General features: G+C 45.0%; 6 protein-coding genes across 11 annotated transcripts; 2 read left to right on the top strand and 4 right to left on the bottom strand.

Moving 5' to 3' along the window:
• Positions 1–2,644: 2,644 nt before the first annotated feature.
• hs3st3b1a (heparan sulfate (glucosamine) 3-O-sulfotransferase 3B1a) lies at positions 2,645–14,482 on the bottom strand. The gene is made up of 2 exons (XM_086176378.1): positions 13,757–14,482; positions 2,645–4,426 (listed from the first exon to the last, which is right to left on the bottom strand). The coding sequence occupies exons 1-2, from the start codon at positions 14,203–14,205 to the stop codon at positions 3,808–3,810; spliced, it is 1,068 nt and encodes a 355-aa protein (XP_086032504.1). The 5' UTR covers positions 14,206–14,482; the 3' UTR covers positions 2,645–3,807.
• A 16,199-nt stretch (positions 14,483–30,681) lies between these two features.
• arhgap44a (Rho GTPase activating protein 44a) lies at positions 30,682–55,072 on the top strand. 5 transcript variants are annotated; one of them, XM_086176104.1, is made up of 23 exons: positions 30,682–30,850; positions 40,603–40,642; positions 41,390–41,509; positions 41,628–41,704; positions 41,803–41,914; positions 42,052–42,128; positions 42,959–43,073; positions 43,202–43,270; positions 43,381–43,462; positions 43,810–43,937; positions 44,337–44,448; positions 44,784–44,865; positions 44,985–45,065; positions 45,660–45,773; positions 45,863–45,954; positions 46,152–46,335; positions 47,372–47,389; positions 47,493–47,681; positions 48,684–49,196; positions 50,535–50,680; positions 50,751–51,152; positions 51,800–51,851; positions 52,915–53,030. In XM_086176104.1, the coding sequence occupies exons 1-22, from the start codon at positions 30,798–30,800 to the stop codon at positions 51,805–51,807; spliced, it is 2,814 nt and encodes a 937-aa protein (XP_086032230.1). In that variant the 5' UTR covers positions 30,682–30,797; the 3' UTR covers positions 51,808–51,851; positions 52,915–53,030. The 5 variants fall into 5 exon arrangements, with proteins under 5 accessions (XP_086032230.1, XP_086032226.1, XP_086032231.1 ...); XM_086176100.1 differs by lacking the exon at positions 51,800–51,851 and having other exon boundaries at positions 52,915–55,072; XM_086176103.1 differs by lacking the exons at positions 30,682–30,850; positions 51,800–51,851 and adding an exon at positions 40,239–40,358 and having other exon boundaries at positions 52,915–55,072.
• A 2,276-nt stretch (positions 55,073–57,348) lies between these two features.
• On the bottom strand, positions 57,349–58,242 carry LOC147217220 (RING finger protein 222). The gene has a single exon (XM_086176107.1). It carries the CDS (start codon positions 58,107–58,109, stop codon positions 57,480–57,482), a length of 630 nt encoding a protein of 209 aa, XP_086032233.1. The 5' UTR covers positions 58,110–58,242; the 3' UTR covers positions 57,349–57,479.
• A 1,332-nt stretch (positions 58,243–59,574) lies between these two features.
• Positions 59,575–68,550, top strand: ndel1b (nudE neurodevelopment protein 1-like 1b). 2 transcript variants are annotated; one of them, XM_086176109.1, is made up of 9 exons: positions 59,575–59,753; positions 62,175–62,271; positions 64,107–64,260; positions 65,251–65,399; positions 65,997–66,133; positions 66,219–66,386; positions 66,470–66,561; positions 66,676–66,821; positions 66,925–68,550. In XM_086176109.1, the coding sequence occupies exons 2-9, from the start codon at positions 62,186–62,188 to the stop codon at positions 67,016–67,018; spliced, it is 1,026 nt and encodes a 341-aa protein (XP_086032235.1). In that variant the 5' UTR covers positions 59,575–59,753; positions 62,175–62,185; the 3' UTR covers positions 67,019–68,550. The 2 variants fall into 2 exon arrangements, with proteins under 2 accessions (XP_086032235.1, XP_086032236.1); XM_086176110.1 differs by having other exon boundaries at positions 59,584–59,753; positions 66,928–68,550.
• LOC147217222 (medium-chain acyl-CoA ligase ACSF2, mitochondrial-like) lies at positions 67,843–75,360 on the bottom strand. Its single transcript, XM_086176108.1, has 16 exons — positions 75,121–75,360; positions 73,199–73,394; positions 72,896–73,024; positions 71,250–71,303; positions 70,950–71,068; positions 70,666–70,828; positions 70,486–70,581; positions 70,257–70,408; positions 70,085–70,176; positions 69,928–70,004; positions 69,725–69,832; positions 69,506–69,657; positions 69,231–69,372; positions 68,932–69,042; positions 68,774–68,842; positions 67,843–68,681 (listed from the first exon to the last, which is right to left on the bottom strand). Exons 1-16 carry the CDS (start codon positions 75,243–75,245, stop codon positions 68,631–68,633), a joined length of 1,836 nt encoding a protein of 611 aa, XP_086032234.1. The 5' UTR covers positions 75,246–75,360; the 3' UTR covers positions 67,843–68,630.
• A 10,398-nt stretch (positions 75,361–85,758) lies between these two features.
• On the bottom strand, positions 85,759–94,266 carry metrnla (meteorin like, glial cell differentiation regulator a). The gene is made up of 4 exons (XM_086175930.1): positions 93,871–94,266; positions 91,576–91,964; positions 86,761–86,820; positions 85,759–86,667 (listed from the first exon to the last, which is right to left on the bottom strand). The coding sequence occupies exons 1-4, from the start codon at positions 93,972–93,974 to the stop codon at positions 86,354–86,356; spliced, it is 867 nt and encodes a 288-aa protein (XP_086032056.1). The 5' UTR covers positions 93,975–94,266; the 3' UTR covers positions 85,759–86,353.
• Positions 94,267–124,306: the final 30,040 nt, after the last annotated feature.

Here is a 124,306-nt window from a genome sequence, read left to right on the forward strand (position 1 = left end):
CTTAAGTAAACTCAAAAATCCTATCTCAAAATATTAGAATATCATGAAAAAGTCATTTTTGTTTTTTTTAATCGCATTACAGAAGATAAAGAACTTCATCACAATATTCTAATTTCCTGAGACGGTCCTGTATGTCTATGGAGCTTCCGCTCTTGCGGAGGGAGCGGATCCGCGGATCCAGTATCCTTTGCTGGATTGAGCTTTTCAGCTTTTCTCACCGTCCCCATCACGGTTACCTGTCATAACTCAGCTGCAGTTCCCAAAGGATTTCCCCGCCCCCATCTCAGTCCTGACTCTGCAGCACCAGTTCTGCTAAAGCTGCAGCATAAAGAGGTGAAGACTCCCGTCCCTCCACGCTGTGAAACAAATTCAACGGTCAAACATTTTTCTCACTTCGAGCAAGTTGTATTTATTTGCGCATCAAGCGGCGGTGGCTTCGGCCGGAGAGTAATGATAGGGAACGGCTTGTCGCGAGCTGGATACGGACAGGAGAGCTGTGACATTTTCTCACTATTGCTGTAATTACAAGTTCCCTGTGGTGTCAAACAATTATATTTAAAGAGCCTCCAGAGAACAGCAGTGACATCTTTTCAACTGACAATTAAATTCTTTGATTTTATTTTTACTTTTCCATTCATTTTTTGTCATGCACATACCTTAAAGGAAGTCCAGGTACAATATACGATCGCAAAGCTTGACATATTGAGTCTTGAAAGGAGTGACCCGGTGCTCGATCAAATCAAATGTAAGTGACTGGCAATCGGAGCTTCAGGCAACGGCTGCTCATATTCAACTTGTTCTTGTATGACTGACGTGTGACGAGGAAGAATGCTGATTCTTTTTAGTGAAATCATAATGAGGATACAGTCGCTGCCAGCTTCCGCTCTCCAGATCTCTGTAACATCTGTTCCCGGCAGAAAACAGTCAGTGCTTTACGATGTTTTAGTTTCTTTACGTCTGATTCTATTCCCCGGTGATGGCTGCCAAGTGGATGTGTGAAGCTGCTTGATGCTCAGGGCTGCCAGGTGTCTGTTTTCCTTGTCTTCCTCACCTTCAAACAAAAGCAGCCTCCCTTACAACAGCCTGGAGGGATGTGTGCTAACAGCAAATCCCCAGTTGGGGAGCCTTGCAATTACGGCATCCCTCCTCTATCCCTGTAATTGCAAAGGGAGTTGCTTCCTGAGCGATCAGACTTCTGGTTTGCCACCAGGGGAGACTTGCTTCATCAGCTGTGGAAGTCCCAGGTAAATGAAGGTGTCTCACTGAAGAGTTGAGTAAAGGTTGTTCGTTAATGGGATTTTTGTGATCCGTATCTCACCGCCACCGTGACCTTTGCTTGATAGTTAGCCGTGCAGCCTGACGTTTGAGGGATACGCCTGCAACCTCAATGAATAAACTAATGAATAAATAAATAAACGGCGGCACAGTGGCTAGCGCTTCCACCAAGAAGGTCCCTGATCCCTGAGTACAACAGACGGACGTTCTGTGTTTTCCCCAAGTTATTCAGTTTCCTCCAGCAATCAAAAACATGCAGGAGGTTTCACTGGCGAATGAGTGGGTGAACGGTTGTAGAACCCCACTTCTCACCCAATGACAGCTGGGCTCCATCGCCTCTGTGCAGGATAAGCAGTGTAGGTAATGAGTGACTGATTGAATGAATGAACATTCACAAGATGGGAATAAGATGAAATTGTGCAACGCAAAATATAATGTTGTTCATGCATGTCATGCTGGGCTTACAGCTTATGATTTTCGCAGTTGCTTTTAAATCTGAAAGTCGGAAGGAAACCGCAAGAATCGCGAGTTTTTCAGTCTTTACAGTGATGTAACACGATCAACAACCGATTGGTGAGCTCCAACAAAACATGAAAAATGGAAACCGTGGAGACAAACAAGAGGCGCGGTATTGGCGGCAGAGTCGGTATTTCTTTGCATTCCGGATGAACGGGAACGGCGAAGGACGTCCCGATCGGTATGGAGCTCCAGAAAGAGAAAGAGGAGAGGATGGCGGCGCTGTGGGCTGAACTGCCCGGCTTGGACGATGTCTCCAACGTATCACAGCTGAGGGTAAAAGCGATGGACTGAAATTGTAGTGGACGTGCTAATACCCGGTGAAAACATTGTCTCAACCTCGTCTGAGACTTAAAACTCTAAAAACAAATCTTAAGATGCGAGATGGTTTGAGATGATCGCTATGCACGCGTCTTTTCCAAACCTTTTCTTGTATCTTTAGATCTACGGGAGGCATCATCGGTCGTTGGTGAGATCATGGCAGAAACAGAGAACATGTCACTCATTTTAGTGTCAGAGTTCAGTTTCTACTACAAAGTTGTTTGTTTTCAGAGAAGAAACCCAAGACTTTGTCATGCGTCGGTGGTCATGACAACGTGGACGATCACAAAGGCCGAACACAGAGTATCCTGCAGTTAGCACAGCGCTAATTAGCTCGTTAGCTCAATAATGGTAGAGAACACGTATTAGACACAGCAGGGCGCGTCTGCCGGCAGGGATTCAGTAATCCATACAGGTGGGGTGGGAGGAGCCTAGGAGGGGGCGGATGAGGTCAACATGTTCTGAAAATTATTTTGTTCTCGTAGCCCCAGACACTGAATTAAGTGGGTAACAATCAATACGGGTATAACAGTTTGGTAGAACATTTTTATTTATTACTTCATAAAACAACACGACCGTGCCATCTGGATGTCGCCTGGGTTGAGCCTGCGGTGTTGGGGATGGAAATGTATGCTGAATAAAACCACATTTGGATTTTTTTCTAATTTTTGCCTAATTTTGGCGGGGATATTTCTTTATCTTTACCTTCCAGGGAAATTAGACTGGGAACATGAAGATAAATGGCCACTCTGCTACATGATACATTATTGTTATGGCCAACTTTAACACATCTAATGTATCCTGTGATAAACCTTCTGCACAAAATGATCCATTAGCACTGTTTCAATGAGGGTCATTGATGTGCGATTGAATCGTATGAATCATGTTCAGAAAGTACCATAAAAGGTCATTAAGCATTAGCTTTTTTGAAAGAAAAAAAATGATAAATGAAATCACCCCAGAGGCATTGTGACAAGTCTGTGGGATCCAGATAAACGTTCCCTTTTTAAGAAATGATCTTAATAACGGCTGAGACAAAACACCGACGTGGAAATTTCCAATATTATATTAACTTGAGGTTGTCTCGGAGGTCGGCCATAACACGGCACTATTAATGGGTACATGTCGTAGCGTAGCGCTTGGGAGACCATGCAGGGCCATCAGTCTGGTCTAATTGACATGATGAGGAGCTATTAAAGTATTGATCCACCTGGCGAGTGAAGCTGGATCAGCTGAGGTCTGTATCGACCTTACTAAGTGAGTCCACGAGCCGTCTGAGGGTCAGAAAAATGTTAAGGGGACTTTTCTTGATTATGACGTTGGACATCGTTCAAACGATGGCGGAGCCATCGCGTCGTCCGGGGAAAGTTGGGGAGAGAGGAACGGTTCGCGCACGTGGCCAGAGTCAGATAAAAGCGGGATACTCGTCCATACTCGTAATACCCGTAGAGAACATTGTGCTTTTAAGAAAACGCTTTAGCTGGTCGGACCTGACGAATGAACAAGTGTGGCGGATCATGGATTTACCTGGTCAAGCAGCATAGCGGAGTTCCTATCATAACAATAAATTATCATAAAATAGACTTCTGAACTTTTTACACATCCAGCAAATACTGTACACACGCTCCATTGTCTCGAGAATGTTACAATTATATTTCAAAAAAGAAAAGAACACACGAGGGATCGTTTTTCTTCTCAGTCCCACCCAAAGTTGTGACCAGTCATCTGGTAAAACTTGCTGTTAAAGGGTTTATAAAACTCTCTTAGCCTCTGCACAACTTCTGGGTCAATATTAGGGTGCGCCCTGCCTTTGGTTTTCCCCAGACAGTGAGGCTTGCTGTTCCCTTCGGGTCTCTTAAGGCAGGGGAAGCCTTTGGCCGGGTTGAAATGGAAATGCTTCTCCGTCACCAAACTCCTGAGTCCCAGAAAGTCTTGGACTCTGGCGATCTCACCCGCGGGGTCACTGATCAGTCGTTCCCCGCTGACGAACAGCAGCTGCCCCATGGGGAAGTACTGCAGCCAGCGCTCCAGATGCTTGGCATACATGCCGATTTGAACGGCGCTCCACGAGGTGTCGATCAGCCCCGCTGACATGTTCTTAAAGGTCAAGCTCTCAAAAGACGGGATGTCCGGCTTTTTGGAGCGCGTCTGGGTGTAGTCCGAGATGGCACGCGTGACGGGATCCCTGACGACCACGATCAGCTTCGTGTCTTTAGACATGGCGTAGATTCGAGCGGGGACTTCCTTGGTGACGTAGTAGCTGGGCGTCTTCTCCATGGTGAGCTGGCCATCGGCTGACTTGGGCATCAATTCCCTGCAAAACACAACGAACACCCTTCATTTACAATCGCGCCAGCACTTCTCCCGACGAACGTCGAACGGCGCCGACGTTTCGGCGGAGCGTCGCCCCCGTCTTCAACCCCAAACAAAAAAGCTCCCATGCTCCCGTGATATTGCTTTAACGCAATTCCGCGTGGCAGGAGCAAGTCAATCATCATCATGCCGACAATTGTAGACATCATGAGCAACATTAACGGAGCCTGTGACTTCACCTAATGTGACAAGGTCCCATCAGTCACTTGGGATTGCGTGTCAGCAAAAACAAATAGTTCATGACGCATCCTAAATATAAACCCTCAACCGTGACATTTATTTACTGCCGCTGCATTCAAGTCTTCCTTGTGACCTCGATCTTCATGCAAACCCCGCAATCCTCACATTGGAAAATTGCACACCTTCATTACAGCACATAATGGTGGGTTTAACTCCAAATGGGCCACATTAAGCTTCTTAGGCGGTGGAGAACGCGCCTTTTCGTTTTCTATATGTCTGTAATTCGATGTAAAATACAAACAGCGAGGGCTGTCTGTTCCAGTGGTTTATTTGTCTTGACCCGGGATGCCTCGAGTTGATCATAATATAGCCTGTTAACTGCGGCCCCGACAAGGTAATGGCTAAAGTGAGCCAAGGGGGATTAGGGCTAAGCCAAACACAGCCGAGCCTTAGTGGCAGGTCGACTGCTGGCCGGGTGGCTGGCGTCTCCCTGGAGCGACAGCGGGGGCAGCGTACGGCCAGCCTGACGGGCATTAAATCTCGACTTATTTCCCAAGAAACGAAACATTTTGTCAATGTTCGATTCGTGCCGTATAACACCGGCACTCTAAAGATCATGGCATTGAAGGTCCGAGTCAAATCCGCATTGCCGAATTGATCAGAATTTGAAATGGAGACACACGTTGTCCCACTCTAGTTCTTGTCACTTGCTGAGACCAGCTTGATTTTTGAGCGCGATAAAAAGACACGGTAACAAAAAGCACTCTGAAAATACAGTCAGCATACATTCAGTTCTTTAGGATCCATTAGAAACCAGTGCTGTGTTTCCCCCTTCCTTCCTCCTTACTTTATAAACTTAATTCTCAAGTAAATTACAACGTTTAATCATTTAGCTTTCCATTTTGCACGAGCCTTAAAAGTCATCAATAATTCAGTCTTACAAGGAAAACTGAGAAATCTACTTTACCCACTTGCTCTCTTGGGGTAACATTGTAGTTGACTTCCTATTAGGATTTATGTTTCCCCTGTGCATCGTCACCAATCGTTACAATCTCATGCCAAACGTCCGAGCTGCTAACAGCACTCGAGAAAGGACGGTCAGTTGCTACACATTTATCGCTGACCTCAGATGTCTACGTTGCTGGAAACTTCATCGAAGGAGTTTACATGTTCCCCCTGTGTCTGCGTTGGTTCTCTTCGTTTTCCGCCCACAGTCCATAAACATGGAGACACTTAGTTACCCAAACATGTGCAAGTGGATGGCTTTAAGTCTCAATAAGGCATGTGAATGAGAGTGAATTATTGTTTGTCTCGATATGTGCCGCTGTCAAGCTCCAGGATAAGCTTTATACCTGGTATAGACGGAGAATGAGTGAATGGTCAGTTTTTATGCAGCTACAAAGTTCATCAGATGTCTGGATTACCAGATAGCCTTATTAAACGGGGCAGCATGGTAGCACAGTGTTAGCGCTTGAGCACCACACTTACGCCTGGTTCCATTCCTCCACGGTGGCTTTCTGAGAGAGCGAACGGTTGTATCCTCTCCATGACATGTGAATGGGTGAATGGACTGTATTTCTCAATATGGGGGTACGGCGCGGCGCAGGAGAGCAATCGTATTTGGGACCGAACATTCCTGGTTCGATTACCGGCTCCTCCTAGTGCGTTGAAGTGTTGTTGATCAAGACACTGAACCCCTAACTGCTCCCCTGCTCAGACCAGCACTCTGCTCATGGTTCATCCATGACGGGCTACTTGCAGAGAACAAATTTTTCAATGAGGATTAATAAAGGATAAATTATAACAGTAATAATACTAATAATAATAATTATTATTAATAATAATAATAATATTATTATTGTTATTTATAATAATAATAATTATGATAATTATGATAATAATAATAATAATAATAATAATAATATGATGATGCTGTTGTTGTTATAATTATTATTAACAATAATAATTGCATAATTATATTATAATATATTATTATTAATAATATTAATAATAACATTATAACATATGTCATATATTGTACCATATATATATCATATTTATTATGATAATAATATTGTGATAATAATACATTATTATTGTTGTTGTTGATAATAATAATAATAATAATAAGAAGAAGAAGAAGAAGAAGAAGAAGAAGAAGAAGAAGAAGAAGAAGAAGAAAAAGAAGAAGAAGAAGAAAAATCATAATCATGATATGTGGCCCTATAATTCACCCCACATTCAGCCCAATTACGGCCAGAATCTGGTTCTGATTCATCCATTCATCCACGAATGAATGAATGATTGAAATCAACAGGACATCCGCAATATTTTTTCCCAATCGTCTGTTGATAAATGCTAAAGGCAAATCAATATTTCTTTCTCAACCGTGCGGTTTTCGTCTTAGAACGATGACTGAAAATGTCCTGGAAAGTTCTTCCACAAAATGAAATGAGCACCAGCAAGCAAGAGATGTGTCTGTAGGTTCTCAGTCATCTCAGTCGTGGTGAATTCTCGGTGAAACCTTCTTCATCCCTCGTCTTCACCTTCATCTTGATAAGGGATGAAACGTCTTCAAGTCAAGAAATTCTCTCATATTTGTTTATCCTCGATTGTATGCGTTGGAAAACCAACAAGCCCAAATGCGGTAAAAGGTACGAAGGACACAAACAACTCCATTAAAGTTGCTGCAATTATCCTCAGCGTCTCCTGGATACACAAGCAAAGTACTGTCTGTCTTTCTTTGGGGGCTTTAGGGACAAAAAAAATGCTACCAATCAAACTTCCCACGTAGTCCCGCGCATTAATCACACATTATTCATCCTCGCTGCATCGCATGTGCTGTGAGAAAAAGTGGGGGGTTGAATGTAGCCCACTCACACAATTTGTCTTGTTAAACAAACAGTATCACCTAAAACTTCTATCAGTGAGCAACACAAAAGGCAAAAAGTCACCGCGTCGCAGAAACGAGCCGCAGCGTGGAGACTTTTGCTCCCTCGTGAATCTTTCATGTTGGTATTTTAGCTGCAAAACGTGAAAAACACGGCTTTATCTGAAAAAAATATGTTGCTTCAAAGTCATAAACAAGGAAGTGGATCCTGGCAGAGCATCTACTTCTCACTGATGGTAAAGCTAATAAAAATGTATTGATGTCTTCTCAAACACACACACACACACACACACACACACACACACACACCTCCTCTAACCTCTAACCTGTCCTGTTGATCCCCCAGCAGAACAGCAGGACTGAGAAGATAACAGGGGAAGCAAAGAGGAGGGCAGTTAAGAGAATGAGACGCAGCAAAGAAAAAAGAAGTGGAGGGAGTCGGGAGAGGATTAGGTGGAGTCAGGTGGAGGATGAAGGCTGCATGGGTGGGGGGCGGGGAGCCCCGTAACCCCGAAATCCAAGTTTTAAGTCACTGCGGTTGAAATGCTGCATTGACCTTCCGCAGTGTACGAGCAGTCAGCCCTGCGGACGGACAGGTATGAATCCAGGCGTAGTTACCCCGCTAATTTGTCTTCTTTGTCCGCCGGTCACTCATTTATCCGGCCGGGGAGACGCCGACCGCGATGTTTACATTCGCTTTCCGAAAACGGGTTCAAAGGTAGGGTTTTTACGATGTCGAGGCACGTGGCTGTGAGATAATGCCCCCGGGGGGGTTGACTTCACCGTGACGTATCGACACGAGCTGCGGAGATAACGTATTTCTGGACGGCACGTAATGAAACACCTTCCAAAAACAAACCGACTGGCTTTATCTAATGTCCCGATGACGGATCTCACGCCGCAGTCCCGAACCGTGAGAGTCGTCCCGTCAGAGGCGGGATGAGAGGTGGTGGTATGCCGCCACTTGGAATTATCATCCAAATTGGAGTGAGAGAAGGTCCAGACATGAACTTCAGGGGACACCGCCGCACATCTTATCTTCATGAAGGTCATCATCATCATCATCACATCGTACGCTCGCGCATGACAGCAAACAGTGGAACTGCTCTGCACCCACGACGATTTTTTTTTTTTTTTTTTTCCTATCGTGCATTATCACTGTCTGCATGCAGGACTTAGGGCCACCACCCGACTGTCTGATGGCCCATTTTGAAGAATGGGGAGAGGAGGAGAGCGGCGACTGCATGAGTCATCCTGACTCGTCTCACACAGCTGTCAGCCTAGCATTTAAAACATTGTTCTGACTGTCAGTTGTTTATATGGAGCGAGTGACCACTTTTCCTGATAGTAGTCGCCATGTGACAGGAAAAATCAGTGACACTTCAACTCACATCTCGTGACAGGTAAACTTAATAATATAAGGTTCTCAGATATGATATCCGCAGTCCAGGCATTTGGCTTGCAGAAGACGTTTTCACCTCCTTTGTTCGGCTCCTGACAAACGCCGTATCTGTTCGTCAGGTCTCCCTGATGAAACGCCTGTCAAGTCAAATGGTTTAATTGCAGCAAGGTCATTTTTGACCTAATGTATTTTAAATTGCGGACGCGATGGCTCGGTTTTAAAAAGTCACCGACAGCTTGTTATCGCATTTTAGCTCTTTGACGGTTACGAATAAGACAGAAGGGAAGATTCAGTCTGAACGTTTTTTGTATAGATTGAATGCTTTCAGCTCTCGTCAGTTGGTCAAAACGCATCTCTCACAACGCTTGTGTTGCGGCGGGAAGCATGGGAATCATGCAGTCAAAATTCGACAGGGCGCGCAAACTCGTTCCCTCCCCTTCGACGTATTTTTAAGCGATGCTTATTCCGATAGATACGGGGGTCATTTATCTTGTCAAAATGTCACAATTACGATGTCGGAGCGTCTCTTTTAACCGCCGTAAGAATCGGTTGTTTTTCTGAAATCTCGAGAGTCCCGAAGTTGCGGGGCCGGCGTGAGAGGATCAGCGAAAGCAAACACGACTTCAAAGAAACCAAACAAAGATGGCCGAGGCAGATTGTTGCTTTCTCTGACTTGCTGTCAGGGAGTCTCTATAGTGGAAAGAAAGATAGTGGCAGGAAACAACACACTCTCTCTGAAGAGACTACAAAAGAGAGAGATGAGGAAGTCAACGACTCAGGGGAGTAAAATGGAGTGCGCTTGTTTTGTTTTAAGATTTCCGAAGTTTGACAAAGTGCTTCAAGCAAACACCCAAGGGTTTCCTGCGGCAAATTATGTCTTCAAGCACCAAAACAGTGCTTTATCGGTATTGACAATCTCACGGACGGAGCGAAGCCGGATCAAAACACAACCGCCGGGAAGTGACGATAGCCTAAGTTAGCGGAGTTTATGAATGTTTGATAGGAACGCGAGCGTAGGTGACTTGTTTCGTCGGAGCGTCCCATTATCAACCGAAACATCCCGTCCCTTTTGTTTCAAGGTGCTGACGCGCAGCTTAAAGCGGGTGGGGGAGATCTTGTCATTGAGAGCTCCTTCACTTACGGCAAAACCTCCCGAGTCTCCGCGAAGAACCAAATGAGTTGAGCAAGCAAAACGGCATTAGTTGAAATCGTGTCGACCTACTCTTGGGAGATTTCGCTTTACGTTGCAGAAAAATGTTTGGAAGTCAACATTCAAGCAAAGGCACTTAAGAGGTTGGAGTCTTTTCACGGACAGATTCCAGTGAATGCTCCTTCTGATGAACTCCAGCTGGGCATCGTCAAAGGGCACTTTCACCCTTCTGAGCACATTTGCATACAAAGTGAAGGCAAAGAAAACATGTTTCACACTAATTGTCTGCTCTTTTATTGTCAGGGTTAATGCAGACCTCAGGGGTTCTCCAGCATCTCCATTCATTGAGCTCCATAATACTGTTGCGCTTTCTAAAGACTCACTTTAAATTTACTGCCCTCTATCTGCCACTGGCCTGCAGTAAGCTTCCCTGGGGCTCTGAGGAGGATTAGGCTGTCGTCTCTGACACCCTCAGTGAGTTAGTAAGAAGGAAGCTCATTGTTCTATATATGGATCCTCAAGAGGAAAAACATGATTTGAGCAATTAAGTCACATCTAGTGTATAGAACCCCAAAGACCTTGATTTGTGGAGCATGCAGTGGTGGTTAGCTTGACTGGGGGAAAAAAAAAGGAACTCGCTACGCTTAGGAGCAAGGGGGTGGGGGGGGAAGAGGAAGCTGTTCCCACGGCTTTGGGAGTTGCCTTCTCTGTTCTGTGTGAGTAAGTGTGCACAATTGTTTGCACTGGTGAAAATGTGCTATATTGTGGTCGGCGTCCCGCTGTGCCGGGGCCTCTCCTCGGTGCAGGACTCCTGCGGGACGGAGACAACAGACCTCCAGCAGTACGGACACACCAATCGCGCTAGATAAATGGTATGGCCACGACTCAATGCCGCCGCAGGAACTGATAAGCCCACCCAGCGGACCGCTCCGCTTCCCAAGCTCGACATTTGTCCGCGTGACGTGAAGTGAAACGTATGGACGAGCACACCGACGTATCGCTCCTTCTCTTATCTCATCGCCGACGGTTTTCTCAGAATCGGAGAACGCCGCCGGTATTTCAAATGCGACGCCTCGCGGGGAGTCGGCGGCATCGCGGAAGATCGAAGACGTGAGCGCGGCAACGTGTCGAAAACCAGTTTGTGCATGTGAATCATCATTATTTGCTGACTCGATGTCAGGGTGCCCCCCCCCCCCCCCCCTCCGCGGGGTCAGTCCTCAGAATAGGGCTTTCTAAGTGACAGCTGAAGCCCGTTTTTTTTTTTTTTTTTTTTTTAAACAAGCAACATCACCCCCGACCCCTCCCCGCTCCTCTCTCCATTGTTTGTCCCGCAGCCGTCCAAGTGAACAAATAGATGGCACGACTCAATCGGTCACAGCTGCATCTTTGACGTGCACAACATGGAAAACATCCCATCCGAGTTGGTTTTCTCGCTCCCGTCGCGAACTCTCGCTAAGTTTGTCTCCACGGCGTGGAGTGTGTCCGGATAAAACGGGACTGAGACCAAGGCCTTGTTTACATTTGGTATCTAAATTAGCCTCGACTGGGTCGGATCCCCGAGAATCAACACACCCTTATGAGATTTTCTACCTGGAATTGTGCGCGTGGCAGCCGGCGGTCAGTGTGACTCCCGTGTTTGCAGTCGTGCAGGAATAAATGCACAGGACATTTCCTGTGCATCGTGTATTTGCAAGTGTATTTGCAGTCCCTATGTCCTCTATTGTAAGTCGCTTTGGATAAAAGCGTCTGCCAAATGCAATGTAATGTAATGTAATGTAATGTAATGAATACAGATATTTAGCAGAGGCTTTTATCCAAAGTGACTTACAGTGGATGAGATGAGATGAGATTCGGACAACTTTATTTATGCCGGAGGAAATTGTTGTGCCAGAGTTTCAAGCAAAAACATAACAGTAATAGATAATAGTCGGAAGGAGGGAGAATAAGAAATACAATGAAATAGAAATTGTCAAGGTTATCAAGTGTTTTAAGGTCTTAAGTACAAAGATTTGATGCCAGGGATTGAACCCAGGACCTCACGCATTCAAACATGCGCTCTACCACTGAGCTACACGTTTGTTAAGTAAATGTTGTTCGGTGTGTTAACACCTGTATTTAGTGCATCTCGGCGTGCAGTTCATCGTCGGGTCTAAAAAAAAAAAATAAAAAAGCCAGAGGCAGGTTGCATCAATCAATGCTTAAATCGCATAAAAACAGAGCAAAGGGTTCAGGCAGTGCAAACTCCACTCTTTCAATTTCTTCACATCATTCAATTTGTGAAGATGGATAAAGGAGTGCTGCTCACCGACTGATGGTCCAAAATTGTTAGAAACCTGGACGGAAATTCTTCCAGGAGCTTAAGGCGAAGCGGTCCTTTGAACAATGCCTCACCTCCTCCATTGTAGCTTTTTGGAGCCAGCTTTGAAACAGCGTCTAGATCCTTTGACACTGCCCGCTAATCCCTCGGCTCAGCCAGAAGGACAGTAGTATCTCCTATTATCTCTAATTAACAATGTGGTCGCTCAGATGCGAAGGATTCACTTCGCCGCCGAATCATTTCTGGACCCATTATTGGGAACGTTAAATAAAGAGAAATCGTTAAATTTCGAGGTACATACAGTGTATGTGTGTGTGAGTGTGTGGACGCGAACGGGAGGACGCGAGTTGTGTAACTTTGGAGGGTGTTACGTGAGGGGAAACTCGGCAGCAAAAAGTTGAGGATGCTCGCGTCCTCAGATCCTTGATCCCTGCCTTTGACATCACATTCATGAGGGATTAGGGATCAAAACGAATTACCGCCACCGGATCAATAATGTGAAATTTAGGATCTGGAATCATGTTCCTGCCAGCTCGGGGATGACGGCGTGATGTAACTTGCTGACTCCAGACCAGAAGACTAAAAGACTTTTTTTTTTCTTTGAACGGTATCCAGAATTGAGGTCAAACCTAAAGAGAGAAAGCTTGGCTTCATCCCTATCCCCGACCTCCTCTGCGGCAAAGCCACAAGTCAAAATTCAAGGACGGATGTACGAATTTTCCATGAACGCAGAGGTACGAGGTCATGTAAACATGCAGGGGATCGATCGATCGCGCTCGGTAAATAAATAAAATTGACCCAGTGAACGTTTTTACACGGATACAACAGATCGTACGATCCTCTGATGAGTTGCGATATAATCAAGTTTTAAATCTACCAAGAAGAGCGTCTCGGAACAACAAATAACCAAATTAACCAAATGAACTCGTAAGCAGGTTAAGTGATCAGGGCCTATCGCCCTAAGCCGGGTTTCAAGGTAATTAATATCAAGAATAACGCAACTGCAAAGACCCTGTCGGTCAGATAACACACGAAGCTGCTTTCGACATCGCTTGATGCTTTAAACCGTTTTTATTTTAAAACCTGGCACACCTGGAGCCGTCCAGGTCACGGTTCCTTCTCAGGAGAAGTTCCCGCGACATGCATCGCACAGAGGACCGATACATTTGTTTTCAATAACCGATCAAGGCAAGCAAGTCTGCTTTGCTTTTACTTTGAATTTGCAGTAGCAGTGATGCACACCGTGATGATTGACAGCCGATGCATCATCTGGAATTGGTTTATTTGCACGGTGACGGTGATGCGGCCACCGGGGTGACGCAGGGCGCGTACCTGTACCACTCCAACCCCTTGTCGTAGTTGCGGTCGAAGAAGTGCGGCTCTGCTCCCACCGCCCTGACGTCCGGATGCAGGCGCAGGGACTCCAGCAGCGCCCTGGTTCCTCCCTTCTTCACCCCGATGATGATCGCCTGGGGCAACTTTTTACTCTCCGACTCCACGGCGTTCTCGTCGCGGATCTCGTCCCAATCCTCCGCCCTGCTGTCCGCGTCGTTGTCATTGTTCAGCAGGTCCCTGGACGCGCCCAGAGAAGAACCCTGACCCGCAACTTCTGCGTCGCTCTCCTGTCTCCTCGCCGGGTTGGGCATGGTTGCGCAGTAGCCGACACAGCAGTAAATCATGTAGACCCAGAGGGACAGCATTATACAGAAGACGAAGAGTTTGTTTTTCACGTGGGGTGAGGGAACAACATGTAAGCTGTGTAAAATCGGACTATATTCCATAGGACCGCCGTGCACAACTTAGATCCCCATCGAGAGGCATTTTAGCCGAGGCGCGTCACTCCTCTGCCATGGTTCAAATCTCGGACGACCGGTGCGTAATATTCTTCCCCCCCTCAAAAAAAAAATAAAAATAAATAAAAAATAAAGACAAATAGATGGATGAATCAATAGCGGCCGCTCTTGGGGTGAATATTCACATGAAATTCGAGTGATCGATCGTCAAATAATCTCGATTTAAAGGAAAGTGTCTCCAGGTGAGCCGTCTCCCATCACCCGGAACTCGGAGTGAGCGCGCCTGTGGCGGCTGCAACTTATCTGCGCCCCCGACCCGTCAAGTGCACAGGAAAAAGTGCAAAAGCTGTTTCCGGTTAGCCTTTCAAAATAAAACAGCGGTCGACGCTAAGAACGCGATGATGATACAGGCTTGGAGTAAATGTAGCGGTCATCAAAAAACTAAATTTAATTTTGTTTTTATTTCAAGGAAAGAGAACTGCACGCATTTTTCCTTCTCTATTTAAAAACAGCAACCTAAAGATGGTTATTTTGAAAATCATACAACTTCCGGTCCAAAAAAGTAGCCACACTATAATTTTGTTCAAACAAGACTCTGCTGTCTTTCAGACTTTTGATTTTTTCAGTCACTATTTCAAACAAATTTGCCTGAAAGTCATTTTACTTTGAAAATTCAAACACTTTATTAATTTACAGTCAGAAGTGGCTATTTTTAAAATGGTATATTAAACATTGCACTATCAGAATTTACAGCTGTGTTCCTTTCATTTGGATGATGGAATTGAAAAACCGTAACACTTTTATTGCAACTCAGTAGAGCTCAACAGATCTGCTGTGTGAACATCTTCGCACATTTCCCGGTATTGCGGGCTGTGCGGTCAAGTGAGACAGACTTAATTGGCCTCATAATTCAAATTGCCCATTCAAACAATGTGACTGCTCGGTCCTGAGCAAACAAATGTTTTTCACACTTCAGGGATCCATAAACGTTAATAATTCACCCCGGGAGGATTCACCGCAGCCACTGGAATTCGTAGAAGAGATATGTGACTTTGAGCTCTGACGTACACAAGTACAAAAGTTTAGTGTGCATGCACGCGCTTGTGTGTGTGTGTGTGCGCGTTCACCTCGTCTTGGTGCAGTGTCAAAGGCCTCTAGTTCTACTGCACCCCTGAGCTAGCAGAGGATTAGCAGGATTACCTCAGAGCTGCCATGTCAGTCAGAGTTTCACCAGAGACAACCCTGCCCCCTTCATCTAAGCCCCTTATCTCATCACTCAGACACCACTATATATGATATATGTGTGTGTCTGTGTGCATGCGTGTGTTTTCTAATCGCTATTGCAGCAATTCCTCAGTGAAGCGGCACAAGATAACTTGGGAAAATGTGCAATGTCAACGCGCTTGGTCAGCGCTACACCGTCATGGTCGCGCAGCGATCATCATCTTCGCGGTGTGTACTTCTAACATGCTGTTGGGAATTTGACTGCATGGATTTCGAATGGCTTTCTGAAAAAATCGACCAGAATGCTTTTTATAAAAAGCAGAGACGATCAAAGTGAATAAGAGTGAGCGCCTTTCAGAATAAGATCCAGTAATATATAACCTTCACTTTACCATACAACATGTCAATGTTGTATGGTAACATGACTTTTTAATTCCTCTTCCCTCAGCCGCAGGGAATCTTCAATCTTTGTAGTTACAGTTAACAGTTAAGACAATTCATATTTCATTTTATTCTTATTCTTCCTCCTTTCTACTATTATCTATTACTATTATGTTTTTTACTTGAAACTTTGGCACAACAATTTCCTTCAGGAAAAAATAAAGTTGTTCTCATCTCATCTCATCTCAACATGTATTTAGGAAATTATGAACAGTTGACACTGAGAGCAACATTACCATTAGTTAAGAAAAGAAAATGATTGCAAAAAATCAGCAGGTATGCAGGATTTTGAATATTTAAAAATCATATAGAAGTCACATTAACTCATTTGAAATGTTTTCGTTGTTCAGAAATACCACATATCCTTTATTTTCCTATTCCTCTGATATAGTATTGGTAGTAGTCGTTTTCCTTTAATTGATCTGGCTGGTTATTCATCCATAACGGTACGTGTGTTACCACATGCTTATCTTTTAATTCTGTGCATGAAATCAATTTTCTTTGGATATTTTATGTGATGAACTGAGCATCTGCTCTTTGCAGTGGGTTTCATTGACTGGAGCTCATGAAATTTCACTCGTGTGGAAACATATTTCATTCGTTGACATAAAATGTTACGATACAATAGAGGAGCACTTATTATGCACTGTTACTATAGTGATATCTTTATATCACTGGACAAACAAATGTAGTGTTCCTGGTCATATGGCGTGATTTTATGAATAACAGCGTTCAACGGCAGAGGGCTATATGCCAGTGTTGCACCCAAATGTGGTAAAAGAGCCTCACTAAGGGTACGACATCTGATAATTGTACTTTGGATTCATTGTGTGCACTCTGGCAAACTACTGTCAGCCATTTCACAGCTTCTACGCCTGTCATTGTGGGAAAAACAAAAAAAAGTTGTGTTGTGTGGTGAGTATTGTTTGTGAGAAGCGGTTGCCATGGTGCCCAATAAGGGGATTGATCGTGATTGTGTGCACGCCGAAACAGATATGATTGCGTGTTCATCCAATCAGTAAATACCTTTATTCATTTAATTGATTTGTGAATTGATGATATTAATGATATCGCATATCCCCTTTTTGGACCACATGTTGTGGTTGTTTGTGGGCGAGCGCTCAGAAATGAGCTGGTCCTCTCCTACGGCTGCAGGAAATGAAAGCTGAAAGCACTGGGAGAAGTGCTTTACTTATTCCGCATACCCTCGCTGTGATTTACACTAACTTAACAATGTTAACAAACCCCCCTCTTCTGTAGCTTAAACAAATATCAAACACTCAACAAGAGGCTGAACTGTTACAGCATTTTTTATTCTCCTTGCCTTCCGTCTTTAAAATTCTCTTTTGCCGCGTTTGAAAAGTGTCGACTGATTCATTGCGGCCCGTCTGCGGTTCGATTCCATTTCACCCGTCTGCTTGCAGACACCAAACCCCGATGGCCTGGCAGGGCAGATCCGCCACCATCGGGGTCTGCGATTGGGTGAACGCTGGCTTGAATGGATGAGTTTTGGTCAAGTTTAGCCCTACAGCGACTTACAAAGCGCTTTACACTGGATGCTAAATGTACGGCCTGCGGGCCAGTACCGGCCCACCAAGGGGTCCAATCTGGCCCATGGAATAAATCTACAATTTAAAAAAAATATTTCAAAAATGACTTTTTTGAAATGAAAGTGCAGTTCCTATACTGTCTGCTTGGGTCACGCTGTTTTTTTTGTCAGTGTTAGCAACATGGCACAACAATATGACTTACAGAAGATGGCAGCCATGCGGCTTTCGGGTCTGTAAATAGCATTTTTTTTTATTGTTAGAAATGTACCTGCTTTTTCGTTTTCCCGACTCCCTTATCACTAAGATGTCATCAAAAAAGAGAAAAGTTGACACCAAGTGTTGGGTTTTCCGAGAAAAATGGACCACTTCTTATTGGTTCGTTGAGGTTTTAGGGGCGGCGTAACACAGAAGGTCGAGCTATCAGTTCCTCCTAGTGTGTCAAAGTGTTATTTAGCAAGACACTGAACCCCTAACCGCTCCCCTAGCGATGGTGGACGGCAGCCGACTGCTCATGGTTCATCCATGATGGGTTAATTGCAAAGAATGAATTTCCCCACGTGGATTAACAAAAGGATAAATTATTATTATTATTATTATTATTATTATTATTATTATTATTATAAACCTGTATGCTTGGTGTGGATACAGCATGTTTCGGCGCAACTATGAGACTGGCCATAGCAAAAAATACAACTAAATGCACAGAGAACTGAGAAGATAGAACTGAGGTAACACTTCTGGAGTTTCAGGGTGAAATCATACAGCAGCAAAAGAAAGAACATTCACATGTAATTAAACTGTGGGAAAGGAGAAAAGCTGCACGGACAACTTTACATGTCGGGGCTTTTAGAGACTTGTACGCCTGGCAGAGGACGAATTCAGATTTTTCATCACGTTTGAAAGCCTGGTAGCGATTCCCCGCAGCCGTTTGACGGACAAGCACTGCGTTTCAGGCGACATTTTGATCGGCATCTTAGCGACTACGGAACAACTTCTCGCTTTTTAGGCGAAATGCCTCTTAAAAGGGGTGGGCGGCATCACAAGGAAAAAGCCCGAGGCGGCGTACTTCCACCAAAGAAAAACACTTGGCACTCATCCGCTGAGAATGCCGAGATTTTTGTAATGCTGTTAGTACATCCAGCTTACTCTGTTTGTTTCGGAATAAACAGAAATAAAGAGGAAATCAAATTCCTGCATTCGAATTTTGCTTTGAGTGTAAAAATATGGCGGGAACAAACGTGCTGACACAGTTAAGTAGACAAATACACATAAACACATGATGTTGATCCGACTTCACTGTTCGAGCGACCTCCAGATGTCGGAGATCTGAGCTTATTAGTGGGTAAAGTGGACTGATGGATGACCTCATCCGCCGCTCTGTCCCAGAAAGAACAAACAAATCCAAACAACGGTGCGACTGACCCAGGTCTCCGACACGCAAGCCCTCAATCTCCTGACAGGGTTATTAGGCAACCAAGAAGCAGATCAAGATACAGCTTTTATAACTTAAGTCCCACTTCTGGGTCTTTAACTCTGGATAAGGTCATTTGAATTACCGTTAAAGTCTCTGGAACCATCCGTCCTCTGTGAGGGAAATCGGATTTTGTCATTTGATCTTGTAGAGAAGGTTTTATCCCGCGCTGCTGTCCTTCCGGGCAGGTAACTTCTGCGGCAGGTTTTTAAAAAAGGCTTAGCTCCCCAGGTTCACGTCGAAATCCACTCATGTTGTTATCCCGTTAGTCAGGGTGGAGTGTAAAACAGAGGATCTGTTAGATAAACAGAAATAAATTCGCAGCTCGCTTCGGCAGTTTGCAGCGGCATCTGGATGCCGTCTTTGAGAGAGAAAAAAAAAAAATCCAGCGGTTTCCATCCCTGCCGATAAACCCGAATCGACACATTGATCGCGTTCATCCCGGCGTCGAATACGTCGAATACGTCCCGTTTTGCCCGATAAATCACATCACGGTGAGCGGATTCGCCGGATTTATCAAAAAGACGTTTCATCCTCTCATCCCGGAGGCCTTTGTCAGCCATCTTGAAACATCTTCGAGAAATCGTCCCAAGATTTATCGGCGAATGACGTGACCGAGGTCATCGGCGATCATCGCGGAGTCACACAAATGATCTACCCACAACAAAAATGCAAAATATTCTTTATCTGCACAATGTATGTTGATGTACCTTGCATAACCGCATGAGCCAATATTGCACAACACAAAATAATAATGTACATTTTTTGTCATTACCCAAGTTCACTCTGATGATTTACAATGAATTGAATGAGCCAGGGATGCTTAGTCCCTGCATAGACCCAAAGTATGTTGTCCAGGACAACTGGATTTTAGTGCCTTCACCTTTCTCTTTCTCAACTGGCTTTTTGGTGGGACGTCCGTGTCGTATTTTACACGAACGGTCCGAAAATGCCGCTCCACATTACCCGTCTTTGGTATTGCGATGTTAGCCCGGCAGATGAGGCGAACGCACTTTGAAAATGTCATTGTAAAAAAAAAAAGTCCTTTTGTCTTCTTACTTGGTCCAACTCCCTCACTTGTATACCCTTAAATTTAAGAGAAAAAAAAAACAGGGCTATAAGTCGGAGGTAACTTGCCGACTAGCTTGAGGTCATCTGACTGGCTGCTCTGTATATCAATCAAGTGAAGTATATTATTTTTAATGTCATGCGATCTACCGGTATTACCTTTGCGATGGACGTATCGAGCGCCCCTGCTTTAAGGCGGACCACTCACGAGCGGCTTCAAGGACCGAAGGATTTGAACGTCAACAAATCACATGAACAGTATTGAGAAGGTTAATGTTCCCTGAATGGTTAACAGGTGTGAAATAGGCCGGTGTGTTTGTATAATTACATGAGCCGACTGATTGTTTCAAGAGAGCCAGTAACCTTATACGTCTGTGTGTGTGTGTGTGTGTGTGTGTGTGTGTGTGTGTACTAAATGAACGTATTTGAGTTTTCAGGATAAGTTCATATAAAGACCGGCTGATGTTATGTTGTTTGCTAAAGGCCGTGAGAGGAAAGCGATAATACTTAATGGGTACCAAGGCGTTGGCTGTCACGAGATGGTTTATCAGTCAGTTTTGTGCTCTTAAAAAATTTACTTTTCAAAATAAGAGTGATTTTTTTTTTTTGTTTGGTAACACACTGGTTCCTAGTACAAAGTGAGGGAAAAAATACACTCCCAATTGTACGTCACATACTGATGATAGAGAGGACGCTGGATTGTAAATAAAGCCGACCAGAGGCTGGATGTGCCTGACAAACACACCGGTAGGCTTCAAATGGCAACCAGATATTCCCAAGTGGACCGCTTGAAGGCTGGGTGTCCCTGAGGGGGTTTACCCAGGACGACAACAGCTCCCATTATCCGAGCTGAGAACAGGTGCTTTCAACAAAGAACCTTGCATCATTATGGCCTGATGGGAAACGGGAGAAATATCAAGGTCCAGGAATTTACGAGGTGGCCCTTTTGAAGCAGCGCAGATCCGATGGAGGGACTTGAAAGAACAACCGGGGTGACAAAAGGGGAGGCTTCCAGAAAGTTAAGTGAAGGAAACAGCATGTAGGGAAAGATGAGTAACATCATAATGACTCGGTCATAAAATTACTTTTGATTCTGCTCTGTATTCTGTATTGTAAACAAATGCAGCACATAGTTAGTCTTGGTTACATAATAGCTTCTTGTTGAAAGTACTTTGTCACATGCAAAACACAACATCATTAAGATATTTCTTTTCTCATTATTCCTCCTTAGCACATCGTTGCATTTTTATCTGCCATGATTCCGTCCAAATGACTGACCTAATTAGAGGGTCACATATATATATATATATATATATATATATATATATATATATATATATATACATACACATAAAAATATATATTTATATAAATATATATATTTAAATATATTTATATAATTACATATTTATATATATGAGTGTGTGTGTGTGTGTGTGTTTGTATGTGTTTGTGTCTATATATGTTTGTATATATGTTTTTATGTATATATGTTAAAACCAAAATGCTATGGAGGTGACGGAATCTTATCAGGATGTAAAAAGTGTTGTCTCGATAAAAACATTTTTGAAAAGTATTTCTCACCTCTAAATTTAAATCTTAATATTTCGTACCTCTAAATAATCTATAGATATAGAAGAACTTTTAGACTACAATGCAAATAATAATAATAATAATAATAATAATAATAATAATAATAATGCTTGAAAAGCACTGTGCTCCAGTTTATTACTGACAAATGTAATACATTGTGCTTTTCATTCATGCGTTGCATATGTTTCTGCATATTCTAAGATGAAATATGTACACAAAGCAGGTCTTTCTAGTTTTATAACCTCCTCTGTCAATCCTGTTTTTCAAGAATCATCGAGAACCTATAGCTCATGAGTGCAATTTATCACATTCGTGATTTTACCGGTCGGATCTTTGGACTAAGATGATATTTATCGTTCAGTGGGGAGACAGTGATGTTCTCAGGTCTCAGAAAAACCGGGACTGTTTCCAAGAAAAACATCTCGTCGTAGCTCCGTCCGAGCGGAGGTTCTCTGAAGACGGTTCTGCAACCTCTCGTTCCCTCTGCTTTAGTTTCAACATCCATGACGCGGCTGTTTGGTCACAGATTCCCGGTCCTTATTTGTTACCACTGGCATGATATGACAAAGTCACTCCTGTGCATCGACACAATTAAGCATCTGATGCCAAGATAGTGACAATAAAATGATTGTCTCTCGGTGGTGCTAATTTGATTTACTGTAATTTCCGGACTATAAGCCGCTACTTTTTCTCGCACAGCAGCTTAAACAACGATGCGGCTAATTTGTGGATATTTTTGGGGGGGCTAACGCACTTCGTGCCGCCAAAGCATCTCGCCTCGTCACATCGGACCGGTGAAATGACTGTGAAATTCTGAGGCCGTTTAATTCCGACATCTAAGACGACGCCTTTTAGTGCGCTGGAGGACGACAGAAAATGGATGGATTTTTCCTTGTGTTATTTATTATTAATCTTTTATAATCGGCTTTGTTACAGGCAAAAAAAAAGTATGTATTTCATTTAAGTTTTAGAAAAATGTTTCTGTATAAATATCTCATGTTACCAAGTGGACACCTGCAGCTTATAGACAAGCGCGGCCTGCATGTGTACACATATATTTATTTTGTTATTAAAACCCGGTGTGGCCTATATTCAGGTGCGCTCAATAGTCCGGAAATTATGGTAACAATAACACTAAATATGTGGCATTTTGCGCAGAAAAAGCAGATGTAGCATCCCAAAACAAAGCAACTTTGAAGTGTTACAAGCATGCAGTCACCAAAAGTCACCCGTTCAAAACGTTTCCAGACAACAATCATGTGGTATGAACTGCGCGGGGTAGAAAACGCACATTTTTTTTTTCTCTTACGGAGTATGTTCTGCTGATTCTATTCTCCTGTATGGTGGACCGTAATGAAATAAAGCTGTTTTTTTTTTTTTGTGTGTGTTTTTTTTTTTTTTTTCGGGCAAAGAGTCAAGCCCCTCAGGAAAATAGAAGGCAAACACGATAAGAGGCTGCTGGTGAAATTACAGGCTACATGCGGCTCTTAATGGAGTTCAGCTCGAGGTTGAGGGAAGTAAGGTCAGTCAGTCATCGAAGTTCCGACACTGACGGCACTTCCTACATTCCTGCACACCGCCGCTAACATGAAAAAAATACTATTATGTCTTAAAACCTAACCATTCATATTAAATTCCAGAATGAAAAACATGCGCCCCGTTTTAGTAAGAATACATGGATCTCATTCTACACGCCATCAAAAAGAAGTATAATGAAGTATAATAAAGCACAATACTGATGACTATCAGCACTTTCTGCAGGTCAAACCACATTTCAAGTCATTGAATAAACATACCACTGGCGGTAAAGTGTGTGTGCGTGATGCTTTTTTTGATCACTTGTGACAGTTTATTGAAACTTATGCTTCTTCTAGATTTATACCAGCCAGTGCAGCTGGATGATGCAAAGCATTCCTTCTGTGAGGTCACCGTCGAGATCTTCGGCGGCACCGCCAAACAGACACCGCTTGCTTTGTGGATTATGAAAGACGCTATGAACATTTGATTTTTGGATCATCCATTGTTCACTTTGGTGGAGGAACGCTTGATCCGAGTGTTTAAAGCTTCGGGTAAGAACAAGTGATGTGGGATCCAGCTCTTTAATTTAGCCTTCAACCCATCTGCGAAAGGATGCGTGCGTTCCACGTGCGTTGTCGTCCTCTCATGGCGTACGAACAATCAGCTCTAATATCCCGCCAGTAAATCCTTCCATCACATGTGGCCGGCGGCCCGGGATGAGGTTGGCTCGTCCCTCGGGTTTCTCGCCTCACGCTGTAAATCCTGGAGTTTCCGAGCCCAATCTTTCTTTCGGATCCGCAAAATGACACAACCGCCTCCGGGCAGCGGGCTGCACAAGTGCTCTGCAGCTTCTACGTCTATGCGCATTTTTGATTTTTAAGCGCATGTGTGTGTGTGTGTGAGTTACCGGCTAAATACAATTTCGATCAGGCCATAGCTCCGTCGTACAGCCAACTGCGGTGGGAAAAGTGGCATAACATTGTTTTTGAACTTCACAAACCTCTCTGAAAACCAAGATTGGGGGAGTCTGCTTCCTTGTTTGCTTGTTGGGACGGTCAGAGAACATTTGCTCCGGTTCCAGTTATTTCAAGCGAGGGCAATTATCACTTTCGAGCCGGCATATTCAAAAGGTGGCTGCAGAGACGGGCATGCAAAGAACAGCAAAATTATGATTTGTGGCTTTGCCACAGGCGCTCTTGTGGGTGCGCTTCTGATTTTATGCAATTATTATGTGCGTGTGTGTTTTGATACAGAGGAGCTGTTGAAACAGGCATATGGGTTATGAAAGCAACATAATGAGGAGTCAGGTGAGCACGCATATATATATATATATATATATTCAGCAAAGCAAAGAAAATTCAAATGACCCGTTTTCCCTGAGGTTCGACGGTCGAGTGGCATCAGACCCATTCACATTATGATTATATATTAATGGTGTAGTGACGGAGGTAAGAAGAGCATCCAGCCGCCAAGTGTAGGACAATAACACGGGATTGTTAAGAGACACGACCTCCCGCAATAAAAGTGTTAAATATTTCCCGCAGCATGTCTTCCATCAGTTTGAGACGATATTATCGTCTTTTTCCTGTTTTATCGTCCATGAACCCCCGCGGTAGACGTGATCTCTCTGCTGAGATTTTCATTTTGCATTATACAATTCATCTGTGCAATACTGTCACGGACATTTCAGCAGCACACCTCTAAAATTCTATTTCACTCGTCTAAATGATGACAACCGCCCGGGTACAAGAGTTGAACTCAACCGCACTATATTGAATTTCCCCCTGATGTTTGGCCACTTCCATTATCATCAAACAGGTAAAAACCAATACGGCCACAGAAGCGAAACAAACACGACGGGATAAATCAAAACATTATTATCGGTGAAAGGCAAACTTTATGCCAAAGCTGCTTTAATAGATCACATTAGATTGTCGCTCAACCGTGTTTTGGCTGCGCTCATACCAATGTAGTGCTTGAAAGGGTTGATATTCCCTGAGGGTCTGAGTCTTTGCACGACTGTGCAGTGCAACAAATCTCTAAAATGATCGAAGGTGTTCCCTCTAGGGCGGAAAACAAAAATCTGCTTAGTTTTATTATCTTTGAATATTAAATTGGGCGGCACACTTCACATCACTAAGGTCCCTGGTTGGATCCTGACTTTCCATGTGGAGTCTGTGCGGTTTTCCTTCGGTTGTCCAAAGACGTGCAAGAGGTTTGTTGGACGCCCTAAAGCAGGGGTCTCAGACTCGCTGCCCTCGGAGCAATATTTTGTGGCCCCCTGCCTGAAATCATATCTTTGCGTTCGTGCGGCCCCCGGGTTTTTTTTTCCGCATGCATCTGGGGGTTTTATACGGTGGGTTTAAAAAAAAAAAAAAAAAAGAAAACAGGCAGGGAAAAAATGAAAAAGTTACTTTGCGAAGTAAAGTAAAGTTGTTTTGCACAAACACAATAGCAAAAAAAGGGGCAAAATTAAAAAGATTGATTTCATAACCAGAATAGCCTTGTAAACATTATACCTCCTCTTATACATGCTACCAATCAATTTTCTAATAAATTCTAGTGGCAAATTCTCCCACAGTGACAGGATTTTATCTTTTAACTCAACAATATTTTTAGGGTGTCACTTCATCAATTCTTTTTTAATATTCGTTTTCGACATCAATTCGTCATGTATGTTTTTAGAGGAACAATTCATTACACGTAATTTTTTTATAATTTACCTGTTTACCTCCTTTACAATAAAATAAAGAAAAAATTTGGACTTAGTGTTACTTCTAGGTAATGATTTTACTGGTCCGGCCCCCTTGACATCAAATTAGGTAGATGTGGCCCCCGGACCAAAATGAGTTTGACTCCCCGGATCTAAAGTTACCGGACGCGGGAACGAAAGAGTGAATTGTGCTCGTCTCGAATGATGAGCGCATGCATGTGACCCAATGATATATCGGTGACGGGTCCGGGATGAACCCGGGATAAAATCTAGCTTCTGCAAAGCAGTATGGATAATGATGTTTGCATCTCAGATGACATGGGATGCTGTGGAAGGCCACATTTCATATTTTTTTTGGTTTGTTTGTTTTTGGTTGCTTCTTGTTTGGGGCGCAGTGGTTAGCTAGCTGGCTAGCTAGCTAGCTAGCTCGCTAGCTCGCACTTTGGCCTCACAGCAAGAAGGACCCTGGTTCCATACCGACAAGGGGACCTCTTTCTTCTTGGAGTTTGCACCTTCTCCCTGTGTGTGCGTGGGTTTCCTCCTCGTTCTCCAATCCAAAACCATGCAGCAGGTGTGTCTATGTGTGTCTATGTCCAGTCCAAGGTGTACCCCGCCTCTCACCCGCGACCCTGAGTGCAGGATAAGCAGCAGAATATGGATGGATTGTTGCTTGGTCGGTTTTTAAAAAAGGACGATTCCCCAAAACCTTATTGACACAATCGACGACCCTGGCATCATTCTCTGGCTTGTCCCAAAAACGACCTACTCTTTAGTTTTGTTGTTTGTTTACGTGTGTAAACAGTGTTTAATGCCCTGCACAGAGGGGTTGTTGTTGGCGTCTGCAAGGTGTCTGTGATAACTATCATTTTCACTCATTTCATGTAAGCTGAAGCAGCAGTCGTCCTTGTCGAGACCTGTAATATCTCTGCTCCTCAGAAGTCACAGAGTTCTCATTAGGCCTGGTGCTGGACTTGCCAGGGCTCATTATAGGCCTTGGATAACCTTTTAAAAACACACCTTTAAGTCCGGCCTCAGTGCCCAGCTCTCCTTTGAAAGCTGGTTTTAATGCAAGTGGGCTTTGTCTCTTGGCTTCGGTCCCATCGGAGAATCGTCGCAGAATTCAAGTTGTAGCAGATTTTAGTGACTTAATCGGACGTCTAATTAATAAATACAGGAATACATTTGGATTAAAGGGAAGCCACGCGCTGGACTGTTTGCCAGTTACCATAAATATCTTTGGAAAATATGCCACATTTTTCTCTAAAGGGAGACCAAAAGCTCGTAGCCACTCCCTCCACACACCCAGACCGATTGATCCTGGTAACATGATGCTGCTCGTCTGAAGATAAAACACTAACACCATATTCGTGGCAAACGGACCAGTCGTCCCTCTGTCGACCGGGCAGCCTTACAGATCATAACATACCATTAGATGCTTCCTAACGCCCTGCCCTTGTTTGTTTTGAGCCAGACAAGCATTTTAAAAGCCAACAATTTTGTTTGCAGCGAGACATATAACCTATCTTTTGACTGACTGAGTGCCAAGCTCCCGCAGGTGTTGTTCTGCAGGAGTGACTGCAGCACCTGGGATCTGTACAGCGGAGTAATGTGAACAATTTTGATCCAATGTTTGTTCTTTGGAAAGGAATTTAAAACTCGTGAGATGTTCTATCATATTTGAGGTGTCATGCCGCATTACAGGCCATGTATTGGCTCTTCCTGTTTCTCTGCGGGTTACGGCCAGGCGGATGCGAAGAATCATCCGTGCTGATTTAGGTGTGTCCAGAGACCATTATTGGGTAGTGGGTTTTGGGGGTTGCACTGGATTTAGAGACCCCAGGAGATGCTTTAAGAAATGCTTCTTTGCTATAGGGGGCCAGCTTGAGTGTCTGGCCTGGAAGTGACCAGCTAATCTGAGTGCAGGCTAATGAAAACAAATGATCTGACGAGGTCAAAGGGTCGAGATCAAGGATGAGCGATCCACCGCCCCTCTCGGCTTCCAACCCGGGAGATTAATGACGCCACAGAGCTACCATTTCTCTATATCATTTACTCCCTGAGGCCTCTAGACCTTGGTGGTGTGCAGCCCACCTGTTGGCCCATTAGAGCTGTGTGTCGCAGAGCCAGAGGGCATCCTGACTGAGACCGCTGACTGTTTGCCCTTATGCATAGTAAACAACAGTTTGTTTGTATGCCACCAGCAAAAAGCCTGCCTTTTTTTTTTTTGTTGTTGAAGCAGCAGCGCACATTAGGTTGCTGTTATCTCCAAATAACATTTGGACTTTCAGGTAGAAGTCAGCGGCCACAAGTATCACAGGTTTCTGTGGGTGTTTTTGTTGGTTTATCTGCTTCATAATTGCATTTGGTAGCAGTAGAAGAGAGAAAATACCGAATATATATAAATATATATGATCCTTTAGCAATCATTTTGATTTAATTTAACCTTTGCGGGTCAAAAGTGACCCACTACCATGTTTAGCTGTAGAAAAAAACACCTTAACCTATTTTTTTCCAACTTGAAATTTTATGACTTTTCCTAAACAGATGCCATAATTAGAAAAAGTGATACTTCTTTTTATTTATGTTTCCATGTGGGCTGTACGCCACTCGGGTACAAAGATTGTCTTATGGGTCATTTTTGACCCGTAGGACAAGGGGAGTAAACGCAACGTTAAGATCGCACGAGCGTTAAGTATATACATTGCAACCCCTTGAAATTAGCATTATTTCTATATATTTTTTCCGCAGCGGCTGGCACTGCATACAGAGTTGTCATTTAATATGTCCATTTATCTGTGGTGTTTTGCCCAATAGAGGTAACAAAGAAATACTGTCCATTAAAGCTGATGAAGAGATGCATTTGTCAGCAGCTATCTGAAAGAACCCGGGTCAGAATGAAAACAGATGCCGTCTCTTGCCGCTGCGCCGAAGAGTGAGGAGGTCTTTGCGAGACGAGGCTGCTCTCTTCTGGACGGTCAAACTCAAAGCAGACGGATCTGCCAGACTGTGCGGCACAACACAATGAATCATTTAAAAGTACAAGACTAACTTAAATCATTACCGTGCTAATTGGACAATTACCACCACATTTGTTTGCATATTACACTTTAGTGCGGTTACGACAAATTCTACAGAATGTTAACACAACTGCTTGCAGGCAGTCCAAAAACAGCTTGCCAGCTGTGCTCGAAGGCTGATTGTCATTATTTTTATCATGATTCATTCATGTTCCATTTGGCTGATCCTGCACCCGAGGTCACGAGGGGGCGGAGCCTATCCCAGCTGTCACTGGGCGAGAGGCGGGGTTTAACCCTCTCAGGCTCAAATTAAGTTGTAGTTGCAGGAAAAATCTGATATTTGGCTGTCGCAAATCTGCAACATCTGCCTGGAGAAGGTTAACCCGGCCCAGGATCACGTATTGAGCATACATAATAATCATAATAACTTATCATTATCATTATATTGTTATTGTTGTTGTTAATAAATAGCAATACTTCAACTAATAGCAATAACAATTATAATAATTATCTGATAATCATAATAATAATCATTATTATGATTATTAGTCTTATCATTTTCCTTTCTTTTTTCTCTTTAGAAGTCGTAACAGCAAATCAGTCTAATCCATCTAACCACATTCTCTGTATCCTCCTCTTGCACACAACTAACATTATGATAATATTATTATTATTATTGATAATAATAATAATAATAATAATAACAATCATAATCATAATCATTTTCATAATCATTATTTATATTATTAGCATCCGCATTTAATAATAATATAAATAATAATAATAATTATTACTATTATCTTATTGTTATTTTCCTTTCAGTTTTTCTCTAGAGGGGTCGCAACAGCGGATGAATCTTCTCCATCTAACCCTGTTCTCTGTATCCTCCTCTCACACACAACTAACATTATAATGATACTAATAACAATAATAATTATAATTATAATTATGATGATGATTATTATTGCTGTTGCTGTTGTCGTTGTTGTTGTTGTGTTGTTAATGGGGCCACTAACACTAGAATTACTGCTAGTTGTGGTAGTAGTATTACTAGTAAGGGTGCCGGTACCGGATTTTGTAATGGCAGTGCTGCTAGAAGTTATAGGAGTAGAAGTATTATAATACAAATAACGGCAGCCTATTGCTCACCGTTCAACCATGATGGGTTAATTGCAGAGGGATTAATAGGGGACAAATTATTATTATTACAAAAATAAAATTTGAAAAACCGATGACAAAATTAAACTTGACAAGGTTTTTAAAAATGACCGTTTCATTATGTTATGCCTAGTGTGACTCAATGAATGAATGAATGGATAAAGTTTCATTGTCGGATTGGCCAGAATCTTTAGTTGCACCTGCTTTGGAAAAACACTAGATGGAGATATTGGTCAAGGCTGACAAACTCCCGGAGCTGAAGACATGATCTCACGGTCTCTCTGCCTCCTTTGTGTATGTAAGCTTCATAAATTTGTTTGTTTTCCCCCAAAAAAATATATCCAGATAATTAAAAAAAAAGGAACAAACCAATAAAAGCCACATCTCATTTCTTTTTTGTCTATATCAATACCCCTGACAATGAATGAAAACCATCCTTGTGACTTCATCTCATCGAACTGTGCGTGTTTTGAGTTCTCTGCCTCACAAAGCGTGGCATCAAAAGTGGCGTTTCCGCTCGATGGGCCTGCAAGAACTACATTTCCCACAATGCACCGCCGCGCAGCCGCTTCTTGTCACCGCTGTCGCTCCGTCCGTGAACGTCCGCGGCGAGCAGCCCCAGCATCCCTGCGCAGGCAACGTAGATGCAAAGCCGCCTTTTGTGGAAAATGTAAACCTCGGGATAAGTTCGCCGTTGCCGGGTGCGGAGGGGGACACCATGGCGGACCGGATTTCGCGCCGCGCCTCGGCACCGCGCCCGCCGCTGTTTTGAGAGAAATAATGCGGAATATCCCCCCCCTTTAGGTGTCCACGCAGAAAAATCCAAGATGAAGAAGCAGTTCAATCGGATGCGGCAGCTCGCCAACCAAACGGTGGGAAGGTAAGCGACACCTTTGCGCGTTAAGGAACAATTTGGAATAAAATCCCTTTATAAAGAGAGCAATATATATATGTATATTATATGCATGTGAAGCAGATGCAAATGTGATTCCCTCCGCTGAGGCTATTATTCGATTTATGTGCACATACCGACCGGCGTGGAGCGGTACATGTGCAAACCCTCGCCTCTGCGTAATCCACGGAGGAGCGGGCTACCGCATAGGCAAGCGTGGAGGCGCATTGCCCCGCTACAACCTGCCCACGGAAATACATTCAATCCGGACAATCGCAGCATCGCAGGGAGGCTGGCGCTCCAGCAGGACTTAGTAACCCCCCTCTCCCCCCCCTCCCGCCCCCCTCCCACTTAGGTGTGTGCGTGGGGGGTGTGGAGGTGTGTGTGTTTCTGTATGTGTGTGTTTAGGGCTCCATCCTCCATCCAACAGACCTGTCAGTAGGTGAGGAGGATGCAGACGGATGCGGCGTGGGCTGCGACACGAGAAAACGGGAAGGGGGAAAAAAAAAGGAGGGAGGGAGAGGATGGAGGGAGGAAGGGAGGGAGGGAGGGAGGGAGGGAGGGAGAGGGAGCGCAATGTTTTTGTTACGCAGTAATGCCAGCTGGAAGGAGGGGAGCACGCCCGAGGCGTGGGTTCGTCAAGTCCACGCATTCCTGAAGGTCGCCTTCTTCTTTTTTTAACTTAAAAAGGGTTAATATCCATCCTCTAATATCATCCTCCTCCCCGATAAGTGGACCTCCTAGAACTTTCTCATTGGGATGGTTCTTGGGAACAGATGCCTTGCGATCCCTCCCCTTTTTTTTTTTTTTTTTGTCCACCACCATGGAAGGCAGGGGAGCCTTTGGCCTGGAGGTGTGTGACCCACCCAAGGTGTGGGAAAGGGAAGAGGGGAGGGCGGTCACTATTACAGCAGGCACCGTCCGTGCAAATCTTTATTTTATTGCACTCCCTTTATTTATTTTATGTGACTCATACACGTAGGTGTGATTTCCAGTTGCGCGTGGGCAAGCGGCTGATGTGAGCCGAGGAGGCTGGGCGGCTCCTCGGCCGAACCCCCCGCCAACATGCGGCTCCTGTCAAAACTGCAGCGTGCAAAAGGAGGAGGAGTGGAAGAGGAGCAACCTGCCGAGGCGTCGGGCGTTAAACCTCCCCCGTCTCTCCCTCCTGAGAAGCCACGCCTTCCCCTGCTGCTACTTACTACTTAGCCCCCCTCGGTCTATTAATTCAAAGAATAACGTGAACCTCCATCTATAATGTCGCGGCGGGGGATTGCTCGGATGGAGCCGTTTGACTTTGGATCCGTGCAGATGTCGCTGGTCGTTGATTCCGTCGACCTTGAGCGGCGTCGAGATCCGGACGCGTCGGCGCGGGGGCCCGACGGCGAGGAGGTCAAATGAATTTCCCAACTCGGTGTGATTTCGCACCGCGTCACCCGATTCTTTGAATCGAATTTTCCATCGGCAAGAACCGAAGACGCGCCGTCTCCAGAAAGGTGCGGCTTTCTACGCACAACCCGTGTTTGAAACCGTTCACACACACATACTGGTGTCATTAAGAAAAATAAAAAGATTTCGTCGCTTCTCGATGCGACCATCCGACATGACCGACGTTCCCGTTGCCCTACTCAGTCGGGAAAGTGATACGTGACATTTTTTTTCCCCGAAGGTGAACTCTCAGTTGTTTTAGGTGATTTAACAAATCCCGTATAACCGCGTCCTCCGCCGAGATACTCTTTGTCTCCTTCGCGGTGCGCCGCGCATATTTGTGCGTGAGTCCGAATGCACCGCGGATCAGGGTTTGTTGAGCAAATTTACGCGAAAATCAAGAGATTCCTCCGTGTCAATATGGTGGAGTATCGCAGCTGAACACTTTTTAACTGGTCTAACAGACTCGTGCTGATTTCTGAGCCGGTGTTTCAACCAATTCTGCATAGAAAACAGAGGGTGTTTTGCAAAAGGAAGGGATGCATCATTCAGGTATAAATCATATTTCAGTACCAAGTTGCTTATCCTTAGATTATGTGATTCACACTTTTTTTTTTTTTACAACTACTTTCCCTTCTTTTCGATTCACCTCTAAAGACGTGGAAGTAGCAGGAGTGTATATGAGTTTACTTTACTAATTAGTTCTTTTGTCAACTATTAAATCATCCCAAATGATGTGATGACTTCTATTGGTAATGGAAACCAGACTTTTAATGTCTTCCCCGGCGTCGGAGGAAACAATATTGATAATTATGGAAGTTTTTTCTGGCATTTTATGACCCATATATGATGAATATGCATGCAAATGCAAATAAAGAAATGCACCTGCCTTTGGATTTGAATGCACGGCGTTCAGTCCATCCCGGCTTGATTTATATATCTTGTGTGTGACTGACACTGAAGGTCTTTCAGTGGGGGTTGGTGATCAGGTACCCTGTGTCAGCAATTCTCTGGCTCTCCAGCGATAGCCGCTCCTCCCTTAGCGGCCTGCCGAGGTGACAAGCGCGTCACATGACCGCTACCTGGGCCAATCGCGTACGTGCACCCAGACCTCGGACTCGAGGATGTGCATCCATGCATATTCCCGGTGGCTCCAAGAGATGTGTAATGGCGCATCGGGAGAGAAGGCCGGGCAGGGGAGCTCTTTGAGGAGACCGAGCGCGTCCGAATCCGTGTTTGCTTTCGTTTACTTCCGTTTACTTACGGTTTCGACGTCAGTGATTTGATTTGCAAGTTGCTAGGAGTTGTTTTTCTTCCTATTTCCCTTCTGCAGCTATCTATCCGTCTATCCAGCTATCTCTCGGCCCCGGAGATACTTTTTTGCCCTCATTCAAGACTCCATCAGAGAGAGATTGCTTTGCTTCGTCAATTCGCCCCTCTCCATTTCTCTTGACCTATTTCTCGGTTTTCGACTCACTGCCCCATTTAGGACGAAGGTGGCCTGATTAAAAAAAAAAAAAAAAAAGAGAAAATCTGTCAAATACATCAGAAAAGTGGAATCTTCCACACAAGAAGGGGAAATTAAAAGTAACTGAAGCCTTTTGAATTATTTCTGGTCGAGATAACGGTCTCTAGCCGGGATATCGCCTCTCTGTCCCACAGATCGCTCACCTCCGATGCTCACCAGCAGCACTGCTGTGCGGTAATAGCATCCTCCCTGCTCTTTGCTTTGGGGTGGTATTTAGCCCGCATTGCAAAAAGGCAATTATCAGGGACGGGCAGCCATTTGTGGGTTAGCCCGCTGGGTTGGAGATGGTTTTTTTTTCCTGTCTCAGTGTGCATTGTCTCAGTCTATATTTCTTTCCGTTTCCGCCCGCTGTTATGATGGAGTAGCTCGACATGTTACTGGTAAACCTGGGTACTGGCTTCTCGGCCCATTTCAGTGTAAACTAGAAACCCTGGATTAGGTGCATTGGTATTGTTGGAGAAAAAACGTTGTTCATGTAATGCATGTTTGTATATTTAGGGGAGAAGCTTGCAGGTAAACTTGAAAATGTTATGACAAATTTCTCAGTGAGGACAGTTGAGCACAGATGGCAAAAGTTTGTATCGTATCTATCATTATTTATTACCCAACCTTTTTTATTTTCTCAGAGAGCCTGCTATGTGGTGGAATCCGTGATAAAGTCCCTTTGTCAGGGTGATCTTTTGGACCCCGAAAGAGAGATGATGTAAGAACAGATGAAGGACACGTTTTTCTCTTTGTGTGTCGTCATTCAGTCAAAATACAAATGTTATTGAGCCAGTCTTCTCTGAAAAGTTGCCTATTGTCTGCACGTGTGCATAAGAAACTCCAAAACCTACAAAAAGCAGCAGGGTCGGTTTGTTCTACACACACTCTGACTTTTATTTTTTTTTTAACTTCGACATTCTGAGAGTCCCCCGTGGAATTACACACGCGGGAAAAACGTGTTTGGTCACGAACACGGTGTCCGTCGGTAGGTTTCGAAACAGGTGCGGCCGATTGCACCGGACGCGGCGCGTTATGTAGCTTTGCTTTATTGCCTAAATGTAAAAACAATCACGTGATTAAAAATATCGCCAATAAGAAAAAAGAAAAGCCACAGAAACAACAAGGCGTGTAAACAAGCACACGGCGAAATATTACAATCACATTTGACAGACTAGGAAAAAAAACCCTCAGCAATGGATATACGGCTCTTAAAATAGTCAATGGAAAATCAATGTCTACGGTAAACAAGCATAGTAGTCTTTCTCCGACGTGTCCTTCATTATGTGCGTAATTACCTCTTTGGCGTGATTGCTTGGGTCCTTGTGAAATGCGTCTTCGAGGAGAAAAAAAAAAACAAGTATGTGTTTGGAAGATTTTCAGCAAGCATTTGTAAATATTCATATATTGCGCACCAGTAGGCCGAAATCAAATCCCGACAGCGTCATTCCGAAGTACATAACAATCACACTTCTGGCAAATTCTTGGTCCCAAATGCATGAAATACCCCTTTTTTTTAATGAATGAAATTGTCTTCCCTCATCCGAGGGGACATTTTGGGTTTCATGGGGATGTTGATTACATTTGGTAAATGAGATCTTTAAAAAGCTTTGCCAAGTCCATCCCAATTTGATATTTGTACACTAAACTGAAGACCACATTTAGCCGGCTTCCTTTGCTGTTACGACAACGACCGTAAAGTCAATCCGGCGCAAGGCTGAAATGAAACCGTTAAATGTTTCAGCAAAGCGCCAAAGCAGTTAACTTGACAAATGTTGCTGTAAAACAACAATTCAACATGCTGTGTCTAAGACTTGGACGTGCGAACGTGTTCATATAACTTAGACTCTAAGTTCTATGAAAACAAAACCGCCTTTGTGCAAAGTAGCTCTGCAAGGAACTCAAGTTGTACCCCGGAAGTTTCAACATAAACATCATCAAGAAAATGGGAAAAGGTATTTTTTGCAGAGGCAAAGGAATCATCTGCGCTTAATTCTGCAGTGTAACGTTGCACGGTTCCCTGCTTGGGACAGCGGTACCTTAGCAAAAGGGTCATTTACTATTTACGTCTGAGTAATGAACAGTTTGATCCACTAGAGAGAAGTAGCACTAAATAATGTTGATGCCTCGAAGGGGCAACATCCCATAAACATCTCATTTAAGTTGCATTCAAGAATGCCAATGGACTCAAAACAGGAAAGCCGGTAACGCCGAGTACCTTTTCAGTCTTCGTCATGCTTCACAAGCCTATTCTTTTCATAAGGAATAGGTCTTAAATAAGACGCTCCATCTCCCTCTTCTACACGGCAACGGCATGCTTTTTTGCGCTCGGTTGCCCTAGAAACGTTCATTCGGTATTAGCTATTATGTCACCATATTTTTTTTTTTCGTCCCTCTCCAACCCACGTTCAAAAATGATGGAGAAAATGAAATTAGAGCTGTTGGCGGGTGTCCTGCGAGGATGCTCCGATGCAGGTTCCAGATGGAAATAGAGGACATTTTCCGATATGGCCGCTTCAATCTTCTTCTTCTTCTTTCACCGCCCACTTGTTTCGTTTGCTTGATGCTTCCTGCCGGACGGCGGCGTTGCTCAGGTGAACTGCGCCGATGTTAAAAACACGGCGTCTTTTGCGGGGATTAATCACCATGAATAAAGTTATTAGAGATAACTCACTGCTTGTGTTACGCTTTCTCCCTCGGACATGTGTGTGTGTGTGCACGTGTACACTCCTCCCGCAGTTATTCTTGCATAGTTAACAGAACTGTGACCTAGTTTGCTGGACGGCTACGGTAAAGTGGGTTTTTCTGTTTTAGCGACCGTGTATCCCGTCAGCCCCTCCGTCTCGTCATTTGGTTGGAGACCCAGGGGTCCCACGGATGCCTTTGCACGGCAAAGTGCCGCGGAAATAAAAAAAAGGATTAGCCGGGGAAATATCTGTGGCGTATCTCCGGAATGCGCACACACCGCTGTGTGTCTTTTTTGCGCCTTGCCGACCGGTTATCTCATGCCAACGCTCGGGGCCGCGTGTTGCCCTGCTGAGGCCCGGGGCCGTCATTCTGCTTCGCTGGGCTCCCCTAGCGGGAGGATCGACAGCACCGTCCAGCGCTCCGGCTTCAGGACGAGCACTTTCGTGTCAGACAACCTCTTACAGACTTATTTCAAAAGGCCACTGTTTTTTCTTTAAAAAAAAAAAAAAAACATTATTCTCAAAATGAAGGATTGCATTTTTTTTTTTTTTTTAATAATGCCAATGTGGATTATTCATGCTTTTGTAAACTGTGACAGCGCCGTGGGGGCTGAGGATGCAGCTGACCAGCATTTACATATCGCGCCGCTATATTTATTATGTAAGACGTGTTTGTATGGAGCGTGTGGCTCAGATGGTCAGCTGGACTGACTGTGAATGTTGCTCATATGGTGGTATGCGTGCCTCCAGGGCACCGCGGGCGGTATACCATTTTTAAATACCCAGCTGAATATTATTGGACGCGTACGATATTATGCATATAAATGCTTTTTAATGCAATCATTAAATGTTTAATAAAATGCTTTATCGTTCGAAAAATTGTTTGATAACCCCTGGTCCGAGGCGTCTTGGGAAATACGGTCAGAAAATAAACACTGTCCTCCGGAAGCCTCAACAAGCGGAGGGGTTCTGGCCTCGGACCTCTCATCTTATCAGCACTTTCCTAATTGCCGCCGCTGTCGGCGAGTTCATTTCTTCAAAGTCTGGCACTCCATGCCCGTGCAAATATTGTCTCAGTCTGAACTTCATATTCCTTGCTACTATTTCCAGCCGACTATATCGACCCTGTCGATTTAATGAAAAAGTTCGCTGTAAATGTCATTGGGTTGCGTCGTTCCGCACGCGGTTTTTAAAATGCACGTGTTCCCGTTTGCATATCTGCATCGAGTCAACGCGAGCTCCAGGTAAGGGAATGCCGGCGAAGTGGCAGATGGCCGGCATAAACAATGAACCCGCCGCTCACATGGCTGCCAAGGCTCTCGCGTGTTTGCTTTCCGCCCTCGGTCGCATTCTGCACTCTTTATTTGTCGAGAGAAACCGTTCGCCCCGCTTATCTCTCCACCGTCGGCTTTACACGACGTCTTATCGGGCCGAGCGACTCCGTCCCGCTCCGTTACATCGTGTGCAACGCGACCGCGTCTCTTCGCGACCCGATTATGTAGGGTGCGAGTCGGTATCCTAAAAGGAAATACCACATATCCGAAAACAAACAAACCAAAGGAACACGACTGTTAGCAGATTTATAATGATATAAAACTCACTTTGAAGTCTGGTGGTCAGTGAGATACATAGATGTCTGCGTTTTACATTTAAATTCCCATGTTTTACACATTAGATGCAAAAAGGGATTTTTTTTTTTTTTTCTTTATCTACCCCTTTGGCATGCTGAATGTTTGCATTCCTTTGGTCACAAGCATTCGGGGGAAAACTCTCCCAGGCTCGCACAAACACACAGAAATATAGACACAACGCATCATATGCAGCCTCTATATTGCCCCGGATTTAGCGGCAAAGCTGCGAGGACGTCCGAGAGTTCGTCCGTCTCCGCTAAGCTTCACTCGCATCCCCCTCGCATACTCCGATCCCATCTTTGCGAGGAGGCTCACATCGGGGTGCCTCGCTTCACCACGGCGACGTCGCAGCCAATCCGAGGCCGGACGGAAAGTGACGAGCCCACCGCTGCATCGCAAACTCGAGAGACCGGCAGCAAATCAGTGCCAGCCTTTTTGTGTTATTTTTGTCCCCCCTTTGTCACACAATCAGCAATCTGCGATCAGATTTCTCCTCCAATATACCGCCGATCTCTCGCTCAAGCTGCCATTCTCTCTAACATTCTTCTTGTGCTATTTTTTTTTTTTTTTTTCGCCACAAATTGACCAGAGCAGTCTCGATGTGATCAGACCCATCTGTATATCTGACCCACTTCCCATGCTCTAAAAGTGATACATTTAAAGCGTTTTCCGAGCTTTCGTATACAAATGCGGTATTTTCTCCGCGCGCCGTGGGTGTATTTCTGTCCGGTTGGCGAAGAATAAGCCAAGAAGCATTTTCCTCTCTGCTCTTGGTCAACGCAGAGATAAATTTAGATTGAAATTAATGATATAACAGAGTTATTCTTCTCCAACTTGCGCTGGCACAGCCGGGGCACAATAGCAGGAAGAGGTTGTGCAGACGGGAAGGGGAAGTGCCGATAGTATGTGAGTGATTGCTGGGGGTCTGCAGGTTTGAGACTTAATCTAAAAGGTCACTCTTAGCATAAGTAGGAGCAAACTAAATTGCCTATAATAAAAAAATAACATCCGTATGAGATATTGTTTTTATAACACCCTTTAATCCATGTTTCTGGATCTCACGGCGTCTCATTAACGGCCCCTCCTTCAGTCTCCGGTCCTCTCCGTTCCCAACGTGAGACGGAGGGTTCACAGCGTGAACCGGCAAAGTCCGATCAGATTGTTTCACACATGCTGGTATAGCCGCTCGTGTTATCATAACATGCAGTGCATTCTGTCTTCGAGATCCTGAACGATGGAGACGGGAACACGGTATCATACGAACGCACGCACTTACGCTGCATAGAAAAGTTCATGCATACGGCGCATCTGTGTGAAGCCCTGTCACACTGATGCAAAGACTCGCTGTGGAGCAGCTCTGGGTGTGTTTTGTCTCTGGCGGGTCTCGTCGGGGCCACGGAGTCATTTTGAGAGTGTGTCAAAATTGACAAGTCAAATGTATTGGCTGCAGAAAGACATTCAGGCTGGTATGATAATAATAATTGATTACTTGTTTTATCATCATCGCAGTTATGGTTGAGATAATTGCGATATTGCCTGGATCTCCCATATACTTGAATGGGTGTATCTTTTTTTTTCTTCACGTTTTAGCAGAATTGAAACTGACTTTCACATTTTTATTGTACTTTTTTGAGTATTATTTTATTAATCCTTTGCAGGAAATTCCTCTCTGCATTAAGTTATGGTTAAGATAATTGCTATATTGCCCTGGATCTCCCATATACTTGAATCAGTGTACCTTTTTTTTCCTCCATCTTTTAGCATAATGAAAAACTGTTTTTTATATTTTTTTATGGTTGAGATAATTGCTATGTTGCCCTGGATCTCCCATATACTTGAATCGGTGTACCTTATGTTTCTCCATCTGACTTTCACATTTTTATTGTATTTTTTTGAGTATTATTTTATTAATCCTTTGCAGGAAATTCCTCTGCCTTTAGTTATGGTTGAGATAATTGCTATATTGCCCTGGATCTCCCATATACATGAATTGGTGTACCTTTTTTTCTCCATCTTTTAGCATGATTAAAAACTGATTTTTATATTTTTTATTGTGCTTTATCGATTATTATTTTATTATTCCTTCGCGGGAAATTCAGGAGGTTCATTGGAGAATTCCCCATAGGCGCGAATGAGAGGGTGTTACGTCTCGATGTGCCGCCCTGGCGATCAGTCGGGGTGAATCACGGCTGAGATGGGCTCCTTCCCCCGCGACCCTGAGTGAAGGACAAGATAATGAAGAAGTGAATTCAAACAAACAAGTGCTGTTGTTGTCGTTGTTATTATTACACAATTCTAACATAAGATATTGCGCATTGTATTCCCGTGTATCGTAATTTCGTCCAGAGGGGAGACGATGCATTCGCACGAGATTCTTTTTTTTCCTTCGTTTTTCTTTCCCAGCGTTCTATCAGAGTCGTTCTAACCTTGTAAAACGTTGTCCTCTGGCCAGCAACCGCTAACTTTTCAAATGTTTTATCGTTCCAGGGCAGAGAAAACAGAGGTGTTAAGTGAGGACCTTCTACAGGTGAGGCCATCACATGAGTTGGAAGCATTTGCTGCTAAAGATGCCGACATGATCCTCCTTTTTCTTGATTCCGCTCTCCTCCCTCTATGAATGAATCGACTTTTTATGAGCTATGTTTTTTAAAGAGTGAGGACTAAGAAAGGACATGTGGAAATGTAATTCTGACAAACCCGAAGCAGACAAAGCCTCGCAAACCTCCCGGGATCTTTAACCCCCTCCTCCTCCTCCTCCTCCCGCTTCAATTGACATTGTTTGCACAGAGCTATTTTAAACATATTATTTTAGATGTACTGTTGAAATAATAGGATTTTTCATGGCGCTTTTCGACCGCGAGGTTGATCGTTTCTGGCCGGCTACGACTTCCTTTTCGGTTAAAACGGTATTCGCGCAAGTAATTCAACCCAGAAGCGTTTAATAGATGGATGTCTTGACTTCATTGGCAGAGGCAGGAATAGATCTTGCGCTGTAAAATGTCAAATAAAAGTTTAAAATATCGGCAAGGCCATTTGAAGTCGGACTCGCTCGCTTTCCTTCTTTAATTAAAGATACCTGCAAAACAAATTTCACGAATTAGGTCGCGATTAAATTCAAGAAATCGCAGAATGCGTAGCAGGTGCCAACGGAGGTCAACCCAGAACACACATTATGTTTGTTCGTGTCGGTGAACACAACGGCTTGCAGCGGGCCGTTTTAAATATGCGTATGTGTGTGTGTGTGTGTGTGTGTGTGTGTGTGTGTGTGTAACAGGTGGAGAAGCGCCTGGATCTGGTCAAACAGGTGACTCACAGCACTCACAAGAAGTTGACGGCATGTCTGCAGGGTCAGCAAGGGGCTGACATGGAGAAGAGGTCCGTCAAGTCGCCCTCTGTGAGTAGACGCATTTAAAACCGACGCATTTTTATAAGAATGCGGTGAAAAAAATATGATATATTAAATATGTGATCATGTATGATTTAGAAGCAATATTATTTCTCTCTGCGGTCAGAAAAAACTACCGCTCACTATCCTGGCTCAGTGCATGGTGGAGGGCGCTGCCGTGCTGGGGGACGACTCTCTGTTGGGGTGTGTAACTATTAACTCACGGACTCTTTCGCTCTTGTTTTAAATTGTCCCTTGAGTTTTTTGTTTGTTTATTTGTTTGTTTTTCTGGCTCTTAACAGGAAGATGCTAAAGTTGTGCGGGGACACGGAGGAAAAGCTGGCCCAGGAGCTTCTCCAGTTTGAGTTTCAGATAGAGAGAGACGTGGTGGAGCCGCTGTACGTGCTCGCCGAGGTGAGGCTGCGTTCGTCAATTTACGACACGCCGCCGGCCTAATATACGTGACTTTTTGACCGAGCTGTCGCTTTTTATGTCCGCCGCCATTAACAGCGGATTTCATTTAATTACTCGTTTCATCATCCCGTCCGTAGGTGGACATTCCCAACATACAGAAGCAGAGGAAGCACTTAGCGAAACTTGTCTTGGACATGGACTCGGCACGCACAAGGTGAGCGTCGGCCACCGCAAGCGCAGCATCCTTCTGATTTAGGTCAGGGTGTCAAACTCATTTTGGTCCGAGGGCCACATCTACCCAATTTGATGTCAAGGGGGCCGGACCGGTAAAATAATTACCTAGAAATAACACAAAGTCCAAATTTTTTCCTTTGTTTTAGTGTAAAGGAGGCTAACAGGTAAATGCTAAAAAAAATTATATGTAATGAGCTGCTCCTCTTAAAAATACATGACGAATTGATATCAAAAATGAATATTCAAAAAAGAATTGATGAAATGACACCCTAAAAATATTGTGTAGTTAAAAGATAAAATCTTGTCAGTGTGGGAAAATTTGCCACTAGAATTTATTAGAAAATTGATTGGTAGCATGAATAAGAGGAGGTATAATGTTTACAAGGCCATTCTGGTTATTAAATCAAACTGTTTAATTTTGCCCCTTTTTTTTTTTTTTTTTTGGTATTGTTTATGTGTTTTTATAGAAGTAAGAAAAGAAAAGATCATTTTAACAATGTCACTCGACAGTTTTTCATCCAAAAGTCGTTTTGTTTTTAAATTTTGAAGCAAAAAATACATTGCTAAGTTACTTTTTCATTTTTTCCTTGCCTGTTTTTTTTTTTTTTTTTTTTTTTTTTTTTTTTTTTAAACCCACCGTATAAAACCCCAAGATCATGTGAGAAAAAAAACGCACAAACCCAAAGATTTGATTTCAGGCCGGGGGCCACAAAATATTGTGCCAAGGGCCGCAATTGGCCCGCGGGCAGCAAGTCTGAGACCCCTGATTTAGATTATCCGCATGTTTTATTCTCCGGGTTGCGTCTATAGATTCCAGCAGTCGTCCAAGTCGTCCAGTCACCCGAGCACTCTGCAGCCCGGCGCCAAGTCCGAGTCGCTCAGAGAGGAGATGGAGGAGGCGGCCAACCGAATGGAAATTTGCAGGGTGAGTCGCCAATATATTCTTTTTCTTTTATTTGACTTTATTTGAACTCCTCTGCATGTGTTACCCCTCGATGGGCGGCGTTACACTTTTAAGGCGGACCTTTTGTGCCTTTTTTTTTTTCCATCCAGGATCAGTTATCAGCCGATATGTACAATTTTGTGGCCAAAGAAATAGACTATGCAAATTATTTCCAGACGGTGAGTACATCGCACGTATCTTTTTAGACGTGTGAAACAATTCACATCTTTCTCTGTCGTTGGATCGCCTTGCTTTCTGACCCCGGCGTTTTCCTCCGCCTGCCCTACAGCTGATAGAAACGCAGGCCGAGTATCACCGAAAATCATTAGAGATCCTCCACAGCGTCCTGCCCCAAATTAAAGCTCACCAAGGTCAGTCCCGTACCATGTGTGTGTGTGTGTGTGTGTGTGCGCGATTCTGCACCAGAAGTGACATCAAAATGACATGGAAATGAATGACTTTCCCTGATGTGTCACATAATATCCTAATTAAGCTGCCATTTTATGATTAAGCCAGTTGGCAAGTTCAAAATCAGGTCATTTTTCATAATTATGTGCCACCGGTTTAAATATGTATCTAACCTTCAGTTGCCATTAGCGTTGCAAATAAAGATTTTCCCAAATAATGTGTCTGAAGTGACTGCCAACCAGTAGGGACATGCGAGTGTGTAGGTTTGAGTGTGTCAGTTAGTGATTCTGGCTGCTGGTTGATGTTACAGAAGCGTGGGTGGAGAAGCCATCGTTTGGCAAGTCTCTGGAGGAACATCTGAATATTAGTGGGAGAGAGATCGCCTTCCCCATCGAAGCCTGTGTCACCATGCTGTTGGAGTGCGGCATGCAAGAGGAGGTACAAGACGCACACATGGATATGCATATCTCCCAGGGGATTTTGGGGGGTTCATACCTGAAACCGCGGCATTTGAGCCTCTTCTGGACACCTATCCCCTGTTTTGACCTCTACGGGGGAATGCACGGAAATGCAAATTCAAACAGGAAACAGAGGAAAAGTAACATACTTGCACAGAAAACAGCACTGTGTTGTTTAGAGATACAATCTCTAATGCTAACGTGACAACTGTGAAGGAGAGGAATGAAACGAATGCCGTTCTCGCCTTCATTTCCTTGCAGTTGAGCTAGGATGTGTTAATGCAGCAGTAAAAATGGAATATTTCTGCCTGTCATTTACAAGCGGGTCACGTCGTGTGTGTGATAATTACATGTGGGTAAATGGTTTTTATATACGCAGGGGCTCTTCAGAGTGGCTCCATCAGCCTCCAAGCTGAAGAAGCTGAAAGCCTCTCTCGACTGCGGGGTGTTGGACGTGCAGGAGTACTCGTCCGACCCGCACGCCATCGCAGGTGAGCCGCGCCCGCCCACGCCAGTTCCCGGTTCGAACCCCGTTTCCGTATCGAATCCGCTCTCTCGGAAACGACTCCTTACAAAACTAACATTTGCCGAATTTCCCTCTGATTTTGCAACTCGTTCGCAACGAGGGCGAGACGCATTTCCTTTACAATCTGAAATCTTTCTTCGGGTGCGTGTCACTCATCGGGCATGAAATCTTAAAACAAGGGCACGGTGACGGGGAGTGTTGGACACTGGCTCGCCTGCGTTTCCAGGAGAGAAAACAACCTCCTGCCTCTGTGGAAAAGCAGCTTTTACTCCATTCCTGTTTTTTTTTTCTCCCCCGCAGGAGCTCTAAAATCGTATCTCCGCGAGCTCCCGGAGCCTCTGATGACCGCTGAACTTTACGATGAATGGATTCAGGCCTCCAAGTGAGATAGTTGTTTCTCGTTAAAATGCATTTTGTGGAAGCGTGCTGTTGTCCGCGACGACAGAATGGTTGCGTCGCCGCCGCATATTTAATTGTATGCTCGTTTCCCCCCCCCCCCAGCATTCAAGATATGGATAAAAGATTGCAAGCGTTAATGGCGGCGTGTGAAAAACTGCCCACGGATAACCTAAACAATTTCAGGTCAGTTATTGTATTGACTGTCAAAAATGTCTCATATTAAGCCAAATGACTATTGAAAAATAGGCCAGCGCTGTGGCGCATTGGTTCCACCTCCCAGTAAGAAGGTCCCTGATTGGATCCCATCGGAGGCTTTTCTGTGCGGAGCGGTCAGGTTCTCCCACGTGTCTGCGTGGGTTTCCTCCGAGTTCTCCGGCTACAAAACATGCAGGAGCTTCATTGGAGACCCAACATTGCCCAGAAATGTGAATAAGAATGTAAATGATTGCAGGTCTCCGCTATGACGTGAGCGACAGAGGTCGTCTCTATGCGGGATGAATGATCTTTTAAAAATATCACAAAAATCAACAATTGGATTTTTTGTTGATATGAAAAATGCTCCTCTAGAATATAATTCTTAATCCTAGATATTTAAAATATATATTTATATATTACAGCCACCATTGCATCTTTTACTGAGAGGAAATTAGCTGCCTGCTATTCTAGTCTAAATGCTGCCATCTAGAGGCGAGAGAGGCAACAGGAACCATCGTGTTTAAATGACTGCATAATAAATATAACCCAAATGTGTTTTGTTTTTTAACTTAAATCCCACAGATATCTAATCAAATTCTTAGCCAAGCTGAGTGAGTATCAAGATGCCAACAAGATGACGCCCGGTAACATGGCGATCGTTCTCGGCCCGAACCTGCTCTGGACGCACACTGAACCGTATGTATTATTCACGAACCTCGGATGGTTTTTTTTTTGCACGTGTTACTGTTTTGTTGTCTGCGGCTACATTATTTCTCCTCCTTCAGGAACATGACAGAGATGATGACCACCCTGTCCTTACAGATAGTTGGCATCATAGAGCCTATAATTCAGCACGCCGACTGGTTCTTTCCTGAAGGTGAGGGTCAACCGCTATTTATGTCATGCGATCCTCGTCACATGTTTTACTTGAATTGAGTTTTTTTTCCGATCGTTCTTTCTATCGTTTCCCGTTTTGCGAGTGACCGTATTTCAACGAAACCGGGTGTTTAAATATACATCGCAGAATGTATAATTCATGAAATTTGCATGATGGGATATTTGCTCCTTCCTCAGAGATTGAATTCAACCTGACAGGCAACTATGGCAGCCCCGTCCATACCAATCACAACTCCAACTACAGCTCCATGCCGTCGCCAGACATGGACCAATCCGATCGCAAGCAGCAGCACGACCAAGGCCGACGCCCACTGAGCGTTGCCACTGACAACATGATGCTGGAGTTTTACAAGAAAGATGGGTAGGATGCCAAGCGCCTCCTTATGCTTCCCGCTTTTCACCCACTCTCCTTCTCCCTTTCTGTCTCTTCCCACCCACGCCAACCCACGGGCATCTGGTATTGAATTTCTTATCTTCTCGAGGAGGACAATGCCGTTCTAATCCCGATACTTTGGTTTTGGAGTTGCACAAACTGTTATCTCGGATCCGTCCCGGTGACTCGGAGGCCTCCGTCGGCCGCGCTGTGTGTCCGACGCGCCGTAATATTTAACGCGTACATCTCGAGTAATCGTGGCTCCATCAAATGAGGAGGCTGAGATTCATCTGAATACACGGGGAGGAAGTGGCTCGCCGGGCATTGTCTCCATAGTAACCTGGCTCTGATGGAGGGTTGCTTGATGCCTCCTTTTCTCATGAAATATTTCTCCAGTATTATCTTCCAGTCCTCCCACACCCCAGCACCTCCTTCAGTCTGGCTCCCACGTCACCTGGCCTGAGTCATTCATGCAGCCGGTGGAAAATCACCGACTAAATTAGAACCAGCGCGTTATCCTGGGCGAGAAAGTTTCCCCCAGCGTTCCCATACTGAAAGGTCATAGAGGTCATGGAAAATAGCATGTCTTTATAAAAACGTTTTTTGTCGACCGGTTCTCGCGGTTGCAGGAGGTCAGAGTTAATCTAAACGTGGTTCATCCAGACGTGGCTCCGTCGAACGCCTTGAACGGAGCGATTATCTGTAATTTCTCTGAATTATCCAGAGGTATGCAAGCCGGATCTTGCCTTTAAGAGTCTGAACCAAAGAAAGTCCGGACGACAACAAAAAGGACACTTTCCCACCGAGAGAGGCGACATGGATTGACAGATTATAGCCAGAAAGATTCAAATCTAAATCGTTTACATGGTGTCATTTATGAAGCGACTCTTGACCCGATAACCCGTGCACGCGCAGCGGAGCCATTCAAAACTCACATTTCCTTAACTGGTTTATGCGTGTAACCTAATTTGCACCATTTCTAACATCATATCCTTTTTTACCTTTCTTCCTCCTACTAATGCAGCATTAGGAAAATACAAAGGTACCGTACAATGCCCCTTTCCATTTCCTCCTCCCCTGACCAGCCCCACCGTTTTGACCTTTTTGTTTCCTTTCTCCTCAACGGTGTTTGTGTCCGTCTCCAGTATGGGCGTCCGGGTAATGGATACCTCGTGGGTGTCTCGCAAGGGTTCGTCCACCTTGGCACGCAAGGCCTCCTCCACCCCTCCGGGCATGCAAGGCCCGGGCTCTCCGGCAGACACTCTTATCCCCGAGCAGCCCGGAGAGCTGGTCACGTCCCCGTCTGCCACGCCGCCGCCCGCAGAAAGGGTCGGGTGAGTCGGCGCGTCGAAACCTCGTTCATTCCCACCGTCATCACCACCGTCATCGACGTCATCTCCCAACACGCTCCCATTTCCTAACGTCGCCTCGATCTCGTCAGAGAATTTCTGTCGCCACCTTCGCCGTGGGTCAAAGTCTCACGAGAAATATCGAATCTCACGATCCGAGCATTTTCATCGGAATTCGAATTTGAGGTCGTGTTTTATGAGCACGCCGACATTAACCGCATTCCATCAGTTTGGCTTGGCTATCTCCGCTTTTGTCATTGATTATATTTTTGCATCGATGAGTTATTTCCCTAACGTCCCTCATGGTGTTTCTATTGCTTCAACAATCGCCTCATGGTTACCAGCACTGCCTGTTTCGCAGACAGAAGAGATTTTACGGCTCCTGGCTTTTTAGCCTTCCCCTCCCCTCTTGTGGCTCTTTCAGCCATTGAAAGGGTTTTGTGTCTGCGCCGTGCTGCTCTGGGCTGACTGCAGGACCTGCAACGTAAAGACCTCTAACAGGATTGGAGCGGATAGGATAACTGCTACGTGCGTCAAAAAAAAAAAAAAAAAAAAAAAAAAAGGCTATCTAGTCCAAGCTAAGCTGGATAGTGTTGCTTTGTCTCCGATGACAGATCCTCACAGCTCCATGCAGTGTGCAGACACAAGGAGATCATGGCAGGAATTTCTTTTCTTTCGTTTTGCAGTTTGCTGTTTCTTTGCGCTTGTCTTTGTATTTGCACCGACGTGCTGACGACGTGCAAAAGCTTGGTGCCCACGACCCATCCAAAACAAAAAAAAAAAAAAAAAAGCAACTTCTTTTTTCCTCTTTTTCTTTTCTTTTTTTTTTTTTTTTTTTTTTTTGTCATTCGGTAAGAGGCCCACCGACGCGCTCGCACCGAATCAGCAAAAAAAAAAAACGACTTATCGTGTATCGCTCCGATACGTCTCCCTGTTCAATCATTAGAGCTGTGTCTTTTGTGCTGTCTATTCTCTTAATATCTACAGCTCAGACAACGTGTCGCCCAATCGGCCGGACACCTCTCATGCCCACCCACCCCCAGGGGAGGAACGGCCACCCCCTCCTTATCCTACTTCCTCATGCCACACTGCCCACCATCACTTCTATCCCAAACCCCCTCCCTGCGCTCGCCCCGTGGCACCGGGTCCAGAGTCCCAGCCCCCCGCCTCGCCCCCGCCCCCGCTGCGCTGGTCTGGCTTCACTCCCCCGGCCCCGCTCCCTTCCTCCTCCTCTTCCTCCTCTTCCTCGTCACTTGACATCAATTCAAACCCCAAGCCCAGCTGTCTGCACTTCCCCAAGCACAGCCCGCCTAGTGATATGCTGCATGCGCCCCCGCCAGACACTAATGCCTCGCCACTCTACATCAAAACCCCTTTGGTACTAACCCGCCATGACCAGACCCTTGGCAATCCCCCTAGCCTCCCTTCTACTGCTCCCCCGCCCCCACCGTGGGCTGCCTGTCCATGTGCCAGAGAGAGAGGACCCCCCAGGCTGAGTAGGTAAATATAACACACCCAATGGCGAATGGCAGCCTTGATGTCTCCTCTCCTCTAGCTTGCTAACTCACATTTTGTTGTGCTCTTATTTTTTTTATTTTATTTTTTTTTTTATTCCTTGCCCTTCAAATTATATACCCGTAGACTCCGTCCGGGGATGCCTCTCGTGGGGGGGGGAGGCCGAGCGCATAAGAATGTAATCGGGTTGTATAAATCTCGGTACTGAGTAGACAGCAGATACGTGAACGTTACTTCATACGGCTGTCGAACAGCATATGAATGTATTTACCCGACGGTTTGCAGAAGAGTTTTAACAACCCACAGAAGGTAGGTTTGCAGGTTTTGACACCGCCGACGGTTTTTCGGGGTCGGGTAAGATAGTATCCCGTTCAAATGAACGAGATAAGCTGACGCGGCGCATCATTCCACTAGACCCACATATGTGTAAGTGTCCCATTTTCAGGACTCCAGTGTCTTAAATGTTACAACCGAATAGGACAGTGTGATTCATTCCACCCGACTTTCCTTCAAAAGTCACAAGAGGCTCTCCGGGAATCGCTTCCTCTGACAGTTTTACTCGATAACCCCATTAAATACCAATGCAGATGGTTTGGTTGATGACAACGCAAAGCAAGTGACGTCGGGAGCCCGCTCCTGCTGTATGTAGATACACAAATGTCTTTTTCATGTCCTTTTTTTCAGGAATCTACCCTGATACTGAAATCGTAATGGGCGGTGATTCTAAATATATATATATTTCTCAAATATTTTACTTTTTTTTTTTTTTTTTTTAAGATTTTTAGACAAACGTTCCCCCACGGTTGTTACGTCCAGTCGAGCAATAAAAGGGAAAAAAAATATGGAATCAAGATTTTGCAAAGTTATAATTTATCAGGGATCACCTGTTTTCGACAGGCCTGTCTAAAACGTCTGTAAAGACTCTCGGTCGGTCGTCCAGGTGCTGCTTTGCCCTCGACGCTCGGGTGAGAGGCCAACTAACTACTATCGAGATATTAAACTTCCCCTGGGTATGATTTAAATTTTCAAATCGTTTTGATTTTAATGTTTAAATGACAACAGAAAGGAGGAACATGACTATAATGACTGTATTTGACTTCTCGGACATTTTGTGCACGTTTTGCGCCGAAATCTTTCCGATGTCGGTGTTCATAGAACGCCGTAGACGTGTTGACACGTGACGTGTCGACGGCGATGGCGGTGGTGGCTGCAGATTTTAAAAACGAGACATATCAGCAGCTCAGACGGCATAACTGATGTTAAATATAACTTTAATCATACCACTTGATCATCCGTGCTTATTATTATGTATGTCTTTTTCAGCGCGCTGAAGGGTAAAGAGCTCTCCCCTATTATTGGACACAAAGCCATCCAGGTGGCGAGTCCAACAGTCCCGCTCAACAGTAGTCCTCAGAGCAGCAGTCAGTCCCCCCACTCCACAGAGCACAGTCCACACACTCTGCGCAAAGGTCAGCCTCTCGCAAGTGAGTGCCTTACCACGACGGGAACCTGTAATAAGACTCTGGTATGTGTTTCCAGGTTCTAAGAAATTGGCCCCTGTGCCTCCCAAGGTTCCTTACGGCCAGTCTGGGGCAATCTCAGACCAGTCGACGGGTCAGCCATCGCCGGTCAGCCTCTCTCCCACCCCTCCTAGCACGCCGTCCCCTTACGGACTGGTCTGCAGCCCCGGACAAGTCCCGCCGTCCTCCCCCGGGCAGATCCCGCTAGGGGCGCCTCACTCTCTCTCGTCCCCGCCCTCCCTGACCGGAACTCTCACCAAGTCGCGGCCCGCCCCGAAGCCGAGGCAGAGACCCAGCCTGCCCCCTCCTCAGCCGCCTACGGCAACCCCAGGAGTCGCCGGCCCGCCTGCGGCCTCAGGTTCTCAGCCTGCAGAGCAGGGCCTTCTGGACGGACTGTCTCCCGGGGAAAGCATGTCTACAGGTAAACATCATCCCTTGGCAACAACGCCGCCGCCGCTACCACAGATGGGGCTGCAGCGGCCCTCTCTCAGACTCGCCGTGGCTCTGTCCAACGGGGACGGCGGACGAGTGTAGGACTCCTCGCCTTTAGATACGAAAAAGATACCCGTCCCCCTTTATTGACTGATCCCAAAGGAATGTCCGAAGGAATAAAATAAAATAAAAAAGAATCGCCTGGTAGATGCAGATGCCTGAGAAAGATACCGTGTAAATATTTACATTTCTGTGCAATTGTAGTCAGTGGAATTCCTGGCCTATGTATTCATTGCTTGTGTTATTTGATGATGTTTCTGGGTAACGTGTAGAAACATCAGAGAAACATAGCTCGTCCTGCTTGTATGGAAGTTGCCCATAGATTCATCGTGTGCTCTCTGTATATCTGTGTTACCCTGACCCTCACGCATCAGAAGTAGGCCCCGAGGTTTTCACAGTCCACTGCAGCCGCTCCGGACGCGTCGTGGGCGTGGAGACCTAGTCAGACAAACCTCACAGTATATCTACAGCTCGTGTTCTGAAATCGAGGTGTTCTGTCAATATATACCGATCGCCCTGTCAATTTGTTATATTTATCATTCTCTTGTTCCCCTGCTACTATTGTGTACCTTGCAGCTGTGTGAGGCCAGGGATTCAGTGTGGGCTAAGTGTGAGGGGGACTTTTAGGGTAAGCCAGACCGCCCACACCCCATGCGCTCCATCTCACTGCCTGGCCTCGTGATAAGTGTGGCTGCCTCTGGGGTCTCCTGCAGCCCGCCTTCCAACACGCCGCACGTAGTTGTACATCTCCCAATCCGGACCTTGTCCCAAACCGATCTGTCGCCAGGTGGACGTGATTGTCCTCATTGCTAGCGCGCGGCTCAAGGCCTTCCCAGAGCGCACCACACTGCGATCACATTGCAGACGCTTTCGCTTTACCGAGGGTCATCTTTAAGCCCGATTTTTCTTTCCCATCCTCAGCCTTATGCTAGCAGATCTACCTCTCTTAGCGGCCCTGCCGCCGGTATGGGTGGGGTGGGGGGGGGGGGGGGGCACAGGTAACCCCCGCTTCTCCTTTGGCAGTTTCATTGCTTTATTTAACCTCTGCTCTCTTTTTTCTACACTGCCACACTCCATCTCATTTGCTACACGGGAGTAGCCATCGGTCTCTGCTGCCGTAGAGAACGAAAATGTAAAAAACTAAACGCAGCAGCGCTTTAATAATATCCAGTGAACAAATATCTGGTCCTCTTAAGTTTCCACTTGGTGCCATTTCTTTTCACAGAGTCCCACACACATCTTGTTGCCTCTGTGTTGGTTTATCTGGCCATGTTGTAAACGTGTACAGTAATGTGTCATTGTGCAATCATTCTGACCTGTTACTGCATTTTCCGAAAAAAAAGTCTATGTCGCCGTCGGTGTTGTTGTCGTCGTCTCGAGAGACCCAAAGGCGGATATGCGACGCCGGCCGCAACGCACCTCCCCGAGGCGCGGCTAGCAGCACGCGGAGAATGTAGAATGTGAAGTACATGTAGGCTACTGAATCCTTCGATCAGGGTAGAAGTCATTTGCCGCTTACCATGAGTTCAAACCCAAAACAATTAATATTATTTCTGCTCTCTTCCGTTTTTACACCTCATCGTCACCCTCATACGCCCTCTCCTCTTTCTCTTGCTCGCCATCGCCATTTCCGCCATTCCGCACGTCATACTCACCTCCCCCCTCCTCCCCCCCGCCATGCTCACCATTAGATATCTTCAATTATGAAATCCCCTCCATCAATGTCAATCTGGACAGCCTCATCGATGAGTTCAGCGGTGCCCCCTGCAGGCGGTCCCTGGCGGTGACAGACTCTCCAGAGGGGGATGCTGTGCCTGAGGAGGAACCCCAGAGTACCACTCTATGACCTAAGAAAACTAAGACATCACAGATAACAAGCACCCCTATGGCTGTTCATACTTAACTGTCGCCACCAAGGCCTGACGGAAACACCAATTGGCCTCACCAATGCCCACCTGAAAACAGAACTGTGCCCCTTCCTCATATCTGCTACAAGCTGCAGACATAATATTGCTCACTAGTACATGACGTGACTACAAAAGACACCAAAATGCCATAGTGAAGGAACAGTTGCCTTTTGGAGGAAAGACTGGAATATAGATTAGTATTAAATTAAAAAAGAAATTTTAACTGTTTATTTGGATTGTTTCTGCTTTGCTTGGATCATTAATGCAGTGGTCTGTGTTTCTGTGATTTTGTATCGTTTTTTTTTTTCTTTTTTTTTTCTTTTTCGTTTTTTCTTTTTTTTTTTTGCCTTATTAGGTCATGCACTTGCGTTGCAATATGATGTTCACAAGTTGTATAACTTTTAGTTTTAGAAACTCAAAGAGCCTGACGCGGTTGGACGCAAAGGCCACCACCAGGGTGAGACAGAGAGGGTGAGCTAGTCGTCTGGATAAAGTTCTCACAGGGTATTTAAACTTTGCGCACATTAGGAAATGATCGTGCCCTAAAGGCACATGGAGGATGAAACTTATTTTTTACTAGTTTCTACTAGTTTTGACTCCCTCGCTCTTGACACATAACAATTCTTTCTCTGCCATTTACCAACGTACAGGTCAACTCACTTAATTCACATTGTACCAGCACAATATAAGAAGAATGTTATTGCAAAATGACAACGTCTGAACCCTTTCTCTCTCTCTCTCTCTCTTTCTCTCTCTCTCAGTAACAAAGACAGCACCGTAATATTTTTGCATGACGTGTTAATATGAAAGAAATGCGTGGAGTGACGGACATGAGAATGGCAGTGATTTGTGAAGCGCGGGTGTTTTTTGCAGTTGTAAATCAGACCGACAATGTGCTATTTAAGCGTGATATCAATGAATGGATGACTACACTGCCTTTTGGTTTTCTCTTAGTTTAAGTGCTTCAGCTTCGGTGATCTTTGATCCCACGTGTAAATACAAAGACTGTACATAAATAAATGTATATAGATCCGAAAAGAGAGGAATTTGTTAAATCCATAGCTCCAATATGATAATAATAATCATAATAATATCAATAATAATCATAATATCAACAACAACAATAATGATAATAATATCAATAATAATTATGATAATGATAATACATGGGCATCTATTTATCATATGTTGAATATTAATTTATTAATGATTGAAAAATGTGATGTTTTATTTGTGTCTGCACACAACAAACAGGTTAACTGCAGATTAATCGTGTATCGCATTTGACCGCAGGCAACAGTGATGCTGCAGCTAAAAATGTCAAATTTTATTTCTGACAACAAACAGTTGTCTTCAGAAGTCATGTCCCCTAGAATACACGTCAAAACATGGAAAATCCAATTAATGGAGTATGAACACTTGCATTTTTTTGTTTGCTTTTTTGAGTTTCAAGATACTTGTGTCATTTGGATATTTGATAGGATGGATTGGTTTAAAAACAAAATGATTGAACTCATGAGGCCCTATAGTAATAGTTTAGGAAAGAAAAATGTAATCATTAAAAGTGTGAATATATAGTCAAATTTGGCCGGATAATCACTTGAAAATTCCAATTTCATCCCTGTTCATGGTTTTTACTGGCATTGTCACCACAGACAACCTACTGGACAACCCCACCCCCCGAAATATTCTAAAATGAGATGCTGCAGTGTCACTTTTTTGGATTTCATTCAACGTGTTTTAGGGTCATTTTTTTGTTCTCAATTAAAGTGCAATTACAGTTTTTAACTGATCCACCTCTGTCCAAAAGTGATGAAACTCACCCATCATAGTTCAGAAAAAGCCATTAATTTTTACCGCGAAGCAATGCTTTCGTTTGTTTTATGTGTGAGTTTACTTGAAAAAAAAAAAAAAAAAAAATAGAAAAAAGATAATCTAGATTAACCTCTCTTTCAAAGCGATCTATGATATGCCTCGGTGTGTGTTCTTAATGGATATGTTTATGAAGATTCCGGTGGTGTTTGATAATTCTATTGATAGTCGTGGTGATTATATGACCTGAATTGCAAGTGCCCTCACACTGGCTGTTATTTTGGAACTACACGCATAATCAATGTGTACTAAAGATTTTATCGTCTGTGCTGGATCCATACATTGACACATAGAGGCAGGGGGAACTCTCTGAGTGCTGACTGAATGTGACTCACCTACAAAGTATAGACTACCTGATTTTGTAATAAATAAGTTACGGTAGCGTATATTTGGATGAAGTCTAACTGGGCCCTACGTGGTGAGAGGATCAGGCTGTATTTCTGTAATGCTTCTGTGCATCATAAATGGAACTTACAGCCACCTGAATGCATGTATCCATATTCATTATTAGCGTGATTATTATGCTGCTGGTAAAAAAAAAAAATCGTAACATCCCCTCGAACACAAGGCACAATATCGTCATTTTCAGCCAGTAAATTAACATCACGGCATTGTTTTTTTTTTTTTTAGGGGATACTGGACTCTCTTCTTCGTGGAAAAGGCTGTCGGTCGAAAAAGCAAACTCAATTTGTTTACATTTTGTGGGGGGATTTGAAACGAGGAAAAAAGAAAAACAGTTTCTGAAATAGTATCATGCATGCACCTAGATAGTCTTTTGATAATCCATGTTTTGTGTCATTCACTGTCTTTTTAGGGATTGTAAGAGGGGGGTACAGGATCATTTTTAGCGATAGACTTCAGAGAATGTGGTTCACAATATACGGTTCTTCGTGGGTGTTTGAGCAATACGATAGAGGAGGGGATGTTGCCTGTGGATGTACTGCCTCCAGCTTTCACAACTAGTGTACAAAACGAAACCTGCCGCTTGTCGAGCCCACCGTGCCCACCCACCCACCCACCCCCCCTTCCTCCTCTGCTTAGCATATCAAGTGGAACACAGTGTGTACTGTGAAGCCTACCTGCAATCCTTATCAGAATGTCAGAAATAAATGAATATATAAATATAAATATATATATTAAACTCTACATTTTTAATAATCTTCTCCTTGTCTGTGTGTTTTTATTGGCACCGCTTCAGGAAAAACTCCTTATACATGAATTAATGACTCGCATTATTGCCTTTTATTATTCTGCCTCATAGCAAACCTTTACTTTTGTCCGTTCAGGGACAGGGCAGTATCGTAGAATTACTCATCAACTGAACCAAATCATTCTCTCCTCCCGAAACAACCAGTACCTGTAGGACCTGACGAGCCGGATGATTTGGTCCTTCTCTTCATTCAGGGAGGAAACTGGAAATGCGCACGTCGGTCGAGCCGGTGAAAATACCGACGGAGGCTCGGTCTGCAGGCGTGACCCCGCGCTGTCAAACGCACTGTCGATCGCAAGATCTGCTCAAGAAGAACCGGCGATGTCTCTTTTATGTCTAAATGGCACCACGTCTTAATCGGGGTTCTTAAAATTTTAGGGGGTAATCTAACACTCTAGTTTCATGGTGTATCCTCTTACAGCATTTGGCTACGCACAGCTCATCCTGCAAGACAATCTCTTTTAGAGGCCACATTAATTATTCCTCACTGGCTGTTTCAAGTGTGGCTCTGTTTCCAGGGTCTACTTTGTCAGCGATATATAAAAAAGATCTCACCAGAATGTTATGAGAGAAAGTCCAAATTTCCTGTAAATGTCCTATTTCTTTTCATCGTCTCCTCTTAAATAAGAGCAGGTCTGTGATTGGAATTGACTCGTTTGCACAACGATGTTCTTATTCTCTTCCCTCAATAGTTTGGACTCAACTGCCAAAATGTAACCCCAACATTTCTCTTCAAGAGATGTAGACTTGATGCTGCAACAGAAGTTTATAGCCCTGGACCAGGATTATTGTCTGCAACCTAGAAACCACGGACAACAAAAATCCTAACAATGAAAGGCACAACTCCAACACCCCTGGCTTGTGTCAAATGTTTGTATAGAGAGTTGTTTTTTTTTCCTCCACGCCCTGGAAAAACGTGTTTTAATGACTGATCTGTGACTTTAAATGAAATATCCACCTTATGAACACTTTCAGCAACTTTTGAGGTGCTTTTACATTTTACTCATGCATTTCCTCTCGTACAACAAGTCAGGCATGTCACAGTCTGGAATGCAAAACAACAGTTTGTTAGGAGCTGGTGCTAATCTTTACTCGGGTTACCAGGCAATGCAAAAGAGCAGAGGACTCCATATTTTAAAATATTATTCCAAACTGGGGTATACATGGAAACAATTGAAGGATAAAGTTGTGATGGATTTTTTTTTTTTCTTCTTCTAAACTCACTTGAATGTCCTCTAATGGCACTAAATATGATGTTTGCAGGTGATTAAGCCAATAAAATCCAGGGCAGAGTTGCAGCCACCAGTGCCATGGCAGTGAAAATAGTCAGTAATATGAAGAGGCACCGCGCCATCGTGCAGACCCTGCGCCTTCTCCTGCGCTGGGGTTGGACAGTCATCACCACGCTGAGCGCATCATCCTCCCTCATGGGTCGCCCCTGGGGGCTGATGATGAAGATCTGACACGCACTGTAACTCGGTCGGATCAACCTCTTCCGAAAGAATCGTTCGGAAATCCCCCGAAAGCAGTGAGCGATCCAGGGCGCGTCCGTCGGCGGCGGCGGCGGCGGCAGCGGCGCGGCCCCGGAGTCTCGCCGCGCGTTGTGCAGCTGCAGCGGAAGAGGGAGCGGGATCTCCAGCGTCTGGTGGCCCCCGGCTGGATCCTTATCCGCGGCCAGGGACACAAGCGCTTCCTTCTGCTTCTGGATGAATGTGAGGTGTCTGCACACGGGGCAGATGATGGAGTCCCTGATGTTGCCATCGCTGCTGACCAGCGTTTTGACCAAACAGTCGTGGCAGAAAACGTGTCCACAGCTCAGGGTCCTTTCGGTGCCCAAAAGGGACTCGTAGCACACCGGGCACTCACCTGCGTCCTCCTGGTCCCTGTAGGACGCCATCAACGGGACCAGATATCCAAAAGACACCAAAAGGAGAACGAAGACACCGAGTTTGAGGGGGTTTGGAAACTTGTCAGACCGACTTTGTGCGCTGCGAGTGAAGTGGGTGGAGAAAATGGGTTTGCCACCTGGGGCCGCGGTCTCTGCGGGACTAGTTTGTCTTCAGGTGAACCAGCCGGTTCGCCGTCAATGGGCGAATTGATTTATTTTTCTTTTCTTTTTTTTTTGCAATGCAACATCTCAAAGGATTACACTGCAGGGGTGCCTGTTGTTGTTTTCTCTCTCCTTATAAACTGGATAACGTTATCGAAGTTGCTGTTGCACAACACGCACCTTGTAAAGTATTCAATGCAAGAAAATGCAATGCTTGAGAGTACGCTTGCTCAAGTACTGTACTTCAACGGTACTTTCTACTATCCCATTTCATTCCCAAGGGCAGCACTTTGCACTTCCTCTTCCATCAGATTTGTCTCACAGCTGTATTCAGTTGTTGTTGAATCCCTTCATTGTCCAGAGGAAAATACTGTCAGTGCAACAACTCATTTGGTAATAATAAACCCAGGATCCTTTATACATTGAGAAAATCCCCCAACTTCTGAGACCATGAATTTTCCAAAGACCATCTTGTGTTCGCTGTAAAATGTCAGGTTGTTTACCATGAATTGTTGACGTTTTAGAGACGAACAGACCTCACGGGGCAAGGAAGCAGCAAGCGTGCTTTAATGGCCTTATAAATAAAACAAACCCGGAGTTCTTAATAGTATTAAAATACATTCTCAATAAGCTTTGCCTGAAAACTGCATCACAGGCCTGAAGGTTAACTTTCACTGTTCAGCTGCATTTCTTTGCATATTTGTACACTCAGATATCGATATTTATTTGCCTGTAAATGCATATTTCACTGCCGTGACATTTTTCTCTTTGCACCTACAACCCACGCCTGCCCTGCTATTTAACTTTCACTGCCATATAACTGCACCGCCACCAATCTGCTGCTGTTCACTGTTGTAAATACATACCATATATCTATCTCTTGCACCTTACCAACCTGCACTTTAGTGTAATTTATATCTGGACTCTGCAGGCTGATGCCTATGCAAATGAAATATCGCTCTGCCTACACCTGTGCCACGTACAGAAGAACACAAGGTCTGATAAAAAGATAGTGCAGTGCAAGGCAATGTTGCTTGCAATACCTGAGCATATTTGCTGTTTAGCCGGTGCACTAGTGAGACAATAAATGACCATCTGATACAGATTTTGCTGACTGGAGGTTTAAGTAACACTTGTATTCAGTGGTATTTGCGTGCCATCTTGCGGCTAATACGGTCCAAATATTTAGCACACAAACCTGCGGCTAAATGGGAGGCGTGTCTGTTTACAGCAAATCTATTTATGTCATGGCCACGCCCACTCATGACGTACGTGTCCTGACGTCAGCACGTACGTCTCGCTCGAGATTTACGTTGGTTCCGGGAGACGCGTTGGCAATTTCCTAAACACAGCAGGACATCTGTGGACTCCCGAGGCCGGAGGAAGAGCCGTGTATTTCCGTGTGGCGTGTGTGTGTTTGTGTTTGAGAGACGGTCGTGGAGCAGCTGCCGAAACGGAAAAACGGTTTTGAGATTCGTTTGACATGAGAAGGTGAGAATATGAACCGGTGGTATGTTGAGTTTACCGGTGTGAATGTCCGCCGGGAGCCTTCGTGCTCCTTTGTGATTCTCGACCTCGGCGCTTCGAGATGCTTCGGCTTTGATTTGTCATCCGATGCCACTCCTTGCTAGCTAAACTTCACATTTCCAACTTCTTTCTACCCAGAATAGATCCGACCCAGCCGTTTTCGGTGAACCCGAGCCGTGTGTCCTGTTTCCCCGACCAGTATCATGTATCGACACATGGCTAGCTGCGTCTAGATCAACCACTTGCCTGAAGAACACCCTCACTAAATGCCTGCTTTTACTTTTGTAAAGTCATGGCAGCCTCAGACCTCGTTGTCATCGGTTATATATTGATGTTACTACTTATATGAACTGGATACACGATTTAGTAGGTTATTAGCCAACAGACATTTGTCCTGTGAAGGCTGCTTTTTTTGTCGTTTACTTTCATTACTTTACACCTCAATCACATTAGCTGGATTTAGTTTCCCATGCTATGTCACAGCGGCCCAAGCAAAGGGTCTCACTGCCACCACACCCTTTTGCCATAATGTGGTTCATATTGAAGTAAAGGAATGAACGCCTCTTGGAAATAATGACAACAGGATATCTGGAATCCCTGTCACCCTCCTGACTGTCCCTGGCATACAAATGCGACTGTGTCTGTGTCAGCAGTTCTTGAAAGTTGCAAAAGAGGATACAGAAGGACTGATGTGGCGACGATATCTGTCATCACTTCTTCTTAAAAACTTCAGACGCCTCCAGATAGGGAAGTGTTACTATCAGCACGGCTTCTCGTCATGAGCCCAGCCCGTCCAGGTGTTTTTGAAGAACTCCAAAAGGCCGAGGTATCTTACAGACATCTCTGAATGATGCTGCAGAAAAAGCAGAGATGCATTTGTGTTTGTCCCGGCTGACTCCTGGTTCGTGGCTTGTTTTGATGTATTCAAACACGTCTCTCATTCATGCTCACTATGTATGAAGAGATATATTAAGCCTGTCTATAAACAATCACTGTGTCTTCACCGACTGATTAATGCTGTCCCAGAGTATTGTTTCTTTTTTTAATTCGTTGATCTGGATCACCATGGAAACAACAGTTCAAGGGTAGAGTATGAAGGTGCAGCGTATGGATCAGCAGCTAAATCTGTGCTGGCAGCCCTGGACATTATACAACCTCAGGCTCCAGAGTCAGTGCTGGGGGGGAATTTGTATTTCCTCAAGGAGACAGTTTGACTTGTAAGAAGTTGGAAAGAATGACAAAAACTTAATAGTGGGGAAGATGCAATTCCATCTGATGCAGACTGCTGTGTCATTTCATTGAAGGCGAAGAAAGAGGAAATGTTCCACCTAGAGAATCAGATCTCAGCGTCACTGCACATAGACGGCTGCTTTTTTGCAACAGTAGCTGGAAATTGAAATTAATGCAGAAAAAAAGAGAAATGTTGTTGTTGCTTTGTTGTTCTTCTCAAGATATTTCTGAAAAGTTCTCAGAGTAGAAACTGGATGTGTATTTGTCTCCACCCTTATGGTATTCTGACCTCTGTGTCCCTCATAGTTTCCAGAGTGGTGTGCCGACACGTGAGAGCCATAGTGGATAAATTGTTGATGACGGCATCTTTGAGGAATGTTTGGAGGGAGAATCGGGCGGTCCTGCCTTTGCCTCTAGAGCACTCTGTCTAGACCATTATCGCCATGGCAAGGAAAAGAAATGAGCCTTTCTAACTTAACATCATACTCAAACTAAAGTTCTTTAGCAGACAAAAATGTTTCATAGGAGTTTTTCTATCTCCCCTGGTTTTCCTGGTTTTCAAATGCTTGAATTTTTGATGCATTTGTCACTAAAGCCCTTGGTGTAATGGGCCGTCTCTGTATCCCAAACACAGAACATGCAAAGCAACCCTTTTGCAATGTTTTGAACTATTTCCTGAAACACATCCAAGCATTTCTGTGAAACGCAGTTTAAAAGCACTCCAGAAGCGGAGCAGCTGCCTGCTAAATTGTTGATACCGCAGACAGAGGGGGGAAAAAAACATGGAGCCCCCTGTGAAAACTTTGTAGGCTGCGGCTCTGATCGGCGCGGCGTCAGCCATCAACATGGAGTGGCAATAATGAATCTGTCATGTTTACGTCACACGAGTAGAGCTGTTAGCAGGTTAGAGGAGGAGGCCCACTTTTCCAGGCCACTGGGCACACATCATGGAGGACATTGTCAGTCTTGGAAAGACATCTGAACACCAGGGTTATTTTTCTCATTAAAACTTGCGTATTCAGTCAGCCGGCCATTCATGAGTAACTGAGAATGACATGATTTTAGGGGGTTTTAAACGCTCAAATTCAAGTTCCATGTAAAACCTCAAGCTACCGGAATTCATCATCATAACTACCACTTCATTTTAATCCTCAGGGTACCTTGACATGGAAACAGAGATGATTCCCAAATTTTCGTCAAAGGATGAAGAAGTTGACTACTGGAAGTCCCAAGCCCTGAAATATAAGAAAAGGTACGATTTATTCTTTTGTATTGGGGTAATATCAACGTGACTTTGTCTGTTTGTCCAGCCTGCAGGGCATGACCTCTCAATGCGTGTTTATCCAAACACTTTGATTATAGACTAGGTATTCTGAATCGTTCATGCCTTTTCGCTTGTGGGGAAAATATCTGCCGACGAAGCTCTTTCTTGGAAATTGGTTATGTAACAGCGTGTCATAGTTTATTTTGTAATCTGCCCGCATAAGAACTTTGAACTGAGTTAGATCCACTGAATCAGAGTCATAGATTGGCCCAGTAATAATGTCCTAGAAAACCTCCAGACCCTCAAAAGCATTGAGTTATATTTTAACCAAAGTTCTAGTCGGCCACTTCTTATATAAGAGACCAAAGCTAATTTGGTGAAAATGTGGTTTTGACCAAATTTTTGGGGGGATATTTGTGGGTATGTCTGGTTTCAGCATTGAAATATGGTCTCTTTTCTGTTCTGCCATCCAAAGCTCATTACAGATAAGTTTTATTTTTTGCAGTTCCAGCAAACGGTGGCTTATTCACCAGGAAATGACCAAATCTTTAACTTCTTTAGAGACCTCAATCGATGGTGGGGTAGACAACATTAGTAAGTTGGTGAACTACTGAAAGCCTGTCTGTATTTTGTATTTATGAAGCCGGGGCCCTTGAAGTCTCTTAAAGGTGGCTTTGCAAGATTTTCCTGCTGTGGGCACTACACTGGAACAAAATGAGACCACGGAGACATATTTCCTGTTGTATCTCCGTAAGCTGTGGATTGCCTCACACGTGTTGGTGTATGTAATATCCCTGGAGCAGTGAATGAATCACAGTCAAAGCTGGGAGACTTGGTTTTTATTGGATATTATCCCTGCAGCCTGATATTTGTAAACATGACTTTTCCCTCAGTTTCTTTTTTTGTTTTTTATTTATTTCTGACACTTTGCCCCTATGATGCTCATCAAATGAAAAGCACATGGATTTCCCAGATTTTACAAAAAAAATCACAGTATCCGCTGGTCATGTTCAAGCTTTGATGGCTGCCATGGTGAGAAACAACTGTGACAGATGGGGTTGTATGCCCACTGTGCTGATGAGGTGGTTTTTGTTGCGCTGGTATGTGTGGAACGACTCGACCACAACAACTGATTCATAGATTCCAGAGCGGCTGTGTAGCAAATTACCTAGCAAAAGTCAGCTGATCATGAAACCATATTAACTGTAGTAATGTGTGTGCGAACCACTGAGTTTATTGAAAAAAAAAAAAAAGGTTTGCATTAAGAGTCCATAGTACCACTACTGCTTTGGATCACTCAGATCTGCCCACACTCACCTGAACACCTTTGAAAAGTAAAATGAAAAGCCTATGCCCTCAGCAATGTATACGTTCATCATTTTCTCATCCTGTTTCTGTGCCCTCTCATTCTCCGTCCACCCCTAACCTTTTATCTTTTTCACAGCAAAAGACATTTGTCAGCAGGACTGTTATTTTGTTTTATTTATTTTCCCCGAGCCACCTACAGTCATAGTTCAGCTGTCTCCTCAGAGCCATATATTTAGAATGCTTAACCTGACAGTACTGAGCTGCACACTATTTCCTGTTTGGCAGAGGCAGGACAGAAGGTCAAAAATCTCACCGGCCCTTCATGCAGGTTTATTTCTGGCCGGTGAAGACAAAGCTGCCAGAACAAGCCTGAGCCTGGCGCCGCTCGCAGAACAATAGGCAGTTTCTAGAGCCCTGCGGTCATTCAGTTAATCAACTCCACACGGCTGAATGATGGGACAGTAGAGATGCTGCCATGTAATCAACAGTGATTGTGTTTGCTTCTTTCCGCCCAGCTGCCACGATGCGCAGGAGGAGCTGCAGGAGTTTCAGGAAGGGAGCAGGGAGTTGGAGGCCGAGTTGGAGGCGCAGCTCGGCCAGACGGAGCACCGGCTGCGAGACCTGCAAACCGAGAACGGGAGACTGAAAAACGAGGTGGCCAACCTCAAGGTAACTGTGTCTGTTGACTTGCCGCGTCGGTTATTTTCAGACTCGGGTGTCTTGAGCTCGGCTCTGCGCTGCCAATGATGTCATTTGTAGCAACTGAGTAGGCTATCTGATCACCGTCTGATCCCGAGGACAAGGCCTGGCGCCTCGTTATACATGTGAAGTGTTAAGACCGCATGCATGATGTAATCCTTCCGCACGTCTTAGTTGTCGGGATAAAGGAGAGAAAAAATAGAAAAGCGCGAGACCAAGTCTACCACTTATTCCCAACAGGTGTGAACAGTGGCAAGAACTTCTTCACTTTGCTTGGAACGTGTGATTTTCACTTGAGCTGAATTTCAATTCGTGATTTCTGATCAGGTTTTTGCAGTATCAGGTTTAAACTGTCCACAGCACAGACATAGCTTTCTCATGTGGTCTGAGCTGCTTTGAGTGACAAGTCTTTGTTGACGCCCTGTGATCCGAGCTGCTTTCGTGGACAGAACGCATGCACAACACCACGACGTGATGAAAAGACATGAGCAGCGTTTTGACCATTTGTTTTTTTTTTTTTTGAACGTTGTCGTTTTTGATTCATTTACAGTTTATTACACAGCCCCGATCTGAGGTTTCAATGAGTTTTAGGCCCAACAATTGTACTGGACGTCAGTTTTACCAATAGTCAACCATGTCTATGTTCAGTTTGTGCCGTTGGATGCCAGCTGGACTGGATATTAAAGTGATTTAAATTGAAGTAACAAATGAGACTATAAAATGAAAATTGTATATCAACTATATTTGCCCTTTATCGCTATGGCTCCAAAAATCCACTATAAACATAACCTTACATAAATGTCATTGAAATTTTTACATTTATTTTTAATTTAGATGACTGTCATTTAGTACATGATGTATTTTTTATAGCCCATCAAATTGTCTGACACTTTGAGCCAGTGCCTTATTTATCAACATTTATTGATTTCTAAACCCGTTTTTCTTTTCTTTTTCTCTCAGGAGAAGCTGGAGCAACAATACGCCCAGAGTTACAAACAGATTTCCATGCTAGAGGATGACCTGGGCCAGACACGCAGCATCAAGGAGCAGCTCCACAAATATGTCCGGGAACTGGAGCAGGCCAACGACGACCTGGAGAGAGCCAAAAGGTCAGAGTGACTCAGTACTTTATGGGCTGTGTAACGTTTGTCCCCGGACACACAGTGTCCTCCAACATTCTTGGAATAACATTGGAGAATTTCTACGAAAAAAGCCCAGACTAACACCATACTCCGTGTCAATGCACGTGAGCTGCTCTCATGGTGATAATGAGAAGTCTGTGAAACTGATGTTTGGTTGAAACGACGTTCAGATTTTCTGTAGCCTTTTGGTGCGGCTGTAAAGGAAATGATGTTAAAGAGAGAGGGAACACCTGAGGGAAGTGTGAAGTCATGTCATGGAAGGGATGTTAAAGTGGTGTAAAGGTGTGTGATTGTGTGCACGTATGTGCTATGATTGGGCTGGAAGGCACGAATAACACGACGTACTGCACGGCAGTGACAATTAAAGCAACCGCAAACAGTTGCATGATATCTACTCAATAAGCTTAAATAGATGACACACATTTTAGTGAAAGAACCGTTCATTCACTTACTAGTGCGAATTGTGTTGCGGTTGTGAAAACAACCCACGTGTCAAACCCTTCGAACGGGGGAATCAAAAAACGACAGAAAGGTAATCGAGCTTTCCTCGACTTTTATTTGCAGGGCCACCATTGTGTCCCTTGAAGACTTCGAGGGCCGCTTGAACCAGGCCATTGAGCGGAACGCCTTCCTGGAGAGCGAACTGGACGAAAAGGAATCTCTTCTAGTATCTGTGCAGCGGCTCAAAGATGAAGCCCGAGGTATGAACGGGAACGAACTCCGTTGTCGCTCAGACCATATATCTTCAGAATAGGAGCACATCGCAGGTTTCACAATCCTCCGCAGACCTGAGGCAGGAGCTTGCAGTAAGAGAGAGAACCACAGACAGGATGTCCGCCCCCAGCTCACCCACCCTGGAAATGGACAAGACAGATTCTGCCGTGCAAGCGTCTCTATCCCTGCCAGCCACGCCTGTAGGCAAGAGCATAGAGCACCCCTTCGTCAGCTCCAAAGGTCAGGATGAAAGTTGCCCTTCTTCACACACATTGTACAGGAAATCATTTATATATACTCTAATTCCCTCCTCTGTGTTTCAGTACTGACCAACGGCTGCGGCAGCTCTTCTCTCACGCCTTCTGCCAGAATCTCTGCCCTTAATATCGTTGGCGACCTCCTCAGAAAGGTTGGGGTAGGTATTCCAGCCTTAGATTAAGCGTAAGAGGATGTAGAGCCGATGGACCGGGACAACACGTTTTTAATATTGAGGCTGAGTATATGCTTTTTGTAACCTCTCTGTGGCTAGGCCTTGGAGTCCAAACTTGCTGCATGCAGGAACTTTGCAAAAGACCAAGCTGCAAGGAAAAACTATTCCACAGACAACGCCGCGCTCACCAATGGCAATGCTACCAAGTACTCTCATTCTCTACACACCACCTACTTTGACAAAGCGTGAGTATTCGAATGATGCCGCGGGCTATATTTTTGTGTCTCCAGAGATCGATGTTCGCTGAGGATATTTTAGTTGTTTTTCTAATACTGTGCATGTATACAGCAGGACTATGAATGGACTGGACCCCAGCCCCTTGACCAGCATGGCGGCATCTAGAGGCGTGACCCCTCCAGGCCTGGTTCCTCTGAGCGTGTGAAGTGTCTTCAGGCAAAAGAAAAAAAAAAAGCCCACTACTTAAACCCCTTTTCACACAAGAACCTTGTGGAAAGCCAGAGAGGACACGTTACCGAACATGACAGTGTGTGTGAGTCTGTGTGAGGCTTGAAAGGACCTGCTCTGTGTTTGCCCGGGTGTTTGGATTTTTTTTTTTTTTTTTTTTTTTTTTGTTAACCTTGGTGTGGACAAGACGGGCTCCACTATACAAGTGATACGCTTACAGATTGCGGCTCTAAGTGCATTTGTGTGTCGGTTCACATTCATTTGTTTGTGTACCTACCGCATACTTGTGTGTGCCTAACGCTGTCCTGTTCCGTGCTCGTACGAATGCCCTTGTAAAACGTGTTGCTCTTCCGAAGCGGCACGCTTACACAAGCTCCCCTTCATCTCCAAACTACTACAATGAAAGGTCATTTTCTGACCTCGGGCTCTTCTTTTGCCTTTTTTTTTTTTTTTTCCCCTGTATTTTTTTCTCCCTTAAATTGCACAGTTAAACTCATTTCACTTTAGAATGTATTATATTTAAAAAAAAAAGGGATATGTTCATATGACCTAATTTATCTCACAGTACAATAAAATGCAGTATTTCTAGTTTGCATGGTTGCAAATGCTATGTGGGGTTGAAGAGGTTTGGCTTTGCCCCGCTTTTCAAGAATGACTGAAGTGAATGTTGATCATTCAAAGCCATGTAGCTTTAGCGCATCTTCTGCTTAATGCGGGCAACTGGTTGTAATTAGTTTGGAAATCGTTTCCATGTTAAAGATGGCTCTTTCAGCTGGTTCTGTCCCCGGGTTAAACTTGCACTTAAGCTACCAGCTGCTCACTAAATCTGCTGCAGTGGAGTGTGTCTTTTTTATGTTAAATGTATTGATCCCAGTTGTTTGTTTTTTTTGTTGTTTTTTTTTTTAATGGTATGACAGGCTGATTTACCTCATTCTGATATGTTAGCCGGTAAAAGACCCTGGTCCCATGATATTCAACGAAACAAAACGCATTGAGCTCCCACAAGGACACTCTTAAAAATGTACTTAATTGTTCCTTGTGGCCTCGGTGATTACGGTGTTTGACTCCAATGATTATTTGACTTTTGTATTTTAGCAGGTTTGAAACGGGACCTTCTGTAAACCCCCGATACCGTGCCTGAATACTCGACCAGCTAAATTTACCACCCGTCTCATTCAGGTCCCTTCTTTAGTCCGTACCTTGACATCCCGGGGATTTATTTAAAAACGCTCAGTTTTCATTGTTATTTAATAATTAACGTGTTTTGTTGGACACAGCGAGGACCTGATACTAAAGTGTGTTCTGTTGGTGTACAGCATTAATGATGGCGTTTTTTTTCCACATTTGTACATAGTGACACTTTGACATTTAAGGTCCTATTTATTTCCAAATAAGAACGGCATGTGCTGCGAGGAGTTTTATATTATGCGGTGGTTAACGCCATTGTATGATAATATGAAATAGTTTGTCAGAATTGTTTAAGTAAATAAAGATTGAAATCATAAGTAATACTTTATGGTCTGTGAGGTTTGTTGTATAAAAATCTCAAATCCGATGAGTCCGGTTGGAGCACCGACGTCCCCACGCTGTTAAAGGCCCAATTCCTTTTCCATTTCCGCCTTCAATTTGTCCTTCTTGATCTAGACAAACGAGAAGTAGCAGCCATCTCAGTTCACTCCTATTAATCGCCCATAAATCACCCCGGCTTTTTCATGCATGACAATCGTCTAACCTTTAAGGAGGAAGTCATGGGGTATTTGTCTACAAACATCACGTAGTGAGGAACCTTGAAGTGGGAAATCTAGAAGGAAAAAGAAGTCCACATGAAACCGTCCCTCTTGAGTTTGGAGGTGTTGAGCATCAAGGAGAATGTCACCCAACCGGTCTCACCTTGCCTTTGCAGAACGTCCTTATCTCCTCTGCGCTGGCGGTCTGGCCTTCCTTCAGCCTCACACAAGCGCACACTTGCTCACCAAGCCGCTCGTCTTTGACCCCGACCACCTGGGATACCACGAGAGGAATTTGACATCCCGTGTTTTTTTTATTGTGCGTCAGCAAAACAACATCTAAAGCAGCAGTTTACTAATTTATTGACCTCAAATTGAAAAAAAAAAATTATGACGTATCACTTGTTCCCCAATTTCAACTTTACGTGGGTCTGTGCTGCCTTCTAGTGGTCGGAGCTTCACCTGCACCTCCCGCACTTTGGGATGTGTAAAGATCAGCTTCTCTATCTCCGCAGGGTAGATGTTCTCCCCTCCCCGGATGAGCATATCCTTTATCCGTCCTCTGATGCTGCAGTATCCCAGGTTGTTCAGACTGGCAAGGTCACTGTGCACAGGAAAGTTTCAAACACTGCTTTTTTTAATACATAAAACAGCGTCAGTCCTTGTTCATTCAATACAACCTTGTATTTTTACTTTCAGACACACACTGAATATAAAAACTACCGGCATTGTCCTACCCAGTTCTGTACCACTGGCCTTGTGTGATAACCTCTCTGGTTTTCTCCGGTTCATTCCAGTATCCGTGCATCACACACGTCCCTCTGATCAGCAGCTCTCCCGCCGTTCCCAGAGGGAGCGTCTCCCCGGTGGCGGGGTCGACCACTTTAGCCTGCCGTAACAATACGGTAAGACCGAGTGCGCATAAAAATGAAAGGTCGGTGTGAAAAAGGACATACTTCTGTGTGGGGCATGATACAGCCGACGGTGTCTATCTTCAGCTCCTCGTTGTCTGTCGGGAATCCGCAGAATGTCAGTGGGCTGTTTTCTGTGGTTCCATAAAGTACCTGCGCGAGGAGTATACACAATGAGCGATTGTAAAAAAAAAAAAAAGCCAAAAACCCAGATTGATTCAAAAGCTCGGTGAGTCATAACCACTCACCGTTATCTCTTTCATATTAATGTTTGTTCGAAGGTTTCTCAAAATCTCAGGAGGACACGGTGCTCCTCCAATCAGCCCTGAAGCACAACCACAATGACAGGGGTGGATAAAACCCTGGAATACGACATCGAGTGATTTAGTCTTAAACTTGCCGTACCGGCGGTGGCTGACGACACGTCGTACTTGTGTAAATCTTCGTGGCCGAGCATGTCTGCGTACATCGTGGGAGTCCCATAGACAAAATTGCACCTGGAATTTTTATCGAAAAATGCAATAATGCGAGGTGTGCGGCGGAAAGGCGTTTTCTCTGCAGGCCCCTCGTATCTGACCTTTCGTTCTGAATGGCCTCAAAGTTGGCTCGGACGTCGTAAGCGGCGGCGGGGAAGACCAGGGTGATGCCGTGTACGGCCATGCTCATGGCGCCGATCACTGAGCCGAAGCAGTGGTGCAGCGGCACTGACACACACACTCGAACCTCAGGCTGATGAGAACATGTTAAACCAGCTCACCCCACGTGTTATCCTGTGTGTTTTTCTCACACACAAATAATGCGCTTACTCTCCATCTGTATCCCATCCGGAGGCCGAGGAAATAGGAATTATTGACTATGTTGTGGTGGGAAAGCGTCGCTCCCTTCGGACTCCCGGTCGTGCCCTGAAGCGGGAAACAGCGTAAGCTCATCCAAAATCTCCCTCCAATATTAACGTGGTCTTGGTCTCCCACAACGCAGATGCTCACTGATGTGAATTGAATGTTGATGGGGTCGTCGGAGGCCAGCTTGCTCTGCAGGTCGATCAGGTCTCTGTGGTGTCGACTCTTCGCCGCTTCAATCACGTCACTGACATGGAGCATCCCCGGCTGTCGGTCGTCCATCAAGATCACCATACGCAAGTCCGGCAGCCTGTCAGAGGTAAAATAACAGAAATTTCAAAATGCCGTGTTTTCGCAATACCGTCAGTCACTTTTCAAACATTGTGAGATGCAAAAAATGTTTCTGAAAATGAGAATTGCAAAAGCCATACCTGGCGCTTTTGAGCGCGCCCGGCGGTGCGGTTTCCATCTCTGGGCAGATCTCTTTCAGCATCTCACAGAAGTTTTGGGATTTAAACCGGGTCGGGCAGACCACTGCATTGCACTGGACCTAAACGTGCACGAGGCGGTGTTCACTTTCACCTTCTTTCATGGAGATTAGTGAGATTATGTTTCTATGTTAATGATTATTAGCCATCCATCATCCGCGCTTGCATACTTTTAGACATTGAAGTTCGGGGTTCAATTTATTACATGCTATGTCAACATGATGAGAGTTTCTGCAAATTCACCTTCTTCAGAGCCGTCTCCACTTCATTCACCTGGTAAGCCGGGTTCAATGACACCTGCAGGGACGGCAGTGAAAATGTAAATCTACTCCGTGTCGTAGCGTTGTTGGAGACCAGAACATGTCTGGTAATTGTGGCTTCTTCCGTTGTGTCTGTGGCAGAAGTAAATGACACCGAAACCACTTTATATTCTCTAATTCATCACCTAAAACACTCACAAAACCAACTGCATGTTATCCTTTTTTGCTATGCTTCCACAAATGGAAATTCCAATTAATAACACCATCGGGGTCAAAGGTTAAGACAGGGGTGTCAAACGTACGGCCCGTGGGCCAGTACCGGCCCACTAGGGGGTCCAATCCGGCCAATGGAATAAATCTACAAAAAAAACATAAAAATCATGAACTAATTTTTAAAAATGAAATGCAGTTTGTATATTGTCTTCTTTAGGTGCACTGTTTTCGTCAGTGTTAGCGACACGACGCAACGCTATGTGACTCAGAACTTACAGCAGATGGCAGCAGTGCAGCTTTCGGATATGTAAATAGCGTTTTTCCTTGTTGTTAGAAACGTACCTGTGAAAAGTGGACGTAGCGTGTTGGGTTTTCCAAGAAAAATTGAACACTTCTTATTTGTTCTCTGAGGTTGATAAGAAACCTGTATGCTTGATGTGGATACAGCAAGTTTCAGTGCCACTAAGAGTTTCGCCAAGGCGAAAAATACAACAAAATGCACGGAGAACTGAGAAGACAGAACTGAGGCAGAGTGTTGTTGAATGGTACTTTTCTTCATGAATATCAGGTTGTTCGTCACGTATGTTTTAAAGGAACAGCTCATTACGTATAAAGATTTTTTTATCATTTACCTGTTCACCTTTACACTAAAACGAAGGAAAAATATGGACTCAGTGTTACTTCTAGATAATTATGCTATGATTTTACTGGTCCGGCCCCCTTAACATCAAATAAGGCCGTATGTGGCCCCTGGACCAAAATGAGTTTGACACCCTAGGGTTATAATAACAATAATAACAATAATAATAATATAATTAATGTTAATGTCTTGTTTTGATGACTAGTGTCCCTTGGGGATGGATCATGCCAAAAAATCTGTTCTACCGAGCACACTGGCGTGTGAAATGTAAATGTTCAGTATCTAAATATTTTGAAAAGAAGTCCAACCATGTTTGATGTATGACAAAAATTACATTTGATTATTTCTGCCCCAGCAAATCTCAGGGTGTGTTTTCATACTTAATGGTTGAATAATACAAATTAAGACCATGTGTGTGTGCAAAATTTTCTCAAACAAAATCTGCCAAAATGGCCCGCAGTTCAGGATTTTACCTTGAATGACTGTATGTGTGTGCGCGTGTTTGTAAGCGTGTGTGTGTGTGTGTGTGTGTGTGTGTGTGTGGTGGCGGCAAAGCTACAAAACAAACAGTGGTCTTCCACAGGCTTCTAATGTCCTGCTCAGAGGCCCTGAACAGCAGGCTGATCTAATACTGCTGTCTTGGTGTTGTTGCTGGATCCTTATTCAGTTAAGGACGGGAAGTCGAGTGTGATCTTGCAGAAACAAGACATAAAGGGTTTAACCTTTTTGCTGCTAAACAAAATATTGTAATATAAGAAATATATTCTCAAACTGACCAGTATAATCCCAGCCTTGGCTGCAGCAAACTGGAACAGGATCCATTCGTACGTGTTCGGCCCCCAAACCCCCAGCCGTTCACCTTTCATCAAGCCAAGAGCGAGAAGACCCGCAGCCAACCTGTCAACCTGCAGCAAAGTGAAAATGAATCACTTGCGAGGCACTAATCCAGAGGATGTGACATCACACCGCGAAATACCTGTCAAGATGTGATGAATATCAGAACAACGCAGATTTGACATTGCAACCTTCTCATGTCTAAATTACAGGAGGCTGATTAAAGCACAGAATCCTAGACTCACATCTTGTTGAAACTCAGCAAAAGTTTTCCTAATGTTGTCTTGCAGGAATACAACAGCTTCGCGCTCGGGCCAGCGCCGGACCGTGGCATCCAGGCTCTGGGCCACTGTCAGAGGGAGCAAGGAGAGGGAGGAGGTGCCGTGGACGTAACTGCTGGTCAGGGATGGAATATGAGGAGGGCTGTCAACGTGGAGCGCCCTGCAGCAGAAGAAAAGAAACCATGCACCCGTAAGTCCATGAACTCTCGCTGCTCACAACAATAATTATAATAGCAGCAATAATAACAATTACTTTTGCAGCAATAATAGTAATAATGCAAGGCAAAACATTTCCCAGTTGAGATTGTGTTTCCTTCTGTATTTAGCTTTGTTTTGAAAGGCCATAAAAATTCCCATCACAGCCTCCAAGTCGGCTTAAAAACTAGAAACCTGACTAATATTTGAATCTAATAATACAGAATTAGGGTTTTTTGTCACGTCTACAATCTGGGATCCCGTTTCCCCGTACCATGAAATTCTTACTTCGCTGTCTGCAGTGCATCCAGATAAGCATTGATAAAGAAATAATAATCAACATATTGTTGTAACCCGATGCAACAGTGCGGGGAAATGCAACCAGTTGTATATTGAGTTAGTGCAGTTTACTCAACTTAGTTGATTAGACAATGTCTTTTTGTATTTTAGGGGGTTACAAGCTGGATTCATTATTGCGTATCGCTTTATTCTGAAAAACAAATTAGTCAGATTACTAAATTGCATTTGCCGTAATATCATGGGTTTTGTAACTGTCTCATCTTTCTATGGGAAGATATATTGTGATACAGAGGATACTAGAGCTAGCGCTAGCATGTGTTTATATAAATAATGGATCAAATGGAGCCCTGATGGTCTCGCCCTGAGCAAGGCCAACAAACACTTCAACGTGATTCATTGGATAACAAGTGGAAATCCTTGAGTTACAAGCGCTCTCTGCATTATTTATATCCATATGTGGCATCTTTGCAAATTATATACAGCATATTGTGATGAACTATCACCTTAATTACCCTGCCTTTTATCAACACTGTTGATGTGGAACTGCGGGGGGAAAAAGTGGGCTGGATGCTCTCTAGGTGAGTGTAATCATTCACATGTTGTGCAGGTTCAGTTGTCCCAGTCAATCAACATGCGAGTGTCATTCTTATCAGCGTAAATACCAATTCAACGTTAATCATGCGGCTGACACGAGCTCAGAGGACTTCTCACAGAAATATTGTTGATTAAACTGTATTAGGGATGCGATGTCATGATTTGTTAGGTCCGGTTCACAGTGAAGAGCGAGAAATTCAGCGCCCTTGATGCCGGGCCTCCGCTGAAATCAGGAAATCCAAACTATTGTCACTTATCAGATCCATCGAAAAGATTAAGCAAAGAGGTTGCACAAAATAATCGCTCTTATTTAAAGAGAGATTTTATTAAAAGAAGAGCAGTCCGGCGATTGCACATTTACGTATTTTGAAATATTCCCAGTGATGAATTTGCAATTCTTCCGAGACTACATTATGCTGTTTAAACAGAGGGTCGGGTCCGTCCCCGACGGATAAGAGATAAAAACATTCACCGGGCCAAAGCAATCAGACCCTGTTCCAGCATTAATGGACAAGAAAGACCAGAGGAAAAAGTGAGAAATGAAAACACAAAGGTAATTTTACAGAGCCGTTGTTTGAGTGCACCGAGGTGATCAGGCACTGAGAAAAACAGAGCCGAGCCAAACAGCCATTCTGAAAACCACTGACCTCATATAACAGAGGGCTGTCATGCTTATGCCTGGATACATGAGGTCAGGGGACTCTTTTTCCTCATATTTAATACTAGATTATTCTGGCCACCATTTATACATTGCTACGAACAGCAACATCTTTTGAGTACCCAAAACGGAAACTTACCGACATCTCTGGAGCCAACTCCTGCTGCATAACCTCAATGCTTTGCTCTGCAATACAGACCCAAAACTATGTGAACATGACTTTAGCCCAGTGGAAGCAATTAGCACCGCCATCAGTCTAAACATCAAAATCGGGATCAGGGGGATGTGCAATCTGTCGAGTTTGACTGTCCGCAGGATTAGAAAGGAGGCCCAGATTTGCACTCTCCTGTCTTTAAGTTTCACTTGTTTAATCTTTAACTCCCACACACTCAAGAACATGTTAACTGGCATCAATTATTAACTGATGAGGGTCTAAAAATGTAGTAGAACCAGGATTTTCTGTCAGTTGCAGCTCAACGACAGCTAAACACACACTGATACATTTTTATCTTTTGTCGGTCCAAAGAGATAAACTCAGGATTCAATTTCTAATAATTTACGTGTGCGTGTTCCTTCCTTCATCCAATTCAGTCTAATCCTCTCTTGATGGTTATATCATCCAGGTCCAGGATGAGGATTTGGTTAAAAGGGCCCCCCATAATTCGGATAAAGGTGAGTTTTCTTCTCTTGAACTTGACCATTGATCCTTCCCTTGATTCCATCGCCAGTTTGGTCATGTCCTCTACCCGTAGCGAAGTGATTAGCATGGCCACCATATCCGTGACAGCTGCTTACGAAAGGCTAGATTCCAAAGTACAAGGCAGTGCTCTGTGGAAAGAGGTTAGGTGATGATGGCAAATACAGGGTTATCATTTTCGGTCACTCATGTAGGAAATCCAGGCTGCAAAAAAATATCTTGAGAGGGTTACATACAGTGATCCCTCGCTATAACGCGGTTCACTTTTCACGTTTTCGCTACTTCACAGATTTGCATCATGCATTGTGTTCTGCATTTTGATTGGCTAAAAAGTCACTCCGCTTCTTCTCTACCTGTGCGTCAATAACGTTGCAGTTTAATATGTACACGTATGTAAAAACAGCTTGCCAAATTTACATTACGTACATGCAAATTCTCTTGCAATTTCGAGTTTCTCTAAAACCCATAATGTTGACAAAATGCTCTGGAGCGACCAAAGCACCTGCGGAAGGGCCCAAAAGACAGCTGAAGATGCTATCTATCGCAGATAAAGTACGCCGGTATAAACTCATGTACTGAGAAAGATTCCGGGTGCAAATGAAAGGGCGATTGAAACGCGTAAATTCCCCATAATTGAGGAATTATGATGAATACCCTTTAAATCCCAGCAGTGACATATCCATATAAAATTAAACAAAAATTATGATGTTCTTGAGACATGTGTTTCTGACATCTTGGCCATGTCATCCTTGTGAAAGACATCCTGATCTCAATGGGTGTATACCTGGTTAAATAAAGGTTAAAAAAAAAAAAGAAATAGATCAAATTTGGCATTGAGTTCGAGAGTCGATCACAGGATCCTCTCGAACAACTACTTCATTTGTTTATTTCAGCAGTCACCGGTTACTTCACCCTGGTGTGTTCACATTTGGCAACGGAGCGAGAACCTCCGTCACCCAGGAATGTCTGGGTCTCACGGGTGGAGCCGGGGAGGACGCCAGACGGTATAGGAGAGTCATCTGTTGGAGCTGCAAAGAAGCGAAAAGTTGAAAACAACATGACTCTCTTTGCTATGTTCTAGGCATATTAAAAGCGTGACTTATTCCTGTGTGTGTCAGAGGACTGGAGCTGCATCCAGATGAAAGTGCCTCTCAGGAGTTTGCATGCCTGATGGGAATGAAATGAGAATAATTACCAGTAGTAATGTCATCTGGCTCACCTTCATCGCCGGGCCGTCATTCAGCAGCCTGAGTACATTAAATTGATGCTACGCTACATGGAGCTGTTCTGATATCCTTTATTTATTGAGGGGAAAACTCTGCAACATGTAAAACACAATTGTTTGGAAACACCTCTCGGTGTAAAGGACTCATAACAAACTCCTTAATGTAATTTGGACTGTGAGCGAGGAGGTGAAACCGCAAAAGCAACCGAATGCGACAGATTTCGCAGAAAACGTTCACAGCGAAACCGGAGTATCGTTGGAAAAATGAAAATCTTGAGAGAAATGTGTAATCAAGCTCGTCAGTCGAATACAGGAACCTCCCTCGTCTCTCCGCACCTTCTTTTAATTACCAGATTTTATTGGAAACAGCTCCACCACCCTCCCTTTTTCCCCGTCGGACCGCGATTTCCTTCGAACAGATGACAAACGAAAGAGGTCAGCGTAAGTTTTCGAGAAAATGCCGGACACATAAACCCATCGCCGAACAGCACGCGTGTAATCCTGGGGCCGTATTTTATTGCTGCGTTTAGATCAGGTCATGTGTGTCAGTGTGTACACATACACACACACACACACACACACACACACATAGACCACTCAACCCTCTTCTGCGGTCGTCATGTCATCAGAACCGGGGGATTGGTGATATCTGACTGCACATGTAATGTATTTATGCTTGGAAATGAATCTGTATGTCAGAGCCTCTTTGTTCCTTCTGTTTCCATGATGTTTTTAACTTTTCGGGGTGAAAACCCTGATGGGTTTTTTTTTTTTTTTTGGGGGGGGGTTTATTCTCAGTTTCACTTCAGTAATCCTTAACTTGACCGATTAGACATTATATCTTTCAGTCTCTGTGCCTTTTGGAAAATGAGTTAAGGGTTGTGAATGTCTCATAAACAACTTCATGGCCGCCTCACGGGCAAACAACTTTTATTATTATACGACTGTGTTTCTTCTCGGTCCCCCTGAACTGAACTCGATCGTCGGACCGTGTTTTTCTTTCCGAATTCAAGATTAAATGTCACCGTGCGCTCGTTGCAAATCGAACCCCGGCGGAGGCGGTGATGAGTTTTTAAGTGCACGCTGCGACAGATTCCTCTCACCAAAAGGCAGAGGATGACTTTGCTCCCCTTGTGCGGGTCAGCGTTGCTCTTGGGAATCCTTACTGAATATTCGGCATCAGTTTTCCCCAGTGGGACTCTTGTCTTTTTCCATTTTGCTCAACGGGTCGGTCTCAGAGCTGACTGTCTGTAGGGGGCAGCATCTGTCCAAAAAAAACCCCTTTTACCAAACATCTGAGAAGATACTCAAGTCACCCAGGTTTTTGTAATCTTGAAGAATTGGGAAATTAGTCAATCTGTCCTTGACTCAACTCCTTGGGGAAAGGAATGCAATGTCGTCACTGGTGTCTCATGATTGGCGTTGAAATCAGTTTTTCCGTAAATTCCCGTTTAATTTATTGTGTCACACTTTAATGGTGACCCTTTTGGTCAGTTCACCCCGGCCAAATGAAACTTTGCTTTCTTTGGTTCATCACATTAATTGCGGCAAATCTCATATAAACAACGTGGCCGCGTTAGAAACCGTGATTCTGTACATTTTGCCGGCGTGATCGGTCAGGGAAAGCGCAGAGTCTGTGGTGATTGAAACCATCAGAGCAAATCTGTGATACATTTTACGTACAACATCTTTACAATGCGATTGATAAAAGCGGAGCCCTTTTTCAGAAGTCGGTTTGACCAAAGACACGAAGCTATATTAGTTTGAGCTGGATTCGATGTCTGTATCCCCTTTCTGTTTGTTTGATGTTTGCGCTCGCTCTGGTGTGTTTTTAATTCTATTTAAACTGTAACCGGTGCGCTCTTCGAGCTAGATCTTCATGGGAAAAGACATAGCGGTCTCAGGAGACCCCTTGGTTAAATAAAGGTTAAGGTAAATAAACAGAGTCATTTCACAGAAAAAAAAATGTTGAAATAAGGTAGTGTTACCAGAAATTATTAGTCCGTGCTTTGACTGGATGATTACACAAACCAGACCTTCTCTGAACCAGACTCTCATACCATACGTAAATGATAAGATTTGCTGGTGAGAGATTTCTTGTAAAGGATCTGCACTGCATCTGTCCAGTTTTACTAATCACTGAATAATACGATAGCAATGAAGGAAACTTCATGAATTGTCAGGGTGCTGTGTGAAGACACTTTTCCTGTGGAAACCAAGAAAAAAAATAGTTGTGTCATAATAATCTGAGTCATAAAGCGCCTGTTTACATTTGAATTGATTAAATTAAAGCACAGAAATGCATTTTAAATCCATCCATCTTCTGTAGCTTATCCTGCACTCAGGGTCTTGGGGTTGCTGGAGTCTTTCCCAGCTGTCATTGGCCGAAAGGCGGCCCTGGCAGCCAATCGCGAGGACGCATATAAAGACACACAACCATTCACCCACTCATTCACACGACATATAGAGATACACGCCCATTTCACTCTCAGGTTCACACATCACATAGAGTCATACAACCGTCCCTCCCTCACAACTTTGGGAATGTAACGTCGCCGATGAACCTCCTGCTTGTTTTTGGATCGGCGATCCCGGAGAAAAACCCACGCAGACTGGAGAGAACATGCAAACTCCATACAGACAGTTGTCAAACCAGTAACCTTCTTGCTTGTGCTGCCCAAAAGTGTGTTTTATATATCCAAAAATTTCATTCACAGAGTGGTAAATTTAGTTAGTTCCCTTTTTTCATATTATGCATATTAAAGAGCAAACAGCGAAGAGACCGAAGGGGTGAAGGGAAATGTAACTGTCAGCTCGGCGTGAGCCTCCCGCGCTTCTCCAGTCAGACATGTTATGCGTTCCACAGCAGAACAGTGATAATCCTCCCTAAATCTACAATTTCTGGCACGCAGGAGGACTCGCCCCTTGGTGAACCCGACGGGATTGCGATCGAACGTGAGCCCGCTGCCCCGTCGCAGCTTGAGATTCACACTGAAAACACAAGTGGAGAAAAAGGTCGAGTCTCCGTGCTGGAACGATGATTTTGAAATGTGCCCTTCTCTGAATTCCCTTTTTCTGTTTTTGCACCGGCCAATCATTTGCTCCTAGGGGAACGAGGGGGGGGGTGTGTGCAGCTGGAGGGTCCATTGCCGTCACCTGTGCCGGGCTACTATGTGAAACGGTTATATGTAACTATCAGTGTGTGTGTGTGTGTGTGTGTGTGTGTGTGCGTGTGTGTGAGAAAGAGAGACCCCCCCCACCACCACCCCCCCATCCCATCTCCACTTTCCCTGGGCTCAGCCATTCTTTTCCCAGCTGACCGTTCAGCTGTTGCCAACACTTGTCCACTTGATAACTGTTGACAAAGATTAGAGCTCCGCACGTGGGTTTACATCCAATAATGGTTTTCCTGCAATCCCTGCGCGAACGGGATGCGCCCGCAATCTGTTATTGTCGGGACCGAAGAACGAGAAATTAGAAATGGGAGAGAGCCTTTGGGAAGCTGACAATTCTGTGTATTGTGCCGCGTCGGGCATGAGATGGCATGTGACCGGCCTTGAATTCCTGCGATGCTTTTGCGAATTATTCATCGCTGTTGTCGGTTTGGGTTTCCGCTCGACGTGCGCTCGCGGCGTCTTTGCGGAAACCTCTTGCCAAACACCTCTCGCAGGCCGAGCCGGATTGTGCGATTTACATGATTTGGCTCGCGCTTCACCTTAAACAATCGGGAATATTGTCCGGAAGGTATATGGCAACTCCAGCCTTTTTTTTGCCTCCACCATCTAGAATCAATCATCCCCTGTCTGAGGAGAAAAAGAGCTTGCATCCGGTCCCGTGTGAAAATCGAAGTAATCACTTCCTCAACACACATCACACAACCTATAATGCCCCTCATTTAGACATCCATCATGCGTCACGTGTTCAATTAGTCAATCCATCACCGTCCGCACTTGTCTCGCCATTGGCTGAAGGTCTTTGTCGGCCCACAATGCCTCCGAAGACGTGCGTTTCCTTTCGGGGCCGGAGGGCACACCCCTGTCTCCTTCAGATTCTAAAAGCTGATTTTTAGACAGAAACTATTTTTCCTCCTCTCATCCGAAGGGCCGCGGCGAAGGTCGCGGGGTCAGAGAGGGTCGACCCGGTTGCCAAGTAGGGTTGTCGCGGCGGGGAAAAGCCACCGTCGCTCAGTAATCTGTGCACAAAGCAGTTCTAGTGCGCCAACTATGGCTCTGACAACCTCAAGAGAAGCGGCTTTGCATTTGTAAGAGCCGGGAAAATAACAAGGCTCTTGAATGACGTGTGTTAAACCAAGACACGGACAGTTCTAACCCATGAATGCACAAAAAATACACGCATAAACTTAATCACCAAAGTTTAAGCTTGTTGATAAACGTTGTGGGTTCACCTCCTCACCATTGAAAACAGCGGCGGCGCGGTGACATCATGAGAAAGTCGTCCCCGTCTCGACGAGATCCGCCGTTGCCATGGAGCGGCTTGAAATGGCAAAGAAGATCCCGGTAAATTAAAGCTTTTGGGGGGGGGAGGGACACGAGGACAAGTGCATAAAAGTGCCATTGGCGGCATGTTTGCTTGACGTTCTCCGAGCTAAATTCTGTTCTGTTATTAGGCGGCTGAACGGCGGGGGCTCCCAGTAGCTCCTTTTTTTTTTTTTTTTTTTTTTTTTTTTGCTGCAGGACCCCCCGCTTCCCCACCCCCTTCATTCTGAAGAACATTGGTTTGTTTGCTGAACGAGTCGGACACCCCCGACGTGGCCTCCGTGAGCCGTGTGAGCCGACAGTCTCGGAGAAAAAGACAACATTTTAGCACAAAAGGAAGAAGGAGACAGTCTTGTAGAGACGGGCCGTTGCAGAAAAACACCATTCTCCAGCAGGAATAATAAGACATAATGGAAGGAATCTGCATGTAAAAGGGCAACACTTTTGAGTTTCCCATCGCAGGTATGGCCTCCATAAGTCATTTTCATCAACAGGCTTTGGCTTCTGTTGACGAACATTCTTGAATACAAGTGACGGCCGGTCTCCGCCGGATTTGAAATAGAGCGGAACATTGTCTTGACATCAGCCGAAAGCGAACCCTGATCTCCGAACCATCTGATGAAGACGGCGCCCGGTCAAACTCAGGCACAACACGCAGGCACTCGGCTGGAAAACACAACTTCCAGGTCCGCCTTTGATACCTGATATTTCGACATGGCGGTCCATCGCATTTTGCTGGCGACACCCAACACCCTTAAGCTTGCATGCCACTTTGGTGAGTGAGGTGGGGCAGGGGTGGGTGGGGGTGGGGGTGGGGGTGGGGCAGAAGGAGGGGGGCAAGGAGGGGGAGCCGGGAGGGACTTCAAGGCATTTCATGACTGAAAAACTCATGACCCTCTGGGGATTAATGAGCATTCAGGAAGGCGCCTTATTGGCTTGTTGACCTTCACTTTCTAATGCCTTCAAGTTGGCAAGACATTCGCAGGAACGCATCGTCAAAGCTAATTAATAGTGACAATGTTTTTTTTTTTTTTTTCTTTTAATATGTGCATGCTGGTATAATGTTTATTTTTGTCATTGTTTTTGTCAATATCATTTTGGTTGTCTATTTTCACATTTGCAGTTGTTTTTTCACATGTTTTTTCACACTGTTGTCTATTTTTATACTTGTTGTTCATTTTGTTCATCTTTTAATTGTCTTTTTATTTATATTTATTCTCATATGTATTGATATTGTAATTGTTGCACTATGTGACAAAAAACAATTTCTCTTAAATCATAATCTATGAATTAATCTGCTGTATCGTCTCTGTGGGGTTGCTTTACATCTGAATCTGTCCAGATTCAGATGTAAAAATTTCATTTTTTGTGCAGAAATATATCAGTATTTAACATCGATACTTTGTATTATGCTGGGTTTGACACACCCTGGTCATAGTTTGGTTAATAAAATTTTTCATAGGTCATTTAAATTTGTGGGACTATCTTTAAGAAGAGTCAAAGCAAAACTATGTCATTGCAGGACTCGAGCTGTGGCGGCTCGCAGCTCGGTGTGGGTGGCAGCTATCTGTCTTTGCTGGGCGGTGTGTTTATATGTGCTGGGGTTAGGGCCACGCGCACAGTGCAGGCTGCCGAGGCACACACACACACACACACACACACACAGAGACACACACACACATTCACACACACACAGAAACCACAGAGACTCTATTGATTCCAGCTAATCAAGGCAGCCAGGCGGGGGGAAGCTGCGCACGCGTGTGTGTGAAGTCAACACATTCTCTGCATTCCAGCACTTCCCAAAGAGGCATAAAATATTAGCCACAACACTAAGCCCACATGCCTTTTCTCTCTGCGAGGGCTGCCCAGCGCTCCGAATCCTTAGCCTTTCTTCCTGTCTGTCTGTCTGTCTGTCTGCTTTGACGTGGCCTTAATTTCTTTTCTTTTTTTCAACAATTCCCATTTTGCAACACCACCCACGGGATGACCATGTGGTGACTCCTGGCTGAATGCGGACAAGACAAAGCCTCTGCACATTCACATCTGGTCCAGACGTGTCCTCCCCGACAATCTGACCTCGCCCATAAAGCTGCAGAGGATAAAAATGATTGAGTGTCCATCCATGCAGTCGGCGATTGCAAACATGAGTACGTTATTCATGCATATATCCAAAAGCGCTGTCAAAATCAATTTTTATCCACCAAATTTGTCTTTTTTTTGCTAATTTGTTTAGGTCGTGACCAGTGGGACAGACGCCAGTACGCTATAAAGCTGTCTCAGACATTGCTTGAGACATGATGCACTGAGAGCTAAGCTAAGCTAAGTGTAGCACCTATTAATAATAATAATAATAATACATGGGATTTTTATAGCGCTTTTCATGACACTCAAAGACGCTTCACAAGTAAAAACAGGAGGAACAGAACATACACAGAGTTATTGGGAAGAAGTCCATAATTGCAGAGTGTGGCGATGAGCGCCAGTCCAGGGACAAGCCGGAGGAGCTTCGCCGGTGTGCAGCTGAGTGTTGTGCTGCTGTGAGGAGGCAAGTGTTGGAGATGGATTTTTGGTGGAGGGAGAAATGGTGGAGCAGGAGGAGCAAGAAGATTTCGGCCGATGAAAATGCCGTCTTGCTAGGCGCCATCGGGATCCGGAGTTTCGGGAGGCTGGCTGGCTGGCTAGCAGCTCAGGTCACCGTCGAGATCCAGAGTTTCGAGAGGCTAGCCGGCTAGCTAGCCAGCCAGCCAGCCTGCTCAGGTCGCCGTCGGGATCTGGAGTTTTGAGAGGCTAGCTAGCCAGCCAGCCTGCTCAGGTCGGCAAGCTAGTTTGGTAGCTTGCTGGAGATTGTCCAGGTGAGCCTTTGTCTTTGTTTTGGTTGATTGGTTGGAGAGCGGGAAGCGGCAGCCAAACGCGCCAGCGTCCTCCCGCCCGCCATCTTGCCAAAAACAAACAAAAAAAAAAAATCATCAAATATTGGTGGAGTGACAAGTTGGCAGTTTAATTCCTTACTTCTCTCGTGCAGAGCAGGACACTGAACCCAAAGTTGCTTCCGATGGCCAGGTTAGCACTTTGCATGGCGGCTCTGCTGCCATCGGTAAGTGAGCGCGGGTGTCTTTCCATTGGAAAGACATTGGCTATACATATGATATAGTGGAGTGGATATAGTCGCATCTCCACACATGCAAACAATCTGCTCAAATCAGTGGTGCAAGACATGGAAGACACAGTTTTGCACAGAAAGAAAAGCGCATCCCCAGCGTTCAGGGTGTTTGGTGGTCGTCGTTTCTGTTTACAAAGAAGTTATCGTAAGGTCCAGTGTGGTGAAACCGCTGTCCGTGACACGGCGCAAGCAGGGCAAGGAAGCTGATGGTTGGTCATTCAGGGAATCCGACAGCAGCAGAACCGGTGCCCTCCGTCTCAGCTGCTAATGTTAAAGCCAGAGTGAGAAGGTTCACAGTAAGGCATCGTTACCATAGAGACTCTGTTTGCCTTTCCCAGTGCGCAATACTGGGACAACAAGGCTTTCAGCTGGAATTCAGACGTTCACTTCAATGCGCGGTGCAGTCTGGAAAAGCAATTGTCAATGAGGGGCAACTTATTGAAAGACCTTCTAGGTGCATTTCCGTTTAAAGAGAAAAGGCGGACAAAAAGGGCATTCGCCACAAACTGGATGTCAATTTAATGGGTCTGGCTCGCAGGCAGCATCGTCCGCTGTGGAGGCGCAGCAGTGACTGCCAATCACCTGATTTGTTCCCTGTGCTTTTTTTTTTTTAATAAGAGATGAAAAATGTGTTCATTTTAACAAGGAGCTTAAGCAGAATTTAACACGCCAATCAAACTCGGGCGGCGCTGAGCTGCCGCATCCCCCAGTCACAGGACTGTATTCAGGTCTGTCTTCAGTCCCTTCGTTCACCGCTGCGCTCGAACAATGAGGCCTTTCACATTGACCTTGACACACCGCCACCCCCATCACCACAGGAACCAACGCAGAGGAATCCACCCCGACTCTCTGATATCAATCTCCCCGTACCCCAGACAGACATCTGAGCTCAAGGCTGAGGTGAACCTTAGAGAGAGACGAATAATACGCTTCATATGTGCGCAGATGCAGTAACCTGCCCGTACCGAATATTCTATTATATCTGATCTGATTTGATCCGCTACGTCCATCGGAGTCCAGATGTGAGATATTACACTTGGGCGTAGCGGCATTTTTTCAGAAAATTCTCAGTTCACATCATCCCTTGCAACAATAAATGACATATGCACACCATACAGGCGGGCCACAATTTAAATCGCGAGGTAAGCTGACAGGAATCTGTTATTTATTTTACATATAAACACCACACACATGTATGTGTTTCCAAGGAAAAAAAAGCTTTAATTCTCAAGGGCAAAAAGATTTTAGCTTTTTTTTTTTTTTTTTTTTTTTTTTTGGCAAATTATTTGACAACCGTTCCGCCTGAAATCCAAAGAAATTCAGACATTCAATTTCGAATTCCTTTTTTTTTTTTTTTTTTTTAAACAAAATAAAAATAAGAGTCTTTCACTTAATATATTTCTGTCATAAGAAACAACTTCAAAACTGTACATCGGGTTTTTTTTTGTTTTTCTTACAAAGCGCGTGGAGCTTCAAAATATACAACGTTTATTCACATTTTATACAAATAAAAAAAAATTAAAAAAAAAAAAAAAAAACATACGAAACGAGGGCGGGGGGGGGGAGGTCTGCTACATTAAAAAGGTGTGGGAGTCCAGCTCGCGTGCAGCTTGGCAACATTCACGAGCTCCGGTCTTTGTCTCCTCAGAGTCCCATGACAGCGGGAGACTGGAGAAGCTCCGCCATTGGGCCCCCCGTCTGTCGGGCTCCTCAGCGTGAACATTTGGTTCAGCTTTTCACCCCCATCCAGTGAGGACTGTCCAGTTTTCAATGCGCGAGCGGTCGAGCCTCTCAGTCGGTGTCTACATGGCAGGGGTTGTTCCCCTGCCGCTGCGCCTCGTGGTACAATCGCAAGAAGTCTTTGTAGCGCGGCGCGCAGCCCATCCACGCCTCCCCGAACCGCACCGTCCCCGTAAAGAGGAACTCCCCTCCGCCGGATTTCACCCCACACCGCAGGGGCATTTTGATTTGACCGGTCCAGGTCCGTACCCTCACGCCTCCGGATTTAAAAACCCGGGTCTTCTGTCTGTAGAGTCGGGTGATCTCTACGGTGACGGACGACTGTTCCTCCTCCTGCTCCACCTTCACGATGCTGCCCCGGGCCACTGGAAGCGCAAAGCGGCGCAAGATACCGGTTATGACTGTTCCTGGGCATCAACAAGAAGACAGCAGAACTTCGGCACGGAGCTGTGACTCACCAAAGTCTTTGGTGCAGACCGCCAGAAGCATTTCGGCGTCGCTGCAGGGCTGACAGGGCGCTGGACGGAAACAAAGAGAGGGGATTTGATCAGTTCGCTCCAGAGCCGCGAACAGAAAACGGGAAATGGCAGCAATTTCTCGAGCGGCGAGATAAACATCTCGCTGACCTCGTCGGTGCAGAACTTTCCGGCGACTTGCATGATTGTGCATTTGTGAATCAAAACCGGGGTGGCGGTATTTTCCATCCACCCCCCCCCCACCGCTCATAATTATTTGTAGAGCCTCAAGAAGCTACCCCGAGCTCTGGGTCTCACACCGCACCAGAGGGAGAGGAGCAAGATGCTGCAAGCAGACGTTAGGATCCACATTTTAGGATCCTGGTTTTTGGCAGGCCGCTGTCTTTTATGCTCCCAACTAGATGTGCTTTGCCATAAGACGTTTCCCTTAAAAGTCAATTAGCTCTGTTTTTGCCCAAAATTGCAATGTTTACCTAACCCTGACCGAGCTGCGCGGTTTGCCTTGATTGAAATCCAAGTAGCTTTGTTGTGCAGAACCACTAAGTAGCACATATTGACAGGAAGCGTGATTTATCAGAACGCTGGTCCTGGAACTGTGGTCTCTGAGACTGAAGGCCTGGCCCGGTATCGCTGCCAATTAAAAAAAAAAAAAAACCCTGACGACTGGAGTGTGTGTGTGTGTGTGTGTGTGTGCGTTTAATGCTTGAGGGTGCTGTTCAGCCGGCTTCGCCACCGTGACCGAAAACTGCTTGACGCTCCGTGAAAAACAAGGACCAGATGAAAAGGATAAAGCCGAGCGGAAGACGAAGAGTCCTCGCGCCTGACCTGAGCTGTGTTACTACTTAAGCGCGGAGCCTGCCGGGGACGCCGGGCGCGCATTTACAACTAGAACCGGAGCTTCCACGTGAAAGTGCACTCGTCGTGGAGACTCGACGGCAAACAAGAGACGGGGATAAAAATGAAAAGCCCTGCTCTTAAAGAGCTCGCCTCAGGCTTGACTTCACCTTTCACTGCCGGCTGTAAAGCGGCGGCCCGGCTGGCCCCGCACAAGAGTTTTACAGCAGGAGAAAGCATCCTAAATGAGAGCAATCAAGCCGGTGATTAGTTGACTCAGGTGGTCCTGCGTCCTGCCCGACCACGATGCCTTTATTGGCCCTTGACTTGCTCTGGGCCTCTCCTTCATGGCACATGAAGGGCCAGCTGGCGGCAGTGGGATTGCGGAGCGAGGGAGGGATTTGGAGTCAGCGCCGGGCTGAGGACGGGGTGGGGCCCCCTATACATTGAATTAGAGGATGAATGATTAAAAACAGGAAACTCTGGTGGATTTGATACACTGGAGCCGGCCAACATGGCGCTTCATAAATCACCGGTGGGAGTCGGTTCGCTGGAGATCACGACGATGCACGCGTTACTGTGGTATTCTGGGGATGGACTCTAAACTTTTTCTTTACCTTGGGAGAGGATCTCCAAAGAAGAAGAAGAGACAAAACCTATTTGTGTTATTTTTACAAAAAATCAAAAAGTTTTCCTAATTTTCCTATTGACCTTCATTAGATCATTAGATACGGTTGGATGTCTCTGTATGATGTCTAAATAAGAGGGTGAATGGTTGCATTTCTCTATATGACGTGTGAATGAAAGTTTCAAGATTTAAAGTGTTTATTATGCGCTGTATTGCTTGTATACATGTATTGCACTACGCATTGTATTGCATATATACATGTTTTATATTGCATAGATACATGTATCGTATTATTTATTGCATTGCATATATACGTATTGTATTATGCATTGTATTGCATATATATATGTATTGTATTGCATATATACATATATTTTATTATGCATTGTAATGCATCTATACATGTATCATATTATGCATTGTATTGCATATATACATGTATTGTGATACATATATACATGTATTGTATTGCATAGATACATGTATTGTATTATGTATTGTATTGCATATATGTATGTATTGTATTGTGTGCTGTATTGCATTTATACATGTATTGTATTGCATAGATACATGTATTGTATTATTTATTGCATTGCATATGCATGCAATACATAGACACATGTATTGTATTATGTATTACATTGCATATATGTATGTATTGTATTATGTATTACATTGCATATATGTATGTATTGTATTGTGTGTTGTATTGCATATATACATGTATTGTATTATGTATTGTATTGCATATACACATGTATTATATATTTCCGTGTACAATGACATTCGTACTTTGCTGTCCGCAGTGCACTTGGATATGTATTGAGAGGGTGAATGGGTGAATGTTTGTACGTTTCTATATGTGACCCGCCCCTTGGCCAATGACAGATATGTTCCAGCCACCCCGCAACCCTGAGTGCAGGATAAGCAGTATAGATAATGACTGAATGCATTCCTGGAATTGTGATAGTGGTCTGGTCCAATCAGCCTGGCCCCGCTAGCACTATTGATCTCCTTGATCCCAATAAGAATGTGCTGAGTGTTTAACTAACTTGAAGCATATAAACAACCTTGGCTGCTGAAGGTTTTTTTTTTGTTTTTTTTTGCCCTGTGGCATCTTTTGGACCGGAGGGGTATATTTAGCCATCCGTCGTGAGTCCGAGGGCACGGGGTTAAGAGGTAAGCATGTATTGATTCAGCTTGTCTAGCAAAACGAGGCGCTGCCGCATCAATAGAGAGGTCGAAGGTCAAACAGCCACAAGCTCAGGCAGCGCCAGAACAGCTGGAGAGCCAGGAGACTTCAGAACGGCCCACCTCACCCACGCCCTGGAGGCGGCTAGCAAAAGGGCTCTTTGAAGGGAGACTTCGCGTTGCCGTAGCATCAGCTGGAGCGGCGAGCCCGGCCCCAAACCCTCTGGTGTATTCCCCCTTTTTTTTTTTTTTTTTTTTTCTTCTTTTCCCCCAAAGAAGAGCCGAGCGGAGTTCGCGTGTCAGACATGAAATAGAACCGCAGGAATGAGCGGAGAGCAGAGTCAGCGTCTCTCCCCCGGCCAATGCACATGCACGATCAGAACCACTTCACAAGAACACCGAGGGATGGGAGGAGCGGGGAAGGAGGGGCGGAGGAGCATGATATAGTGTCCCTGCAACATCTGGGCCCCGATGAATTCCACCGTAATGGAGCACAACTCGCTAATACCGCTAAGCGCGGATGAAAACCACTTCAAACGGCCAGGAAGAGGAAGGGAAGATCTATGGAGGGAGGAGAGGAATTAGAGCTAATTCACAGACTGATAAATATGCAGGAGAGATGAGGATGTCAGAAATGGGGGAGGGGACTGACTTAAAAGCGGCGAGAGACGGAAAGAGGGAGCGAAGACGAACCGGCGAGACTCATTTCATCCCCGACATCTGGCTGGACGTGCGTCCTGACGCCGAGACAACTCCATTTCAACGCAGCGGGTCGGAAAGAGGATTCCGAAGGGGGCGGCGAGAGACGGGCCGAGATGAGAAGGAGCGGAGGAGCGATTAATCCGCCCTTCTAGCCTCGGATGACACGAGACCACTGTCTTTGAGAATCACGCCAGCGCCGTCTCGGGCGGCCACATCATAGCGCCGCGTCGCGTCCCAGAGCGGGGAGCATTGATGTGGTGGAAACAGATCCGAGCTCCGACCTCCGCTTTTAACCCTCTCCCTCCCTTCTGCCGTGCCAGATAATGATACAGGATGTGGAAACGCTAACTCCAGAGAGCCATAAAAACACATGCGGGGCTTGATACCGCTAATATTTCTCTTTAGGTTTGAAAAGGGGGGAGGGGGGGGAGAAATAACATGAAGCCGTGGGTCTGACGGTCACATTGTTTGAAAGTATGCAGGTTTGGCAGGTACGCAGCGGGAAAACACGCGGTTGTTTTTCCAGCGGAGGCCCGCCGCTCGGCCTCTCGCGCAAGTCAACAAAAAATATTATCAGAGGATTTTGACTTTTTTTTTTTGTGCGTTCGGACACCGAGACCGACCTTTTGATCCGGTAGAGACGGAGCGATGTGGGAAATAGACCCGATATTGCCGTGTTGGAACGATCGTCGAGTTTCCTACGATTAGAGTACGAGTTCATAAAAAGCTTTCGCCAGTAGGCGGCTCTAATCGGATCCCAGCAGAGACACGAAGGAGAAACATCCAGAACTGGGGTGGGCAAACTTTTTGCCTTAGGGGCCGCATCGGCTTTTAAAATCTGACAGACGGGCCGGGTCGGCACAAGATCCAATATATTAAAAAAAAAAAAAACACATTTGTTAACAGCCCATATCAGAGTCCTCTGACATTTGCTTTGAAAATAAAACCAGTTTGGTTTTGAAGGCTCTGACGTTTGCTTAAAAAAAAAAAAAAAAAAAAAACCCTCACTAACCCAAGCTTACTTTTCTGTATGTTTCCTGTGCATCGTGTATTTGCAAGTGTATTTGCAGTCCCTATGTCCTCTATTGTAAGTCGCTTTGGATAAAAGCGTCTGCCAAATGCAATGTAGTGTAATGTAATGTAATGCTTGCATTTCATGCACAAACCGTTTTTTTTCCCCTTATAGCTTCGTGTCCTGCTCATTCACAATAAAGGCTAAATCACAATTCAGCTCAGGAAGCTCCAAAAAATGAAATAATCTCCCGTTTTAGCCTCCACATTCGTTGATCGAATCATTCACGTCAAGTACAAACACTGTACCGATCTTTGGCGGGCCGGATTAAAAAGACCAACGGGCCAGATGTGGCCCGCGGGCCGTAGTTTGCCCGACCCCGATCTAGAAAGCTACATGAACTGCACGCGTGGAATAACTAGTAACTCACCTCCCAGAGAGGCCGCCTGCGCTCCCAGATTCTCGCTGGTCAGCTCATACTGGAACGCCGTGATCCGCCGGCTGATGTCCATGTGCGGCACGGCCTCGATGAAGAGCGCCCCCTCCTGAATGCCGAAGCAGTGCACCTTCCCCCGGGCCTGCTCCTGCTCGCGCAGCAGCAGGCGGAGCTTGCCGTTGCGGTCCAGGTAGATGTTGGTGCCGCGGGATTCTGCGGAGGGTTTGATACAGACAGAGAGGCGGGCGGCGGCGGGGGAGACGGTGTTGGGCCGGAGGTTGACGATGATGGCGCCCGTGGGGTAGAGCCACTCCAGGGAGCCTTGGGAGCAGCGCAGGTACACCTGTTCCACGTCCCTGGTGTGGCCTTCGTGAGTGAGACCGCTGGAAGACACAGACGGGAAGGATTGACGCTTTCAATAAAACAAATGGAATCAAAATACGAGTCTCTGTAAAGCAGCAAGACGTCATCTTCTGCTTCGAACCGTCTCGGAAATGATCCAAGAATTTTTCACTGACAGCGTGTGAAGGATTTATCATCTTAATTTATATCTAATTAAAAAAACACCCACAATTAAACGAGAAGTTAGTCGAGGTCAGCATCTCCTCTAGAATTCACTTCTAGTCTGCAAGGCATTAGTTACAAATGTGCAAGAAACATCTGTGTGGTTTTACAACCTCGAAGAATCGAAACTTTTGTTTTTTCCCCGTATGGAAGAAAAGAGTTGCGAGTGCAAATCCTCAAGAGCGGCGAAGTCCGTCCCTCTTGATAAAAAGGTTAAAAATGCTGTTTATATCATTTGACTGCCGGACGCCAGGTGACCTTCCGGAATGACCATCCAGCATCGGCGCCAAAATATTTATTATGTGACAAATCAAGCGCGTTCGCCCGCCTCTTTTACCGCTCAGCGAGCAAACGGCGTCCTCGGGGCCGAGCGTCTCGTACCGCGAAGTGAAAAACACTCAGCTTTTACGAAAAACCCATCTCTGACCTGCTGAATCACAAAAGAAAATGAAAACTAGCCTTCGGTCTGAAGACGGGCCTACGCACAAGACCGGCTGCATGACCAGTCACGAGCCGGAGCGACCGAAATGACCTCAGCTCCGACACACACTCCCCGCACCGCATTGTTGCTAGCGGGGCTTTGGCAGAACGCGGCGCTGGCAGGCTGCCTTCGGGAAGAGTTTCGGAGGCAGGAATTGATGAATAGACGGACAATGGGCCTGTGAGCAGACAACGGCGGCAACAGTAGCCGGGCTCGCTGCATGCAAGTGCAAATGCAGGTCACGCACCAAACCTCCCCTCGCTTTCAAGCCACCAAAGAGAGTGGAAGAGACTTGTCCGGGCAGCACTTCGGACTCTGGCGCCAGCGTGACCAAACGACTCCCTCCAGAACTTAATGCCTGGTCAGGGTTTAAAAACTCCAGTCTGTCAGTCACTCTGCGGCCGAGCCGGAGGCAGGAAGCCATCAGCGGTCCTCCGGCAGCGAACGCCGCCAAGCCGGTGGTTTGACTGGAAAGGAGAAACGCCCAGTTTCCTGAAAATGAGATGCTGAAATTCAAATTTACCATAGATCTAAAGTAATCCATGGCACATGCGGAGCATATGCAGCCGAGGCCTCCTCCTCCTCGGCATGCCTCTAATTAACTCCTTTCTAACTTCATCATTTCTGCATGCAATTAAAGGAGCTCTGCCGGAGTCCTGCTAATGAACAACAGATTATTGGTTAAGCAGAAGGGAGGAGGGGGATCTCAAAGCACAGAATATTGTCTATCCTTCTTCTTGACTGGAGGATGAAAACACACACAAAAAAAACGCACTGTTTCGGGCAGCAAAACAGATTTCAGCAGATGTTTGACTTGGGGAGGTGGTGGTGGGGATTTTGCTGCCTATGTTAAAGTGTTTAAAAGCATTAAGGTTAAAAAACTGGAAGGAAAGGGGAGGGAGGACAGTTCGAGAAGTCCCCTTTGTTATTTGGTGATGTGGAAAAAAGAAAAAAAAAAGGTGATCTTGAGATCTTCTGTTCCGTGTTTCTGAGGTATAATAACACGGTTGGATGTTCAACTTTCGAAAACAACCGTGTTTCGCCATTTGGGTCAGCCAGCATTCATCCCCTTGGTGCAAAACAAAAAAAAAAGAAAGAAAGAAAGAAAGAAAGTTTTGGGGTTTTTTTTCTCTTCCTAATCCGGCCGCCTGGGCTCGTAATCCCAAAACTTTCCCTCGCTTTCACCTGACCTAAGGGAAAATAAAAAGGGAAAAAAAAAAAAAAAAAAAAATGTAAATCCTCACCTGCCCTTCCAGCTGCACTGGTCGCTCGAATACTGGCAAAAAACGATCCGGCAGAGGAGAAGGAGAAGAAGCGGCGAGAAGGAGGCCGGCGCCGGAGCGATCATGTTGATCCCGCGGATCGCTTCGCCTCCTCAGCAGTGAAAGGGTGACCGTGCTCGCAGCCGCATGGCGCGTCCGTCCGCCGGCCGGTGGCTCCGCCGGGCGCCGCTCCGCGGGGATCCCGCTCCCCGCCCTGCGTGGACGTGCCGGTGTGGATGCAGGCTTTTTTTTTTTTTCCCCCACCCCACACACACACACACACACACACACACCGCCGTGGACGCTCCGCGTTGACAGCCCGACGGTAGGAAAATGCGCGACGGGTCGGGTACGCGCTCGGTGCAGCCCTCGGGACGCGCGTCCACGTCACACCCCTTCTGCGGGCGGCTCGGTGCGGGCGGTGCGTTCAAGGACGCTCACCGCCCTCCGATATTCGATTGCTCGGGTGTAAAAAAAAAACTCGCAAACGTGTATTTCGGGATTAAAATATAATCCCGGTCGCGTCCGTCCGGGTGGGGAAACATTTTACGGCCCTTTCGGGTCCCACGGAATATATCTTGTTATACATTTAGTAAAAGTAGGTAGAAATACAGGCATGAAAACACTGACGCAAACTTAAACAAACTTCAGGGGATGTACACACACACACACACACTAGCGTATGTGTGTATGTATATATGTATGTATGTATGTATGTATGTATGTATGTTTATGCGTGTGTGTGTGTGTGTGTGTGTGTGTGTGTGTGTGTGTGTGTGTGTGTGTGTGCGTTTGTGTGTGTGTGTGACTACGCATGGGTGTATTAAAGTATATGTGTGTGAATGTGTGTACGAATGTATGTGTGTGCATGCATATATGTGTTTGTATGTGTTTTCTATGGATGCATGTATGTATGCATATGTATATATATATGTGTGTGTATGTATGCATGTGTGTTTATATTTATGTGTGTGTGTGTTACTATGTATGTATGTATTGAAGTATGTGTGTGTGTGTGTGTGTATGAATGCGTTTGTATGTATTTATGTATGTGTGTATGTGTTTATGTATATAAGAATGCATCTATGTATGCATGTGTGTGTGTGTGTACTTGTGCATGTATATATCTGTGTATATATGTATATATGTATTAATACATACGAATGTGCATATATAAATGTGTTTATGTACGTAAATATGTGTGTGTGTGTGTGTGTGTGTGTGTGTGTGTGTATTTGTGAGCATATATGTGTGTATGTAGGTATGTAGATATGTACGTATTTGTGTGCATATGTATGTGTGAATGTTTGTGCATGTTTATACCTGCGTGCGTGTGTGTGTGTGTGTGTGTGTGTGTGTGTGTGTTCACAGAATACACCCCAATGGAAAAAACCTCCCGGCAGTACAATGACCAGGCAATGAGTCTGGTCAAAGTGCAGATTGAATACAAGATAAGTTGTTCAGCATGCAGGAGGTCCAGGGGCGTCAGAGTGTGTAACATCTCAGGCAGGATGGTGGCAGACTCTTGAACGCGTCGCCTCCGCAATTACTTTTATATCAAAACCACAACAGAAGAAGCCACGTTTTGACGTTTTAACGACACAACCTGGGACGGGCGGCGTCTCTCTTCGTGTTCGGGCTTCTCTCTTGCAGCAGACCCACGCCGCTATCGGGGGTTATTAAAGATAGATTAGAAAAAAATTATGAGTGCGTTTAAGTCAGCTCGGGTTTAATTTATGCGGCGCCAAATCCCGACACAGCTGTTTGACGACGCTTTGCACGATGAGCAGGTCCGGACCGCCGCTCTTTAAGGTTTTTCACAGCAACCCGACACTCCGTCACAAGCCAGCGCTTGGCGAGCGCAGCGGGGGAAACACGGCGTGGGCGGCCTTCTGCCTGGACCGCTTTGGTAGAAAGAAGACTGATAGGCTTTCTCAAAAAGGACAAATTCAAGCATGTTCTTGAATAAAGATATCTAGTTGATTGCTGAATCCCAATTTTATTCTGTTCAAGTACAGTTTATACTATTATAAACTGCTTTAACGGGTGGAATGTTGTTATTGGAGGAGCTGACGTGGTGAGTGTTTATCTCTAATGTGTTGTCATTTTCCCAACCAGCCATTACAGTAATAGCAACTATGGCTTTGCAGGAAATTGAATGATTTATTTGGTTAAAAAAAACAAATGTAATGATGTATGAGAAACATGATCAAGAGGGCCTTGCGCACAACGGTTGCGTAAGAAGCCGACGGTTCGACGTGTTGAAGGGTGGAACCGGCGTGGTAGCGTGCACCGCTGGTATTTCCAGTGAACGTAAGCCATTAATAGCAAAATTAAAGTAATAAACATCAGAACATCAGAAACCACTTGGTTTCTCCGAAATAATTGCGATTCAATGCCTGAAATCCGGACATGGTCACGGTGGTCTGAAGGTTCTTCAATCAGCTGTCTTTTAATCTGACACACCTCATGCCGCCAAACCAAAACCAACTACAATCAATTTCAAACTTCTTTAACAATTATTTTCTGACATTGCACGTACCAGCTCCGGTTTGAAGGTAACCTCCCACAACCTGACTGTTCATACCGTGCCGCCGTCTTCGAGCGCTACCAGAGCTGCACGGGCTTGAACACCGGCAGGGTCCGTTACCACTTAGTGCATCAGTAAACACAAAGTCAGCGGTCCAATTTTGAATCCGGTGGTATTTTTCCAAAGGAAGTTGTTTTTTTTTAATTCATTTTTGGCACCAGAGTGGAAACCTGTCTGATGAGGACAAACAGAGAGCAGCTTGTAACTGCTACTTTTTTGATGATAATCGACATGTCTGATCGTGACCTGACTTGCAGGGTAGGTCTCGGCGTGGCCTCGACGGGGCCCCTAGGAGACCTATTTTACAGACAGATTTGAAATTCGCCTATGAATCGCCCATCTTCTGTTTTGCTCACTATCTTCAAGTACATTACGGTCTTTTTTAAGATTACAGTTCGTGATGCATCGCGTTCTCTTGCTGCGATAAGATGCTCTTTCTCCCAGTTTTATTATGTTATAAAATATATTCATTTTTTATAAATCGATGGCTGGAATGCAAAACCTCCTATCTGAAAAAAACACTTTTTTTCAGGAAATGAAAAAAACCTTTCATTTGATTATAGTATGGTCTTTGTTAAAGATATTCAAGAATATTCCACTGTTCATGGAATATATTTCTATGTTATGATTTAAGAATACATAGCATGTATTTTTACCACTGACAATGCAGATAAGAATAAGAATAAGAATAAGAATAAGAATAAGAATAAGAATAAGAATAAGAATAAGAATAAGAATAAGATTAAGATTAAGATTAAGATTAAGATTAAGAATAAGAATAAGAATAAGAATAAGAATAAGAATAAGAATAAGAATAAGAACAACTTTATTTATCTCGAAGGAAATTGTTGTGCCAGAGTAAAACATAACAATAATAAATAATGGTAGGAAATTGTATAAACAGTAAAAAAAAGAGGGGGAAGAATAAGAAATACAAATAAAACTATTAAGTTTCAAAGTCAAGGCTATAAAGTGTTTTAAGGTCTTAAGTACGAAGATTTTGAGATTCCCTGCGGCTAAGTGTTTTTTTTCCTAATTTCTTCTGCTTCATTGTGCACAAAGGAGTTTTTTCATGTGACATTTATGTCAAAAGAAAGGGCGGGATTATCTCACAGATAGACTGAAAATGTGGAGCCATCCCATTTCTCACCATTCAATGCAAAAACCCCAAATCGAAAAATTTGCAGATAGGAGGTTTCGCATTCTAGCCATCGATATGTGTGTACTCTGGAATATTAACACAATATTGTTCCCCATCTTTGCTTGCGGCTTTACAAACATGCTTTTAAAACTGTGAATTGCAAACCTTGTCAAGGCCGCTTCACTGGAGAGATAATCTAATCTGCGCTGGTTTCCAGTATCTATTCTTATTTTCCCAGTTGCTCGCTCAGATATTGTCCGGTTCTACTTTCTCCCTGTCAAAAGAAACAGGTCTCACTCTCACCTGTTGCAAGTTTTGCCAGTGATGGGACGGGGGTTGTGTGTTTGCGAGTGTGTGTGTTTGTTGGGGGGGGGGCAGAGACCGGGAGACTGAAAAAACAAAGAGTTAATAATAAAACGCATTCCATTTATCGGTTTTTACACAGTGAGCTCGCAGAGAAAAACCTTGAAAACGGACAGAGCGGCCATGAGGTGCTGACGCCTGGATCAGAAGATGAGGTGTGTTTGGTTAATATGTACTGTGCGGTTCAGGGTCCAGGACAGAGAGGTTGAACACGGGTTTACGGTTTGAGGAAGTCAAGCCGGATTCATGGAGGACCGTAGGGTTGGGTTTGTTTGTTGTCTTTGTTTATTTGTCGGACCAGTTGTCCTTAACTCTTGCTGAGTGTCACTCTTTTATGCCCGCAACTTCTCACCTGGTGGACCATAAAGTGGATTGGCCTGCTGTTTCTTTCAAGTGCGTGTGTGTGTGTCTTTGAGAGGGAGAGAGCGAAAGAGTGTGTGTGTTCATGTATTAAAGGATAAAAAAATCTATTTGTTTTAGAGATTTTATTTGTCTAGCCTTACTTTTTAATCTAAATATTAATTGAGCTGCATTTTACACATGAAGACAAACATTTTTATTTTTATTTTTATTTTTATTTTTATTTTTATTTTTATTTTTATTTTTATTTTTATTTTTATCACTATTTTTATTTTTATCACTATTTTTATTTTTATCACTATTTTTATCACTATTTTTGTTTATTCTCAATATTAGTTTTAGTGGTGTTCGTAGCGATATAAAATGATTCAGAGTGAGAAACTTCAATTCCATGAATTAAATGTCTGTGCAGTAGTTTTGGTCTAAAACTAACAGAGTGATGTTGACACTAGCGTTCTGGTATCACACACATCAGTGTAAAGACAGTATCTTTAGATATGATATGGATATCTATAGACATGGAGATCAGTTGGGGCCTTTTCTTGTGTCATTCCAGAACACGAGCCGTCTTTGTTTCTTTTTCTCCAAACGCTGAAGTCCGACGGAGGAATGAGTATTGTTTGCTCGTGTCTGTTAACTAATTTTCTCGCCTCAGCCAAAGGTTAGGTGGAATGTACTTTGACTGGTAAATGGAGAGTTTTGCCTTCGCCGACCTCCTTCTTTGGACGGCAGACCACCGCAGTGCGTCAGCGTCGATGCTGCAACCCTCAACGTGCACGGGGTTTCTCTTTACACCGCCTTACAGCTTACTGGCCGGTTTAGCTCCCATCTGGATGTGCGGCATGAACGGGTTGCGAAATATCTATAAAGTGAATAGTGAATAAAATGAATAGAAGGCGCCTGAAGAACTATTGAGTTTATTGCAAGGACCTACATGGAACTGTGTTCCTCTTGTAGATGGACTGATATAAATGCCAGGCGGGGATTCTCCCGGTAGATTACATTAAATAAACCGCTGTTTAAGATCTCCTAAAAACTATCGATACTGTTACGCAGATCATATCTGTGGAAAAAAGAAAGGCGACGTAAACGATGACGTTGTTCTCGAAAACGCGACAGGCACACGCCTGCATACTGCAAGACTGGTGTAGCAGGTTGAGAAAAAAAAACAAACATAAACCCCGGCCTACTTCGCCCACACGATGGGCCGTGTACGTGCCTGGCGTATTTCAGGCGATACTCTTGAGGAAGGAAAGCGTGTCCCGAGTTAATTTGTAACACGTTAAACTTCCTTCCTTAGTCTCCCGAGCTCGTCAGATACTAAAAATGTCGTGTCCGAGATCACCTCCCTGAACCCGGACTGGGATCTGCCCACTTCTCCGGATTGGTAAACTTTAAGTCTCGCACACAAGCATGTGCGATATCTGTCGGTATGCGCGAGCAGATCGGAGGACGCTGATACCATCGCCCGGCAGCGCGTCTGTCATCATCCCTCTCTGGCTCGCTTCCAGACCGTCAGAAATGCAGCTGAGCTCAAACCTGCGCTAGAATTCTTCACGGCGAGCAGCACCTGTCATTTCGGAGCGCCGGCCGTATCTGAAAACAGACGCGTTTGTGTTTCGTCAAACTCTGGAGAGCCTGAGAAAAAGACGCTAAAGTGTTAGCGTTGGGGTATCAGACAGCGAACGTATCGCCGGTACTGCTAATGATAAAGCCCAAAGAGCGGGAGGAAGCTGACATGAACTATGCGGCGACTGGCACATCTCACTCAAAATTCCACAAAGTTTTAGCAAGTCAGCGAGGACAAAGCCTTTTGTTTCAGACCCGATGGTAATGGTTATGTTATGTGTGAGAGAGCGGAAAACCCACAAGGACCATATCGGAATACACGGAGAAGAATGCCAGAAAGCGCTTTGGTATTGTTTCTTCCGCCGGATCGATTACAAACCGTGCGAGGGGTGGCAAAGTCCATTAGATACTACCGAGGCTTCATCGCTCGGCCCCAGATAACTTCGAACCGTTCCCAACTCCATCAGCTTCATCACGTCCAGCTCTGCTTTTTTTAAGCAAAAACCTGAGGTACGCGAAGAACGAGGGTCAGAGCTCGAACCGACGGGAAGCGATACTTCTTCTGCGTTCCGCTCGGGAGAGGACGACACCTGGAAGTTCGGGAGGGTTTCGGAGGATTAGCCGGACGGCCAACTTAAAGACCAGCTGAGGAATCGGTCGCGGTTCTATACGGTTGCCGAATTCTTCCCGGACGATCCGATACCCCCGGATTCCCGCTGAGACCCGTGTCATTCATCCCGTCCTTCTGAAAGCGAAGGACACTCATTCAGTCCGCGCCGCCCCGCACAAAAAGCGTCAGCCATTAGTCTCGCTGATGCTGCATGACAACCGTGATGGGCTGGAAACCGCGGGGAGCAGGGAAGGTGAGAGGGAAGAAGCCGGGGCGCCTCTTTTCGGATAATTCCGAAAGAGATCCGGCCCGAACGGCGGAGATCATTCCTTCCGTCTCGCCAAAAACTCCGGCATCGTTTTCTCGGCGCTGCTTTGCGTTCGAACGCGGTCGTGTTCAGCTTTTGCAGGTGATGACATCTGTTCTCGTTCTTCCGTTTCAGATCGTGCGATTCAAAACGGGAGGCGTGTCATCGGCTTCCAGAGAGACGGATACTTCATCGCTTTCGGCGGTTTTTTGAGCGCAGGTGGCGTTCACTTCCACACACAGTTGTGCAAAAAGAGGGAAAGGAAAAGGGGGAGAAAGTAAAACCTTCTGATGTGCAAACTCATGTCGGAGTTTGCGCTAAAAAAATGTTTTTCCCGGACAAACTGACAATTTAGAATTCAGTCCTTTTTATTATTAACCAAAGATGATGACTCTTTATGGAAATTGTGACCCAGTTTTTTTCCGGTTCTTGGAACCGAGCGAGCTGAACTGAAAGGATTTCATTCTGGCCGGAATGAGAGCTGAGTTTTGAACGTGCTGAGTTCTGGCAGCGGCGGCGGCGGCGGCGGCGTTCGCTGCTGAGATGTTTCCGAAAGAGAATTAGGAGACGTATTTTGCCAAACAAAAAAAAAAAGCATGAACAGGTGTTTCACGCCGGTGTGCTCCGCCTCACCGCCTCACCGGTCTCACATGAGTTATTTTCCAGCATTCAAGCAGGGTGTAGTCCAGCAGAAAGCTTTGCTTGGATTTAAAGCGCTCCGGGGTGATAAAAGAGTACAAAAAGGACCGGTTTAGAGACATTGAGGGATGAAGATGTTGGGGTTTTCTTCAGGGGTGAGCAGGACGGATGAGTCCGTCAGAGGGACGGCACATGTTAGATGTTCCGGAAGTCAGACCTAAAATGGTTTGGACGTTTACAGAGGAGGGATGGAGAAGGTTGAAAGAAGATTTATGGACGGAGGGAACGAGGACGTGATGTTCGCTGGTGTGAGAGAAGAGGACGCAGAGGAGAGAGTCAGATGGAAGCGGATGATTGGCCGGGCCGGATTCGGAGCGGAATCCAAATATGTCCCCTGGCTTTTTCTAATCCAGATCTACGAGCGGTTTTCGGAAAGCACGACATGAATCATCCGCGCTTACAGCCATGCGTTACTGCCCATTTACATCACATTTGTTGTGTTGCTAAGGTTCATCGTGTCCCGGGCGGAGTCTTGTACCCGGATCCTCACCGGGTCTTCTTCTTTATGTCGCGCCGGGCCGCGTGGAAGAACCCGTCCAAGTCATGGACGAGACCAAAGTTCCAGAATTGTGTCTTTCCCCATGATGACTTCAGGCTAGTTAAACTCCCCGGCAAGTGGCATGCGTTTTGAGAAACAGCATGTAAGAAAAATATCCAACAGAGTTGTGCAATACTCAGTTCATTGCCAAATACTAAAATCTGTTTTGTTTTGTTTTGTGGCCTTGATGACAAAAATAAGGCAGACAAGCTGAGACAAGAGGTATGACATTAATGAAAGAAAAAAAAAAAAAAAAGCAATGAGTAACACACAACCTGTTAGGTCTGTTTCCCCCATTTTTGACAATTACATGGTGAAAAAAAACATGCAAGGATACAAACTCATTTGCGGTTAAAGAAAAAGACAGAGCAGAAAACTGGCAAGGAAATAAAATAAAAGCATAACAGGAAGAAATGTGAGAACTGCTGTTATAAACAACTTTAAACGCAGCGCAACACTTCCACAGCTCTCCAGTGTAATAGTCATCAGGTTTGGAGTATTTTGGTCGAGTTATACACACTTACACATGCAGAGTTTCCTTCCTTTAATTAAAGTTTGTGAGCTTTATTAGTCAACCATTTATAGATGTGTCGCAGTTGGTCGGACAAATCCTGGTTTAAACAATGCAGACATCGGTTTGTGTTCTCCACGGGGTATGTGTGTGTGTGTGTGTGTGTCCTCGCGTTACCCCAGCAACAAAGACGAGATCCGGTTTGATCATGAAGGACAGATCGGTGCAAAATCTGTCAGAACTTTAAACCTTAGATTTATGTTTTTCCCATTTCGTTTTTGTTAGGATTACAAAAACAGCTTCATATACATGTGTGTACGCTTGGAGAAATCCTCTTGTCTTGGCAACTGGACTTGAGATTCTTGACTTTGAGACGTTCCGCCCAACAATCCAGATGGGCCCCTTGCAGCTCATGTGCTGGATAAGCAATGTAGATAATTATCGAATCAATCGTTTAAAAAAAAAATCACAACGTGGCCTCTTTTGGTTCAAGTTTAGCCTCCGCATTGCGGCGTTTCCCGATCGGTGCGGCGTTCGATCGGCCGACTGCAGCGCCGTCGGGATGATGTGAATCCGAAGGTCTCGGGCGGTTTCCCCTGAAGGCTCCTTAACTTATTACGGGTTAATTTTCAGATCATCCTATTTTGGCCGCCCACTTCCAGCGCGCGGCTTTCATTCTGTAAACACGGTAAGAAGCGTGTCGGTCGAGGGGCCCGTGGGGAAAGAGGCGTCTTTAAGCGATCATGAAACCAGACAGCAAACAATTTAGATCCCCCCCAGTACACAGTCCTGACGTGAGCAGGAAGCAATTTAGTCATCACTATTTAGTGTAATGCTCTCCTCGGTAAAACAACCCTTGAATTGCACCTCTGGGGTGATAAATAGACTTTACATCAAATCAACTGCTGCAGGAATAAGCATTAAAGAAGGGTCGTGTCCTCTTTGCGTATTGAATTCAGGCTCGGAGCAGGTGTGACTTCAAACAAAAAGGTCTGCATGTGCGGCAACCTCCACACTCCGCTGATGTGCTGACGGAGTGGAACACAGAGGCCGCCGCTGCCAGATCAGCGGCGGGATCAGCTGAGGGATCACAGGAGCCGAGAGCGGAGGCTGCGCTCCGTGATCTGATTATTGTGCTTTGTATGAGTCCACGTTGGATCCGAGCCTCGGCTCCGCCAACGGCCGACTCTCTGACGCACGCGATGGCTCACCTTCGGACCCTCGGGGCGAACGTCGGCACGACGTCCCCTCGGTTTCTCCGATGTACCCGCACACCCGTCCGGGCGCGGCACGCTATAATCGATGCGCACACACACACACGCATGGGATCATATGGCTCTCTATAGAGACGCTCCTCAGCAGGTCAAAAGTCATGTGGTGCTGCATGCAGAAACATATCAGATATGCTTGCGACAGAATACACAGTGTTCACAATGTCAGAAATATGTGATAGAAAGAGGACAGCTGACTAGAGAGAGATGGAGGATAAAAACCTCCCCCAGCGTGGTTAAATCACGGATTTTGGAAAATAAGTGAAAGCATACTGTATCTAATTTTCAGTAGACATGGGGTGCGAGGAGTTGAAAAGAATGTTTTGAAAGATGTATATGGCCTTATATAATGTGCCCTGATGTGAGGACTGTTGAGATAAAGAGCCCGTCGTGATCAGACATGCAGCTTTTCAGGTGAAGCATAACCGGGTGAAAGAGTTACTGTAGCTGACACAATAACAGACAAATGGCCACACACCCCACACACGCACACACACACTCACGCACTTAAGATCTGAACTATCACTGCTGGCAGCTTTAACTCGGAAATTGCATTAGGTTTGTTCGTATTGCTATTTTTATCAACACTTTACATAAAGTGCAATTAGATCAGAAGAAACACAAGTGGCTCTTTGAGACTTTCTGACCATGATTTTAACATCAAAAATGGTATAGAGGACCAAAGGATATTAAAAAAAAGTAAAAAAAAAAAGAAGCCCTGCAAAATAATCTGGTTATCTTTTTATTTCTTGACTATCCAGATGCCGCTATCACTTTACCTCATTTTGAATGGCCCAGATATGCTGAACTGAATGGCACTCATGTGCTCTACATATAATTCCATTAAAACAAATCAAGCCAAGTTTTATGGTTAAAAGTAAGAACGAGATGTTAAAAACCTGCAACCAAACAATGTATTTCCTGTCTAAATCCGCAAAAACATATGTTGAGGCAAGGTTGACAGATGCTGCTAACCGATCCCATAAGAAGGGTAGCAAACACATCTGTTCTGTCAGTGAAAGGTTTAATTTGTTGCTCATCTCTGAAAGTAAATATACCATCAGAACATCCAGAAGTAATGCAACAGCAGATTCCAAAGGAGGCGGGCAGCGTGGAGCGTTCTGCATTTTGAAGCCAGCCCTCCGCGGTGCGACTGCTTTTTTTTATTTGGATCCGATTTTGTCGAAACTGGTGAACGTTGAAGTGAAACCCGTCGAGGGGAACAGAAATTCTAGCGGGGCGAATCCGCCCGGCTAGCGAGCTCCGTATGAGGCGGAGGAGCAAAATAGATTTGCCCTGTCAGGCTTTCTAAACTGCCCTCCTGGGTGCTTCATCCCAGCGCCCGGCCCGCTGCGTCACCAGCTTGTAATTTCCAGTCCAGAACAGATGGTCCACCTCTAATCCTTATTTCGCCTCTATTTCCATCCCCTCTTTTTTTCACGGTGAGGAGTAGACGCACATTAAAATGATATTTACTTTCATTGTGTCTACGCGTGAGAATCAGCGTTACTTTTTCTCCCGTCGGACCGACTGTAGGACAGATGTTCAAGGGACTCGTTCAATTTGTACCTCCTCGGGCAAAATGTGATATTTCAAGCTGGAGTTCTTCGGGCCCGGCTGGTCGCCATGCCGAAGTCAACAGAAGAGCTCGAAACTCTGAAGCTGTAATCTTGTACAGTATACCCTTGTTTTTCGCGGGGGTTACGTTCCAAAAAGAACCCAAGATAGGAAAAATCCGTGAAGTAGAAACCTTTATGGTTTTTTTTACAATCATTATACAATTAAATACTCTATTATACATTGAAAAGAAAGAACAAACCGTTTTACAGGCTCAATCATTTGTTTCACAAATAAAAGTACTGTACTTTAGAAATGTTTTTTTCAACACATAACTTCTGTACTGTACTTTCAAATAATTTTAATCATCAATGTGAACAGAAGGCTTCAAATTGAGGAGATTAGCACCGCCCACCGCGACCTTATTGCTGCTGCAAAACTTATTGCCGCTGTCGTCCTTATGCTTTTTTCTTCCTTCTTTATGGAACGAACGGAAGATTCATTGATTCCGTAATGCCGACCGACAGCCGCATAGCTTTTACCTTCCCTTAGCATGTCCAGAAGTTTAACTTTATCTGCGATAGATAGCATCTTCCTCTGCCTTTTGGGCCCTGACGCAGGTGCTTTCGTCGGTCCAGAGCGTTTTGTCAACATTATGGGTTTTAGAGAAACTCGAAATTGCAAGAGAATTTGCACGTACGTAATGTAAATTTGGCAAGCTGTTTTTACATACGTGTACATATTAAACTGCAACGTTATTGACGCGCAGGTAGAGAAGAAGCGGAGTGACTTTTTTAGCCAATCAGAATGCAGAACACAATGCACGATGCAAGGGGTCGAGGTAGCGAAAACTGTGAAAAGTGAACCGCATTATAGCGAGGGATCACTGTACAGCAAATATTTGGACTTTAAACACTCTATGTCGTACATAGCTGCTTTGTGTGGGTCGAACAGGATTTGGAAATTGAGCCTCCGCGGCTACGTTCGTAGCAAGATTAAACATGTGCAGACCCAAATGCGAGCAATAAAGCAGCTTTGAGCCCAAACTAATTCAGCTGTTCGATCAAACTCCCGGGATATGTCAGCGAACAAAGCCTGCAATTCAGCGGTGGGTTCGCTCTGCACCTCAACGCCGTCCCGCTCTCCTCTTGCCAAGCCTCAGATCCACCAGCAGTCTGAGAGAAGTTGTGTGTCGCACAATGGGCTTATTGTGCGCGCCGAGGTAACAGCGTAACTGCTACACTCGTTCTATTCAGGTAAGAAGAGAGGGGAAAAAAAAACAAAAAAAAACAACCTCAATCCTTCACTGTTCGCCGCGCGTTGGGGGAACCGCGCGTTTCTCCGCCGATGTCACGTTTATTAGATACGAGCGCGAAAACCGTGGCCGCCTCGTGAAGCAGAAGCCGGAATAAGCAAGAGACCGCAAACCCCCCGCCGAGCCGGAGCGACACATTCAATATCTCGATATTCTCACAAGATGGATCAGTCATTCGCAAAGGAGACAGAAATCCTACGATTCTCCACGGACGAAAAAGTCCAAATGTCGGCCGACGTAATAAAATCGATAAACATCCTGTGACTTCATTTATTGGCTTTATTTATTATCTTATCGCGGGGGCTTTGTAAGTAACGATAGGGACGTCGACCCCCTCATCCTCCCCACGCGCCTGCACATCCTGGGGAGATAAATCACAAGCGTAGACCCCGGCCTGGTTCCCCAGCAGCGAGGAGGAAGCAGAATGGAGATCTGGGCGGTTCCACTTGGTCATTTTCCAACTCTTAGTTGAGTCTAATACAGGTCTGCGAGGAGCTTCCCTGCCTTTCATCCGTTTAGGAAACATCTGGAATCATCTGCCGGTTGAATGAAAGTTTGCACGCGTGCATGTGTGCGTATGTGTGTGTGTGTGTGTGTGTGTGTGTGCATCCTCCATGAGGATTGCCAAGAATGTTATCATTGTGTAAAAATTAACCCCGCTCGTCCGGAAAATAAATTAAGGAAGCTCAGTGGTATATTGCCAGTGGATGTTTGGGCTTTAACATCACCTCCTGCGAAAGAATTCCCTCTCAGCATCAACAAGTATTTTACGGTCAGGCTCCTCCTCCTCCGCGGGGGGATTCTGCCGGACGCGGAAAAACGATAGAATTCACGCGATTTTTGCACGAAAGAATAAAAATGCTTGCATGAGGTGATTATTGGAGACGAGCCACGTGTGTGTGTACCGTCGCCGCTCGACAGTCTGGATATTGTATCCGCGCGAGCAGGTGAGCAGACAAAAGCCCAGCGACGGCAACGACATGTCTCTCCTTGCCCCCCCGAGCCGAGACGCATCTGGCCTGGATGTGCTGTCGACAGACGGGGGGACGGGGTCAGGAGTCACACCTGTTGATGAAATAGCTCTTTCTCTACGCGCCGCTCTTTGCCACCTACGGCAGCGGGCGCGCAGTTTCTCCGCCTGAACGGCAAAACCAGCATGAGGAACCAACCGTGTTAGCATTGGCCGCGTTTTTACCCGGGTTCATCCTCACACCGCCGGGAAAATGACAAAAGAATGTTAGGAAAAATAAGGTTGTTTTTTTTTTGTTTTTTTTTTTTGTTACTTCCAAGAGCTGATTTGTTTGACAGGGTGTGAATTAAATAAAACATTGGACAGTTCAACAGGACTGTCTCCGAAAATTATAATATTGTGATAAAATTCTTTATGTTCTGTTGTGCAATTACAAAAACAAAAATGTCATACATTCTGGATTCATTACAAATCAACTGAAATATTGCAACCCTTTTATTGTTTTAATATTGCTGATTATGGCTTACGTCTTAAGAAATCTCAAAAATCCTATCTCATAATATTAGAATATCATGAATATGTCATTTTTGTTTGTTTTTTTTAATTGCATTACTTAAGATAAAGAACTTTATCACAATATTATAATTTTCGGAGACAGTCCTGTAGGTGTGCGGGGAAGAGCGTCACCGTGTTTGGACACAGGAGAGGCTTCTGGGGGGGGCGAATGTGTTTTTTGGGAGCGCTCAGGAGGATGTTTTGCCTCCTGTGTGGTGACTCTTGACCCCCGCCATCCTCTCGCAACCCGACTCACCTCTGGCCCAGCTCTTATCCGACAAGCGTACATACATTCGGTCCGCTGCTCTGTGCAGGAGATAACACAGTCTCTGCCCGCCTCTGTTCACATAATTGTTTTGCGTGTCAGTCGACCCTTCGGTTGTGACCCAAATACATTATGGTGTTTATCTTATCTTAACACGACTGCATGTATGTATGAATGTGTACATGTAATAGTTGCATCGGATTTTCACGACGCGAAAGTACTTCTCTCGGTCCCTTAAAGAAATACCTTTCTTTCTAACTTCCCCAGCCCCCGGGCCGCACGAGAAATAATCGATTGTTTCCGTCGGATTTATTATCCGAGTCAATCTTTGTTTTGAAAAGTCTTTTATTTCGAAAAATGATCGGAATCTCTCGGTCACTTGAGCGCCAAAAAACCCACAAGGTAGCAAAATGAGTAAAAAAACAGACGTCGGACGGAAAGTTTCTTTTCGAAGGGGAAAAAGTGGATCCAAAAATGTGGATTCAGACATTTTCCCGAAAAAGGTAAGAGCAGCCGAGTCGCTGCCCATCTTTCGCCGTGAGTTGAAAACATACCTCTTCGCCAAGTACTACCCTGCTAATCGCACTTAGCCCTCAAACTCCCCCCGCCAAAAAGGAAATAGAAAAAAAAAATGACTACGTATATACAGGACTGTCTCAGAAAATTAGAATATTGTGATAAAGTTCTTTATCTTCTGTAATGCAATTAAAAAAAAATTACATATTCATGATATTCTAACATTTTGAGATAGGATTTTTGAGTTTTCTTAAGATGAAAGCAATAAACAGCAATATCAAAACAATAAAAAGCTTGCAATATTTCAGCTGATTTGTAATGAATCCAGAATGTATGACATTTTTGTTTTTGTAATTGCATAACAGAACATAAAGAACTTCATCACAATATTCTAATTTTCTGAGACAGTCCTGTAGCTCTAAGATGGCTATTCGGTTGAGTGGTCACTTCTGACTTCCAACTTCGGTGACTTAATCGCACTTCTTGTAAGTCGCGTCTGCCAAAAGACTGTAATATCATGTAATGTAATGTAATCCACATGGCGGATTCACGTTTATTATTATAGTCGCGATATAAACAATCGGACAATCTACGTGTACCGCACCCCTCCCATCCCCCAGTCCGTGGTAAAATTGTAATGTAATCACGGCTTCCTTTTCTATCTTCACCGGCCGCTACTTCAGCGCATCTCGGCTCCTCTGCGTCCATGTTTTGTCTACGCCGCATAGCTACCTTGCCCGCCTTGGCCGCTAAGACAACACGGTGTTGTCCTGAGGGTGCACGGCGGCCCCTGTTGATCACACTCCAGTGAGTTACCCTCGTACCGCTTTGCATCTACACTAACACACACTGACATGGCCCTTTGAAGTCATGAGGAGCGGCGTGGACCTGGGACCGGCCCAACAAAAGCAATCTGATTCTCCACTGATGTGTCAAAGCATGCCTTGGACCCCGACAATGGCCTGGGACAGCAGGGGCCCCCTTTGTTACTTTTGTGTGTACCTAGGAATGAACCTGCACATTGTTCATGGGGAGCTGGACATGTGAAAGATCAGATGGGAGAAGATGCCGGGTTGTCGGTATAAAAAGGACGGCCTCCTGCCAACGATGGTTAGAAGTAGCCGCAAAATCCTGGAACTGAAGAATAAGAGGAAAAAAACGAGATCAAATCCGGCCTGAGGTGTATCTGTGCCGCTTCCACAATCTCACCACGTCGCCCATCAACATGTCATGCCTTAACTTTGTTGTCTTTCTTATCCTTGATGGTCCCAGACAGCACGCATCCTGTCTATTTTTGTTTATTTATTTTATTTTTGTCATTTCTATTGTCACTCTATCTATGTTGTCGTTTAGTTCTGCTTGTGCATTTTTCATCCTTACTGTTCCTTTATGTTGTCCATTATTATCCTCGATGTCTTTGCGGGTTGTTGTTCTCCTTGCTGAATATTTATTCGTGGATGTCTTGCTATCTTCTGTCTCTATTTATATTCATATTCATATGTATTTTACTTTTTTTATTTTTGACATTATAACTGTCATGCTGCTGTGACAAAGGAATTTCCCCAATGGGGATCAATAAAGTTTATCTTACCTTACCTTACCTTACCTTACCTTACCTTACCTTACCTTACCTTACCTTACCTTACCTTACCTTACCTTACCTTATCTTATCCAGATTGAGCATAGAATGAATGACTCAGGATTCGCCGTGTCCAAAATCACCTTTCACCATCTTTGTTCACAATTTGTAAAGAATGTTCAAATATATTTCTACAACTGCAACTACTGTGCATTATTGAGATAAAGAGGGTGTTTGAGCTGAGGGAGCAGGGGGAGCGAAAAGGGACGAGCGTTGAAATCTCCCAAACCCATTGGCCATTTGAGCGATTTACCCTTTTTAGCCGTCCAATCTTTGTATTGATTTATCTATGTATTTTTTTGTCTGTTCTGGGATTCTCTGTGTCGCCGTTCATCGCTTACTTGCATTCTGAAAATCAAAGGTTGAATCCGTTGGGATCAAACATCACAAATTTTCGGGTTTGTGAATGGGATATTTCAGGAATGCCTCTGTTTTTTTTTTTTTAAATTGTATTTCTTTATCATTGTTTATATATGATAAAAGTAGTTGATTCATGTTAGCTATTTATTTTCAAATATTTCTTCAGTCAAGTAATTATCCACAACTTAAGGTTTCATGTTTTTTTTTCTCTATATATGTCTAGTAAAAGAAGTGAGGTGATGATATTTCATACTCAAAATGCCCCCGTTCGACATTAACGTGTAATAATAAGATTATTTATTTATTTTCCGATTCAGCAAATATTTCCTCAGTGCGGTAATTAGCCACAACTCGAGGTTTCATGTTTTTTTTTCTCTATTTATGTCTAGTAAAAGAAATTAGGTGATGACATTTCATACTCAAAATGCCCACGTCCGACATTAACATGTCAACGCCGTAACGTCCTGCAAAGACGGGCATCTCGGGGTATTTTTAAATTCACTTTTAGCTACACTGTGAGGAAATAACTACGACTTCTGTTTTGCCAGAAAAAATAAATAAATTATTGTAATTGTTCAACGTTTGCACCACACGGGCTCACAGTATATGATTTGGGTTTGGAAAAAAAAGCACCGATCTAAACTGCAGTGGGACCGGCTGGAAGAAACACACGACCGCGAGGCGGTATTTCAACTGTAGCATTAATTCATGCACAATTACTTACCAGGCAATGGCTCTGGTTTTCATTCACTGATACGGTTGGGACCGATACTAAAATAAACAGTTGTGACAATCCCACGGCAACCCATGCCGAATGCATCCCAAAGCCTGACATTTGGAAATGTAACATATACAGTTTCCACCCCCTGGACCGAGCAGAGGAGGAGGAACCTTGAGTTATAAGCCAGGCTCGCTTTGCTAGTTATCTTGACGTTCTGCGCTGCGGTTTGTTTACACGTAGCGATATGTATGCAGTGAATACATCAAGCCCTCTGACGATGCCCTAGATCTGTGTTTTCTCCTTGGAAGGAAAGCAAAGAAGAGTGACGTCAAGGAGTAAACATCGATGTAATGACTCGATTAAAGGCACATTTTAGTTTGTTTTTTAATTTGGCTTTACATTTAGCGAACCGCCGTTGTTTGATGTTCGTGATCGGTAGGTTGAATATAAGAGGCTCCGGTGAAAAAAAATCGGGCTTGGAGAATCGCAGCTCTCACCATGGATTTTTCCCTCGGGGGAGACGAAACGCAAAACTGCCTGTAAAAAAATAAGAATAAAATAAAAATCTCCTTCAAATCTATGGCGACGTTGCCAAAGTCGGAACCTTGACTTTCAAGGGGAAATTTCCAGTTTGCGTGTCTTTCCGCGGCTGAAAGGCTCCTCACTCGACTTCGAGATCACTCAACACCCCGACAGGTGGGGCGAACATCTTTCACACCTGCACAAAACACTTCCTTGTTTGTCTTCAGAATTTGCACCCTTTTCCGGGCGTGCAAATTATACACCTTTGCACAAACGAAGCCAAGGTATGACCTCAGAGCGGAGCAATGCGGCACGTCCCCTCCGATACATCTGGTTCACTTTAGCCCCCGACGTCAACAAGTGTCTCCACCTCTGCGGTCCGACCGCTCACTCTCGCACAGGCAGCGTGTCGGTATAATCGGGCGATACGAGCGCAAAGCCTGGGAGATAACGCTGAAAGAGGAGCGGGCGATGCATATTTCACGAGGCACCGGACGATGTATTACTCGTGTCAGTCTACTCTGTTGTTATTTAGAGTGTTTAACAATGGACTCATGCAGCAGAGATGGAAGATTAGCATTCCTGGAGTCTCAAGAACCCACAGCCCCCCCCCCCCTATTTACTCGCGCGGTCCTTTTTATAATTGCGTTTTCTGCAGAGGCTCTTATCTTAATCATAGAATTTATTTCTTACATAAAATAGATTTAAGTGATGCAGGGTTGGGATGAAAGGAGCGGAAAAAAGTGATATCGAGTTCGATAAAACATTTTTAGTGGCGTGTGCCGCGGAAAAAAAAAAAAATCAAACTTCCTCTTTACGCCGCGGTGTGTTGGATAATCATCTTCCAACATCAAAAAAAAAAACACGTCTGGAACTCACTATCGACCGGCCGCGGCCAGAGACGGAGTGTGTTCAGGAGAAAAACAACACATTCACTTATAAAACTTCGAGCTCGGCCCCGACGTTTCAAACAACGCTCTCTTTGTTCTCCTGAGTGAGGAGTGGAAAATGAAGGAGACCGTGGTCCCGCGCTGTAAATCTTTTGGAAACCAACAGGGTCACAGGTTTGGGTTATAGTTTATAACGGCTAAGCTCGTTGAATATCGGCCCCCACCGGCAATCCGTCTTAGCCCGGCGGCTGCTTCATGCAGAAACGAGTGAAGCTTATCTCCGCAGGGGGAGAAGGGCTGCTCACCGCGACATGTACAACTCATTTATTTTCCAACCTGCTGAAAGCAGAATTACTGGTAAAATGCTTACGAAAGGCTTGGAGCTGCTTCGGCAGGTTCATTATGTTGTGGGTCCCGATCCCCGACACGAAGGTGCCAGGTATTCAGGATCCCAACTTTCCTCTGGGTGGGGGGCGGAGCACAAAGCTGTTTTTTTTTTTGTTTTGTTTTTTTAAACGAATTCTTTTGATTTTTTTCATCTTACCGCTATTATTTTTTGCAAATTTTTGCAATTTTTTTTTTTTTTTTTTTTTTTTAATTTTTGTAAAATTTTTTGTTTATCACAATTAGGGAATTTTGTTAGAATTCTGCAGGGGATATAAGGTTTAAATAAAATTTCCATACTAAAGTTTTATTTAACAGTTACCTAAATAAAACACATTAGGTTACTTTCGGGTTCTAATCCTTTAAATCGTTGTTATAATATCCGAAAACCATATCATGACCCCCGAGGGGCCCGTCTCCCCCGCTATTTTAACATGTCTGCCTTATGTAATCTGTAATTTCTATATACAGTGAATATTGTTCTGCCTCGGTGACAAAGGAACCAAGATGGCGCCTGACCAACATGCCTCCCTAAATACAGCCTTATTATCAGAGCGCCCCGTTTTCTGTCTAAGAAAGCCTGAAGGATATTTCCTTTTCAGTGACCACAGCGGAGCGGCCCGTCAGCCTCCTTGGGCTCAATGCACGTAAAAGCAGCTATTTGGCCCCTCCATATTTCTCCACTTTCTTTGGTTCGTTTTCACCATGACAGGGTTCACATTTCCCCATTCATCATATTTGAACAGTAATTGTAGCGCTCTAATAATATAGAGAAAACTGTTGTAACGGGAGAACAGACACCGAGGGTGCCGCAGAGCTTAGCGCTCGGCTCGCCCACAGCTATGCTTGTTCCTTTACCGCGTTAGCATATTAGATAATCAGCTCTGAAAATAAAGTAGCTCAAGGCTGATGTGAATGTCATATTATATTTTTAGGGTTTTTTTTTTTTGTTGTTCTAAACCAGAGTTTTGGAAACACTGTAAACCTGAATTCATTCATTAAGTGCAGCTATTAAATATAATGAGTAGATGCAAACTGGACCGGGATCAGCTGTTCATGGGGTTAGAATGAAAAGATTTCCATCGCATTGTTTCGAGCGCTTCATCGCTCTTACTGTTCCATTGTTGCAAAAAAAAAAACAAAAAAAAAAACATGTGAATGGTTTTTTTTTACATTGGACACCTGAGAGATTCACAGCTGGGCACGGTGGAAAAAGCAACATTGAAGGGCAGCGGAGATGGAGAGAGGAATAACAAAAAAAAAAAAAAAAAAAAAAAAAGGAAAGACAAAGTGAGCAAATCCAGTTTGGTCATACGTGAGCCTATCTCCACAGCAACTCTTTGTGTTTCCAGCGAGCAGTTTGTGGGCTTTGGCACCGTCCGTCGTGTATCCCCATGCAAGCCCCTTCCTAACTGCCATCCCTGAAAAGACCGGCAGACAGATGGTGAGGGACACATGAACGAAAAGAGATAAAACGTCAAGTGATGGCGGGGAGGGTGGGGTGGAGAATGAGGAAGAGAAAGCGGGCACGGGGGTGGGGAGGGTGCGGGGAAAAAAAAAAAAAAAAAGTAGAAAGAGTAACAGGGGGGATAAGGAGGTGATGAAGTGAGTGGAGACTTGAGAGGGGGAGTCGCAGGACATTCCTGGACCAGCTGTGGGTTGGAGGGGGAATTCTAACTGAATGCCTGACAAATAAAACAAGACACAGGCTATTTCAGTACTTCAGGCAAAAAAAAAAAAAAAAAAAAAAAAAAAAAAACCCACTGGCACACTGCAGCGGAATGAGGGGGGAAAAAGAGAAAAATTTTGGAAGGAAAAAGGAGCGAGCTAATGACAGAAGCAGAAGGCTGCACGGTCCGGTAAGGCAGGCCTGAAACCGCAGCAGTCTGGTGGTTAACCTTTCCCTGCCTCTCCCTCTCCTGTCTCCTCCAGAATGGAGGAAGCAGAAGTAGTTCTGGAGAACTGTCCAGCGTGCACATTCCTATTGGACGGGCAGGTGGTGGGGCTGTTTAATAAATATAGGATTTGATGGAGGGAGTCAGTGATAGAAGAGGAAAGAAGGGGGGTCCGAATCATCACAGGCCGTAAACAGTCGAGCGGAGCAGCCGTAATAAGGCTACCGCTCTTCAGGGGATATTAAAAAAAAAAAAAAAAAAAAAAAAAAAACTGGACCCGCTCATAACTCCTTGTTAATAACTCAGCCACTCAACTGAGAAGCTGCTGACACTATTGTTCCTGAGGAGCGATTGCAGATGGTTAACCAAAAAGAGCTCATCCGCAGCTTGCACAGCACGTCAAATTCGCGAATGACCTCAAAAAGTGAAACGGGTTTCAAAAAAACTAGACCGCACGAGCTAAAATGCTACACTCAGGGATAGCTTAGCTTTCATGTGCAAATGATATTTTTGCAGTAAATATAAAGTTACAAGTGCACCGAAGTGCTTTTTTTTTTTTTTTTTTTTTTTTTTTTTGCATGTTATCCTTTAATGCGAGAGCATCAGACATTTAGGAGTTATACTCGCTGCGATGCACAGTCCCTCATTTTATAGCTCAGAAGTAAGTGGACGATTGGCTAACAAGCAGTTTGCTTGCCAGTTGCGGCCTGTTCCGTGATGAATTAAGCAGATAAAAGGTCTGAGGATGATTGTCTTAAAATTGCAATTGGTAGGTGTTCAATGGAACTGTCAGTATGAGGTCCAAAAGAAGTATCAGTGCAAATAAAGTAAGCCGTTATTACATTTTTTTTTTTTCTAAAAAAAAGACAAAATTGAAGTATCAGAAAATGGCAAAACATCACGCAGAGCCAAGTCACCAATCTGGTAATAAAAAAAAAAAAGAGGAGGAATGCGCTGGCGGGACGGACAGCGGAGAAAGACCTGAAAACCCCAACTAATGGAGAGAAAAGAAACAAAGAGGTACTTTTGCGCGTATGATGGGAAGAAAACAAGTTTAAAGAAAGACAGAGAAGGTAAGGAAAACAACATCGGGCCTCAAAAGTGGCGCTTGCACGTGGATATTCAGGGAGTCACATAGAGACACACAACATTCACTCACTCACTCATTCATTCATTCATTCATTCATACATCGGGCATTCTATAAATATACAATTTACATTATATTTAGATATACAACAATTCACTCGCTCATTCACTCACATGTCATATAAGATAAAGTCTATTGATCCCCTTATGGCAAAGTCTTTTGTCACAGCAGCGCAACGATGACAATATCAATAAATGAGTATAAACATAGATAGAAGAGACAATTAAAAGATAGTAAAAGACATCCACAAAAAAATAGACGGCAACAACACGGATAAAGATAGACAACAGAATGAAAAAATACAGATCATTCACTCTCGTTGAATTATCATATAGAGACATAGAACCATATGCTCACTCATTCACACTCCATATAGACATACAAGCAGTTACTTTTTCATACACACCCATTTTTATAGCATTTAAATTGAGTCGAGTTGTGTTTTGATTGATTTTTACCAGATGGAACATGTTTTTAATGACACTTAACTCTGGGTAGCATTCAGAAAATATTTAGAAAATTGGAAATAAAAAAATAAAAAAAAAAAGATTTAAATCCCAATGGTATTGCTGATGGTTTCAATATGATGTGGGCAAAAAAAAAAAAAAACACTTTCCGTAACAGAAAGTATCTGAGCAGGAGCAGAAAACTGTCTCTTTGTGACGCGTCGCTTCGCATTTGTAGGTAACGCATTCACATGTGCAGTGAACCCATGGTGAACTCGGTCGGCTGCCAGAACGTCAGTGTGTTTTCCAGGACTTGAGAATTACTACGAGCTGATTAAACTTATTTATACAGTATAAATATATACCGTATATATAACACCATGGTCTATTATACTAATAACAGTCCTCAAGACTTAAAATGCCAAGTGTTGTTGTATTGTGTCTGTCTTCAGGGATGTCTGTCAGGACACATAATCACTTGTTTTGCAGGGCGTGCGCGCCTGGACTTGCCGCCTCGCCACATCAAGAGCGTTTCGACTGTGCATCAAGCGGGAGACCGAAGGAGTGGTTTACTTGGTACGTCAACCGATGACCCGGCTGCACCTGTACGACGGCGACGACGCAACCGCTGAGTCAAAACCGCTCCGATCGACCTGTTTGTGATTCATCCCGTCGAGATTCACCCCGAAGGCCTCGCTTCGCTCGAAGCGGCGCCCCGTCGATACCCGACGGAGCAGCAGCGCTACTGCAATTAGCATGTTTTTTGTGTCATGCGGTGAGGAGAAGGGGTCTCCGCTGAGCAGGGAGGGTTGTAGGGCAAAGAAGATATCGGTGACGGCGGTGCTCTTTTGACCCCGGGTGATGCTGCTTCAGCGACGCGCACACTTCCCCCGCTCTGCGGCGTACGTCGAAAGCCACTTCCTGGAGTCGGGCGGCTCATTGGGGATGACAGCTGCTGGTAGACCACTGCGACCACATCAGCGATTCCTTTCCCCCTGCGCCTCCTCGGCCCGGATCTCCTCTCCTTCTTCCTCTTCGGCTTTTTTAAACCAAGGCTGCACGAGCAGTACCGCTTTCACCGGGTCGGAGCGCGAGCGACGCAAATCGCTAATCATGGAAAGGACGTAAGTCCGTCTGCACGACGTCTAATGAAACATTTCGCGCGTTGCGAAGGTACCTTGTGGAAACGGCGCTCGAGCGGCAGAGGAGTTCAGTCCCTGCCCCCGTATCCCACATCACTGATGGAAATGATTAAGTACACCGGAGTGTAATTCCACCCCACTTGGTCGGGCTATTAAAATAGAGGAGGAGGAAGGCTGGCGCGAGCCAACATATGAATTCCACTGACTGGAACAGAGCAGGAACTTGTTATTAGGTTGACCAAGCCAGCAGGTTTGCCGTGTAGAAGCGGGGCGTTGGATCTCTGCCTCAAAGACCGTCTCCTCTTTTTTTTTTAAAAAAAACGGGTTCCTTGCTTTGCCAGCTCGCGGTTTCGCCGTTTAAAATTCCCTTTGAATGTAAACACAAACACGTGTCGGGGTTCAGGAACCGTTTCAACAACAGCGCCGGCTTCGTAGGTCACGTCGCCGGCCGGTTCCACGTCTCAAAACCAGAATTTCCTGGAGCGGGAATATATGAAACATCTGTTGTTGCCACAGCTGAATGCATGGCAGCGCTGTTACTGGCGCGATAGGTATCGCGTTAATAACCGACACACGTCGGCCGCAAAATGTTCTGGTTGTTGTGCTCGCCGGGAGGCTGGCGGGAAATGACGCGTGAAACGGCGAGGGATTTCAAAGGAAGCGAGGGTTACACGCAGAATGTGGACCCCAACCACCTGAAAGTCACCGTTTCCAGCCCTGTAATTTGGACCGTTGTTGAGAGACAAGGCAATTGCTACAAAAACACAAGCAAAGGGGACTGTTAATTTTTTTATTTTGCTTAGCGAGGGGGGGACCGGCTAAGAAAACAGACATGTTCTTTTTGAATGTAAGACACGGTTCTGCGTGGCTGAGGTTAACCAGATCTGTCTGAATCGCCTCCAAGGCGACAATTAATACATCAAAATCTTCCATATAGAAATATAATCGACGCTATCGAGCTGTTTTTGATTCGACGCTTAGCATGTGACTCGTGAGGCTTTTCGGTGATGCCGATCGGAAGACAAAGGACTGACTCGTATTGCTGATCCTGCTGCTTTTGTTATCGTAGTAACCCGTAAAAAAAGAGAAAAATAAAGCAACGTGCCGAACGCAACTTGTTTCATCGTCTGTGTTTTCCGACTTTCCTCTCCTCCTGCGAAGGCAGCGCGACTGTCTTTGAAAACTAATAGTAGAAAAATAAAAAACATGAATGCCCACGGGACACAAAATTAGATACAGGATGGAAAAAAAAAAAAGAGGGCGGGCAATCACAGAAAAAAAAGTACTTTTTGGTAATAATCAAACATTTGTGAGGTTTCATGAACCCAAGAGGAACATGGGCATGTTTCATCTGACCCTGAGGGGAAAGAAATAAAGTCATGAGTGCTATTAATAAATGATCGGACCGTGCGTCTGCAGACGGAACCTTGTAGACATTTCACCCTTATCTAATAATTTGACAAATGAAACCGTTTTTTTTTTTTTTACGTACGAAGAAAAATGAGGGACAAAAACAAAGAAAGTCCTCTTTGTCACATGACAGTTAGAACACAACTATGAAGAAGCTGTCACGAAAAAAAAAAAAAAAAAAAGATCATATCGTTCGGCGTATCATCTGATCTCGGAGTCCTGTGATGATCTTCGGGCCCCGCGGCTGCAAAATGTCCGTCTGTTTGCATGATTCAAGCGCGAAACCGTCCGTGGTTAATCGGGCGCACTGCCCCGGAGAGACCGCTATTAGCTGCACTGTCATCTAAAAACAGACCGGCTCAGTGCTGGAGCCTCATCACATGTCGCGACCGCAAACCAGCGGCTGATTCTGACCCACTTCAGTCAGCCGGGACGCAGAAATTACAAACACATAGGAGGAAATCAGCTCCAACAAGCGTTTTGGACCAACCGTTGGGAAACATCTCACATCACCTGGAACTTAAAGCTGCGATCCGTCCATTCTTCTCCGCCGCTCAAGAAAAATCATTATCACGTCGGACCGTTTCCTCTCCGGGACGACTTTTCCACTTGAACTTCATTTAAAGTTGTTCATCTATCTTACGGGATAAATGTATCTGCGCAGATGATTCGGATCGCTTCCACCGACCGCGTCTATTTTCCCTCTCAGACGCATGGAAACTGAAACAACAGGTAAAACTTTCATGGACTGGGAAAAGAGAAACGGAGCGCCGACTCTTCGCCGAAAGCCAAGACCTAATAGAAAATGAGTCAAATACAATTTCGGAGACATGTGATGAACTCGGCCTGACCGGGACGCTTTTGGTGGGCGGCTTGGTGAAAGCGGAGAAAGAAAACGGAATGGCAGTGTTTCTGACCTCGGCGTGAAGTCCACACTTGAATCCCCCCGAGTTTTACCAAGAAGAACACGTCCCCTCCCGTGAAACCCCCCCCTCCGAAGCCCATCCCGGGTTCCCAAAATCAAAACGGCTGAATGAGTCATTCAACTGAAAAGACTCGGCCCTTCCCCGGGCCCTCCGCTCTCCGACAGCCGCCTTCCCCCCCCCCCCCCCCTTCCGCAGCATTTGTCCTCACGCCGGTTGATCCCAGGGAACGGCCGTTAATCTGGGCGGGAACGACGGAGAACGTCTCCTTTTAATTATCGCAAAAAAAACTCCGAAGGGGTTAGATAATGGATTCCAAATGGCGAGCTCTGGCAGGAGCGGGTAACGGGGTTTGGAGGAGGCGGCCACGGAGGGAGCGCATGATCAGGAGGAGGAGGGCGAAGAGATACGACTTTTTTTTTTTTTTTTTTTTCTCCACGGGTTGTGACCTCTGGCTGGCCCCCGCGCTCGTGCGCCTCGCCGCAGATTCAGACCAGATTGAGTGTTCAGCCATTAGATGACTGAATAATCTCGCGTAGCAGAACGGCACGGCCCGCCGAAGAAACCTCCAGAGCTATCGCCACCTTCGACGTTGCTTCTACTTCCACTCAGACGGCACCTTTCTGCTCACACTGGTTATTTATTGGACTGTTGTTTTCCGCAGAAACTATTTCCGTCCTCCTGTGCCTCAGGACTAAAAAACATTAGTATTCATCTTCATAGAAATACTTGTGTGAGTTATAACTATAATCTCCCATGCGCTGTCCTCCTCCGTTCCCAGGGCACAGCGGGGACCGGACCAAGATAGAGAGGGATCGTACCGCCCGAGGATTTAACGCCAGAGCAAAAAATAATACGATCGCACCGAAACAAAACACAAGCTAATTATTATGGCTCCAGACACGTTTGCACACACACACACACACACACTGACAGAGGCTTGCAGGACCACCCGTGAGAGCTGAACCGTCCGTGCCCCCTACTGCTCAGTGTTGGCGTGTGCCCAGAACAAACTGGGCCTCTCCATAGGGAACGGCGCAGGCCTGAGGCCGCGCCGCTTAGCAGGCGCCGAGGGGGCGGCAGCCTGCCAGTGGTCAGTTCCCGGCGGAGCTCCCGCAGTAGTGTCACACTCACAAACACCCCCCCACCCCCACCCTCCGTCTGCGCCGGTCGGCTCCCGGGCTCCGAGGTCGAGAATGAAAAAAAAAAACGCTTCTATCCTTTGAGCGGCCGGAGAGCCGCTGCTCGCGGATGAGCTCATCCTGGCGAGATTTCAGAGAAGGAGGTGAGCGAGAAGCCGCCTCCGTGAGGTCGTCGTCCGGGACACAAAGCGTCATCCTACCCCGAAGTGATGACAGGGAGAGGGATCTTTAAGCGGAGACACGCCGTGTTCCCCTCTAATTGCCTGTTTGGGTCCAAAATAGCCGTATTTGAACACCCCCGCAAATATTTGGCACAACACTCCGCTAACACACACACGGACACTCTGCATCTGCAAGAAGATGAATAACCCTCCCGCAGTGGCAGTAGTCTGTCATTCAGAAAGTAAAAGCAGAGGAAAGCAGATCAAAACGAAAGCGGTATTTCACAATACTTCTTCTTTTCCACCCCACCCACCCGTGTGTCCCGGTAATTTCATTGAGTGTTTAACTGGACTGTCGCTGAAAAAGTAAATGCCCACTTAGGAGTCTAAGGAAGGATATGAGAGCTGAGGGCCAGACAAGACACGTCTTCAAGGCTAAATTTAGTCTTATCACCCCCCCCCCACCCCTTACCAGGCTACTGTGAAAAAATAACAAATCTTATCGGACGTAAGGACCTTGACAGCTTCGTGTGACGTAAGGCGAGCGGGGCCTGAGCTTCCCGCATTTCCCCCCCGAATTCCCGCCGGGACCCGAGAAACCGTGAACTAGCCCGGACTGGACAGAAACTTCTTCCGCTGCTCGGCTCCTTGGCCGGAACGGACGAGATAGCGCAAGCGCCAGAGAATTATGGGCTTGCATATAAACAGTGGAAATGGTGGGTATGAGGTAGATATGGTGAGTGGAATCTGGGAGGCGCTGGAGCTGATAGCGTCTGTCAGCCTTCTCCGGGAGGACGGCGATAAGGGGAGAAGACTAATTGGAGGCTGTCTTCTCGAGGAAGGCCGGCCATCAGAAGCATAAGGCAAAGGAAATGGTTTAATAGGCAAGGATCCCATTTTTTTTTTTTTCCCCCCTTACACAAAGAATACGATACATTGTCTGGCTTACCCTGGCCAGCTTTCGAGGCAAAACTGTGCCAGTAACAGCAGAGCGAAAGAGTAGCCCGACAATATTTTCATTTAATAAGTGAAATTATCATAAACAGCTGTTTCGCCTTGCTGATGTAAAAACACGCCGACCATTAACCTGTGGTCTATAAAAAGGACACCGACTTCGTAATTAGCCCGAATTCCCCAAAGTGATCCAGCTGCCTCCATTTTCAAAAGACTATAATTCCAAACAACATGGTAATTTCCAGGGGCAGAGAGCGCATGCATGGTGTGCTGCAGATTATGGCTTTTTGGAAACTTATAAAGCGTGCGGTTTCCCCCCGACGGAACACCGCATCAGCTGTCATAATCGTAATTACAGCATTTCATCTATTTCCTTCGATCATGTAATTACCGTATTGCAGCTTTTCGCGCAGTCATATGATTATCGTGTTCGTCCGCTCCTACGTAAACTCCGTTGCTGCAATTTCCTCATTTTCGTTCACAGTTCGGCTTCCGTGACACACATGACGCACGACGATTCAATCAATACCGTGTCGTTAGATTTTTTTTTTTTTTTTTTTTTTTCAACCCCTATATTATTTCCAGCACGAGCCGGGCTTCACATGCCCCGATTTGATATCTTCATCACCCGCAGACTAGAACAAGACATGCACGGGCGATTAATGTGCTACACTAAGTCCATGAGGAACTGCCAGTGAACACACACACACACACACACATTACATTTTTTACATTACAATACATTGCATTTGGCAGACGCTTTTATCCAAAGCAACTTACAATAGAGGACATAGGGACTGCAAATACACTTGCAAATACAAGATGCACAGGAAATATATAGAACAGTAAGCTTGGGTTAGTGAGGGTTTTTTTTTTTTTTTGGACAGATACACAAACGTACTCACACACACACACACACACACACACTGCATAGCCTAAATTGCTGCCAACCTGATCTGAGGCATCAGCGCAGTAAAAAGTCCTGAAAGAGAAACGTTTTTACCTGTTGCACACAATTGCAAAAAGACTATTGCTTTCTGTGCGCAGTTTTCAGTTTCACATCATATACTTGAAATGGGAAGCTAACATTAAAATAGTTGCGTTTGAAGAGCCGTGTGGAGTTTTGAACTCCGTGGCCGTAACAGCTGCTCCGCCGTCCCTCCACTCCCTGAATTAAGGGCCATTAAGGCCAAGGCTTCGCTAATGAACCCGACTAACAAGCCGGGGAAAAGGTTGCCGCTCCTGCGCCAGGTGTCGAGGCCGTACGCAGGAAGTCCCAGCAGGAGTGACACCTGGGAATGATTAACCGAGACAGACTGCGCCTCAGTCTCGGGGGTTGAGCGATGCGGGGAGAGAGAAAAAAAAAAAGCGGGTAAATGCCCCGGCACATAGTGCATTCTGGAAATTAGTGAAGCTGACCATGACTAATTCAGTCCAACCACAATTAAATGCAATTTAAAAGAAGTCACCCTTCACTGTTATTGGGCACAGCAGGCCATTTATTTGTGTGTCTTGACAAAAGTGACTGTTCAAAGACAGTTTCT

This window comes from Fistularia commersonii, chromosome 28 (genome assembly GCF_037954325.1).
Source record: "Fistularia commersonii isolate RoL2024-O1a breed Wild chromosome 28, RoL_Fcom_v1.0, whole genome shotgun sequence".
Classification (NCBI taxonomy): Eukaryota; Metazoa; Chordata; class Actinopteri; order Syngnathiformes; family Fistulariidae; genus Fistularia; species Fistularia commersonii.

Excerpts from the sequence above, each read along its gene's own strand:
- hs3st3b1a (XM_086176378.1), bottom strand. The coding sequence starts at position 14,205 with ATGGAATATAGTCCGATTTTACACAGCTTACATGTTGTTCCCTCACCC. Across the intron at positions 4,427-13,756 it reads AAGGGGTTGGAGTGGTACAG|GGAATTGATGCCCAAGTCAG; the intron begins GTACGCGCCCTG and ends TGTGTTTTGCAG.
- arhgap44a (XM_086176100.1), top strand. The coding sequence starts at position 30,798 with ATGAAGAAGCAGTTCAATCGGATGCGGCAGCTCGCCAACCAAACGGTG. Across the intron at positions 41,705-41,802 it reads GGGGACGACTCTCTGTTGGG|GAAGATGCTAAAGTTGTGCG; the intron begins GTGTGTAACTAT and ends GGCTCTTAACAG. Across the intron at positions 43,938-44,336 it reads AGTGCGGCATGCAAGAGGAG|GGGCTCTTCAGAGTGGCTCC; the intron begins GTACAAGACGCA and ends TTATATACGCAG.
- LOC147217220 (XM_086176107.1), bottom strand. The coding sequence starts at position 58,109 with ATGGCGTCCTACAGGGACCAGGAGGACGCAGGTGAGTGCCCGGTGTGC.
- ndel1b (XM_086176109.1), top strand. The coding sequence starts at position 62,186 with ATGGAAACAGAGATGATTCCCAAATTTTCGTCAAAGGATGAAGAAGTT. Across the intron at positions 64,261-65,250 it reads ACGAGGTGGCCAACCTCAAG|GAGAAGCTGGAGCAACAATA; the intron begins GTAACTGTGTCT and ends TTTTTCTCTCAG. Across the intron at positions 66,387-66,469 it reads CCCCTTCGTCAGCTCCAAAG|TACTGACCAACGGCTGCGGC; the intron begins GTCAGGATGAAA and ends TCTGTGTTTCAG.
- LOC147217222 (XM_086176108.1), bottom strand. The coding sequence starts at position 75,245 with ATGTTTAGACTGATGGCGGTGCTAATTGCTTCCACTGGGCTAAAGTCA. Across the intron at positions 69,833-69,927 it reads TTAATATGAAAGAGATAACG|GTACTTTATGGAACCACAGA; the intron begins GTGAGTGGTTAT and ends CTCCTCGCGCAG. Across the intron at positions 68,682-68,773 it reads CCATGACTTCCTCCTTAAAG|ATCAAGAAGGACAAATTGAA; the intron begins GTTAGACGATTG and ends TCGTTTGTCTAG.
- metrnla (XM_086175930.1), bottom strand. The coding sequence starts at position 93,974 with ATGATCGCTCCGGCGCCGGCCTCCTTCTCGCCGCTTCTTCTCCTTCTC. Across the intron at positions 91,965-93,870 it reads CAGTGCAGCTGGAAGGGCAG|CGGTCTCACTCACGAAGGCC; the intron begins GTGAGGATTTAC and ends TGTGTCTTCCAG. Across the intron at positions 86,821-91,575 it reads GCAGGCGGCCTCTCTGGGAG|CGCCCTGTCAGCCCTGCAGC; the intron begins GTGAGTTACTAG and ends GTTTCCGTCCAG.